Raw genomic sequence first — 120,275 nt, forward strand, 5'->3', positions numbered from 1 at the left:
ATTGAAAATCACCCTTCTCCCAAATCTCAAGCAGATTTTGAAAATGAATGGTTCATCGTCTATTTTTAAACGTGTCGTTGCTTATACTATGTCGATCACTGGCTATTCACAAACAAGCGAGATCAAAGAAGCCTTGAGATTGTATGTGGATATGGAAGATCGAGTAGAAGACTAATGAGCTAGCTCACTGATTCAATGGAAATAGAGATTCATGGGGACATATTGTGTGTGTTTTGTTTAATTGTTTGAGAACCATAACTTGGGCTTGGGTTTTTGACATTGGGCCCATTTTAAACATAAATTTTCTCATGTGTATTTTCTTTAAAGGGCTATGGGCTCCTTATATTCAAGGATTTTTGTAATGTTTATAGTACTTACGAGTTATAACATTAATATTTGAGTTACAAATGAAAGTATATTTAATTTAATTTGATTTATTTATTGCATTACATCATGAAATCAATGCTTTGGTCTGTGGTTTAGTTGAGGTTTTCAAGGATTTTTTTTGCTTGTAATCAGGTTGAGCCTTGAGACTCTTTGCTTGGCTTTATCGTAATATTGTTATTCGTATTTTTGCCAATTTTGTACATATTTTGCGAAAATAGTTCACAAAATCTGGTTTGAAACCCCATTTTACCTCATACTTTTGGGACCAAGAGACAACTCCAAAATAATCATTATCCAAGCGAAACGCTATCAACGGACTCTTACCCTTACCCTTATTCCGTTTAGATTTTATTAAAAATTATTTTTTTAGTTATTTAATTTTATTATATAGATTTGATATTACTATACTTTAATTTTATTATTTTAATTAAGTAAATAATTATTTTAATTTGGTAATTTTTTATTTTATCGTGTAATATCATGTTTAAATCGTATAATAACATCATGTTTTAGTCTATCGTGTCGTGTCAAGCTAACTTACTATCATTAATAGAGAGTTTACTTTTTTTTGGGTACACGATAACACGCACGAACCCGACACGAACCCGTTGGGTCGGGACACGATAAGAACCCGATGATTTCGGATTGGGTTGGGTTGGGACACGATTGGATTGGGTCGATAATGGATTGACAGATAACGACCCAACACGCACGATTTGACCGGCCTTCTTACCCTTACCATACCACTTATTAACATGGCTCGAAACCTATTTCGAATTGTCTACAAGTTCGTACAGATTGAGACTAGAGTTCTAGCATCCTAGAATCATTTTAAATCTTATTTTAGGTTGACTAGCATTTAATCCACTGATTGGTACAAGCATGTGAATCAGTGATGGATCTTTCCAGTACTCGTGGATTGGCGGTAGGGTCGGCCGACCAGGCGCAGCCCCACCAGTGTACATCTCTGATACGAATCCCTCTTAAATCGATCCTTTGTTTTGTAATTTCGGTAGCCTAATTTTTACTAGAATTCTTCAAATTACAGTAAAAAACCATAAAATGAGATAGAATAATTAAATCACAAGTCTTCGGACTTCGGTCTTCCACTTCACAATCCACTCTCTCTATTCCTCGAAGTTCATCCCAATCTCTCTTTTCTAAACCACAAACACAAAAGAGCAAATCGAGCTCCGGCCATCGCCCACCCAATATGGCAGCTTATGCCGCTCTTGCTTCCCTTGCTCAAACTATTACTCTTGATACCAATCATGCTACTATATCTCACTTCTCTATCGCTGCAAAGGAAAACATTGCATCCATCCACGAGTATGCCATCACCTTGCTTACCTTCCTCGAAGAATATCCAGAGAGATCCAACCGTTGGGAGGCCGAGCTGAGGGACGTTGCTCATGAAACTGAAGATATTATCGAAGAACTTATGTGGAGGCAGTTGTATTACTGTTATGGAGGGGAGGAAATGCCATCAAGCTTGAATTTTGAAGAGGAGCTCAGAGATGTGACTGAAAAATTCGGTTTAATTATTAGAGATGTGATGGACCCCATCTCCTTCTCTCTCATCATCAGCAGCAATAAAGGCTCTGCTTTGTGGGCTCCCATCCAAACTCCAAGTCATACCCATTTTGGGAACGGGTGGCATTGGTAAGACCACTCTGGCTAGAACTGTTTATGACCATCCAATAATCATGGATCATTTTGAAATTCGTGTTTGGGTTACAATATCACAAGATTGCAGTGCACGGAAAGTTATACTAGGTCTTTTAGATTCGATGAAATTGATTCAGAATAAATCGGTTGGATTAGAGAGGTATGATGTTTCAATTTTAAGAATGCAAGTGTGTAAACACTTGATTCGTAGTAGGTATCTTGTTGTAATGGATGATGTGTGGAGCACAAAGATTTGGGATGATGTAAGGAATGCATTTCCGGATGTTGGTAGTGGAAGTCGAATCATGTTAACCACAAGGCTAAAGAATGTAGCCGTTTATCCTAACTCGAGTAGTGCTCCTCATGAGGTGAGGTCTCTGAATGATACTCAAAGTTGGGATTTGCTCAAGGGAAAAGTGTTTGAAGACAGCAATTGCCCACCTGAATTGGAAGATGTTGGGAAAGATATTGCAAGAAGTTGTGGAGGACTACCCCTTGCCATTCTCGTGGTTGCTGGATTCCTGTCCATAGTTGATAGGAATCCATCTACTTGGGAGGAAGTTTCTGAAAATGTAACAAATTCAATTGTTGGTGAAGGGACGGAGGGAATACTATCTTTGAGTTACACTCACTTGCCTCATCATCTAAGGGCGTGTTTTCTGTTTTTGGCAATGTTTCCTGAAGATGAAAATATCGGTGCTTCAAGGCTTATTAGATTATGGTTAGCAGGGGGCTTCTTGAAGCATCAAGAAATAAGTAGTAAAAGCTTGGAAGAGGAGGCAGAGGATTATTTGGAGGATCTAGTCAAGAGAAATCTCGTAACTGTTACTAGTAGGAAGCATGATGGGAAAATCAAGTGTTGCAGCCTACATGATTTGGTTCGAGATTTGTGCATAAGGAAAGCCCACGAGGAGATGTTTGTTTCTGTTGTCGATGGTAGCTTTTTTGGGCTAGGTAGTATAAATGTGAGGCACATCAGCTTCATAAATGAGAAAGATAACACTTTTGGGCAGTCTCATATGAATAACATTTGGGTTCCATCTATCCGCACCATTCTATACTTCCATCTTCACAACTTACCTTGTTTGGAATCCTTTTCACGATGCTGTAGATTGCTTAGGATATTTGATGCCGTGAGTGAAAATTCTGTTTCACTCCCTTCCGAGGTATTTGAGTTGTTTCATTTAAGATATCTTGCTTTAACTTGTCCTTCCAATATTCCATCAGCCATATGTAATCTCATGAATCTTCAAACCTTGATCATCCTTCCAAGTCCATCCTCTCGATTTGCTCTATTATCTGATTTCTCACTACCATTGGAAATTTGGAGGATGCCTCAGTTAAGGCACCTTTTACTGCACCAGCCTTGTACTCTACCGCATCCCCCAGATGGATCAAATCCTCCTTTAGAAAATCTTCACACTCTTTCACACATCAAGAATCTTGTATGGAATGAAAACATCTTGAAGATGATTCCAAACATCAAAAGATTGGGACTTGTGTACAAAACCAATACCGAGTTTCACCTCAGTCTCCTTAAGTATCTGGATCAACTTGAAAAGTTGGAAGTATATGGTGTTTGCGGATTTGATTGGCAGAGGCAAAATCCTAATCTTCCTATCACACTGAAGAAGTTGACCCTGGTGGGTGTGAGACTCCCTTGGGAAGATATGCGTGTTATTGGTTCGTTGCCTAATCTTCAAGTGCTCAAGCTACGAGATCATGCTTGCAGAGGAGAAACTTGGGAAACAGTTGATGGAGAATTTCCTGATCTAAGATATTTGCTTATTGATAATTCATCTAATTACTCCTTTATGAGCGAAAGTGATTCATCGAGTAGTGAAGAAAGCTGAGGATTGTTAGGTGCTTCGGCTTATATATACTGATGAAACTGCGTTGCTGCTGATTTCTTGTTGCTATATGCCTACACTTACAACATAGCAGTTCATGTCCTAGGGGTGCATCCATCGAGCCTGCATGATACATTACATGTTTCTTATTTGTGTGTATTACTTTGTTCTCAGGCTTTGCCACTCCACTCCATTTAGGCCATACGATATAACTGAACAAGATCGATTTAAGAGGGATTCGTATCAGAGATGTACGCTGGTGGGGCTGCGCTTGGTCGGCCGACCCTACCGCCAATCCACGAGCACCGGAAAGATCTATCACTGATTCACATGCTTGTACCAAAAGTTACTTCTCTAGATTAAACTGCAGACTAGCCCGGGTCGACTGACTCGGGTGGGCTGCCCTGCCCTGTGAGACAACCTCTCCTATCTAGCTAGTGTTGAGCTATATGTGTTGAAACATAAGAGATGCAGTGTTTGCAAGTACTTTTACTCACACTACCTATTAAAGTAAAGCTCAATCTATACATTAACCGTATGCACAAAGAGATTCTATAGGAAGATGGATTCGTGTGGAAATATTTTGTGTCGTGTTTAACTGCATTGCAAGCTTGAGAAATGATGTTATTTTGTTTCTTCCATTGAGAAATGATGTTATTTTGTTTCTTCCAAAACATAAAACTAACTGGGCATGGGCTTTTGACACTGGGCCCATTTTAAACATAAATTAAAGGCCCAAACTTGCTAACATGTATCGTACATTTCCAATTAATTCCTACCTATGTTGACCTTTATGTACATCTGAAGTTGAAGTTATCTAGTACTAGTAATTTATAATTATTTAAAATTCAAAATGTGGAATCGAGAGATTTGAAATTATAACTCAGTTTTAAATCCAAACTTTTTTATGATAACAAACATTAGATTTAGGATTGAAGGCCTTTCATGTCCCCAATTCCATGTACAAACAGAGTCAGAAATAATCGATCATAATTTTAGGTATGTTACACTGATTTTGTTTTTGATACCAACTTAATTGAAATATTTATCAATGCTAATAAACAATTTTTCTGCTCCAAGTTAAACTTCATAATTTTTATGAGTTATTCAAAATTAAATAACTTATTTTTTCTTTTCAATTTTATTTTCTCTTCAACTATTATATTTATATTTAATAACTCTCAAAATCTATTTTTCTGATTTTTTATGCCAAATAAAATATCTCGGTTAAGTTGGAGTGGTGGGATTCATTTTATGTAATCAAACAAATAAATTCTAAAAAAATAATTATATATCCTAGTTGGGTGTACTAAAGTCAGATTCAACTAAAGCATAAAATATTACTCCTTTCATACCACGTCATTTGAATATTTTTTATTTTAGAATATTTCATATTATTTGAGTTCTTTTCTTTTATGATAAAAATAAAAAATTTAATTTAACATCTTTTATTGTATTCTCTTTCTGTTTACTAATTATTTATTTTTTTAAATATCATATTTTAAACAAAATGATTAAATTAACATGGAATTCAACATTTTGAAAAATAAGTAAAACAAACATAGAATGTGACCCAAAATTGGGTCAGAGCGCATCCCACGTCACTGCATCGAAGACTGTGTCGTAAATAGTTATAGTACTCCCTCCGTTTCGTCATAGTTGAGGCGAAACTTTTCGGCACGGAGTTTTAGAAAAAGTAAGAGGGAGAAAAAAGGTAGAGAGAATAAAGTATAAAATGAATAAAGTAGAGAGAGAAAAAAGTTATCATATATAGAAATGACTCAACTATGAAGAAACTTTCCGAAATAGAAAAATGGTTCAACTACGAAGAAACAGAGGGAATATTGTTTTAAAGTCAAACAATATCATTTTCGACTTATGATTTTTAAGTACTTTCGTTATAAATAACTCTATTATTTTGAGTTGGCCTGTCACCTGTATGAAGCCGTCCTCATCGTGACGTAAATCAATATACAAGTATTATTATGAGTTGGCCCGTCACATTATAATTTTATTACCGTAGACTAATGTATGGCCCCTCTCAGATTGAGTATTAAAAATCTTCAAAACATGAGCCAAATGGTCAACGGTATATCATTGCCTATTAAATTCGTATATCATAAACACTAATCGTGAATGTAATAAAAAGAGAGAGAATCTGCAGCACCTGTTTTTCGAAAACTCACAACAAAAGTCACCGGCTGAGTATGGCTGCTTATGCAGCCCTTGCTTCCCTGGTTCAAACTACAAATCTTGAGACAAATCATGCCATATCTCACTTTTCCATCAATGCAATAGAAAACATTGCTTCCATCCACGAGTATGCCATCACCTTGCTTACCTTCCTCGAAGAATATCCAGAGAGATCCAACCGTTGGGAAGCCAAGCTGAGGGACGTTGCTCATATAATTGAACATATTATCGAACAATCGTATTTTGGAGGGGAGGAAATATCGTCAAGATATTTGAAATTTGAAAAGGAGCTCTGCAATGAAACGGAAAAAATTTGTTCAATTGCTGGAGATGTGATGGAAGAGCGACCTGCTTACTCATCTCTTCCTATCTCATCAGCATCAGCAAGAGTTGCAGCTGCTGCCAACGGTGTGGTGATCGGTTTGGAAGAAGATGTGATGGTGTTAAAGGATCGGCTTTGTGGGCTCTCATCCAAACTCCAAGTCATACCCATTTTAGGTATGGGTGGCATTGGTAAGACCACTCTGGCTACAATTATTTATGACGATCCATTAATCATGTATCATTTTCATATTCGTGTTTGGCTTACAATATCACAAGATTACAGTGCACAAAAAGTTCTTGTATGTCTTGTAGATTCGATGAAACTGATAGACGAACACGTGTCTAGAATAGATATGGATGATGTTTCAATTTTGGCAGAGAAAGTGTATAAAAACTTGAAGGGTAGGAGGTATCTCGTGGTAATGGATGATGTGTGGAGCACAGAGGTTTGGGATGATGTAAGGTCTATATTCCCGGATGATGGTAACGGAAGTCGAATCATGTTAACCACAAGGCTAGTAGACGTTGCCATTTATCCCGACTCGAGTAGTGCTCTTCATGTGATGAGGTTCCTGAATGACTCTCAATGTTGGGATTTGCTTAAGGGAAAGGTGTTTGCTGACAGCAATTGCACACCTGAATTGGAAGATGTTGGGAGAAGGATTGCAAGAAGTTGTGGGGGACTACCCCTTGCTGTTGTCCTGGTTGCTGGATTCCTGTCTAAATTTAATATGAATCCATCTTCTTGGGAGGAAGTTTCCGAAAATGTAATAAATCCAATTGTTGGTCAAGGGTTGGAGAGGATACTATCTTTGAGTTACACTCACTTGCCTCATCAGTTGAGGTCGTGCTTTCTGTTTATGGCAATGTTTCCAGAAGATGAAATCATTCGCGCTTCAATGATTATCAGATTATGGTTAGCTGAGGGCTTTTTAAAGCATCAAAACAGATGCAATAAAAGCATGGAAGAGGAGGCAGAGGATTATTTGGAGGATCTAGTCAAGAGAAATCTTGTAATTGTGACTAGTAAAAAGAGTGATGGGAAAATCAAGCATTGCAGCCTCCATGGTATCGTACGAGACTTGTGCATAAGGAAAGCCCACGATGAGAGGTTTCTTCGTGTTATCGATGATAGAGTTGTTCCATATAGCATGATAAATGAGCGACGCATCAGTTTGTGCCTTTCTGATTTTGGTGACATTTGGTGTCCAACCATCCATACCATGTTATGCTTCCAATTCCAGAATTGCTCTAGGTTGGCAGCCTTTCTAAGACATATTAGAGTGCTTAGGATATTGGATGCTGTGAGCGAAACTTCTGATGAGCTCTCGTCCCAACTATTTAAACTGTTTCATTTAAGATATCTTACTTTAGTTTGTTCTTCTAGTGTTCCCCCAGCCATATCTAATCTTGTGAATCTTCAAACCTTAATCATTCTTCCTAACATGGTTTCAACCTCTAAAAGACTTCAAACCATTTTTAGAAAGAAAAGAGATTGGAAAACCAATACTTATTTCTCTCTACCATTGGAGATTTGGAGTATGCCTCAATTAAGGCATCTTATTTCCTATTGTCCTTGTATCCTACCTCATCCCCCATATGGATCAAACCCACCTCTAGAAAACATCCAAACTCTTACCTACATTAAAGATCTTGTATGGACTGAAAAGATCTTGCAAATGATTCCGAATGTCAAAAGATTGGGTCTTGTGTACCAAATGGATCAAAGGTGTCACCTCCACCTTCTCATGCATCTGCATCAACTTCAAAAGTTGCAACTATATGGGCTTGGAGGTTTTCCATGGTTTGGGTATGATCTATTTGCTTTACCCAGGACACTTAAAAAGTTGACCTTTCAGGGTGGCAGATTTCGTTGGCAAGATATGAGTATTATTGGTTCACTGCCTAATCTGGAAGTATTGAAGCTAATAGATCAAACCTCTGGTGGAACGTGGGAAACAACTGATGATGAATTTCCTCAGCTGAGATATTTGCTAATTGAGAGATCAGTTCTCCAGCACTGGATAACTGAGAGCAGTCCCTTTCCAATACTGAAGCGCCTAGTGCTTCGTTTTTGTCAGGATTTAATGGAGATTCCACAAAGTATAGGAGATATACCGACACTGGAATTGATTGAAGTGGATCCTGATAACAGTTCTCTTGTGGAATCAGCAAAGCAGATAGCTGAGTATCAACAGAGCTATGGAAATTATGATCTTCGTGTTCGTGTCTCCTATTATTGATGAGGTTAGATTTCTATGTGGCCTTGGACATTACTAATTTTTATGTAACACATATATACCATGACTAGCATTTAATGTTCTATGTCATCTTGTATTGTGTAATCTGTATTTTGGACATCATAGACACAATATTGACCGACATGTATATCGCCAAAGCTGAAACCGAGCATTATTCTAGCTTGTTTTTCCATAACCAATAGTTAAAATTTGTTATGTTGTTTTTCAAGGTTGGCCTAGAAGATTTGGATTTGCATACATATATTGAACTGAAGTTCTGTTCGTAGCTCTTGTTCCTCCTTCATTTGGATTTGGATTTGGATTTGAACACATAATTGAATAATTTTTAAAATCCATCTCGTGTGGCATCGTTAAGATTTGCTAGTCGTGGGGAGATTTAGCTACACTGCAAAATGAGCAAGAAGAAAAGCAGGTTGATCTTTCTACACATTGTATTACTAGTTTGTGCATCTGTTTGGAAGTATTACATGTATTTGACAATGATTGATCTGGTATGTATGGTTGGATATCTGTTTTACTGTTTTTTATGCAAGGAACTCTTATTTTTGTACAAGTATTTAACATGCTTGGACATATTGTGATATTTAGGCAGATGTCCTGTTTTTAATCTGCCTTTTGACTCCTTTAGCCTAGAGGTTTGTCTTTGATTTGAATGGGTGTTTTTTCCCTTATCTTTTATGAAATATTAGTGAAGTGATGAGAAAATGGAAGTAAATATATAAACTGAGTAACAAAATACAGAAAGTTGAGCTGTAATTAGCAATAGTGTAATGTGGTATGCAAATGTATATCCTCTCTGCCTCTGCATTGAGTTTGCTTCTGTCTATTCATAAGTTAGACAACTAGTGACTAGTTTACCACAAGTTTGAATCTCTTCCAAACAGATGCACAAACTAGTAATACAAAGTGTAGAAAGATCAACCTGCTTTTCTTCTTGCTCATTTTGCAGTCTAGCTAAACCTCCCCACGACTTGCAAATCTTAACGATGCCACACGAGATGGATTTTAAGAATTATTCAATTATGTGTTCAAATCCAAATCCAAATCCAAATGAAGGAGGAACAATAGCTACGAACCGAGCTTCAGCAAATCCAAATCCTCTAAACCAACCTTGAAAAACAATATAACAAATTTTAATTATTGGTCATGGAAAAACAAGCTAGAATATAATGCATGCATATAATAAAAGGCAAGGGTGTTCCATGCTCGGTTTCAGCTTTGACGATATACATGTCGGTCAATATTGTGTCCATGATGTCCACAAATATAGATTACACAATACAAGATGACATAGAACAGTAAATGCTAGTCATGTAATATATGTGTTACATAAAAATTAGTATTGTCCAAGGCTACATAGAAATCTAATCTCATCAAGAATAGGAGACACGGACACAAAGATCATAATTTCCATAGCTCTGTTGATTCTCAGCTATCTGCTTCGCTGATTCCACAAGAGAATTGTTATCAGGATCCACTTCAATCAATTCCAGTGTCGGTATATCTCCTATACCTTGTGGAATCTCCATTAAATCCAGACAAGAACGAAGCACTAGGCGCTTCAGCATTCGAAAGTGACTGCTCTCAATTATCCAGTGCTCGAGATCTGATCTCTCAATTAGCATATATCTCAGCTGAAGAAATTCTCCTTCAGCTGTTTCCCACGTTTGACCAGAGGTTTGATCTACTAGCTTCAACACTTGCAGATTGGGCAGTGAACCAACAATACTCATATATTGCCAAAGAAATCTGCCACCATGCAAGGTCAACTTTTTAAGTGTCCCGGGTAAAGTAAATAGGTCATACTTCATCCAAGGAAAACCGCCAAGCCCATATAGTTCCAACTTTTGAAGGTGATGGAGATGCTTGAGAAGGTGGAGGTGACACCTTTGATCCATTTGGTACACAAGACCCAATCTTTTGACATTCGGAATCATTTGCAAGATCTTTTCAGTCCATACAAGATCTTTTATGTAGGTAAGAGTTTGGATGTTTTGTAGAGGTGGGTTTGATCCTTCTGGGGGATGAGGTAGGATACAAGGACAATAGGTAATAAGATGCCTTAATTGAGGCATACTCCAAATCGGCAATGGCAGAGAGAAGTAAGTATTAGTTGTCCAATCTCTTCTCCTTCTAAAAATGGTTTGAAGCCTTTTAGAGGTTGAAACCATGTTAGGAAGAATGAGTAAGGTTTGAAGATTCACAAGACTAGATATGGCTGAGGGAACACTAGAAGAACAAACTAAAGTAAGATATCTTAAATGAAACAGTGTAAATAGTTGGGACAAGAGCTCATCAGAAGTTTCGCTCTCAGCATCCAATATCCTAAGCACTTCAAACTGTCTTAGAAAGGCTGCCAACCTAGAGCAACTCTGGAATTGGAAGCATAACATGGTATGGATGGTTGGACACCAAATGTCATCAAAATCAGAAAGGCACAAACTGATGCGTCGCTCATTTATCATGCTTACTGGAACAACTCGACCATCGATAACACGAAGAAACCTCTCATCGTGGGCTTTCCTTATGCACAAGTCTCGTACGATATCATGGAGGCTGCAATGCTTGATTTTCCCATCACTCTTTTTACTAGTCACAATTACAAGATTTCTCTTGACTAGATCCTCCAAATAATCCTCTGCCACCTCTTCCATGCTTTTATTGCATCTGTTTTGATGCTTTAATAAAAAGCCTTCAGCTAACCATAATCTGATAAGCATTGAAGCGCGAATGATTTCATCTTCTGGAAACATTGCCATAAACAGGAAGCACGACCTCAACTGATGAGGCAAGTGAGTGTAACTCAAAGATAGTATCCTCTCCAACCCTTGACCAACAATTGGATTTATTACATTTTCGGAAACTTCCTCCCAAGAAGATGGATTCATATTAAACTCAGACAGGAATCCAGCAACCAGGACAACAGCAAGGGGTAGTCCCCCGCAACTTCTTGCAATCCTTCTCCCAACATCTTCCAATTCAAGTGGGCAATTGCTGTCTGCAAACACCTTTCCTTTAAGCAAATCCCAACTTTGAGAATCATTCATGAACCTCATCTCATGAGGAGAACTACTCGAATCAGGATAAACGGCTAGATTCGTTAGCCTTGTGGTTAACATGATTCGACTTCCATTATCATCATCTGGAAACACATTCCTTACATCATCCCAAACCTTTGTGCTCCACACATCATCCAGTACCACGAGATACCTCCTACCCTTCAAGTTTTTATACACTTTCTCTGCCAGTATTGAATCATCATCCATCTCTAATCTAGACATATGTTCTTCCATCAGTTTCATGGAATCTACAAGACTTAAAAGAACTTTCCGTGCATTGTAATCTTGTGATATTGTAAGCCAAACACGAATATCAAAACGATACACGATTAATGGGTCCTCATAAACAGTTCTAGCTAGAGTAGTCTTACCAATGCCGCCCATTCCCAAAATGGGTACGACTTGGAGTTTGGATGAGAGCCCACAAAGCCGATCCTTTATCACCATCACATCTTCATTCAATCCAATCGCCACACCGTAGCCAGAAGCTGCAACTCTTGATGCTGATGCTGATGCTGCTGATGATGATGAGAGAGAAAGAGATGAGTAAGCAGGTCGCTCATCCATCACATCTCTAGCAATTAAACAGATATTTTTCATTTCATTGTAGAGCTCCGCTTCAAATTCAAATCTTGATGATATTTCCTCCACTCCAAAATACGATTGTTCGATGATATATTCAATTCTATGAGCAGCGTCCCTCAGCTTGCCCTCCCAGCGGTTGGCTCTCTCTGGATAATCTTCGAAGGAGGTAAGCAAGAAGATGGCATACTCGTGGATGGATTGAATGTTTTTCTTTGCAGCGACAGAGAAGTGAGATATGGAATGATTTGTATCAAGATTTGTAGTTTGAGCAAGGGAGGCAAGAGCGGCATAAGCTGCCATACTGGCCGGAAGGAGAGATGTGAGGAAGAAAGTGGACTTGTGTGGTTGTGGAAGACTAAAGCCGGTGAATTTTGGTTGTTGTGAGCAATAAATGCTCTCTTTTTGATGATGATTATAACTATTGGCTTTGTTACCATTTGACTCAGGTTTTTTAAATGTAATTTCTCTTTAGATTCTCAATTTGAGGAGGGCCATGCATAATTATTACTACTACTGCTATATTTTTGCAAGAAGATAATGGATGTATGGGTGTCAATTGGGTTAAAAACATCAACTATAACTTGGGCTTGGGCTTGGGCTTTTGACATTTGGGCCATTTAAAACATAAATTTTCTCATGTTTATTTTCTTTGAAGGGTTATGGCCTATATGGGCTCCTTATATTTAAGGATTTTTGTAATGTTTTTCGTAATATTGTTATTCGTATTTTTGCCAATTTTGTACGTATTTTGCAAAACTATTTTACAAAATCTGGTTTGAAACCCCATTTTACCTAATACTTTTGGGACTAAGAGACAACTCCAAAATAAAGAAAACAAGGTGGGCCGAAAATGACACAGGTCGAGAGATAATTTAACTCGTATACAGTAAAACTAGGATAAATATCATTATCCTAGCCAAACGCTATCAAACGGACTCTTAAACTTACTATACCATGTTAAAACTCTCTATATCTTATCCCATATTGACTTGGTAACGATCCTAGCTCACCTATATAAGTGTGGATAACCCTCCCCCTTACGAGGCCTTTTAAGGGGTGAGTGGCTCATTTCTAATATGGTATCAGAGCGGACCCAAGTCGATGATAGATTTATTTCTTTATCTCTTCTCTTGCCTACCCACGTGATGGAAGTCCGATGTGTCAATCCGGCCCACACATGAGGAGGCGTGTTAAAACTCTCTACCCCACACATGAGGGGGCGTGTTAAAACTCTTTATATCTAACCCTCCCCCTTACGAGCCCTTTTAAGGGGTGAGTGGCCCATTTTTAATATACCTCATTACCACTTATTAACATGACTTGAAACCTATTTCGAATTGACTCGCCCAAAATCCAAAATAATCTTACAAACTTTTCAACTCTACAAGTTCCTACAGATCACATCCTAGAATCATTTTAAATCTTATTTTAGGTTGACTAGGCATTTAACCCATAGTGGTACAAGCATGTGAATCAGTGATGGATCTTTCCGGTACTCGTGGATTGGCGGTAGGGTCAGCCGACCACGCGCGGCCCCACTAGCATACATGATACGAGCATATCTCCTAAAATATTCCCCATATCTATTATTTAGTTAGTCAATGATTTCCCATATCTTTTCATATATTATTAGGATCTTTGTTTTCTTGTTCCCTAAGTCAGAGTAGTTTATAATAGGAGATATTGTATTCTTCTATGACATTTAAGAAAAATCAAATTATCTTATTTTCCGTTTATCGTATTTTAATTTCTTTGTTTGGTTTGATCGACGGGCAAAGCTCCCGCAACTACCGTTTATCCCTAAATTTGACGCCGGATTGATCGTCGGGCAACAGCTCCCGCGACGTTCAACGCGAATTATCCGAGTTAAGGAACTTCATCCTTAACAATACATCTCTGATACGACTCCCTCTTAAATCGATCTTGTTCAGTTATATAGTATGGCCTTAATGGAGTGGTGGATTGACAAAGCCCGAGGACAAGCTTGCTAACACAAATAAGAAACGCGTAATCTATTATGCAGACTCGATGGACGCGTCTCTAGAACATGAACTCCTATGTGATAAGTCCTATGTGATAAGTATAGACATATAGCAACAAGAAATCAGTAGCAACACAGTTTCCTCAGTATATATAAGCCGAAGCACCTAACAATCCTCAGCTTTCTTCACTACACGATGAATCACTTTTGCTCATAAAGAAGTAATTAGATGAATTCCAGCTAATCTGCAAAGCATTAACACACCAAGATAAACACAGATCCCACTAATAAGCATATGGAGTATGATTCAAGAATGACCAAAAAGTAGGACCTCATGAATTCAGGTTACCTGAACATGAAGACCATAATTTCCATGGAGCTCCTCTTGATCCTCCTTTATCCGCTTCGCTGACTCCACAAGGGACTTGTTACAAGAATCAACTTCAATCAGTTCCAGAGTCGGAATTTCTCCTACATCTTCCGGAATCTCCCTCAACATCCGGCAAGAACGAAGCACTAGGCACTTGAGTCTGGGGAAGTGGCTGCTCTCAGTTATCCATAGCTGGAGCCTTGAAACCTCAATTACCAAACATCTTAGATCAGGAAATTCTCCATCAACTGTTTCCCAAGTTTGTCCTCTGCAAGCGTGATCTCGTAGCTTGAGCACTTGAAGATTAGGCAACGAACCAATAACACTCATATCTTCCCAAGGGAGTCTCACACCCACTAGGGTCAACTTCTTCAGTGTGCTAGGAAGATTAGGATTTTGCCACTGCCAATCAAATCCGCAAACACCATATACTTTCAACTTTTCAAGTTGATCCAGATGCTTAAGGAGACTGAGGTGAAACTTGGCATTGGTTTGGTACACAAGTCCCAATCTTTTGATGTTTGGAATCATCTTCAAGATGCTTTCATTCCATACAAGATTCTTGATGTATGAAAGAGTTTGGAGATTTTCTAAAGGAGGATTTGATCCATCTGGGGGATGCGGTAGAGTATAAGGCTGGTGCAGTAAAAGGTGCCTTAACTGATGCATCCTCCAAATTTCCAATGGTAATGAAAAATGAGATGATGGAGCAATGAGAGAGGTTGGATGGATGATCAATGTTTGAAGATTCATGAGATTACATATGGCTGATGGAATATTGGAAGAACAAGTTAAAGCAAGATATCTTAAATGAAACAGCTCAAATACCTCGGAAGGGAGTGAAACGGAGTTTTCACTCACGGCATCAAATATCCTAAGCAATCTACAGCATCGTGAAAAGGATTCCAAACAAGGTAAGTTGTGAAGATGGAAGTATAGAATGGTGCGGATAGATGGAACCCAAATGTTATTCATATGAGACTGCCCAAAAGTGTTATGTTTCTGACTTATGAAGCTGACGTGCCTCACATTAATACTGCCTGGCCCAAAAAAGCTACCATCGACAACAAAAACAAACATCTCCTCGTGGGCTTTCTTTATGCAAAAGTCTCGAACCAAATCATGTAGGCTGCAACACTTGATTTTCCCATCATGCTTCCTACTAGTAACAGTTACAAGATTTTTCTCGACTAGATCCTCCAAATACTCCTCTGCCTCCTCTTCCAAGCTTTTACTACTTATGTCTTGATGATTCAAGAAGCCCCCAGCTAACCATAATCTAATAAGCCTTGAAGCACTGATATTTTCATCTTCAGGAAACATTGCCATAAACACAAAACACGCCCTTAGATGATGAGGCAAGTGAGTGTAACTCAAAGATAGTATCCCCTCCAACCTTTCATCAACAATTGAATTTGTTACATTTTCAGAAACTTCCTCCCAAGTAGATGGATTCCTATCAACTAAGGAAAGGAATCCAGCAACCAAGAATATGGCAATGGGTAGTCCTCTACAACTTCTTGCAATCCTTTTCCCAACATCTTCCAATTCAGGTGGGCAATTGCTGTCTTCAAACACTTTTCCCTTGAGCAAATCCCAACTTTGAGAATCACTCAGCAATCTCATCTCATGAGGAGCACTAGCGGAACAAGCATAATCGGCTAGATCTGCTAGCCTTGTGGTTAACATGATTCGACTTCCATTACCAGCATCCGGAAATACATTCCTTACATCATCCCAAACCTTTGTGCTCCACATATCATCCATTACAACAAGATAACTCCTACCAAACAAGTGTTTATATATTATCTCTTTCAAAATTGAAACATCATCCATCTCTAATCCAACCGTTTGATCGTTAATCAATTTCATCGAATCTATAAGACCAAGTAGAACTTCCCGTTCACTGCAATCTTGCGATATTGTAAGCCAAACACGAATATCAAACTGATTCATGATTAATGGGTCGTTATAAACAGTTCTAGCCAGAGTGGTCTTACCAATGCCACCCATTCCGAAAATGGGTATGACTTGGAGTTCGGATGGGGGCCCACAAAGCTGAGCCTTTATTGCTGATGAGAGAGAAGCAGGTCGCTCTTCCATCACATCTCTAGTAATAAAACCGAATTTTTCAGTCACATCACTGAGCTCCTCTTCAAAATTCAATCTTGATGGCATTTCCTCCCCTCCACAACAGTAATATAACTGCCTCCACATAAGTTCTTCGATAACATCTTCACTTTCATGAGCAACGTCCCTCAGCTTGGCCTCCCAACGGTTGGATCTCTCTGGATGATCTTCGAGGAAGGTAAGCAAGCTGATGGCATACTCGTGGATGGAAGCAATGTTTTCCTTTGCAGCGATAGAGAAGTGAGATATAGTAGCATGATTGGTATCAAGAGTAATAGTTTGATCAAGGGAAGCAAGAGCGGCATAAGCTGCCATATTGATGGCCGGAGCTCGATTTGCTCTCTTGTGTTTGTGATTTAGAGCGTGAGAAAGAGAGATGGGAGGAACTTCGAGGAAGAGAGTGAGTGGATCGTGAGTCAATGAGACAATGACTTGTGTGGCTGTGGAAGACTGAATGGAATAAAGCTTACTGTTGAGGATTCTCTCATTTGAGTCATTTCTAATGAGATTAATACACAAATTTGAAGAATTCTAAACATTACACTACCAAAATTACAAATCAATTGTATACAATTAGAAATATTACAACAAGATTTTTATTGAAAATCACCTTCTTCTCAAGCAGATGCTGAATATGAATGGGCTCATCACTCCGCCTCGCTGCTGGTGGAGAAGTGGACCTATGCAATTTGATCAGCTGAAGCTCCAAGAGAGGCGAATGGCGCACGCTCATTTCTCCACAAGCGTTGTGATATGGCGATAAAGTGTTCGGTGAAATTACTGAGCGGGAAATGGTTTGTTATTGTGATTGATGAAGATGGAGATGAGGACTAATTGGGCTTGGGCTTTTTTACATTGGGCCAATTTTAAACAAAATTAAAAGGCCCAATCCTACAACACGCAAATATTTCCATTTCATTACTACTCATTTTGGACTGCAATGTGATGACATTTTGAAAATTTCCCTTTGCGACTCTAGTCTCTATAACCTTTCTTAGGTACTCCCTCCGTCCCGGCTAGGATGACACATTGCTTAGCCGGTATGGGATTTTTTGAGTTATTAGTTAAAATGTTTAATTGGAGAGAAAAAAAGATGAGTGTAAGTATTAAATGAGAGAGATAAAGAAAGATGAATATTTTAATAGGAGTGAGAAAAAGTGGTTGAGTATTAATTGGAGAGAGAAAATTTCTAAAAAAAAGAAATGTGTCATCTTAGCTGAGACAAACTGAAAAGGAAAACGTGTCATCTTAAGCGGGACGAAGGGACGTCAAGGAGTCGAACCAATCCGAGCTCGAACTTAACTAATTGGGTATATTCTAGAAAAAAAAAATTAATACTTCCTCCGTCCACGATGAAGTGAGTATTAGAAAATGTTTCAAGTGTTAAATCTTTAAATATACTCGATTAGTTTTAGAGATCAATGTGAAGGGACTTGTACGACACAAATTTTAAATACTCCTTCTGTCCCATTAGAAATGAAACGTTTTCCTTTTTAGTTTGTCCCATTAAAAATGAAACGTTTTAAAAAATGGAAATAATACTCTTTCTACTTTTCCTTCTCTGTTACTTTATTTTTTCATTAACTAATAAAACAACACTATAAAAATCTTGTGTCGAAAAACAAAATGATGCTTATTTAATAAGACGGAAAGAGTATAAAATTGATAGAAAATATAAATGAAGAGTAAATTTAAATATGGCATAACTTCCACCCACCATACCCAATCAAAGCCCATCAATGAAATTACTATACAAGGCCCAACATGAAAACCACATGTGATTTATAAGTGTGAAAAAGGGCGGGGCACTTCCGGAAATTCACCATGAAATAATAGCCCAAACAGAGAAGTCTCAACATACGAAAGGAGCAGAAGCGGCCACGTCGCCCTTTGACAGCCAAAAGGCATTAAAACCTCGTACCCCTGCCGACAAGTACACCCTGTACACTGATATCTTATCTACTTTTTCCCCACCATTTTTTTATTATTTCCCCCCTCTGATTTTTTCCCAACAAATTATTTATTTATTCCATAACAATTCTTAAATCATATGCCCACTTGCAGAATATTTGAATAAAATATTTGGGATGGGACCCACTCCCCTTTCCTAGTTGGGGTTGGGGGATGCTTTGTCACCACATATCATGGTCATATACTTTTGTTGCCAAGACAAGAACATCAGATACTTGCAAGATAACATTAAGTAATGAAGGAAGGCTGTGCCTTTTTGGGAGAGTTAATGTCAATCTTTAAGGAATGTGCTGCTTTTTTTATACTCTTGTTCTTGTAGAATAAATCAAAAAAAGAAAGAAAAAATGGGGGTTGGGGTGGGGGGTTATTGCCATTTTGGGAAAGATTAATGAAATTTCAAGATTGCGGCCTCCAATTATGGTGGTTGATTAGCCACCTATTCATAGTATGTCCTTTGGTGGTACAAATATTAAGTAAAACTTGTAAAATAAAAAATGTTTGATCATAGAATGGTGGTAAATAAGAATTGCATGTATCAAAGATGTCAGGTTTCAAATTGTATGCTTCTTCCATATTTGTTTTCATATTCTACATGTGTCTACCAAGGACGAGTGTTTTACTCCAAAATTAGTGACAAGAGATCAAATATAAAATATTAATAATAATTAATAAAGAATGAAGTAAATTTCATTGAAAAGGTAAATTTTTAAAAATGATAGGAGACTAAATTTTATTGGTGTCCCAATATAGAATTATGACTAATAATTGTAGAGGGCTGAGCGTCTGATTAAGTTTGTCTAATATCAATCAGTGAGGATCACCTCGTACTTTTCCTACAATATCCTCTACTCCACCTTTGAGTAATGGTCCCACCATCATATTTTATGTTTGTGAAAAGTGTATTAGGGAATGGTGTAGGAAAAGCCGTAGGTGATCCCAGCTGAATATCAGTACCTTAATTTTACATGTTTGAATATGCAGACTCTCGTGATAAACTTTCAATAAGATAACGTTTATTTTGAGAATATTTGATTTTGATCAAATTTCATGCCAATTTAGAAGTCTACGTGAAAATCAGTGTTAAATCAGTGCCAATAAGATAACGTCTATTTGGCGATGTGCATTTTAAGAATATGATCATCTTAAAATCCAAGATGTGTCCGAACAACCTGATATTATATACTATCAAAATATAAACAACTTTTGATTAAAATTACACATAATTATCATAAATCAATTAACTCATGTATAAGAACAACGTTTGGGTGAAATTTAATATTGTCAGCAAAATTATAACTAGATCATAAATTTGGTAATTATGTATATGGGGTTACAAAAGTATTGCGAGTGGACAATCAATTAACTCATGTATAAGAACAACGTTTGGGTGAAATTTAATATTGTCAGTAAAATTATAAGTAGATCATAAATTTGGTAATATGTATATGGGGTTGCAAAAGTATTGTGAGTGGTATGTCCACATTTTCCATATTGAATTTTGCACCAAAAATATCTATGATAGTTTTTAACGAGGCAATGACATGCTTGTCTAATTTTATTTGCTGCGAAAACAACAAGGGATCAAGATCCTACGAGATATAATGATTTGGCCAAATTAAAGCAAACGAAAATTATACAAGAAAATAATTGAGTACAAATTTGACGTCACTGTCCTAAATCATTTAATAATTGTAGATAATAGAATAGGGGCCAAAAAAGAAGGCATTTGTTGAAGAAATCCTCACCGTCCATCAAATCTTCCTCGTTTGGGGAAATCCCACGCGCTAAATAGCGCGTGTAAGTGACAGTAGGGTCGAAATGCAAAGGTACCACTAAACCTGCGAAGCGGCCGACCGTACCTTATCCGAATCTGCGCTCATGGGAACACGTGGCGAATTACTATTGGGGAGAGGTGATTAGGAGAGATTTCATGATTCGTTTATTTACATTAAATAACAGATAAATTCAATATATTTATCCCCTTGAATATAAATTTTTTGAAATAATACGAATTTTAGTAGTACAAAAATAATAAGATAAGAGATACATAATGAAAATGTGTGTTACTGGAAAATGAATCTCAATTCAAACAAAGAAATACTCATTCCGTCTATGAATAAGAGTCTCGTTTTTTCATTTTGGTCCATCCACGAATTAAACTAAATAACAGATAAATTCAATATATTTATCCCCTTGAATATAAATTTTTTGAAATGATACGGATTTTAGTAGTGCAAAAATAATAAGGTAAGAGATACAAAATGAGAATGTGTGTTACTGGAAAATGAATCTCACCTCAACAAAGAAATACTCCCTCCGTTAACGAATAAGAGTCTCGTTTTTTTTTTTTTTTGGTCCGTCCACGAATAAGAGTCTCGGTTCATAATTACCATAAATAGTAAAGAGACCTCACATTCCACTAACTCATTCCACTCACATATCATTTAAAACTAATATATATAAATGAGACCCTTATTCCACTAACTTTCTTCTATCCACTATTCTTAACATTTCTTAAAACCCGCGCCATTTAGAAATGAGACTCTTAATCGTGAACGGAGGGAGTAGTTTTCAAAAATGAAAAGTTTTTTTAAGAAATGGACCAAAATAGAAAACAAAAGTTTATATTTTTAGGAAGGGATAGAGTAATTGTTTAAATCATCACATGATTGGTTAAATTTTGATCATCTATTATTTGATATAAATAAATATTAAAGCATGAAATTATAATTTTATCGTGATTCATGTCATAATTAACGATGTGATATGTTTAATTGAAATAAATAGTTCTTATTTAATTATATAATTTTGTTTCAAATATCACCAAATAATTAGTTATTATATTGTATATGGATGAAACAATTCATAATTTAATACCGGAGCAGATTAAATTCCATCAAGCTTAAAAATTTTGTATAACAATTTTGTTTGGTTAGAAATCTTAAAACTAACGTTTTAGTGTCACATTCAATGTTATAGATATCTTCAACTTTTATTAATTTAGTTTATCTAAGCGACCGAGAATCAATTTATGTTATAAAAGCTCAACAAATCAAAATGTACTAAGTATCTCGATATATAGAAAATATTTTAAATATAATCCATTAGGTTTATAACGTTCTCTAGAATAATCAAAGTCAAAGTAAAGAATATAACAATTAAAAACTACCTCTATATATCGATATCCTTATAAATTATTCCATTAGTTTTATAATGTTTATAGAATAATCAAGTCAACTTAAAGAATAACTAACTAAGGTTTAAAATTTAAATATTGGTTAATTATTTAATTCTACAACCTACTATTCTTAAATAATACTAACTAAGGCAAATCCACATGTCTTTTTGTGGGAAGAGGCTAATATTTATTGGTGAATAAATGGAGTACTGTTTGCAGGAATAAAAAGTCCGAAGTAAATTAAAACAACCTAATTAAAAGGACCACTTTCTTAATACAATAGTTGTATTTAATTCAAATTAACTTTAAAGAATACCTAACAAAATAAGGAAATTGCAATTAGAATAGTAACTTCATCAATTAAAAATTGTGGGGCTATGTGGTGGGCACCAATTGCCACCACCCTGTATATTATTTTATAAGTACTACTATTATAGTAAGATTTAGGGTTTGAGAGATTACCCACTTAATTAAGCATTGATAATATCTACGGGTAGGAGTTAGGACAAGCCAAAAAAAATCAAGGATTAGGTTAGGTAACTTATTTTTCGCAAAGGCAAATGCTAAATATGTGTTTCTTCCTATGAATAAACACTCATTTTTAGTTTATTAAAAATATTAAGACATCTAAACGTTGAAAAATATTGTTTACATACACCTCACATATTTATTTAAGAAGAAAATTAGAAAGCTAGAAAGTTCTAATTTTAGGAACTAGGATAGCTACTAGTCTTGCAAAATTTCTTCCTTTTCATTAATTTAAACATGACTTAGACATTAGTCATTACTCCCTCCATCCACGATTAAAAGTCTCATTTCTAAACGGCGCGAGTTTTAAGAAATGTTAAGAAAAGTGGGTGGAAGAAAATTTGTGAAATAGGGGTCTCACTTGTATATATTACTTTTAAATGATATGTGAGTGAAATGAGGTAGTGGAATATGGGGTCTCTTTACCATTTATGGTAATTATGAACCGGAACTCTTATTCGTGGATGGACAAAAATGGAAAAACGGGACTCTTATTCGTGGACGGAGGGAGTAGATATATGAGAAATGACCCCATCTTATATCCAAAATCGCTAAAAGACAAAAAATATATATACAACTTGATTGTCGATAATATACACGTAATTAATAAATAATGATTCATAGCATTTATAATTTTTCAAATACTACTAATTTTACACAACAAAAATATTCATAAATAAACAAGAAATTAAATCCGTTTCCACACATTATGGAATTTGATACACAATAAAAAGACGAAGGTACGAATTATAAAAATAATTGTACTTTTGGTCTTTTGGATCAATCATGTACGAACGAAAAAAATAAGAGCTCATTATTTATAAAATTGTGAAAAGAAAGTAAGTAGTACCAAACCTATGGAATTGCCCATGCTAAGGTAGAGAGTGGTCACCCTTCAATTATATTTTAGCCTCTTTTGCTTAGAGTTCATGACAAAATGGAGAAGAGTCTTTCTAAGTTAAGGTTTTTTTTTCGTGATGGCACTCGCAATATTGAAGAGGACGCTTTTGAGGTGTCGTCGTAACAAGGAACAGAAGATGATGTTTGGAAATCTATCTAAAACGTATACGAAAGCAATTATTTTTTGAATTAGGATGAAAAAATGAAACCAAAACTATTAGTGTTATTTTTATTAGAGTCATCAAATCATCACAAAAATAAATAAACAGAGATAATAATATAAAAAAATCAAATATGAAATAGAATAACGATTTTTTAATAAAATTTACGATGGTCTTCTTTTATGGCTAGAAACATTTTGGATTTGTGCTTACCTAGCTTTGTTCTTATCCAAAACCAATTGAAAATGCACCAAAATAGTGATGAAAAATAAATGAGTTTTTGTAAATTGTAAATACTTCTGTAATTAATAGTTTTATGTTTTATTTTTTATCGTTTAATAAAAATTAGCCACTTTTTAATTTTTTATTTTAAAAAAAATTCTATTAACTTAGTAACTTTATAAATGGGTTTAATAATTTATATCTCTATTAACTTAGTAATTTTATACTCTTCATGTCATTTATTGCTCAAACTATAGAGTGTGGGTGAAAGGAGCAATATTTTGACTATCAATGTGCCTAATTTAATTACATTTCCCTTCGAGAATCCAAAACACAAGTGAAAGTGGTTTCCAAAATCTCTTGTATAAATTCCAATTTTAAAAAAAGTTTTGTAATTAAAAGAAAAATAAAAGGGAATGAGTGAGTGGTTTTTTACCCAAAAAGGAATGTAACCAAGAAAAAATTTAAGGAATAATAGTTTGCCTTATAGGGAAAGTTAGTAGTTAGTACAGTCAAGATTCTTGGTGTGTGGGTATCTATCAATGTTTATTGACAAATCAACTTTCTTTTTATTATCTACTATATTCTTTCATTAAATATTCTTTGTTTGGATTGATTCTTTCGCAGTGAGGGATACAATTATTTGATTGGAAATGGAAATATGGGTGATAGAATGACTGAAATGCCCCCTTATTGGAAAATGGCATCATCCATGATGGTTTTTTCAATAATTTATTGATTATTACTAATATAGTTGACCCTTTTCAAAAGTTTATAATAATACAAGATTTGAGGATGACATGAGGTTTATTTTCTTGATTAAAATAAGATTGGATATGGTTATGTTTATTTTTATGTTTGGGGGAAGACTGGGTAGTACATTATTCCTGTTATATGAAATAAGATACTTTATTACATAAATTCTATAAATATAAATTAGTTTTCTAATTATTTTACATTTCGTATCAATTTATACATATCAAATAATTTAAATTGTTTAATATATATTTACCTTCCTTCGATGGTTTAGGAAAATATTAGTAACTTCTTAAAATTAAAAGGAAAATATTAACTTCTTAAAATTAAATATTTGCAAATTTAGTTTTTTTGTATTAAATATAATAGAATTTTCAAATTAAGCCATTTTAATGATATCTTTTAAAATATAATTGGGAAAATTTATTGAGAAAATAATATGATTACTAATACATTTGGTCTAAATAAAATCAATTTTTAGATTGAATGTAATAAAATACTATGTTGTATTTTACATCATTCGTGACATCTTATACCGATAATATAATCTATTTTTTAGCATCAACTCGATGACTTCGAATATAAAATATACGGATTGTTAGTATGTATAAATATTCAAATACTATCGAACTATTTTATATAAATATATGCTACATGATAAGCACTTTTTTCGGCTACTTATAACTTATCAATTGTCACCTAAAATACATAATTCAATTTTCTTATTGTTTATCTCGTTTCAAATTTATTCTTTGTACATACGTTTGACTAGTCTAACGATGCAATGTGCAATAATTTTATAATCAAATTAGTTATTTATTCGTGCTTTATATATTATACTAGTACTAGTTAATAACGTTATCATCTCACGATGAAGAAGTTTATCGATCCTATCTATAAATCGTGGAAAACATTAAAATGTGACTTAATATGATCCGGAAAAAAAAAACTATCAAAATGACAAAATAAAATAAATTTGTCGTTGTTATAAAATGATGAGTGGCAATTGCACAAGAAAAAAATTGTATGGACAACCGTTGCCCGTAACGTAAATACAAGATCTATATATAGACTATACTTATATTTATGAATAATTAAGTTGTGCTTGCCTTTTCATACAATAGAAAGGTCATCACAAATTTATTTCACCTACACACAAAATTGAACGTGTATGCTTTATATTTTTGTTTTTTTTTCGATTTATGGATATTGAAGAATGGTAGATATGGCCTATTTAGTTATATGCGACACGCAACAACGTGGAAATTTTATTTGATTTGAGATATAAGCAGGGATGTGAGGGTTAATAATGGTGTGGTGTGTAGAAAAGATATTTGATTCAATTCTATTTTATCTATATTTCGTATTTAATATATCAAAATGACAATTTTCTTATGAATCATTTTGACATAGAAACTCTGTATAATAATTTACACAAAATACCAAATATTTGATCATATTATAAGAATAAAATGGAAAATAAAAGTCTTGATTGATGCGAATGATGTGTAAAAACATACTTACGGAGTATTAAAAATTGAAGTGAAATACTAATAAAATAATAAAGGGCAAATGTCACTTGTTAATTAATCTCTCATCCCACCGAAAATGGCGAACTTTTCTTTTTAGTTTGTCTCAATCTAGATAACCATTTACTAAAATGGAAACACTTTTATATCTACTTTATTCTACATTTGTTATTTTACTCTCTTCATAAATTTGCATAAATTCTTGTGCCGCCTAATGATGGAGTCATCTTTCTTTGGAGAGAAAGTGGTTCATCAAATTTCCAAAATTTTCATGTGTTGTGTCCTAATGACCCCAATTCGAGCACATTTTCAATACACGGCAGGGTTGAGTTCGGACAGAATCTGTACTACCTTGCTCCGCGTCGTCTGAACAATTTGAGTATTTTTGATCTATTGAAAAAGCTCAATAAGAGAGAAAAAGGCACAAACCGCTCTAAGGTCGGTGAACAAATAACAACACACACTAATGTGAATTTTTGGAATATAACAACTTATATCGGATTAAATTCATATTCTATTTATTTTCCAAAAACCAATTTTGTTAACAAATGGAGTATCTCACAATCAGCTTGTATATATTGCTGAGTGTTTTCTTGTACATATTGAATACTTTTCTCAAGGGTGGATTAGTTAGATCACAATATTGATATCTTGTTTGAATTAAACAAGTAGGGCCGTGTGATAAAAAAAATATCATTGTCAATTTCCAAAAACTTAATTTGCAATTATTGCATTTCCAGAAGACAATAATTTATCATTCATATGTATGACTTGTCAAGGATCCATATTCATATTAGCAGTACTATATATCAAATTATTTTTGCATAATGTTTTTACATTAATTATTTATTTTTCTGCGCATGTAATATTTGTACTACCAAACCTAGTAGTACTATACACATGTTGAAATTATATATGATATGACAGTTTAAAAATCATAGTCTTTGTTGGTGCGTTAAATAATACTATTACTTATTTATAAAAAAAAAACAATGCCGCTTGATTGAAAATATCAAAATATGTTACTACTATATATAAACAATCTGATTTTTTGCCTGGAATAATTGACATATTTAAACTTTATCATAAACTAAAATTTGATAAAATTTAACTATTTTTTCTATAATTTGAGAGAAACATGTCATAAGTTTTCCATAAACACAAACTTTAAAAAGCACACTATGTTTATAGTTGACAATATACCTTTGGCATTGTACTAATGAGGCTTCACCTACCTTTTAGGTCTAAAGAAATTGAAGATTCAATTTAATGTTATTGAAATACATAATGAGGGGGACCAATAATTAATTGCTGCTATAATATAAATATTTATATACTATACTAGTATATCAAATAGTGAAAATAAAATATTAAATATTTGCTACAAGTACAAATTTGTAGGCGCAAAGTGGTCCTTGAAATAAATAGTCCTATTTATAGTTTTGCTACTCGTTTGATTATGCTGTCGTGATATCTCCGTCCATTTTTCTGGCTGTTTCCAGCCTATCAGAATATGCCACGTTACAATACATCTTTTGTCTTTCTTTATATAGTAAACTTATAAAGAATTCATGTGTAGGAAAGAAAATTTTTCTATTTTGTTGGACGGTTTGCAAGAATTAGTGTAAAAATTATAATTCTTCTTGCTGAAATAGAGAAAATGAACATCATTTTCGTTCCACAAATAGTATCAACAGATCATACGAATTTAATTTTATTAAATCGAAATTTATTTGGTGGATAAATTAGTATTTCATTAAAAATAAATAGTAGTAATATAAAATCATTTGCGATTGGTATTTCAAGAAAAAAGTTGCATCGTTTTCTGTAAAATCCTTAATAAGACAATTGTTGCACAATTTTAATATCCGGATGGAGATATAGTTTTAATAGTGACAAATTACTAACGGGTAGTGATAAGCGTACATAATTGTACGTAAATAACCGGACTTTTTAAACATTTTATATTGAAAATCATTTTATAAACATTAACTGATTTAAAATAAATTTCATTCATTTTGCAACACTTCGAAAAGAAATTTAAATATTTACTTAAATATTTGTATATTTAAGCAAAAAAATATTTTCTTAGTAAATATTGTATAATTAATTCAAATAAATCTCGAAATAATGTTACAATTAGACATAAAATTTCTATATCTCTTCTTTCTTATTGCTACATATAATACAATAAATAACAAAACTAATTTTTAATTAAATTTACTTAAATTTTAAAATTTAAGGATATTATGCTACATATGCAATTTATGTACATTTATCTTTTCTCATTATGAAATTAGTTGTCAATAAATTAATTTTATTCTATAATTTAGAACAAACCATGTTTTTTTACTATGCGAAAATTGGTGTTGGCAGCCAAAAATACTGTGTGACTAGGTTTTGATTGTCAATATGTCTAGTTAAATAAATTAACTACACGCATTAATTGATTTGTTTGACAAACTAAAGTTTTAAGTGCGTGATAAAAACGATGTAACATACATGATACGCATTAAACAAATTTTAAGATTAGATATGCATACGATACAATCAATGTTGGAGAATAAATATTAATATACTCTTCATAAAAATATAAAATGAAAAAAATTGTTTAAAATTGAATAGTATATATGTATGTACTCTTCCTTAAAAAAAGAAAAAGAAAATGAGTTAGGTTTGGTTTGGAAATTTTAAGTTGTGAGTCCTTGTAAATCTCAACTTGACTTGGAAAAAAGGAAAATAAAATGTTTGGTCAATTATTTCATAGCTGTACCAAATCGTCATCAATTTATTTTTTTAGTATTACTTTGGTAAGTGAAATTGAATATGCATTTCTAAATAGGGAAAATGATACGATAATGGGTTAGTGAATAATTGATTGGTTTCTAGAAGAGGAAAGAAGCAACAAAGGTTTGACTATTAACAAAATATATTCCAAATTATATGAATATATATGTGTGTGTATATATTAAAGGCTAAGGTTGGCATGCCAAAGACATTCTAAGACTAACAATAAAAGGACACATGAAATTGACATGAGTTTTACCATTTCACCTTTTCAAAAAGAAGTTGTTTTATACATAAATAAGATAATTAAGAATAATTTAAACATCGTAATTTAATAGTAATATTCATTTGAATGAATATTATCTCTATAATTGTTTTGTCGTCGTGGTCCATTTGCATGTCTTGATAACTAATGTGTGCTAAAGATTAAGTAGTATAAATTTTCATTAATGGACACTAATCTAGTTCATAGATTTTGATTAAATGGTCGATATAATTTGTGTGTATACACATCTATGTTATGCATTTTAATGTAGTAGTATGATATTTGTGACATGCTACTATATATAGTGCTTAGTTGATAATTAATGACCAAAATAAAAAGAATGTTTTTGTGTAAACCGAACCCTAATCGTGGCTATTAAAAACACTAGCATAATTAAATGAAGTTGACAATCCGGCCAAAGCATTAATTTGAAGGAGTTGTGACCTTTGCCATTTACCCTCTCAAAGTAAATTTGAATGAAATAACACTATTTCGAATTAGTTAGTACTACAAGATTATCATTTATTATTTGAACATCTAATTATGAATTTGTATTAATAAAAACTGTCATTTAAATCATAATTTTGGGTGGGATTTCGATCAATTCACAATTATTCCACAAGACTATTTTCGATGAAATTGGCAGTGATGTGAAAGCCGATTTTTCAATTCACCAATGCGGTTCACAACTCACTGCAATGTGCAAGGCAGATTGAGGTTATGTGAAAGCCAGATTTTTCAATTCACCGACGAGGTTCGCAACTCACTGCAATGCGCAAGGCAGATTGAAGTTTTGCTTTGAACCACATTCACATTAGTGTCCTCTTATTAAATTAGTCTCACATGACAACTTCTAATTATACTAAAATTATAATTTTACACACTACGATTTAAATGGCAAAATTTGAAAAATAATGTAGCACAAGAAAACAAAATCTAGTTAATAGGTTAAGAATTTTCCAATGTGTGTGGTTATATGACATTTATGGGCCAACAGGTAAGAAGTGCAGCTGTCTTTGTACCAATCTCATTATGCTGTTACAACTTTTTCGAACTGTACTTTTTTTCCTAAATAAACTTCTATTGTTTGTACTATATACATTTCGGCTATCATATGACTTTACTCGGGTGATTTAATAATTTCTTGTACCACCATCAATATTAGACGTCGACTTATGCGCAACCACAAAAATAATTCAAGTAATCTACTACTCCTAGTATAATATTAACATGATTTCAAATCAAATTTACTTTCTTCACATCGGAGCTCAACATAATTTTTCCATTATTTAATAAAATAATAATTTAAATCACGAAATTTAATCAAATTCTGAATAAATTACACAATATATAAAATCATGTTTTATCTTTTTTATTATAGTAAAGTAACATCATTCAAAGTATCACTAAAAATATTAGTTTTTGAATGAATAAGATGATTGAGAAAAAAAAAAAGAAGGGAATTTCGTGATTTGATCTTATGTTATAGATCTTATGAGATTAAATATAATTTGAGCCCGCAGGGGTAACCAGTTGGGAATGGAAGGGCAGATCCTGCTGCAATGAGCTTGAGTTCAAATCCCACTGCTGTCGTGTAGTTGCTTCCATATGAGTAGACATGCCCACGGTTCATGAACCGGTGGTTCCGGTTTTAGGAAATGTGGAACTGGAACCGAACCGTGTGGCTATTTCACGGTTTCGGTTTGAAAACCGGCAGTTTCGATTCCGGTTTCGAACCGCCGGTTTTTCAGACGGTTTTTTTACGGTTTTCACGGTATTGAACCGCTGGTTTCCGACAGTTTTGGCTCGGTTTCACGGTTTTTCGCGGTTCTGGCTTGGAACCGGCGGTTCCGGCATTCGGTTTTGGAATTTTGGAACCTGAACCGAACCACGGTTCCAAAAGTGACGGTTTCGGTTCGGTTTAAATCTCACGGTTATGGTTCGGAACCGGAACCGCCGGTTACGGTTTCACGGTTAACCGCCTGAACCGAAAACCTTGGGCATCTCTACATATGAGCATGGGTTCAACTCCCACTGCTGTCGTGTAGTTGCTTCCATATCTCCTTGGAAAATGAGCTTGGTTTAAAGTCTCCCCCTTATCGGGTTGCTGCGTATCCTGATTGAACTCTCTCACATCATGTTGGGCCGGAGTGCACACCAAAGCGACCGAATCGCCTTTTTTACTACAATTAAATATAATTTGACAAAATCGTGATTTAAGTAAGTAAGCATGATTTGCAACGAGGTCGCCCTTATTTTTTCTTTTTTACTCGGAGAAAAATAACAGTAGGGTCAGAATTTACATAAATGAGAATAGAAGGCAATTGGCACATGTAAATAGGAAGTTGCACAAGTTGCAGTGAATGCATATTGCTTCAGTTCCCACTCTATTGCTTTTACATTACCAATCAACCCTTATTCAATTCATCTTCTTCTTCATCATGCATTCCTCTCTCTCTCTTAATTTTTTCATAAAAGTAACCAACCAATCAACGCCCGCCAGTCTTAAAATGCAACTCCTCTGACCTCGTTTTTTCAAACACTTGAAATCCTCTCTCTCTCTCTCTCTCTCTCTCGATATATATATACACACACCTGTATCTATCTTCTTCTTTGCTTATTGCGTTTCTGTTGCTGTTTCTTCTTCTTCTATATGTAAAGAAATGCACACACAGACTCCGATTTCTCCTCTCTCAATTTCTCTCTCGACATTCTTCAATTGAATTGCACAAATATCTGCAAATACACATAGCGAGAGAGTGTTTGTTTGTGGCTATTTTTTTTTCGCGCACAAACACGCACTGGAGAGTGAAAAATGTTGGATCTGAACGTTGACGCTGCCTCCTCCGGGGACGAGGTGGACTGCGGCAAAGCTGCGGATTCGGTGGCGTCGACGACGACGACGACCTCCGCCGCCAATAATGCCGCCGCCGACGAGGCCGATTGCAGCAGCTGGAGCCGCGAGAAGTCGGCGTCGACGCTGAATTTCGCGATCCTGAACAGCGACGTGATCGAGATCGAGGACGACGCCGACAATGACTCCGGGAACGAGCTGCAGCTCTTTCCGATCGCCGATTCGCCGCCGCCGGCGACGGTCAGGGCGAAGTACTGGCTGAATCTGTCCGTGCCGGAGGCCGGCGGGCTGGAATTGGGGGCGAATAAGGCGGCGGGTGCTCCGGTGCAGCCGCAGCCGCCGCCGCAAGCGAAGAAGAGCAGGCGTGGGCCCCGCTCCCGGAGCTCGCAGTATCGAGGGGTTACCTTCTACCGTCGGACTGGAAGATGGGAATCGCATATTTGGTTCGTCTATATATATAATTATATATATATATAAGCACACATATTGCATGCATGCCTAATTTGGGGGAATTTCTATTTTTGGTAGTGTTGATTTTTTTCAATTTTTTTCCAATTAAACCCTAGAATCATGGTAGGCTATGATCAGGAATTTTTTTTCAATTTGAGATCAATTGAATCTGCAGATGAGATCAGTGATTGGATGAAGTTTGGTGGTGAATTTTGTTTAATTTGTGGCTCTTTTACTGAATTTTGGCCTTTTCTTGCAGGGATTGTGGCAAGCAAGTATATTTGGGTAAGAACAATGAATGAGCTATTTTTTGGGTTTGCAAAGATCAATTTTTGTATCTGTTTTAGTGATTGGTTTGTTGAATTTTACTTCAGGAGGGTTTGATACAGCACATGCTGCAGCTAGGTAAAAATCATGGTTCATACTGAATTTTTGGATGGTTTTTTTGATTAAGTTAGTGCTGATCGTATTTCGAAATGTTTGTTCAGGGCGTATGATCGCGCTGCGATCAAGTTTCGTGGACTCGATGCTGACATCAATTTCACCACCAGTGATTATGATGAGGAGATGAAGCAGGTTTGGACTTTGGAGGTGTATGGCCAACATTTGGTTTCTTGTGATTCAGTTTGTGCTTATGAAGTTGGTGATTTGCAGATGAAGGGTTTGACGAAGGAAGAGTTTGTTCACATCCTGCGTCGCCAGAGCAATGGGTTCGCTCGGGGCAGCTCCAAGTACAGAGGCGTAACCCTGCACAAATGCGGCCGTTGGGAGGCAAGAATGGGCCAATTCCTTGGAAAGAAGTAAGAGCCTTCTTGGATCTTCTCATTGCTTCATTACTAATCACAGTAGCTTTATTGAATTCATACGGCATTAGGCCTTCGTGTTGTGCTAGGACGAGTTTCTCTCTGTTACCTTTCGTAATAAGCTTTCCGTTTCCTGTTGTGGATTCAGGGCTTATGATAAAGCAGCCATCAAATCTAATGGGAGAGAAGCCATTACAAATTTTGAGCTTAGTAACTATGAATTTAATTCTGGAAATGGAGGTATATGGCAAATCACTCTTTCACATAACAAGATATGAACTTTGGTTTCTTACTAAAGATTTGATCTTTCTTGCTTGGGCAGGTAATGGCAGCAGTCTTGATCTCAACCTCGGGATGTCTTTATCTTGCGAAGGCCAACAGGGGAACGAGGCTAAAAGAAATCCACACTTTCCTGTTCAGTCGAGCGAATTGCCTGATGGGAAGAGGTTAAAGGTATATAGACTAAATGAAAGCCTTCTATGATGCTAGAACAGTTGGTTCCACCTCATCTTCGGATCTTTGATCATATCGAAATTATATCTTTGTGTAATTTTATAGGTCGAGCCGAGCTCTGCCCCTCAAGAACTAATGCAGATGTATCCTCCCATGTGGGCTACCATCTATTCTGGTTCTGCCCCCAACAATAAGGTGAGTTTTGATTGTCACACTTCAATGTTGCAACTTTTTCAAGCTATCAGAAACATCCATTTTGAGTTATGAAGCTTCTGATAAATAACAGTAAATAGAATTGTATTTTTGACAGGAATTAGCTACATTAGCAAGTGGTGAAGCTGTTCCTTTGCCTGGATATAGCTCAAACTGGCAATGGAAAATGCCGAGCCACGGTATGGCCACCCCTGTCCCCATGTCGGCTTCTTCTGCAGCATCATCAGGATTCTCTCCCGCGACTTCTCCGTACTTCACTCCAGCCGTGCCATTGACAAATCGTGCACAATTTCCTTCAACGGCTTTCCACAGCCTCCAGTGACCCTTGCAAGTCCCAATTACAACACTGAGAAGCATCATCAGTGACAGGAATGGAACGGCCTCGTTTCAGTCCGTTTGAGATTTGGCTAGCAAAAGAAGCCATGCCAACCGGGGTTATTCGTCTCAGCAGCCATACACCTATAGCAGAAATAATAGATTGACCAAATTATATGATGTATATATATTGGAACAATGCTCATTAGGATTCTGCAGAGTCTTGAATATTGAGTAGATTCTTTACTTGAAAGAATAATTTGATTGCTATTCACAACCCATTATGAACTTTTCAAAGTTCAAAATATTGGATCAACTCAAGAAATGGATTTTGGATGGAGAAAACATCGAGATCAAACATGAGGAAGAAAGATAAAAAATGATCATCCTTTTAGTTATTGTCTATGACTAATATTTGTTTATACCATTTTTGAGACGTCTTTAATGATAGTATAAATGTTCCGGAAGTTATAATTTCTCTTTAATTTTGAATTTGGATGAAAAAACATAGACTGAATTCAAGAAATTTCACCAAATCCTACTCCTATTTGCCAAGAAATTTCAATGGTAGATTCCGTCATTCAACATTGACCTTCTCTAACACACATATCGCATAGTAACATTTCATCTTTATATGCCCAAACTACGCAGTTTTACCAGAGGAATTAGATCATCGAAACTACCAAGGCCAGAAAAGTACGTCACTCCTATACTATCTCATTTCTATGAACTTCTTCCAACCACGACTCATCATCCTGCTGTACGGACCCATTTGCATACTCCTGCTTCGCCATCTGGGTGAAGAAAGATGGCTCTCGACATTGGTTTTCATTACATGGGCTTGGAGCTAGTCCCTGCCGGTTCAGAAGTGGAATCTGTTAAGCAAAGATTTTAGACAAGTTAGAGTCTTGACATGGAGCATATGGCTTAGCTTCAAACATCATGTGTTGAAAACCATTTGTTTGGTTACCTTGGCCACTACTACATAAGTTTGCAGGATCGTTGAAGTTAGCATCACCAGAGCTGCTACCCTGAATGGCACCTAATGGTAGAGGCGATGTCAAGAAATCAGAATGTTTGCCACCTGTGAAGAAACAAAAGAAAACACATATTCACCACATGTGACTGTGAGTTTAAGGGATGGAAAGTAGCACTTTCACAATGTTTAGGGTGAAGTAACAAAAAAGAAATATGGCCTTCATGCTTTTCACCACCAACTGCAGGTGAAGATATTTCAGGGTTAGTTCCATCCTTTTCTGAAGCAGCAGAACTTGATTTCCCAACAATACTAGACAACATTTTACGGGGTAGTGCGATAGGTCCTTCCTTGTCTTTAGAGAGATGCATATCACCTGTGCCAACTACAGAACCATGAGCTCCATCCTGGACAGTGATACCAGAAATGACGGTGTTTCAGAAAAACTCAATACATGGCAACCACAATTATGACAATACACTCTTATAAATGGAACTTACAGATATGCTACTTCTTGCGGTAGGTTTGTCACTAAAAGTACTCGATCTAATATGGACATCATCTATTGGAGAAGGCAACACAGTGCCAAAGCGCGGCATGACACTGTTGCCAGCACCAGCAATTTGTTGAACTCTACTCCTTTAAAATAAAAAATGAACATTTCAAAGGCGGCAAAAAAGCAAATACAACACTTAACACTTGCCAAAACATTAATTTTGATATGCATATGAGAAAGAAATCTAATAAACTCATTCATTGCTTGTAGAATATACACACATATATATACCCAAGCTAAACAACTGGTAGATATTCACAACCTTCACTGTTATGAGCAAGCTAGTTGACAAGTTCGTGATCCATTTTTATTATAGAAGAGTGGTGTCAATTATGTGGCATGGCATTTCCAAAATACTAAAGGCCAGGCAACATAAATTGCATAGAGGGTAAATAAAAAACCATATGTCTATCAGCACAGGTTAGCAATTTAAGCGGGGTGCAGCTCTCATGCTTTCCAATAAATAAGGAGAAAAAAGAAACATGCTTATACCAGCTGCATCATAGTCTGACTAAAATTAGTTTGCAGGAAACAGGATCTATTATATATAATCCAGGTAGAGCCCGACTCCTAAATGCAGGTTGTTCCTAATATCACAAGAACTTAGTTCATAGTGTTGGCAGAAAATTCTTATCAAAAGAAACAGACCCAACACAACTAAAATGCTGGAAGACAACCCACAAAAAAGAGAAAAGTTTGTAAAGATGATACCTTGTATATTCTGCAGCATCCTCATCTTTTCCAAAACTGTCTTCATCAGGCCCAATACTATGCAAATAGAAACAAGCTGGATAGTTGCAAACCTGAAACGAATAACAACAAACCAGAATAATCATGTATTCACATGTTCAATATGAATTGAATAAATACGACATCTCAATACCGTGTGTTTTAGCCAAGCATGACAGTATTTTTTAGTTCCAAATGATGCTCTGCACAAGTAAATATTGTTAGATAATACACACGAACTTCAAAGTAGATGCATTGTTCAGGTCCCAAGAAGGGAATGGCGACGATATTTACCTCAAAGTTCTACCATCCAGGACAAAATCATGAACTGCACGAATACATCGTAAAGCCTCCTCCTCTTTTGCATATGTTATGTATCTGAAGAATCATAATAAGGGAATAAGAATTAAGAACAGAGACAGGACAGGGAAGAAGCCATCGGTGGTGGAGGAGGGGGGGGAGGAGGCAGCGAATGAGAAGGAGGAGGCAGGCACATTACGTGCGTCCACAGATGAGTGTTTGTCATTTAAGAACTGTATGAAAAAGAGTTGTGCTTGTGTGAAAGAATGTCTAGTGAATCTATAGTAAAAATCTACACCTAAAACACATACAATATGATACCTATATAAATAAGAAATCTACAATTGTTTCCTCGGTATATAAAACTGCATAGAGAATCTAGAACCACAATATCTTGCAATATATCTACAATTTCAGTGATGTAAAATCATACGAAACATGGAATTCCACCCTTGTTAGTTTTCATCTGCTGAATATGCATTAATCTAGCATGTATTTTATTGTGATCATCAACTAGATGGATAGATGGTAAATGGAAAAGAAGCACCCATTTGAGAAGGTTACCTAGGGTGGAAACAAATCAACCATCATCTCCATATCTTAATTCTGTATTTGAGGAAAACGAGAGGCAAGGTTCAGGAATTGAAATATAAGCAACATACAAAGAATACTTTTTTTGAATTTCTATTTCATTTCTAGATGTTTCAAGGGATCTTAATATCTTGGGGCCCAATACGCCAAATCATACAAAGAGAAATCGACTTAGGCCAACTCATTCGAGGACATAGAAGTTCAGGATGCATGATAAATTATTGAACTAGTTTAAATTTCATTAGTGCGACATTTTATAAAGCATAATTGCCCACATTAATTGAAGACATATTAACATATTTTCTGGATTAAACTCACACGCTGCAGGTATCATTTCTGAACCGTTGAATGGCCCCACCAGTAGTCCGTGAAAGTGAGACCTTAGTCACTTTCCCATACTGACCAAAATTATCCTTCTGCGGCAACACCTGATGAGGCAGATCAAACCTAATTATAACTAGCAAGAATCAAGCAATGACAGATATAAGCTTAAAAAAACAAAACATTACTATATGAAAGCAATTTCATTACAATATGGCCACCAAATTAATAGAACTGCTCCTTACATCTTCATCAGCTAAACTGAGAGGTAGTCCAGTGACATATGCCATATTCCGTTGAATCACTCTAATATTTGTCAAGTCCTTTTTTTCATTAGCCTTTCGCTTGGCCTTTGGTTGTTTGGTTTTACTGTTAAAAGCTTCTGACGCTGACCTGTGTCATATGAAAATTTTAATTGATCTGTTAGATTCACATACGGGGGGGGGGGGGGGGGCAAGAAACAACTAGACAATCACCTTTCACCAATTGCTTGAATCATTGCAATTCTCTCCTTATCATATGGTTGTCGACATGCAGGACATTTCTCCTTTGATATATCTTTCTCTGCATCTACTAGTTTATGCCAACACCAAACACATATCTGTAATATACATAACTATGTAGTTAGCATAGAAGCTCAGCAACAACTTTCCAAGGAAAAAAATAGGATATAGATAACATTCTCCCTCTTCATGCAAACATGAAACATTATATGTTATGTAATTTCTGGCATACATACAACTATACAAACAATTATTTTTGAGGGGAAAACATAGCAAAGTTTGTAAAATTGCTTAGACCATAGCTAACCCATAACTGAATCCACAAATCCAGCAAACCCCAATTTCTAATCCATTTAATTTAGATATGACATCGGCGATCACATGAAACCCCCAAGAACAGACAATTCTCACAACATGGGTGATGAAACTCGCAAGGCATCGGTTCCCAGCCGAATAATGAATACTAACACTACCTCCAAAAACAGAAACCAAAACGAAACACCGTAGCGATGCACATGGAGAGTAAATTTGCAAGTGTAACAACTAATCACCTTAAAACCGCATTTGCAGGGTATGAACTCCTTGTCAGCCGGATGGATCTCCCCAGTACAAATCTGACACTCCGCATCTTGTTCGCCACCCCCGTCACTCATTATTTCCTTTTGGCACTTTCACAAATCTTTTCGCAACCAAGAAAAGCTCAACCAAAGAAACAAGAAAAATGTCATCCAATTAGTTACTTATCACAATACCAGAAACCACGATAAACTCACCAACATGCATACACATTTCCTCCCTCACCCATTTTTACAGGAAAAGAACAAACAGACGAAACACAAACCCTACCAGAAAGGCACAAAATCTAATTTATTCTTGCGAATTCCGTACCAGAAATGGAAAAAACAGAGCTGCTTATGCTTACTCCGAAGAGATTCTCAAAATTCATCCACATTAAACAGCTACATAGTTGATCAAACACGCACAACGCACCACACACTACTCACACACATTTATTCACGAAATACCAGAATGAAATGCACAATAATGTAGGGTTTTGATCTGAGATTACGTTCAAAAAAAACAAAAACGACGCAAAACAAGTAAAATTGCAGAGAGATTTTACCCAAGGGGGAGGAAATGGCGGCGCGATGCAGAGAGAGAGGCGAAAACCAACTGAAAATGGCGGCAGAAAGAGTGATGATTGAAAACGGCTTGAATGGAAAAGATGCTGCAGCTACAGAGCTCTGTTTGGCGCCCTGATTGCATACACCTACAAACGCGGGTACGTGCGAGTGTGTGTAAATTTGTTTGCGAAATCAGGTAGTTATGTTTAGTTTGTTATAGTGGGAAAGCTACTCAAATTTAATTCAACTCATTTTCCATTTATAATCCGTGGTTAGAGTGAAATAATTGGATTTTTATAAAATCAATATTTAGAAAATGGGGTGTATTTCTTGTTTGCATTTTTTCAGTTTGTTTTTTTATTTATTTTATGATTCCTTTTATTTTATACTTCTTTTTCAATCAATGATAAATAATCTTTTTTTTATTTGATCAGAATAAATATGAAAACTTAATTTTTTTTTTTTTATCATTCTTAGAACATCTTCATCCGTGCTCTTATTTAAGAGCATGGAGGTGGGCACAGACCCAGTTTTATTCCCTGTCCTTACGTAAGAGCACAATACTCATATCCGTGCTTTTCTGCAAGAACGAATTCAAGGGTCCCACCATTTTATTATTCAATTTAAATACTTCAATTACTAAAAACATTTCTATAATGCATTAAAAAATAAAAATTACGTAATTAAAATCCTAAAAAATACAAATATATAATTAAAATCCTAGAAGAAAAAAAAATACATAATTAAAATCCTACAAATTAAAAATTTATAGATGAAAATGTGAATTTTAAGGAAAAAATTGAAAAATATATTAAAAGTGTGTAGAAAACGGATATAATTTATTGGGACGTGGGAAAATATATATTTTATTTAAAAACGGTTTTTTTTTAATTATTTTTGAATTTTTTAAAAATAAAAAATAAAAAATCAAATTTACCGTTGGCCAATCAGGAGATGACATGTAAGGCTGCTCAGCGGCGCGGATGGACGGCTCACAGCGACGGTCTGTGCTGCTGGCTCGGACGGACAAGAGTCCGTTGCGGATGCTCTTATTAGTTTTTTTTTTTTTTTTTCAAATTAGTATTCCCTCCGTTCCATAGTAATGGAGGCAAAACTTTTCGGCACGGAGATTAAGAAAAATTGTGTTAGGTGAGTTAAGTAAAGAGAGAATAAAGTGGAAAATGAAAAAGGTAGAGAGATGAAGATAGAAAAAAGTAAGAAAGAGTAAAGTAGATGTGGAAAAATGTGTTGACTTTTATTAAAAAGGAAAATGACTCAATTACTATGAAACGAACGAAATGGAAAAACGCCCCTATTACTATGGAACGGAGGGAGGGAGTACGTATCAAAATGTTTCGTAAGGATGGAAGGACATCACACTATATGTAATTAACCGTAAACCATAGCATAATCACCATTAAACCGTGAATTAAACCCTAAATCACAGCATAATCAGCTGATAAGAGCGTTATATGATTCTAGAAGAGAAGAGCTGACCTCGCCCCCAAATCGCGCAGAAATGAGGGTATTGACATTGACTTCCCGCGGCAGAGGTATGTTCGCATTCCCCTCCGCCACCGCAGCACCGCGGTGCTTCTCCGCGCTCTGCCGGAAACCTAATCCCGAGCTCAAAATTTCATCCTTCATCGTTCTCCACCGGGGCTCCGGCTCCGTCGAATTCGGCCGCTCCTCTCCCGCGGCGGCGTTTCTGAAGCTCAATTCCGGTTTCGCGGCGTCGAGATGCGTATCCTCGCTTTCGCATTCTGCTGCCGGAACACTGGAGACGGACGTCCGAGTGGAGGAGGACGACGTTAGTGAGGCATCGAAGGCTTGTATTCCAGTTAGGGCTTATTTCTTCGCGACTAGGTTTGTGGAGATTTTTAATTTTATAGAATTGTGGATTAATTTCGTATTGTTATGAGTTTTTGTTAATTGCGTGTGGCAGTGTGGATTTGAAGGGCTTAGTGGAGCATAATAAGCAGAATTTTATTCCACCGTCGTCTAGAATGACTAATTATGTGGTTCTGCGGTTTGGTGATTTGAAACCCGATCCTAATGTAAGCTCTCATCTTGTATTCGAGCTGTGTTTGCATTATTGGTTCTTTTAATTTCTATTGGATGATGCTTGTGGAATGATTTTGGTGGATAGATTTGTTACTGATATTTGTACTGTATATCTATAATTTGTAGATAATAAGTTGTTGAATGTTGCTGTTTTAAGGGTTTAGGTTATAGTTTAAGTGGGAACGATTGCTGCTTCGTCGTAGTTTTCCAGTATGGTTCAATTGTCCTATTCAATGTCCGCGACCATGAAATTGATGGATATCTAAAAATTGTGGAAAGGCATGCTTCAGGATTGCTTCCTGAGATGAGAAAGGATGGTAAGCTCACCTGTAAGTTCTGTCTTGAATTTTATATGTATTCTAGCAATTGCCTAATTATTATGTTGGTAATATATGTTCCTTCCACCTATGTTTAAGGATCTAATTTGTGTTTAAGGATTTAAAGTTTCCAAGTTAATCAGGGTTCTGCCAAGTTAAAAAAGTGATTTGAGAATTAGGTTAATAGTTTTGGACTGTATGTTAGAGCTTAGAGGAATGTTATACTTAATTACTTATTTTCTTGAGATGCCTGGTCATTTTCTGTTGTTTTAGTTTAAGTTCTATCAGCTGTTGAAATATGTATACTTCATTCGGTAGCGTCGATGTGCATATGTAGAAGCTAGTGTATCAGTTATAACACACTTTCAGTCTTCTCTCAACCCATTCCTCCTGGCTTACTAGTTTCTTTCTTCTCTCTGTGGATTCAGAATATGAGGTGCGGGAGAAACCTACTTTACATACATGGATGCAGGGGGGACTTGATTACATAACATTGCAATACTTGAACACTGATGGAATCCGCACAATTGGCAGTGTTCTTGGCCAAAGTATTGCTCTTGACTATTATGTTCGTCAGGTTGGTTTTCTATCTACCTTCACAATCAAACTATAAGATCAGGCTATTTACTTTTGACAATCAATGTGTATATGCTCTTTCCAATTGTTCTTTTAGGTTGATGGAATTGTTGCTGAATTTACTGACATCAATCGGGGAATGGAAAAAACTGGAACTTTTACAATGCAACGCAAAAAGCTTTTTCAACTGGTTGGAAAGGCAAATTCAAATCTTGCTGATGTAATACTTAAACTTGGACTTTTTGAGAGGTATGATGCAAATAGTATTTGGTAATTGTTTGATTCAAGGTGGATGGATATGCCTGGAATCTATTTTGTTGGACAGAGTTAGAGAATACTTGTATCACTCTTTCTATCGTACGTCTAGAGATTTTTGTCTATTATCAAGCATGAATGATACACACACGCATGTTACATAATACAGCTAGCATGCTCGCTGGCCTGATTAGTAGCAGAATCTTAAAATTGGAATAAAATGGAATTTTTTAGTTGGGAAGTTTATTTGATATTGATGTTTCCTGTATGTATCCCCTCATCTTTTTGGGATTAGTTAAATAATACGAGCACATCGCTTCTTTCCTTATGCTCTAACTTGAAACTGAGATGAAGTTGTGTGTCTGATCCAGATCAGATATTGCGTGGAAGGATGCCAAATATGCTCAGATTTGGGAGTACCTGAGGGATGAATTCGAATTGACTCAGAGATTCGCGAGCCTTGATTTCAAGTTGAAATTTGTCGAGGTATTACCTTTTACAATGTACCCAATGTTTCCATAGTAATGCTGGGACCAAATGATTCATTGTCTTCTTTACGTGTAGCATAACATCCGTTTCCTTCAAGAAATTCTCCAGAACAGAAAGTCAGATTTCCTCGAGTGGCTGATTATCATTCTGATTGGTGCTGAAATCCTCATATCCGTATATGACATTGCTCATAGGTCCGTTACAGCATTATAGAAGCTACCAGTCAGTCCGAATAATATGAGTTCATGAATACTTGCAGATATGCTGTTTATACGAGTCTGGATTTATAATTTATCTTGCTCCGTGCAATTTGATAACGGTTGCAGAATTTCTGATGTAAATTTTTACCATATTCTAGCTGTTTTGAGTTGTAAAATTCTTTTATTTTGAATGTTTGAGTCTTGCAGTAGTATAGACAAATTGGTGTTTTTGGACTTCAAGTTAGGAAGATGATGCAAATTTATACTACTAATATATGACCTATAATTCTTAAATCTCAAATGTTTGGTTGAACTGTTACCTTTTTCCATGGCCCTCGAAATGCACCTAGACCTGATCCCTGACCCTGAGTTGAAATGCTGCATCGTTGATTCGTGATACTATCTCAACAACCTAGAAATCACGGGTATTAAGAATAGCGATTAATTCGACATTGAATACAATTCGTCCTGTTACAATGTGATTTCGCACTCTAATACTAGACCTGTCAAAGGTTCACCGAACCAGCGGTTAAAACTGAACTCGTAACTGCTGGTTACGGTTTCGAACTGAAACTGTTAGAATTTACCCGAACTGAAACCGTCGATTTTTGTACTGTGGTTCGGTTCAGGTAAAAAAATTTCGAACTGAAACCGTGCCGGACGCTCAAAAAACCGTTGGAAAACCGTGAAACCAAGCCGGAAATGCAAAAAATCGGTGATTTGAAACCGTGACCGTAAAAAACCGCCGGTTCGGAACCAAAACCGAAACCGGCGGGTTTGGAACCGAAACCGTAACCACGAAACACCCTCGCGGTTCGGTTCCGATTCAGCAATTTTCAAAATCGGAACCGGCGGTTTCGAACTGTAACCGCCGGTTCCGGGACCATGGGCACCTCCTCTAGCTAAAACACTCAATTTAACTAGAACTCAGATACGGTCATATGAAGATTATCGAAATATTCTGATAACGGATGAATTTATTGTGATTTTTACAAAACTACTGCAGAATTATGGGCCTTAATGGACCCATCTAAATATTCTTTCATTGGGCCTAAATGTGCCAATTTGATTATGACAAAGCCCAATTAAAAAGGCCCAAATTTGAAAGATGTAATAACCTTTAATCCCTATGAAAATGAAATCGATAAATCGAACGCGATTCGTCTGGAGAAGGTGAGTGATCTCTCTATTTTTTTGGGGATTAATCTCTATTTAATTTCAGTTGAAGAACACATGGAAGCTCTTTAATTTATTACTTGTGTGTGGCTATTGGTGGATTTCCGTTAATTTTGGGTGTATTTTCAGCTAGCTAGGGCTGCATTGTGGCAAAAGTTTTTTGTTTACGGATTCTGATTGATGTGTTTAATTTTTCTAGCTTCGTCTTACTTTCAGTGTAGATCGAATGAGTTTATGAAGGATAGGTGAAATGTAGCGTTTTGATCAATCTCAGTGATTGAAAAATAGGGATTTGAGGTTTGCTGGTTAAGGTTTGTTTTGTCTTGCAAAATGAAAAGCAATATGTTGCTATGTAGCTTGCAGAATTGTGAATTTCATTTGAAGGTTAGGGGAAATGTAAAATGTTGGATCACTTGAAATGGATATCTTGTTCACATAAGTATGAGATGGCAATTTGGAACTTCATGAATGTTCACTTTATTTTCCAATATTTGTTTGGGCATTGGGATGGTATAAGAAGCATGGGGACGAATATGAAATTACTATATGATATGGTTCGGGTACTTAAACTACATTGATTTTCAAAAAATGAAGATTCAATTCATCAAAAATACGGCTTTATTTCTGTTTAACGTATATAAAATCCATAGGATTGAGAGGGTGGTTTTGGATGAATGTGTGAATGGAAAGCAGGGGCTGCAGTTTTCTGAGTGATTAGAGTTCCACGCATTATTCTTGGATGTATTTTTGCTTTGTCCCCGGGGACGTCCCTGGAATGAGTACGTTGACCTGTGCTGCGTCCCCATGTATCGTAGGGGACGACTAGTCGTGAAAAGGCAGGTATATATTCATTGAGTTGAGTGCTGATAGTTTTGTAGTTGTTGTATAGGATGGATAGCACCGTGGATGCGTCAGGAGAACCAATCCCAACATCGTCGGTGTTGATGGCAGCTGCGAAGCATATAGGGACTAGGTGCCGTGGTGAGAACATAGCATTTTTGAAGTGCAAGAAGGATGATCCCAACCCTGAGAAATGCCTCGATAAAGGACGTCAAGTGACTGAATGTGTGCTTCACCTGTAAGTTAAAATCTGTGACTTGTAGAATGGTTGCAAGACAGGCTCTTTCGGAGTCATGTTTGTTTGCTGCCAAATTATGATCTGGATTTGTTCAAGTGTCGGGGCTATGGATAGTGTGTGCCTTGTCCTATCTTGTCAATGCATAGATGTCTTACTTGAAGTGAGCTATAATGCTATAAAACTTAGGGTGACCACTGGATTTATATTACTTTGGTTTCTGGTTCATAAATCTTGATTGATTATGCTTCCTTGCCAGTCTGCATTTTGATTGGAATTGGATAGTCATTAATGTTACTATGTTAACTTGTTTGGTTGAAAACGGGCACTCTGCTGATAGTATAAAACTAATCTTCTCACACCTCTTCCTCCTACTTTCTCATCAATCTTTTCCCTATATTTTTTCTTAAACCAACTTATCTTTATGCTCTTTCTCATCTGGTAGAGATTCTGTTTATATGTGTTCTGGGGCTTTCTTTGTGGCCCCTACATCGAAAGACAGTTATAGTAGAAACGCAATACGAAACCCATAATGACAAGTCAGAATTGACATTAAAGATTGATCAAACACTGACTTTTGAATGCTGTTGTAGCACCACTAGAGGAAATATGTGCTTCTCAATCACCATTATTGATGCTTGATTTGTTTTCTTCCCGAACATTACGTCTTAAAGCTCTTACATGCTCTAGACTCAAGTATTGAGCAGGAACTCAAAAGTTATACATCAAGCTATCAGAATATAGAATTAGTTGGTCCAAAAATTGTTGGTTTATATGTGTAGCCTATCTTGACAGCCATTGTCCTATTCCAGTTTTGTCTTCTTCTGCGTTTCCATCATCATCGTTGTCATTATTGTTTTGTACTATGTCCCATTGTTAGGAAACTGCCCTGAAAAAATCAGAAAGGGAAACTTTTTCATGATGCAATGCTGTACAGGCTGGACAGAACTGAGTGGTTTTCCTGACAAGTCTCACTACTTGTGAATAAAGTGTCAAGACTATTATTGAAGAAATCATATACTTCATCTCATTTCATGTGAAATAGTTAGTTACCAGTTTCATCCGTATATTTTTTACTGTTACCATCTTGAGGGCTCCTGATTGTGCGCTAATCAGCAGAAAATCTAACTATAAATGTGTTTGTAGGCTGAGAGATCTCCACCAGAACTGCAGCAAGGAAATGGATGCTTATGCCGGATGCATGTATTACCACACAAACGAATTCGAACTCTGTCGCAAGGAGCAGCAGGCGTTTGAGAAAGCATGCCCCTTCTAATGAACCTCCATCCTGTGAGTTTGTGATAATAAAATCGCCCTGCTGATTAACTGTCGAATGTACTTTAGATCGATCTTTTTCCCCTCTATGTGGTGTTAGACAACTCTTTCCTATACCGTGGAATGCCATGCTTGGGGAAATCTTTTCGCCTTATCTTCGTGTTCAACTTTATGTGCCCTATTTCATTGCTATTATTCTCATATACTTTGTGAAAGATATAAACTTTGTTCAACTTGCTTGTATTAGTTGCTCAAATTATATCAAGATTGAAGATCTGTGGTTTATTGAATTATACTAGTATTGGTATATCAGCAAAATGTACACCTTTTTTTCCTCTTATATCTGAAGGGCCTATTTTCTCTATACATTTCCATCTTCATTAAAAATACTAACAATGTATAGGAGTTTGAGATTTTTGAAAATAATTTTCTTATATGCGTTGCACTCCTAATTACGTCAAATCAAAATTACTAAATAAAAGAGAATTACTAATCATAAATCGGACAAACTCTGGATACAAAAAAGTTAGATGGTTTTGCAAAAAAGATGGTAGTCCAATAAAATAAAAATTTCTTCTGTGGAGTGTTGATGAATTAAATCTATGGAGTACTTTTTTTTTTATCATTAATGTTGATTCGAAACATGAACCATGAGTGAGACATTTTCTGCAAAACTTTAACCATCAAAAAGCCTCTTGTTTTAGGATAGGTATAATTAACAAATTATACCAAGATTCTTGACTATACTTCTTATTTTAGGTTAAATATAATTATCAAATTATACCAAAGCTCAAATGTCAAGACTTATTATCCCAAAATAAGTAATGTCGTATCTACCAAATCAAATAAAAGCAAACAATATTCATAAGACTCGATCGTATCTTTCCATCGCGACAAATTATACAAAGTTTCTTGATTATTGTTCTTAGTTTAGGTTAAATATAATTAACAAATTATACCAAAACTCAAAAGTCAAGACAATATTCATAAGACTCGACCTTCTCTCTCTATCAAGACTAACCTAAGTACATTCTTATCCCTAGATAAAGTATCATGACGTATCTACTAAATTAAATAAAAACGAACAATCGTAATAAGACTAGCTCTTATTCCATCAAAAAGAACAATGACGTCAATGTTGTAACAATATTAAATTAAATTTTTTTCCACGCCTCAAAGGTAACAACATATTAAAATTGTGTTAGAATCAATTTATCATCTACCTCACACATTTTTTTTACCACATACATTATTTTAAACCTTTTTTCCAAAAATACACCACACAATCTATATGAACAACATTCACTACGTTACCAAAATAACACTAAGCAAAATAAAATACTAGAATTTATATTCATGTAAATTTACTGGACACAGTAAAAAATGAAATGAAACAGTAACCTCAGCAGTCAAAATGGTAGTAGTAACAAACACCAATTAAAAAATATATTTATTATTTACTGCCGCAGCAGTAATAAATAAGCCTCCTTCCTCACCTCTCCGTCGTCCGATCTCTCTCTCTCCCCTCTCAGATTTCTCCCTCTTCGCCCAATCACACTCCTCCCTTTTCTCCCCGCCAAATACAAATCCTCGAGGTAAACTCACTGCTCCTGCTTCTAAACATCACACACACGCATATTCGCCTGCGAATTTCACACACACAAGCTTATGCACGCAAAAATTACGCGTTTTATTCGATCATCTATGAGCGTTTCGGCGCGAATTCCAGCTTATTCCTCCCGAGCATCGATTGCCTGTGCCTGTTTCGTGATTCGTCGATTGATTTATCGGTTTTAGTTCGGTTTGTGTTTTTCTAGGGTTTTTTTTTTCTCCTTTTTTGGAGGAAGAATGTCGGACGACAACGGCGGCGGCGGAGACCACAGCCCGCAGTCCAGCGTTCGGGAGCAGGACCGCTTTCTTCCGATTGCGAATATCGGGCGCATAATGAAGAAAGGTCTGCCGGCGAACGGGAAGATTGCGAAGGATGCGAAGGATACCGTGCAGGAGTGTGTTTCGGAGTTCATTAGCTTTGTTACCAGCGAGTATGAGCTCATTCCTTTTTCTGTTTACGCTTGAATTTGATTTTTTTTTTAATTGAAGTTTCTGTTGTTTGATTTGAGTCTGTGCTGATTTTTGTGGTGTTTGAGCCTTTGCATTTGGTATACGGCGTTGATTGGTTGAAAGTTAAAGCTGTCCTTGTTAAAGATATGAACTTAGGTTTTTCTCTACAGTCATGATGCTGTGTGCGTAAATTGTGCTGTATGATATGTGAATCTACTTATTATATGGGTGTATTGCTGCTTCATTTCACTGCTAGTGAAACTGATACTTTGTTTGATTTTTTAAACTAAAATCTCAACTGATTAAAGAGTGGGTCAAAAAACTTGTACAAGTCATAAGCCATTATTACATAACAAAATTCGAGAAGCGAAAAACATAAATGAAAGTGAAACCCTAGAAACGATGCGCTGTGAGACTCTACTTGAGGAATCGCCTCTTTGAATACAAGGTGGAAATTGGATATGGCAGTGGATCCTTTGTTTGATAATCAATTATTATTTTCGAAAGGTGTGGTCTTGTTAATGTAAACATTTGTGTCTGTTACCAAATTCAATTTATTTATTTGACGCTATGAGTTTGCCTCAAGAACGTGTACTTGGGGAGAGATTCCTGTAGAACTTTGAACACTTTGTCTCCACCCGATAGGTTTTAAGCATGGCCATTAGACATGTCAGTCCGAACTGCTATTAGGTACCACTTTTGAATTTTTAAAGGGTTGTGTTCACAGTAAGTTGGGATATGAATTGTACGTTTATTATGAAAGCTTCATTATGTGATCCTACTGGGTCGATGTATATGTATCTCTTGCATTTATTATGTGATTGTGTGTTTACTTTTCTGTTATCTATCTGGATCTTTTCCCAAATAATACCTTTCGATGAAATTAAAGACAATAATGACTGAAAAATGCAGTGAATCGCACATATAATTAAAATGAGGAGTTATTTGTGATATCCAATTTGGGAGCTTTTTGTTTGTGTAAGTTGTTTTAAATCTTGGTGGATCTGTTTCCATAAACTTCAATCTCCCAAAGGGTTTATGAGGAAAAAAATCAGTCCTTTTAACAACTACTTAAGATTGCTTTCCAATAAAACATCCAGTATCATATTCTTTGAGTGGTTTCCCAGAGCATTAGCGAAAGTGCCAATGTACATTCATTATTTGCGCCATCACCTTTAATTTTTGGCTACCTGGAGATTCTCATGTTTAATGATGCAAAGAATGATAATTTGAAACCTTTTTGACTAAAACACTCACATTCTCCAACACCTTATGCTGTTGCTAAGTCAGTTTATTACACGTGTCATCATAAAGTTGTCGTTTTCTGGTTGCACGTTAGCAATGTTTCTCTTATCTTTCATACATTATGAGCAGCATTTCAAACTGCTTTACAAATGTCAAATGTAAGCAAACTTCTATTCTTTGTTTGCACCTTCTGGCTGATGCATTCTGGATTTGGTTGCCAGGCAGCCACCATCTGGGCCAACTCACCACCTTGTCCTCATGTTAATGTTGTTCATTCTTTTCCACGATGTGTTAGTTTTCATTCAGTTTTCTTTCTTTTGTTTCTCTTCCAATCCGATTGAACTTTGTATTTCATTCTGATCAATTCAATGGTTGTGATATGAGTAGTATGTTCATGCATACCTAAATAATGAGTGTATATAACCATATCTTACGCTGTGTATTCACTGGACTGGTTCATAGTTGACCCATTACAATTGGTTTTTCTCAATAGTAAATCTTCATTATTTGTGTTTTTCAGTCGACCCACTAATCCCTTCTTTGTTAAAGATATTTAAGTAGTACTATGTTGATTGGTAAAATCCCTGTTCTGCACTGAAATTGTTTTTTCATAAATAATTTGAAGCTTCAAATTACTCTTATTGCTTGACATTTAACTTAGATTAGTACTCCGTATTAAATTTGTCAACTTAGGTATTTCTGATGTATATAAATGGCTAGCTAAGCTCCTTGTGCAAATATTTGCACAAAGGTATGATGAGATATAATTGGCTCATAATTCGATTTATATGAGTGCCTCATAGTTGGTTGCAAGTGATATGTAACTGAAGATCTATTTTGATGAAACTTTTACTTTATCGAATAATAACATGTCAATTTTTCTGCTTCTTATAGAGCTAGTGATAAATGCCAGAAAGAGAAAAGAAAGACAATAAACGGGGATGATTTGTTGTGGGCTATGGCGACCTTAGGCTTTGAGGATTATATTACTCCACTGAAGGTCTACTTGGCTAGGTACAGAGAGGTATCTGAATCTCTCCTGTTTTTCAATCCCTATTCCATATACTTTGATTATTATCTTTCTCCTTTAGTCCTGATATTTATTCCACTTCCAATATCTGTTGAAAAACAAGATAGAGTAATGATGCACGAGTCTTAACTAACCGTCTTTCCTTTTTGTTCCTTGTTTTTTTTTGCCTTGGTTGATGATATGGAACGGCCTTGATGTTACAGTTAGAGGTAAGCAACCCAAACAGTTTTTCATTTCTTCTAAGCTGCTAATGTTTCATGATATCATTCTAAATTGTGACCTATGGCCAGGGTGACACCAAGGGATCTGCTAGGGGTGCAGATGGAGCTCCAAAGAGAGAGACAGTCGGAACTCAGCTAGGTTCTGATGCACAGGTAACTTTCAAATTTGCTTAGATACCACCATTATTTATCTTTAACACTCATGAATTATGTCACTAAAAAGTAGTGCATTTTCCTCATCCTCTAATCCCATGGATGACTATAACAGTTTGCTCATCAAGACTCGTATGCTCAAGGCTTCGGCTACTCAAACTCCCAAATCGAATATTAAGTAAGATTTCCTTCTCCAAACCAACCCCCTCCCCATAAATATTACAAGAAGACCTCTTTAGTCACATCTCATGTATGCATATATGCTTTGCTGATATGAAAAATGTCGATACTGAGCTAAAGATACAAGCACATATCTTATAGTAATATCTGTATTTGTTGAACAGGAAGCATAATGTTGTTTGGTTGTCTAAAATCGCGAGATTGTTGCAAAGTAGAGCTCCCATTTTGCTGAGCCTGTCTCGGGATACAATGTCGAGTTGATATAGGTTCGACGTGGCTGGGATTTCTATAGGAAAATATATGTAAACGAAGTATAGTTTGTGCGATTATGCATGGCTGTTTCTGGTATTGTATATCAGGGAATGCTTCTGCAATCTCAATATTCTACTCTTTGTAATTGCTTTCGAGTATTTAAAACATATTTGATGCTGCGAGTGATCTCAAAGGCATTAGGGTTTCATTTTTTAGCTACTTATGCCTGCTTTTTGTTCGTGTGTTGTGTGCAGCTCGATCTTTAAGGTGTTGGTTTTTTAAGATGATCAATAATAGTTTCTTATTTACTTTGTGGTTGTAGTGACTTGAATTTCTGATCTTTAAAACATTATGTTTGGTTTAAAATTGTGAGCAAAATATCAGAAAATATATCTATTCATATAAAAAAATAACGCTGATTAGTTGAAATATCAACAATGTGCTACACAAAATGATCCAATTTTTAATCGAGGAATAGTTGTGAGCAAGTTTCTAAATTATCAGAGCTTTTTTATATTTATTTTTTAATCAAAATTCATACAACTAGTTATATTCGGAAGTTTTACTACCTTTTTGATTTGAGCCTAAATTTGAATTTGAGATGACTACCAAAAATAACATGGAAATTGAATTTGTCAATCTTAAATTACTATAATATCAACAAATTACTCCATATACTGAAATTTGCAGGCTTTCTCATGTGCCTAAGTTCAAGTAAACACAAAGGATATTGGATTTTTGGCTCAAATAATTTGCATTTTAAAATTATTACTAGTTCATCTGCCAAAAAGATTAAATTATAAATTATAAAATTATGACATACTAGTATTTTATGTACAGACTTTGCAGTTGAGTACTATCATAGATTACATAAAATAAATATTGCAAAGAATACAATATTTGCCTTATTTATACCACATATCTGTGCACATACAATTTGTACACAAAAATTGAAAAATTAAAATAAGCAAACTTTTAAGATTATTACAGGAAAAACTAAATGTTTGGTTTTGGAAAAATTGACAAAGTTACCCTTGAAGATTTTCGATTAAATCACCGTCGAATCCTCAAATGACACGCAATCAATTGTCAGTGACATACATGACCGCTAGGTGAGTTTAGCACTGTACTTAACATACCAGTATTTACAGCTCTCGTGCTGTATTTTTCGTATTTTTACTTCAAATCTCAACTCTAACAATTCTACTCCTTATTGTCTATTTCGCCACTCTCTCTCTCTAAAAACCCTCAAACAAATCCCGCTTGCTGAAGAAAACACAACTTGAGGTACTCTTCTCTTACTCTATCAGTGTTCTTGCTCGTTGATTTTCGCTAATTTTACCGCAAAATTCACATCTTGAATTCACTTATGCATCTCGCTGTTCTTGCCCAAAATCACTTCTTTCAGCTGAATTTTTCTGTATCTGTTAGATTTGATGCTCTATGGATTTGAGTTTAGTGTTGGGGTTTCGTTTAATTATTGGGATTTCATGTCAAGGTCGAGTCTTTAATTCTTGAATTATGAAATATTGATCCAGAAATCTTGATTATGGAAGATGAGCGAGGTGCTGGGGGTCATGATGGCGGCCCGGACCCGGGCTTGAGTGCTAAATTGGCTGAGGAAAACATGGGTAGTGGAACTCAGGCTGCAGAAATTTTTGGGGACGAAGATGGTGAGGAGATAATGGTGGAGGTTGTGGGTTCGGATGTTTTTGTAGATGGGATTAGTGGCAGCGGAGAGGGTGATGTAGAGATGGGAGAAGCCGGGGACTTGGAGGTTGGTGTGGTTGACAAAAACGAGGAATCAGCGAAGGTTTCAAGTGAAGGGGATGGGAAGAAGGCGGGGGAGGAAAAGAAAGAAACTGCTGAAGGTGATTTGCTGGTTTCTAAGTCGAGGGTTGAAAAGCGTGGTGCTAATGAGAAGATAAACATCAATTTGAGAGATTTTGTTGGTGTTGAGATGAAAAAAGTTAGTGCATTGCTGGCAGGAGGTGTTAGTAGTGTCAAGGGCGAGGAGAGTTTGAGGATTAAAAAACCGGGAGGGTCTTCATTAGTGGTTAGTGAGGTTCCTACAGAAGTTTCTATGGAGATTTGTGAAGAGGAGAGTACAAAGGATGAAGCGGTTGATAAGGAGAGTTCTGAGGAAGTGAGGCTTCGATCTTTAAAACGTCCCGTGGAAGCTATTTCTGATGAAAAATCTGACCCTGTTGCTGCGGATTCAGTGAAGTCTGAAGGGAAAGCTGAAGAAACATGTCATGGTAATGATGGGGAAATTTTGGGCTTGGATGGCCAGAAAGATGGGGAAACGCATCATGGTGATTTGGGTGTGGAGGAAAAATCTATTGGTGAGAAAGATGTTTGTGCTGCTGAAAACAGGAACTCGGTTCCTGAAACGAATGACATAGTCTCAGAGGTTCCAGATGAGAGTGAAAAGAGTCGGGCAGGAGAAACCGAAGGTGAGGAATTTGGTAATGTGCTGGATATTAAAGGTATAGCATCAAATACTAATATGCAAGTTTTATTTTGTGCAGGTAAGGATGATTTAGAAACACATAAAGCTGAAAACGACGTTTCCTCCGTCACACCTATTGAACTTGCGGATGGAGGTGATACTACTGAAGCCAACAAAGGGAGATGCCTCGATGTTGAAGTTAAAGATGAGGCAGAGGAAACCGTGCAAAGTAAGACGGGGGCAGAAACAGGCGACCAGAATGTTGTGATGTCTCCCGTGATTGGATCCGGTGGAGAAGGCAAGGAGATTGATTCAGAAAATTTGGGGAAGTCGGTAGCTGTCCGTGAAGATGCTAAAAGTCCTAAAAATGAAGATGCACATGCAGAGGTTGTGAATGAGGGCGTGGGGGTTGATTCAGAAATTTTAGGGGGATCCTCAACTGGCCACGGAGGTGCTGCAATTCCTGCCGAAGATGATTCTGCTGAGAATGTTCATCTTGCAGAAGAAGGTGCAAATGCAGAGGTCGAGACTGCTGATGTGATGGTGACTGAAGGGCTTGTAACAGAAGTATCGAATCCTGAGGCTGAGAATACGATTATGGTGCAAAGTGAAGTGGCTGATGTGGCAGTTGATTCTAATGGATTTCATTTGATAGAGGCCCCGGGGGATCATATGTCAGAGGCAAAACCTATGGATGTCGATGATGGGCGTGAGGTTGATACAGAATTAGCATCCGAGGAACCCCTTTTGGAGAGTGATAAATCTAAGATATCAACTGAAGCACTGTTCAATTACGCGGGCGCGTTGAGGATGAAGCAATTTGGTTACTTGATGCCCCCAGAAAAAGACGGTTGTTTTGCCCCATCAGATTTGGTCTGGGGTAAAGTCCGCAGCCATCCGTGGTGGCCAGGACAGATATTCGATTCAGCAGATGCCTCAGAGAAAGCTGTTAAGTATCACAAGAAAGACTCTTACTTGGTAGCATATTTTGGCGATCAAACGTTTGCTTGGAACGATTCTTCTGCCTTGAAGCCTTTTAGGTCGTATTTTTCCCAGATTCAGAAGCAAAGCAATTCCGAATCATTCCATAATGCAGTCGGCTGCGCCTTGGACGAGATCGAGAGACGAGTACAGCTAGGGTTGTCGTGCTCTTGCACACCGAAGGATGAACGTGCTAAGATTGAAACTCAGGTTGTGGAGAACACGGGGATACGTGAAGAATCAAGCCTGAGACATGGTGTGGATCAGTCGAGCTGTGCATCTTGTTTTGAACCCAAGGAACTCATTGAGTTCATCAAAGGTGTGGCGCCACGTGCATCTACTGGAGCTGATGGACTGGACCTTGTGATTGCTCGTGCGCAGCTATCTGCGTTTTGTTGGTTTAAGGGGTATCGTTCCCCACCTGAATTGTTTCAGGAAAACCATTCCTCGCCTGAATTTCCTGAATCCAATGAATTGCTCGAGATAGATGACCTAATAGGTGACGGAACAGCTGCTTCCCGCAAACACAGAGCGAAGGAAGGTGCTCAGTCGCGGAAAGAGAGAAGCTTGAATGACCTAATGGGTGACGGGGAATACTGGCCAGATGCTGAAGACGATTCAGTCCCTGGAAAGAAACGAAAAGCTCTCGATCCTCTAGTGGAAGGTTCGGACAAAAGGGTACCAAAAGTGCCCACACCAACAAGTCAAGCTCCGAAGCCTTCCTTTAAAATTGGTGATTGTATACGTAGAGTAGCCAGCCAGCTAACGGCAGTTGATGGTTCTCCGAGTGTATACGAGCCTTCGGAAAAGCAAGGTGTGGTGGTTTCAGTGGAATCTTTATCGGTGGACGAGTTGCTATCTCGACTTGAGCTGGTGGCGCAAGATCCTAAGAGAAGGCCTAGCATCCAGCCCGATATCCGTGCTTTCTTCATGCGTTTTAGAAGCTCGATTGCTTTAAGCAGAAGAGGTAGAAAGAAAAGGTCCGAGCAAGCAGTCGGAGGATCTGGTGAGGAATTTGAATTTGATGATGTCAACGACTCCTATTGGACGGACAGAATCGTGCAAAATTACTCAGCTGAGCAACTGATGCACGAACGAATGAACGGATCTGGGAATCTCGAGCTAGTGACGTATGGCGCGGAGAAACCTGCAAAGCCGGGCCGCAGACCTTACTCTAGAAAGAGATTCTCCCTTGGGAACTCGCCGACTTCAGCCCCCGAGCCCGATGAGAGTGCCAAAAGGATCAAGCAAGAGACATCTCCAGCAGAGCTTATATTGAACTTTGAAGAAAGGAACCGTGTCCCTTCGGAAATCAATCTAAACAAAATGTTCAGACGTTTCGGGCCGTTGATGGAGTCAGAGACGGAAGTTGACCACGAAGCCGGCTCTGCCAAAGTGATCTTTAAGCGGGGCTCGGACGCTGAAGTTGCTCGCAACAGTGCTGAAAAGTTCAGCATATTCGGACCGGTTCTCGTTAATTACCAGATAGGCTACTCGCCCGTGATCTCTGTACGAATTTCACCAGTTACAATTTCCCTGCCGCAGGAAGAGGCAGCTATCGCGCTATAGATTTGAAGTATGGTTAGTATCTCCTCATCACTAAAAATTCATCACAAAATGCTTCCTTTATTTGTCGCTTTACGGTTTCCATTTCCATGAATGCTGATTGCTATTTAATGGCGGGTTAGTGTTTACTATGATTGCTGAGACGTTGCTATGATTAAAGCTTACATCTTTTGCATCTATTTCAGAATTTTTGGCTTGTTTATGCATTAGCTATACCACTATACATTTTAGGGGAGCGTATGTTAGATTGTTTTGGAGTCGAGAACAAATATTGAGCATTTTAGCGAGCGTTTGTCTAAGGTATATATATTAGAAAAAATATGATTGAACAATTTAAAGGATTAGACGATCAAACGGGCTCAAGAATGCTGATTGCTATTTAATGTCTGTTGCTCGGGTTTAGGGCTTACTACGATTGCTGAGACTTTGCCATGAACAGAGCTTTACCTCTTTTGCATCTATTTGGGAAATTTTGGCTTGTTTATGCATTAGATATACCGATATACATTTAGGGAGTGTCTGTTAGAGCGAGACTGTATGCGAAAAAAGACTATTTGTAAACGGAGGGAGTATTATATTAGGGTGCGATGGATTGATTAATGTATCTGTTTAAGCTATCGGCCAATTAGGACGATCTTTTCAGCAATGAATATCGTTTCGCCAAACTTTTATTTATTCCTCTCTCGTATGTCCTTAGGATTGTTGTTGTTTTCTCATTTGCAGGCACTATTTATCAGAAACTGTGACCGTCTAACTTTAATCTGAGGGATGCATACGAGCACGAATCCCGGAAGAGAGGAGAAGCTGCGGATTGGAGTCAGGATCGGGTGGTGGAGAAGTCGTACTTAGCCAAGTTTTTCTTCGCGGTATCCGTTGTCTATTTGCATTGTAGTAGGGAGAGATGTTACTTTGTTGTATTCAAGGAAATATTTGAAGGTGGTTCTTTAATTTGTATCATCACATGCTACTCTGTTGAAGATCTTAGCGTTTAATTGCATTTAGATTGTCTTCTTTAACGTCAATTCACTACCTATTTTACTGTCACTTCTGCTTATTCATTGATACATTTGATAATTGCGAACAAATTCAAACTTTGTGTGTTTTTCCGGCAATTTTTCCTTTATTTTTAACCGATCAATTCGGAGGTGGATATGCAGCGAAGTAGAGCTGAGCTGCTGAAATCCCAAGCAGCACGGTGGCAGCAACGAACGCAGTAATAGTCCACGGAGACCGGAGATAGCTGTGGAGCAGCTCAGCCATCCAAGTATTCACTCTCAAATCGCAATGTGCGTCGATCTGCTCTTTCACGTCTCCGTAAAGCCTCGGGTTATCCACCCCGTGAGTGTCGATTCCAGTGAAGACGGCGGCGGCCTCTTCGTCGCAGCTGAGCATGTTGCACAAGACTCTCCTCTCGCGCAGCTCCTTTACGTCTTCAGCCCCATCGATGAGCGACTTCATCAAGTTGATGTACGACGTCACCTCCATTTCCGCTGGGCTGCTGGGGCACAGCTCGTAGGCGACGAGGTTTTTCAGCAGCACCTTCGTGTGGGTGGAGACGGCCCACACCGGGAGGTGGATTCTGGCGTAGAAGAAGTAGCATGTGACGCTGACGTCTTTCAAGGATTCGGTAGGGCTAGGGTTGAAGGTGACGCCCTTCGCCTTGAGATCTGTCGCCGTTCGAAATGAATGGATCGGCTTCCTCGTCTCGATTGAACCCTGATTCGCCTTTGGAATGCTGCCGGATACGATTTTCCTGTGTAAGGCTTCGAGGAGGTGCTGAGGCACCGGCGCCGGCAACGATGCTTCTTTATCTCGGCGGCGATTCTCCCGGTGGAGTATCGTAGTAAGGAATCTGTCAATTTTTTTGAAACAATACGCAACTTGTTAGTAAATCTCGGGCTTCAATCCTGTTTCGTGTCCCCGACTTGCATTTACGCTTAAAAAAATGGAATAATGGTAATTTAAATCATGAAGTTTGATCAAACTCTGTTCATATAATTTTTTTTTGAAATTAGTGAAGTTCTGTTTTTTTTTCCTCAATTGTCACGTTTGTATACAAAACAACGTTGTTAGATGTAATATTGTTATTTATTACTACCTCCGTCCACAAAAATTCGTCCCGATTTGACCGGGCACGGGTTTTAAGAAATGTAATGGAAAGTGAGTTGAAAAAGTTAGTGGATTGTGAGTCCTCCTTTTATATATTAGTTATATAATAAAATGTGAGTATGAATGAGTTAGTGGAATATGGGGTCCACTACCAAAAATGGTAAAAGTGAAATGAGACAAATTTTGGGGGACGGATGGAAATGGAAAAATGAGACAAATTTTCGTGGACGGAGGTAGTAAAATAAGAAAAATATTATGCTCCCTCCGTCCCATAAAGATAGTCCCACTTTGACCCGACACGGATTTTAAGAAATGTAATGAAAAGTGAGTTGAAAAAGTTAGTGGAACGTGAGTCCTACATTTAGATATTAGTTTTATAATAAAGTGTGAGTAGGAATGAGTTAGTGGAATATGAGGTCCACTACCAAAAATGGTAAAAGGTGAAATGAGACAAATTTTATGGGACGAACGAAAATATAAAAATGAGACAATCTTTGTGGGAGGGAGTACTTATTTTAACAAAACAAAATAGATTTTTAATATCACCAAAAAATCTCCATAACCATTATTTAACACACTACCGGTCAAGAAATTGTGTGTCTTTCCCAAGCCCATATCGGATACCGATCAAAACCTCGACGGCGGAAAACGGAATCTGATTCCGAAGCAAAAACAAGTCACGTGGCAAAATCGCCACCGTCCACATCCCGAGATGCTCCTTCACTCTCGAAACCTTATCATAATCTAACGGCGGCTGTGCGGAGATCTCCATGTATGTTACAATCAAGGCAGCGTCGAGAAGCATCATTTCGGCGAGCTCGTCGTCGGAGAACTTCTCAATCGATCGTTCGTCGTAGAATTCTCGGATTTCGTCTTTGATTTGCAGAATTCCGGCGTGGTAGGAATGGATGCTCTCTGTGCCGCCGGCGATGAGCAGGTTGAGCGCGGTGGGCTTGAATTTCTGGAGCGGAGAGAGCTCCGGTCTACCGTGGAAGTTGGGGCCGATGGAAGCTACCTTAGGGCTGTAGTCATCTTGGTGATTTGCTAGCTCCATTAATGGAATTGGGAATTTCTGTATTTTCTGATATTTTTTAATTTTGGTGATGATGCTGTGAATAGAATGAAATTGGTAAGCCAATGATTAAATATAGAAACTTCAATTAAGCTAAGTCAACTAAAGCAATTCAGTGTCACAGTGAAATGTAACTTAGTTGGTAACACGTTGCAAGTTTAAATTATTATTATCAGAAAAGATGTGACCAATTGCCAATTCAGACACATACAAGACCTAATAATCAAGAAAAATTGAAATATTATTATCTAATACTCCCTCCGTCACGTTACTATATACAGAGTATATAACTTTTGTAAGAAGAAAACAATAGTAATATTTGGGAGCAAAAAATTCCTGTGAAGTCATGAATCATGCCTTGAGCAAATCGCAAGGTTCATTAATTAAAGTCTCTTATCGGTTTAGTTTTAAATAATACTAAAATCTACTAGTATATACTCCCTCCGTCCCAATAAATATGAAACATTTGGTTTCTGGCACAGGATTTTATGCAAGTGTTGTTTTGTGAGTTAATGAAGAGAAAGTAAAGTAAGAGAGAGGGAAAAGTAGAGAGAGTGATGTTTCCATTTTAGGAAACGTTTCATTTTTAGTGGGGCAACCCAAAAAGAAAAACGTTGCATTTCTAATGGGACAGAGGGAGTATTACTAATTTTAATCATAGTTTAACTATAATTATCTCGTGAAGACTAATTCATGGCGGTTCTTGTTGTGTTATCTGAGTATTTCCTCCCTTTACTAATGCCAAAGGGCAAACGACCATGTACTAATGGCGAAAGCAAATGCATTGGTTACTAGTTTTATATCTTAAAAATCATTATTCTATCATTAATTTTTCAAATAACCAAAAAATCCAAATTCAATTTATCATTGAAGTGATTGGAAAAATAAAAAAATTCAAACTTCAATATTTACAGCTAGTATTATTTATAAAATTAGTAACGCCAATAATAACTTTCAGTAATTTTTTTGAAGTGATTGGAAAAATAACTAAATCAAAATTTAAATTTATATAAAATAACAATAATTTTTAAAGTATTGCAATGAAATTAAATAGATAAAATAAAAATAATACTAATGTGAGCTTAATCACACCCAAAATTGATCAAATAAATGCAAATTTGGAACTACACATCATTGCGAGTAGAGAAGTATACAATACATAAAATACAAATAGCTAAAGAAATACTAATACATGGCTAGCCTGAACTTAAATGTGAATCACAATAAAAGCTTTGAATATTGAGAATCACATTGTACTATACTCTACATAAATATGGCCAAATGATTAAACATCTAATTAGGCATTATTTTATTAAACATTTTTTTTCTATTGCAGCTAGAAAAGTCATGCATGGAAGAGATGAACATTCGATTATGAACTTCAATTGCACAGAGCCTTCGAAAATCATTATGTACAGAACGAGACCCATTCGGCATCGGCATCAGGATCGGGATCTATATGACTATCACGTATATAGCGTATAGTATCCCCGGTAAGTACCCCAAGATCGTTAATAATAGATCGATCCAAAATTCTATCTGCAAAAATAAAACATGAACTCGTTCGGTATAATGAATTCGTAAGTGTGTTGTAATTGCAATTTCATGCAATTGAGCATAATATACTAATAGAATGAAAAATTACCATTTAAATTTAACCATCAAAATAGAAAAAAATAAGAAAAAAAGCTAAAAATAAATTTGGGGGAGAGCCGGAATGGATGTCAACAAAATATTTGTATTTTGAAATTTTTACCGAAAATTATGAATTTTGATCAAATTTAGTTTAATTTCACTAATTTTAAAATTAACACCAAAAATCATAGTAATAGATTTTTATACGGGTATAATTTGAATAAAATTATATCGATTACGACATTCAAATTTTTCTATAAACACAAGACTATAATAAATATTCCCTCCGTTCCATAGTAGTTCCATAGTAATAAAGACATTTTATTTTGCATACTCGTTTTGAAAAAATAATTATAAATAGTTAAAGTGGATAAAAAATAATTATAAATAGTTAAAGTGGATAAAAAGTAAAGTAAGAGAGATAATATTATAGATAAGACTCTTCTCTATATTATTCTTTCTCTTACTTTAATTTTTCTCCATCTTAACTATTTATAATTATTTTATAGAAACTGAGTGCATAAAATGATATACCTCTATTACTATGGAACGGAGATAGTATTAAATAACTCAAGAACATCATCAAAATTATTGTATAAGATTCATATCATATATACAAAATCATCATTTTTTAATTTTATTCATGCAAAAGTGAAGATGAGAGAAATACTCCGAGGCCGTATCTGAGGAAGACCCCAACCGGCGGCAGAAATATTGCCAGAATCACTTCGAGAAACGTCTCCGAACCCATCAATTTTTCTTCTTTTTTCCTTTCACAAAATCAAATGAACAATTTTATTTCTCTTGTGAAAAGAGGTGAATTTGGATGGGAAGAAAAACAATGAATAAAACTAGCCACAAAAAGAATAACAAATAAATAACATAAAAGAGAGGTGTCAATAAGTTGAGAGCTAATGCGTTCAAATCGGAACACGTCGAAATCCAGGTGGCTATACTTACACTTCACATTACCAACTTCTATTAAATTAATTAATTAACTCTTTTGGTGATATATTTGTTAGGTAGTAGGAGCAATTTTGTTAGCCGATGGATGCCAATATTTAAATTGGAAAATTTTGTGTGAGAAACAAGAATTCTATCATGCCAATTTCTCCTTTTTTATTTTGCATTACTAATTTTTATTTGTGTTATATATGATGCAAACCTATGCCTTATAATTAATTAAATTAATTAGTACTAGTAAATGTGAAAATCGAATCTATTGATCCAGCGTTGCTATATATATGACACGCGTTTTATTTGTGCTATGTAAAATGTAAACGATGTTTAATATCCTATGTATAGAATGCTATTAAACATTGATTATATTTTCACCGTTGATAACTATATACCTTGCACTCGTTTGAAAAAAAAGATGAGATATGAAAAGATATGTAAAATGAGATAAGAAATACGAGCTCCACGTCAAGATATATAAAGATATGATTTTTTTTCGTTGTTGTTTGATAGAACATAAATTATCTAAATTTATGTAGTATTATTTGATAACATGGCTTAACTTTACAAATTGGTGAGTTACATAAATATGGTTAAAATTATAATTTTAGTAAGATTAGATAGGACTCTTGTGTTATATTGGGCTTTTTGAGTTAAGCTTAACTATGATATTAAACAATTAGAAATATCCATATATAATTCTATATCTTGGTATTACTAACTTATCGAACACGCCCTAAATGTTAAACATCGTTTATATACACTATTCCATCAATAATTCCATATATTTTACCCATATTATATCAAGACACACGAAGATTAATTAAGCATGCACAATTCAGTATATTTTCTTATTATAAAAGTGAATTTATTTTTCCGTTCATCATATATTTATTAACATTTGTGCCAAGAAAAAAACGACCAATGCTATATAGAACGTAGAGAATACTACTAAGTCCAGCAAAAAAAAAAAGGACACAAACCTTTATATTAATTAAAACTCAAAATATAATATTTTCTTCGTTGTAGTTTTTTCTATCACTTCATATATCAAATCATTTACTTATAAGAATTAATCAATTACAAAAAAGAATTAGAATCTAATCAACTCTTTATTTATATAATGATCGAAACAGTTAACTAAATTTATCATTAAATATAACACGCCTATTTTCTACTCACCTACATGCATGGCTACATTCTTAGTCCTTACCTAACCTTCACTAACGTTAGGGGCAGAAAGAGATAGGCTATAATGTGTTTTAAGAACTGAGAGAATATTACTCCATCCGTCCCAGATTAAGAGTCACTTTTAGCCATAAAAGTTCGTCCCAATTTAAGAGTCACTTTTAAAATTTTCCATATTTGATCATACAATTTTACTCCATTATTCATCAAAATTACATAAAAATGCCATTATCTACATTAAAATAAATCAAAACAAAAATCAAAAGTCAAAAGGGACCCCCACTTTCAACCAACTCTACCATCTCACTTCATTTATTACACACTCCACCATCTCACTTCATTTATTACACACTTCAATTCTTTCTTAAAACCCGAGCCATAACAATAAGTGACTCCAAATGTGGGACGAAGGGAGTACTATATACTGCTATGGAATATAGTCAACCCTAATTAATGCTGTAATTAAGATTAAATTGAAATACAATACATTCATTTGATGAAATTAAGTGGAAAGACGTGAAATTTACTTTGTTCTACTCCATTAGGCGATATGTGACGGAACCAATAAGAATTATGAGGGGTACAATTGTACCTCCATAATTTGGCTTTAATATCGCATTTTCCAAATGGAAAATACTAGATCCGCCGCTGAGTTAGACCTATTAATATGATGTAAGTTTATAGAGTTCCGTTTTTAAATCAATTAATGGTGAAGGAGAGGAAATAATCCGGTTCTATCTTTTGATCGATGTGAGATATTACTAGGAGTATTATTTAATACTCCATCTATTTCATAGTAATAGAATTATTTTCCTTTTCTAATTAAAGTCCACACATCTCTTGTCATTTTAATCTTCCTTTATTTAACTCACTTAACATAATTTTTAAAAAATTATTAATTAAAAAGAAACGCCTCCACTACCTCGAAACGGAGGGAGTAATATATTAGTTTCATTCTCAACAAGAACTTATTCCATATGTCCTATATCTACTTTTTAGGAATAACACAATTTTTATGTAAAGTTGTTTCATTTGTAATAATTTAATTATTTTTATAAGTAGAGAAAAGAGTAAAAGTCAAAATTAAATTACTACTTCCTCCGTCCCGCCTAAGATGACACGTTTTTCTTTTTAGTTTATCCCAATTAAGATGACACATTTTCTTTTTTAGTAACTTTCTCTCTCCAATTAATATACTCAATCACTTTTTCTCACTGCTATTAAAATATCCATCTTTCTTTATCTTTCTACTTTAATACTTACACCCACCTTCTCTCTCTCCAATTAAATACTTTAACCAATAACTCCTAAAATCTCGTGTCGGCTAAACAATGTGTCATCTTAACCGGGACGGATGGAGTAGAATTTTGAATGCGTAAAGAAAGTATACTTAGTTAATAGAATTTCAAATATCTATAAAAGACCCAATTCAAGAATCAAAATGCACCCAATTCCAAAACTCTAAATCCCTTTTACAATTTGTAGCTAGCACAAAAATGGACTTCATTACATCCTCCATCGTCCTTCTTATTTCCACCTTCATGTTCGTATTCGTGTCCGTGTTCGTGCTATTCAGAATGAGCAAGTCAAACACGAATCTCCCTCCGGGCCCCCGCAAGTTGCCCATCATAGGCAACTTGCATCTCCTCGCGGGCTCCGCCCCGACCCACCAAACCCTCGCGAACCTGGCCAACAAACACGGCCCCTTGATGCACCTAAAGCTCGGCGAAATCGACGCCGTCGTCGTCTCCTCCCCGGAAACCGCCAAGCAAATCTTCAAAACAAACGACGTCGTCTTCGCCTCCCGCCCCTCCCTCCTCGCCACCGAGATCAACTGCTACGGCAACACCGACATCGCCTTCTCCCCCTACGGCGACTACTGGCGCCAGCTCCGCAAGATCTGCACGCTCCGCCTCCTCACGGCGCGGCGCGTGCAGTCGTTCCGCCCGATCCGCGAGGCGGAGGTCTCCGATCTCTGCAGATCGATTGCTCTCCGCGAGAATTCGGCGATCAATCTAACGGAAATGGTGGGGACCGCGAACCTGAACGTGATGATCGCGGCGGCGTTTGGGGGAAAGAGGGGAGAGGTGGCGGAACTGAGAGATATGATCGAGGAAGCGCACGATTTCTTCACTTTCTTCAATGTTGTTGATGTTTTTCCTTCGTTGAAATTCCTGCGGCTGTTCAGCGGATTGAAGAGGAAGATCGAGGAGCATCACCGCCGGCTGGATAGGATAACGGGGAGCATTATTGAAGATAGGCGGCGGCGAGAGCGAGATGGCGGCGGCGGTGATGAAGGTGATTTCCTTGGTGTTCTGCTAAATTTACAAGGCGATGGATCGCTTGAGATTCCGTTAACAACTGATAACATCAAAGCTGTTTTGATGGTTAGTTTTCCATTGTGAATTTACTCCTCCCTCCGTCCCACAAAGATTGTCCCATTTTTCCATTTTGGCCCGTCCCACAAAGTTTTGTCCCATTTCACTTTTTACCATTTTTGGTAGTAGACCCCATATTCCACTAATTCATTCCTACTCACATTTTATTATAAAATTAATATATAAAAGTAGGCCTCAAATTCCACTAACTTTTTCAAATCACATTTCATTACATTTCTTAAAACCTGTGTCCAGTCAAAGTGGGACAATCTTTGTGGAAACGGAGGGAGTATTAATTATAGTCCCAATTTGGATATGTTGATGGATTTATTAATTAGTCGTATATTTTTGTCATTTACTACCAATAATAATGGTAGTAGTACTAACTAATAAGCGACATGAATTTTAGTTTGAAATTTGAAAAAAATAGATGAGGGCAAAAATTACTACTTCTATTATCTTCATTCCACAATAAGAGTAACATTTGGTATGAGCACGAGTTTTTAAAAATGTAAAGAAAAATTAGTTGAATAAGCTAGTGGATTATAAGTCCCACTTATATAGATTAGTTTTATTTTATAATAAAGAATATGAGTTGAATAGGTTGGTGGATGTGGGGCCTGCTTACCATTTGCGGTAAAAGAAATGTGACTCTTATTGTAGGACAAATCAAAATGGCAAAATGTGACTCTTATTGTGAGACGCAGGTAGTACTAATCATGTTAGTGACCATATATGTAAATTTTAAAAATTGATTATAGTATTGTTAGTTGGAGGTGGATTAATTGGAGAGATGATAGATGAGGAGATAGAATAAGAAAATGAAACGGTGTGTCACTAATTTTTGTGGACGGACTAAAATAGAAAAAAAAACAATTACATGTCGATGGATGAAGTACTCCACTTTATTAAGGATTGCTAGCCATTTAAGTCACAAAATTTGGTAAAATTCTGATAATAAGATTTGAAAATGAATCATTAAATGTCATATATGTGCATAACTTTTTTTGCAACTTAAAACCACTCATTACATTGGGAAACTAAACAGGATGGTGTTGGAATTGAGTCATCAACCAAAACTGTGGATTGGGCAATGGCAGAAATGCTCAAGAACCCAAGGGTTTTGAACAAGGCACAAGACGAGGTGAGAGGCGTTTTCGATGGCCAAAACTATGTAGACGAAAGCCGCTTTGATGAGCTAAACTACCTCAAATTAATCATCAAAGAAACTCTCCGTCTGCACACCCCCGGGCCTCTCCTGCTCCCGAGGCAAAGCAGAGAGACCTGCGTGATTGGGAAATACCAAATTCCGGCCAAAACATGGGTCCTGGTGAACGCGTGGGCCATTGGAAGAGACCCCGAGCATTGGGAGGATGCAGAAACTTTTAAGCCAGAGAGGTTTCTTGAAAAGAGTGTTGATTTCAACGGGAGTGTGTTGGAGTACATCCCTTTTGGCGCGGGCAGAAGGATTTGCCCGGGAGTCGGGTTTGGGATCGCGAACGTGGAACTAGAATTAGCGATGCTACTGTACCATTTCGATTGGATTCTGCCTCACGGAAAGGAGCCACAAGAATTGGATATGATGGAGAGCTCGGGGCTTTCAGCTCGGAGGAAACACAGTCTTAATGTGATTCCTGTTATTAGGAGGCCTTTGCACTTGACATGATCGACAAAGCTCGTGCTTCAGTCGAGGAAAATAACAAGTTCTGTTTCGGGTTTTCTTTATCGATAGTTTTTCTATATTAAGAGAGTCGAATCATGATTAAATAAGTATAGTATGAGATAAATCAAAACCATCTCTAATAAAAGAATGTTAGTAGCCAAATTAGAAATCTAGTCATAGTTTGGGATATTAGTTAATCGCCCAATAATCCTTATTAATTTATGCCAAATTACTATCAACTTTTAATTAGATAAACCAAATCATGCAGAGATAACTAAATATGCGCAACTCCATCAAATCCTAAACTAGTAAAATTAAATATGAAAATCCAACTAAACTAAATTAGATCATAAAGATATTTCATACCACAAAAAGAAAACAAAATTAAATTAAATCAAATCAAACCCTAATAACTTAACAGTTAAATATGAATACCAAACCAAATCCTAATACTTAAACTAATCTTGAAATTAACTGATAAAGATATACTACCCAACCTAAATAATCTAAGAATCTACTCCCAAACTGGTGGCACCAAACTCTCAATATAGGAAACTGATTGATAACAATCAACAATGTTGTGACGTGAAGAAAGCTCCACCTCTCCATTTTCAATCCCCCAAGCCACGTAAGTTGATTCCGGTTCCTTCTGAGGAAGACTATACGACACCCATGAATCATTGAACCCATATTTCTTCATCTCCCAAAGTCTTCTCATTGCATAATCACACTTCATATCACAGTACAACAAGCTCAGGCATCCCTGTATCTCGGAATCCAACTCTACCGTCGGAAACAATCCATCCACAATCTCCGGAAGCTCTATCCTCCCAAACACCTCGCTCTTCAAGTGGAACGTCTCAATCCATCTACTCCCCACAACCCAATGCATCTTCCCACACACAAACTCCCCAATCCAATCATTCAAATCAACACTCCCGTACTCCTCTATCGCTTTCCACGAATTCGTCTCGCTGCTGTAAATGCCACCCATCATTTTGCTCGCATCATTCTTCATAGACAAAACAGCAAACACCTTGTGCGCATCACTTTCCCCATCCCAACCTACCCCGCATTTTATGATACCATCGCAGCAGTCTAGCTCCGGCAATTGGACTGAGATTCTAGTGGCGGGGTTCCACAAAAGGAGAGACATCGGTTTATTATAAATGCAAACCAGCCCATGCGAATAGCCTACTACCTCACTACTATCGGTGAGATGGCCGTTGATCGGATCGTCGATGGGGAGAGGATTAACAGATGGATCATCCTCGTAGGATTGCAAAGAGCATCGCTTGAATTCGGAATCAAGGGAGAGAAAGATGACTTGACAACGCTCAATATTTCGGCTTGATATCTCGAGATGGTTTATGATGAATTGTTTGCTACCAATTAAACGGCGCCATGATTTCGAAACGCACCTGAATTTCAACAGCGATTTCACCGGAAGTCTCGATAGTATTTCTATCACGATTTCGTCGGGAAGATAGAGAGTCTTCATCTGCGGCGGCGGTGGTTTGCTCCTAACTTATTTTTGATCAAGAATTTTCTCTCTTTATTATAAAATTTTATACTAATACATTATTTTTATAAAAGGAAAATATTAGTAGTATTAATATTTATTTACTTTGAGGACAAGACACCAAATAATGAGAGTTTTATAAACGCTTTGTAGGATTTTTAATTTTTTATTGATTAAGAGGTTGTCTAAAATTAAATCTTTCTTAAAAATTAATGGGGGTTTGTATTTTGCTACAAAGTTTAAAAGATATCTAACGAAAATGAGGTTACGACTTGTTTAATACCATACACATAATATTGCCATAAATTAATAAAATTTTCCAAGTTATTATAAATCAAAATACACTTATGGCGGCTTTGTTATCACAGACTTTTTCCTGGTGGGAAGTTGATCACATTCATTACTCTCCTTAGCCATAGGATTTCTGTCAGACCACTTTTGATACTATGAAATTCAGTTTCTGCACTAGACAATGCAACCACTTTTTGCTTCTTACTTTTCCACGTTACCAAGTTACCGACAAGAACGTGAAATACTTTGATGTCGATTTCAGTCTACTGGGTTACCTGCCCAATCTGCATCCGTGTATCTATGTATCTCGAGATGTCCATTTTTCGCGAACATTACTCCATGCCCAACTGTCCCTTTCAAGTATCTAACAATTCTGATCGCAGCAGCTTCCATGTGATCAATTTGGGGTCGGTGCATAAACTGTCTCATGATCCCCACTGCATATGCAATATTCGGTCTGGTGTGAGAGAGAAAGATAAGCTTACCAACTAACCGCTGATATTGACTTCGGTATGCTAACTCTGCTCCATCTACAATCTTTAATCCATGATTGAGCATTATCGGTGTGTCTGCAGGCTTGCATTCTAGTAAGCATGTTTCTGCTATGATATCTAAGATATATTTCTTCACCTCAAAAAGATCCCTTTGGATGACCCAAATCCTTCATTTCAAATTCATGAAATAGATTCATCCTCATCTTCTTAATCTCTTCCTCATCATCGCCTGCAATAATCATATCGTCAACGTATATGATTAGACAAGTAATCTTCTCCTCTTGCTTCTTGAAGAATAAGGTATGATCTGCATTGCTTTGCTTGTACCCTGATAAAGCTCGTTTCATGCATATGTTCTATGATAAAAATTCACCAAATTCTGTAGTCTGACGTGCAAATGTGAGCCAGGTGTGTGTGAATTCCGCCATATTCAGAGAATGAATGGATTAGTTGGGCGGACGAACGGATCAAGGAATGAAGTCAAAAATGCAATGCCAAGTTGATCAAGTCAGAATCAAACGGAGCCAGCAGGAGTTTCCCACATAGAAGATGGAGCTAAAGACCTCACCCAAAAAGCCAAGGGCAGGAATGACATTTCGAGAGGACGGTACCCTAGGGATCAGAGAAGGAGCGAAGATACAATCTTTCTTTTATGTTGTTTGTTGCTACATTTTGCTTTTGGTTATTTGTTGCTTGGTGACTTGAATATTTTTAATAAGCTTATGAAGTTATGAATTCAGTTTTACTCAGTGTGTTTAGTTTCTTCATGCATGATCTTGCTTATTTACCTATGCGACTAATTTATGAGTATATTTTGATCAAGTAGGTTTACTATAGGAGATCTGTTAAATCTGAGTAGTTGTTTACGATTTTTGTTTGATTGCTAAGGATTTCTGAAATGGAAGTTTTAGGATGTTTAGATCTGGTCGTTTGCAGTATGATTGAGTAGATCTGAGTATGTTTATGTTGATTGAAGGTGTGATTATGTCTGATTTAGCTTCGAAAGTTGTAGATCTGAGTATGTTCATGTTATTAGGAGGCCTTTGCACTTGACATGATCGACGAAGCTCGTGCTTCAGTGGAGCAAAATTACAAGTTCTGTTTCGGGTTTTCTTTGTCGATTGTTTTTCTATATTAAGAGAGTCGAATCATGATTAAATAAGTATAGTATGAGATAAATCAAAACCATCTTTAATAAAAGAATTTTAGTAGCCAAATTAGAAATCTAGTCAGTTTGGGATATTAGTTAATCGCCCAATAATCCTTTACAATTTATGCCAAATTATTATCAACTTTTAATTAGATACCACAAATCATGCAAGAGATAACAACTAAATATTCCCAACTCCATCAAATCCTAAACTAGTAAAATTAAATATGAAAATCAAACTAAACTAAATTAGATCATAAAGATATTTCATACCAACAAAAAGAAAACAAAATTAAATTAAATCAAATCAAAACAAACCCTAATAACTTAAAAGTTAAATATGAATGCAAAACCAAATCCTAATAATTAAACTAATCTTGAAATTAAATCATAAAGATATCTTGTACTATTACCAACCTAAATAAACCAAAATCATATCATAAATTCTTGCCCGAACATGCATAAAGCTATAAAACTAAGTAAACAAACCTAGAATTACTCCCAAACTGGTGGCACCAAACTCTCAATGTAGGAAAATGAATGATAACAATCAACAATGTTGTCACGTGAAGAAAACTCTATCTCTCCATTTTTAATACCCCAAGCCATGTTAGTCCATTGCTCCACATGAGGAAGACGATGAGACACCCATGAATCAACCACCCCATATTCCCTCATCTCCCAAAATCTTCTCATTACATAATCCCAGTTCACATCCCAGTAAATTAATCCCAGGGAACCCCATATGTTGGAACCCACATCCAACTCCGGAACCAATCCATCGTCAATCTCCGGAAGCTCTATCCTCCCAAACACCTCGCTCTTCAAGTCGAACGTCTCAATCCATCCACTTCTCAAAACCCAATGCATCCTCCCACACGCAAACACCCCAATCCAATCATTCAAATCAACACTCCCGTACTCCTCTATCGCTTTCCACGAATTCGTCTCGCTGCTGTAAATGCCACCCATCATTTTGCTCTCATCATTCTTCATAGACAAAACAGCAAACACCTTGTGCGCATCACTCTCCCCATCCCAACCCATCCCGCATTTTATGATACTATCGCAACAGTCTAGTTCGGGCAATTGGACGGAGATTCTAGTGGCGGGGTTCCACAAAAAGAGAGACATCGGTTTATTATAAATGCAAACCAGCCCATGCGAATGGCCTATGATCTCACTACTAGCGGTGAGATGATCGTTGATCGGATCGCAGATGGGGAGAGGATTAACAGATGGATCATCCCAGTAGGAGCGCAGGGAGCATCGTTTGAATTCGGAATCAAGGGAGAGAAAGATGACTTGACGAGGCTCAAAATTTGGGCAGCGGCTTGATATCTCGAGATGGTTTTTGATGAAGTGTTTGCTACTAATTAAACGGCGCCATGATTTCGAAACGCACCTGAATTTCAGGAGCGATTTCACCGGAAGTCTCAATAGTATTTCCATCACGATTTCCTCGGGAAGATAAGTCTCCATCTGCGGCGGCGGCGGCGGCGGTTTGCTCCTAACTTATTTTTGATTTAGAATTTGCTCTCTTTATTTTAAAATTTTATACTAATACATTATTTTTATAAAAGGAAAATATTAGTAGTATCAATATTTATTTACTTTGAGGACAAGACACCAAATAATGAGGGTTTTATAAACGCTTTGTAGGAGTGTTATTGATTATGAGGTTGTCTAAAATCTTTCTTAAAAATTAATGGGGGTTTGAGGTTACGACTTGTTTAATACAATAAATACAATATTACCATAAATTAATAAAAATTTCCAAGTTATTATAAATCAAAATGCACTGATCTTAAAGAATATTAGTGTAATTTGAATACGATTTTCTCAAAACCTAAAATGCTTAAACAAAGAAAATTAAAATATATTTATGGAGTTTTTATTGCTGAAATTGAATTCTTATTATTCGGAATGATTCCAATTTCATTATTTCTGTTTCATTTAGGATGATTGTTGGGTTTAAAAATTACATGAAACTTTTTGCAGAATTTCTTGTATTAAATTTGTGTATCAAGGACTCAACTAGAAAGGTACGTTACACCACAAAGTATATTAATTGTAACAACAAAAATACTAACATTACTAAACGTACAAAATAATACTATATGAATATATGTCTAGCCTAGTAAAGAACTAACGACTGAACATCCTTAATTCCCATGGTTTTGAGCGAAAGAAAACTTGGGGTATACATAATTGTGTTTCGCAAATTTCTATAATAAGATCGCTCAAGAAAACCATATCGAACCATAACTTGAGTGGTTTTTGAGTAGATAAGCAGTCGTCCATTAATGCAGACCAATAAGTTACCATTGGCGAAAACTTTGAGCGGGAAAACAATATAAAGAGCTTCTGGGTCATGGGTACATGGTGTTTGGCCAAAGGTATATTCTATTATCCAAGAATTTGAATCTTGATATTTGTTCATCTTCCTAATAACAACGCGATGATAATCTGCTAAATCGCATAACCATAGCCCATCATCCAAAACACATAGATGTTGCGTGCCATACATACCAATGGAATATCCACGGCCACGAGGCGGAAGAGAAAAACTGGTAAATACCTCAGTTTCGAGATCAAAGCAATAAACCACGAACTTATCCTCAAAATCAGTTGCAAGCCAGTGAAGATTTCCGTTATAATATAAAATATAATCAAGAAGGGAACTAGAATTGATATCAGGTATCCTAGTTGTTGCGGCCGCCGGAATACTTCTCCACAACCCTACTCCTCCTCCTCCTAAAGTATATAAGTCACAAGACCTAGATCGATTTACACATAAAATCTTATATTGCCAGCTTAACTTGCTTACTACAAATCCAAATAGGCATCTATGTGTGTAGACTGGGGAGGAAGCTCGACATATTCACAAGTCATTGGATTGACTATGAAAAGATTATTAGGATGATTATCCAATCCGTCCCATAACCAAAGCAAACCATTAGTTGAATCAATTATAACACGGTGGTAATTAAGAGTTGCATATTGATCGTGAGGAGGTGGCAAGGCGAATCGGACAAGAGGCTCACAAGCCTCATCGCAGACTGCGTACCCCATCTTGTCTTGATGAGCAAAATCCATGCATAGTTTTGGAGCATGCGATTGTATCAGATTGCGCCATAATTTACAAACACATTTGAACGTCTCCGGCATGCTTCTAATCAGAAGTCTCACAAGAATCTCCCTCCATATTTCTTGCGGTAGATACAACTCTTTCTTCATCATACCGCAAACTTTCTTCATCATACTGCAAACTCTCTTCATTATAATGTGAGAATTAGGGTAGAAACGAGAGTTATAAATAAAGATTTTATCCAAATTTTAAAACTCAATCTCTATTTGGATATTTGTAGTAACATGATTTATTCATATATTAACTAGGTTGTGGCCAAAGACATACATAAACGTACGTATGAACAACTTTCAAGACTCCCTCTCACTATGTGTATAAGTGTATTAATTAATTTTCAAAAATTTCACCAACATTAAAATTTTATAATGTCGCGCCGCATGATTTTAATACTAATAGATAATTATTATTTACACCTTAAATAAAAATAAATAGAGCAGTAAGAAATTCGTGTTCACATCATCAAAAATTTAACAGTTAATTAAAATAATTAGAGGAGTCTTAAGCCACGAATTTCTTAGCAATGCCATATGTATTTGATAACAGTCGCACTTATTATTGATAGATTTAAATCACACAAAAATAATTAAATATTCGACATTATAATACAAAACTAAATCAACATGTGGTAATATTGACAAGGTTCCAACTCTTTTGATGTTTCTAAACTAGTTTTATTAAATATGAAAATCAAACCAAATCCTAAAGACTTAAACATGAAATTAGATCATAAAACTAAACAGAGAATGCATAAAACTGCTAATTAGTTCAAGCATGGTTGTCAGAAACTGGTGGCACCAAACTCTCAACGTAGCAACCCGCTGGACCACGATCGAGGTAAGTTGATTCCGGTTCGTTCAGACGAGGAACACGAAGACGAATCGACACCCATGAATCATCCACCCCATATTTCTTCATCTCCCAAATTCTTCTCACTGCATAATCACACTTCACATCACAGTACACCAAGATCAGACACTCCTGTATCTCGGATTCCAAATCTACCGTCGGAAACCATCCATCCACAATCTCCGGAAGCTCTATCCTCCCAAACACCTCGCTCTTCAAGTCGAACGTCTCAATCCATCCACTCCCCACAATCCAATGCAACCTCCCACACACAAACTCTCCAATCCAGTTATTCAAATCAACGCTCCCGTACTCCTCTATCGCTTTCCATGAATTCGTCTCGCTGCTGTAAATGCTACCTATTATTTTGCTCTTATTCTTCATAGAAAAAACAGCAAATAACTTGCACACATCACTCTCCCCATCCCAACCTATCCCGCATTTTATGATACGACTGCAGCAGTCTAGTTCGGGCAATTGGACCGAGATTCTAGTGGCGGGGTTCCACAAAAGGAGAGACATCGGTTTATTATAAATGCAAAGCAGCCCATTGGAATGGCCTATGATCTCACTACTAACGGTGAGATGATCGTTGATCGGATCGTCGATGGGGAGAGGATTAACAGATGGATCATCATACCAGTAGGAGCTCAGGGAGCATTGCTTGAATTCGAAATTAGGGTTTTCTGAAAGGGAGAGAAAGATGATTTGCCAACCCTCAAAATTTGGGCGGCATCGTGATATATCGAGATGGTTTTTGATGAATTGTTTGCTACCAATTAAACGGCGCCATGATTTCGAAACGCACCTGAATCTCAACAGCGATTTCACCGGAAGTCTCGACAGTATTTCAGCCACGAGTTCGTCGGGAAGATGGAGAGTCCTCATCTGCGGAGGAGGTAGTTTGCTGCCTAACGTATACTTATTTGATGATTTTATGATGTCGTTTAGAAAAAAATTAGTACTTATATTAAAAAATATTATAAATATTTTAAAGTGTCTATCTCTATTTTCAATTTTATAATGTGGCATGCATTATTTTAATAAGAGATAATCACTATTAATATTTATTTAATTTGAGGAGAAGAGATCAAATAATGGGAGGATAATTTCAATTTCTATTTCTTGATTCTACCATATCGCTGGAGATTACACATTTAAGAGAATCAAACATTGATTAAAAAAGTATACATGGTAATATAGGGTCTTGTTAGGTTGAGATTATTTAGCTAAATTGAGAAATGAGATGCAATATGGGCCACCCATCCAGAATATTTGTGAAATGTCAACGGCATGTAGTTTATGTCAATAGAGGGGCATAATTGTAATTTTATTAATTTTTTATATTTTTTTAATTTTTTTTTTCGTTTTATTTGTTATTATTTTTTTTAATTTTTTTTTTCAACTATATGTACAATTCATGTCAACTACACATCAAATGTCAACAACTTTATTCAATAAATACTATTTGACATGAATTGTACATGTAGTTGACATTATATTGTGTAGTTAACATGAATTGTATATGTAGTTGACATGGATTATACACATAGTTGACATTATGTGTGTAGTTGACATGAATTGTGTGTGTGGTTGACATGGATTGTATACATAGTTGACATTATATGTGTGTAGTTGACATGAATTGTATATGTAGTTGAAAAATAAAAATTTAAAAAAAAAAATGAAAAAAAAATTTAAAAAAATTAAAATTTTTTTTTTAAAATTTTTAAAAAAAATTTAAAAAAATTAATAAAAATTATAAAATAATTTAAAATATTTTTAAAAAAATTAATAAAAAATTAAAATTAAAAATTAAAAAAAATATTTATTGAATAAAATTTACTATGATATTACCATTCTGTCCTTTTATAATTAATTAATCTAAAGATATTTTCCATGTGGAAAAATCTGGACCACTCATTTAATAAAAATGAGTGGTTAATATTGCATTTCATTTCTCAATTAGCATAAAAAATCTCAATTGATCACAATCCTGGTAATATATATGTAATTGGCTAAACAAAAAAAGAATCTAATCATATAACTAATCAGAGATTTGCAGTTAAACAAAACAAAACAAAAATTATGTAGTTTAAGTAATTGCCAACATTGTAAAGTTGATTCTTTATAATAATTCAGTTTTTGAAAGTATGGATGGATCAGACTTTAACCATCTGTAGTGTTAATTGATTATGCAATTTGCTCCAAAGATATCTCATGACAACACGAAAATAAATCAAAATCAATTCCAAACTAATGAAACTAAATCATAATTAAAGATATCTATCAACAAAAATAAATCAAATTCAAAAATCATACCATATCAAATTCAAATTAAATGTCTATCCGGTTCATGCATCTAAAACCATCTCTAATCAAAGATTGTTGGCTAAACAAAACAAAACTCATAAAATACTAACTAACAAATGAAGAATGCACTCCAACTTTCTAACCATATTGTTCAAGCATCGTTGTCGTAAACTGGTTGCACCAAACTCTCAATGTACAAACGTTTATAATCGCAATCGACAATGTTGACTCGTGGAGAACACGTCAGCTTACCCTTCTGAATCGTCCACGCCATGTGAGTCGATTCCTGCACACCACGATTAATAAGACACGACGACACTACCACCCAAGACTCCTCCACCCCATACATCTCCATCTCCCAAACCGTCCTCACTGCATTATCATTATCATCGCACACCAAGCTCAGACGCCCCTTTATACCGTCATCCAATAGGATCCCCGGATTGGTTACACCACCCGGAAACTCTATCCTCCCGAACACCTCACTCTTCAAGTCGAACGTCTCAATATATTCCATGCTCACAGTCCAGTGGATTGTCCCCTCCACACACACCCCAAACCATTTAAACAAATCAAGGCTCCCGTGCTCGTGCTCGCGCTCTAGTGCTTTCCATGAATTCGTCTTGCTATTGTAAATGCTACCTATTCTTTTGATCCCATTCCCATTCATTTTAGAGAAAACAGCAAACACCTTGTACGCATCACGATCCCCATCCCAACCGAATCCGCATTTTATGACATAATCAGCGTCTGGTTTGGGTAATTGGAGTGAGAATCTAGTGGCTGGGTTCCACAAGAAGAATGAGTTTGGTTTGTTGAAAATACAAAGCAGGCCATTGGAATGACCTATGATCTGACTATCTACGGTGAGATGATTGGTGATCGGATCGTCGATGAGAAGAGGAGTCACAGACGGATCATCCAAGTAGGAGAGCAGAGAGCATCGCTTCAAATTAGGGCTTTTGAAATTGCCGAAGATGACTTCCCAACACTCTAATCTTCGCCCGCTTTTTGATTTTTCGAGATGCCTTTTGATGAATCTGTCGCTACGAATTAAAGAGCGACACGATTTCGAAACGCACTTGAATCTCAGAAGCGATTTCACCGGAAGTCTCGACAGAATTTCTTCCACGATATCGCCGGGAAGATGGTGAGTATCCATCATCTGTTTGCTATTCAAATTCTCAATTAGGTTCAATTCTACAAATGCTACATATGAATCGATAAAGGTTACATATGATTCAATTTCATTGGAATAGTTAAACATGAAATTAGATTATACTACAAAAATGTATTAAAATTTTAAATCAAATCACTTAAAAATTAAATATGAATACCAAACCAAATCCGAAATACTTATATATGAAATATGAAATTAAATGAAACCAAACCAAACATGATTTCGAAATGCACCTTAAGCTCAAGAGTGATTTCACCGGACGGTTGGTTGCTCCTAAACCCTAAGAGCATTCCCAATGGAGGTGGCGAATTCTCGGCGATAAATCGCCGGTTATCGCCGAATTATCGCCGGCCATTGTGGCGAAGTCGGCGATAATTCGGCGATAATGTTGCCGTTGCTTCGCCGAGTGGCGTTCTAACGCCGGATTATCGCCGAGCGATCGCCGGCCACTGTGGCGACGCTCGGCGATAATCGGCGATAATTAAAATTTTTTTTTTTTTTTTTTGAACCCAACGGCTATTTTACATTCCATCCCTATAAATATTTCCTCCACTTCCTCCATTCATCACCCACAATCTTCATTCTCTCCATTTTCAATCTCTTCTCCCAATCTTCAATTTTCATCAAAATTATGAGCTTTTGGAAGAAAAGTTCCCGATCGGGTAAGGATAAGGGTAAGGGGAAAGAGTCGAGTTCACAAATTCCCAACACGGATGAAGCAAACGAGCAGTGGATGCAGTCGTTGTTGGCGATGGGTTCTCCTCCCGGCCAACTTCCATACGGGGGTCCGTCTCCTTTGCAGACTCCTCCGGCGCGGAGACTTTCTCCGTACTTCAACTCTGCCGGCAGAATGCCCTTTCCAGCCGACGATGTGTATCGGCCCCAGTTCGACACCCCCGGATCAACCCCAGGCGACCAAGAATCTCAGGCCGCGACACTGAGCGCGGAGGACTTCGAGGTGGAAGAAACGCCCACCGAGCCGCCTTCTAGGAGCGGGAGGGGGAAGGCGCCGGCGTCGTCGGCTGCGACTGATACGGGTTCCGATGAGAGGCCGAAGCGGGTAAGGACTACTTACACTCTGCAAGAGTCCGAGCTGATAGCCGACTGCTGGGCGGACACGTCACAGGACGCGGAGCGCAGCAACTACCAGACTGAGATCATATTCTGGGAGCGGATTGCCGCGAAGTACAGGAGCCACAAGACTGCCTCAATGAAGGACCATGGCAGCGAGGCGATCCGTCGGCATTGGGAGCGCCTCATGAGGGACTGCGGGCACTTCAACGGTATTTATTCTAACTTGATGACTCACATGACGAGTGGCCAGAACGAGCACATGGTCCGAGATGAGGCCATCCGGATGTATAGTAGCCAGTACTTGTCGACGAAGGGCTTCAAGTATTGGAACATCTACGATAAGCTGAAGGATCTCCCCAAATTCCGGACGGGAATGCACGACGCGCTGCACGGGAAATCGGTGCGCTCGCGACTTAGCGTTTCGGAGAGCGAGGGGAGCGCGGCCCACATCGACTTGAGTGGGGATGGTCCGCACGAGCGCCCGGAGGGAGTGAAGAAGGCGAAGGGGAGGCGGAAGGGGAAGGGCGCAACGTCGGAAGTCGCGTCGGAATCCGTCATCGACTTAGAAAAAGCCACTTATTCGAGCAATGTCGCCAATCTGACCCAGATGTACACGCTGTACTTCACCGGCGGCGGGACCCCTGAAGAAAAGGCGGCCCTCTGGAAATGCATCCAACACCTGCAGAGTACGCTGGGGCTCGATCCCGACGCCCCTCCGGCCCCTCCGTCTTAGATTTTTTTTTTTTAAATCTTTGTTTATTTGCGTTTTTTATTTGTAGTTTTTTTTTTCTCGTTGTATTATATTTTCCAATGATTAATACAACGATGAATTGTTCATTATTAGTCTATTTATTAAATACATTTGTAGGGAAAATTAAATAATATAAAAAATAATGATGTAAAAATGAAATGTTGAGTTAGGGAGAAATAAGGGAGAAATAAGGGAGAAACCAATGTAGCACTTGGCTAAAAACTGGGGATAAATTTTGGTGCTGATGTGGCGCTGATGTGGCAGGAGTTAGGGAGAAATAAGGGAGTTTTTAGGGAACTCCATTGGGAGTGCTCTAAGGCTAGGTATGATTTGATGTTAGTGTTTGATTTTTTTAACCTTATTATTTATATTACCATAGAATGTTGATCTTTTTTGGTGCTAATATTTGATTTGATTTGAATGCTTGTTATTGGTTAACTTTCCTTAAGTAGAAACCTAAATTTGGTGTGCTCGTTTGCAGTATTGTGTTTTAAATTAAGAAATGTGTCAATTTCAAATCAGTCTAGTAGAATGGAGTATTGCTATTTCATATAAAATGCATATTAATCTAAAAGAAATTTGAAGAATATATGCAAAAAGCAGGGAAAGTCTGATAAAGAAAATTCCAAATTAATTTGACATGCGCAAAAACAGAAGAACAAAAGTATGTCGCACTTGGACGAATGAAGTGCTACATATAATTATCCATAAACTCGTAAAAAACTTTGCTAAGTAAATAAATGGCTGGTTTTGAAGGGCAGACGGGTGGATTCTGCTTGGTAAATTTGGTGAAGTTGGGCGTGATGTTTTTGCAAAATGTAGTAGCCGACGAACCCTTTTTGCCCTTGTATATCAGGTCGATCGTTCCGATATTGATTTGTTTGCAGACTTGGCTGCAGTCGAACGTGATTACATTCTGCGTGGAACTGGTGCCTTTCACGTTGTTGATCTCAACGCCACTGATCTTTACGGAACCAGATGAACCCGAGGCGCATTGGTTGTTTGGGCAGTAATTCCCATCAATTATGATGGGGTTGGCCGCATTCACCATGGTGAGGTCGATGAAGTGGACATCCGAGACAGTGGTATTGGCCGGCGAAGACCGAAAAGTCTTGACCCTGACCCCGTTGGTGGTGTTGTAGAAGCTGCACCCCTCCACCCTTATCCCCTTCACGTCCTTGTACTTTGATACGTACAAATCTATATGTAGATCCTCGTAACTTTATTAATTAGTGATTTGTCGTATCTTTTCCGGAATATTTTCTTGTTCATTAATTAGTGATTTGTCATATCTTTTCCATATATGTTTAGAATATTTTTTTATTCATTAAGTTAGGGTATTTAGCATTATAAATAGGTGTCATTGTTATTCCTTTAATTCGTCGAATCAATGAATATATGAATTTAGTTTCTTTCTGTTTTTATTTTAGTATTTTGTTTAAAGCTTGAGTTGTCGACGGGATTCCGCCTCCCGAGACTTCTCTTTTATCTCTTTTATCGTCTCCGGCATCTTGATAAGGGAAATACCCCTTATCAAATTGGTGCTTTCATTGAGAGCATCCCCATCCGTGCTCTTAGCTAAAAGCACGGAAGTGGGCCTGGACCCACTTTTACTCCTTGTCCTTAGCTAAAAGCACAACACCCACATCCGTGCTCTTAGCTAAGGACAAGCTCAAGGGTCCCACCATTCTATTATTCAATTTAAATACTCCAATTATTAAAAACATTTCTACATTATAAAAATACATTAAAAAAATAAAAGTTACATAATTAAAATCCTAAAAAATAAAAATACATAATTAAAATCCTAGAAAATAAAAATTACACACGTGGAAGACTAGTCCTCTAACCCCAATTGCCTCTTGAGACCCCGGATCATTTGCTCATGTGTTGCAAGTTGCTCCGGAGTCATCTTAGACGTATCGTTCAAATAGAGTTGACCCAAGAGGGTCTACAACGTGTTGTTCGGGGGTGGAGGAGGCACAAAGGGAGCCAGAGCGGGGGCGGGGGTGGCTGGAGTCGGGGCGCGACGACGGGTGGTCGTCGCCTTCTTCCTTCCTTGCGGTCGGCGGGAACTGCTCGGGCCAGCGTCGGGGCTACCCAAGTTAGTTCTGGCAAGCTGGGTAGCCACATCATTGGAGGCGTCGTCGGATAGGGCTACCGACCTCGACCGTTTGCTAGAGGAGCTGGAGGAGGATGCTACTATGCCGCCCCTATACTTCGGATGTAGACGCCTCTCCTGCCAACAATCGAGGTACTTGAACGCTTTGAACAACATGCGTTGGTAGGTCGCCGAGGCTGTAGTGATGATGTCGAGCTCGCTCGTGCCGCTCCCCGCCGACCGCTCTTCCTGGAGGTAATACCCCTGGAACTTACCAATTGCCTCTTTGCATCTGAAGAGGCAATTGAGCACCATACTATCATTGCGATAGATGGTTCCCCCAGCCGGGTTTCATTGTAGAGGCGAGTGATGCGCCACCAATACGTATCTCCGGTTTGGTTCGTGCCGACGTCCGGATCTTCGGAGACTGCCAAGTAGGCTTTGAACATCGCCATCATCTCACCCGGAGTATATGGGGTGCGAGTGCCACGAACAGGAGGAGTAGGAGTAGGAACAGAAGTAGGAGTAGAGCTGCTGCTCCCTCCCGATCCGGGTTCGGGTGCCCACCCGAACCCAGAGGCGTTTAGGTCGTGTACCCACGGTAGCCACCCGGAGCTTGTGAACCTTGGGTTTGAGGAGGGGCCGTAAATTGCATTTCCGGACTAGGGAATTCGCCGGAGTCTTACCAATCGTGGTTCCAACCGCGATTGCCGGAGGGGTGATCGCCGGAGCCGGACATTGTGTAGTGTGGTGGGAATTTAGATGAGAGAGTATGAGGAAAAAAGATGAGAGAATGTAGATGATGATAGAATAGATGAGAATGTGATTTTTTTTGTGTTGAAGTGGGGGTATTTATAGATGAAAATGCGAATTTTGGGGGAAAAAATTGAATAATAAATTAAAAGTGGGGAGAAAACGGATATATTTTTTTGGGAAGTGGGAAAATATTTTTTTTATTTAAAAACATTTTTTTTAATTAATTTTGCATTCAAAAAAAATTTAAATAAGCCAACGGCTATGCTGTTGGCGAATAAGGCGACGCCACGTGTGCTGCTCAGCGGCATGGACGTGCACTTAGCTAAGAGCAGCGCCGTGCCGTTGGCACGGACGGATGAGCTCCATCAGCAGACGGACGCCGCATGCTCAGCGGCACGGACGGACGGACGGACGACGGTTTTTATACCGTTGCGGATGCTCTTAAGCCAAGAATTTCTTAACAATGACATATGTATTTGATAAAAGTCGCACTTATTATTGAATTAAAATCCTGAAAACTTAAACATGGAATTAGACCCTGAAAATCAAACCAAATCCTGAAAACTTAAACATGGAATTAGATCATAAGATATCTCCTACTAAGTAGAGATTGCAGAGAATGCATAAAACTAACATTGTTGTCGGAAACTGGTGGCAGTGGCACCAAACTCTCAACGTAGCGACACGTTGAACCACAATCGACAATGTTTTCACGTGGATATAACTTCACCAGTCCCTTCTCAATCCCCCAAGCCATGTAAGTTGATTCCGGTTCCTTCAGATGAGGAAGACGATACGACACCCATGAATCATCCACCCCATATTTCTTTATCTCCCAAAGTTTTCTCCATGCATAATCACACTTTATATCACAGTACACCAAGTTCAGGCACTCCTGTATCTCGGAATTCAAATCTACCATCGGAAACAATCCATCCACAATCTCCAGAAACTCTATCCTCCCAAACACCTCGTTCTTCAAGTCGAACGTCTCAATCCATCCACTCCCCACAATCCAATGCATCCTCCCACACACAAAACTCCTCAATCCAATTATTCAAATCAACACTCCCGTACTCCTCTATCGCTTTCCATGAATTCGTCTCGCTGCTGTAAATGCTACCCATCGGTTTAGGGTTTGCTGAACGGGAGAGAAAGATGACTTGCCAACGCTCAAAATTTGGGCGACGCCTTGATATATCGAGATGCTTTTTGATGAATTGTTTGCTACCAATTAAACGGCTCCATGATTTCGAAACGCACCTGAATCTCAACAGCGATTTCACCGGAATTCTCGACAGTATTTGTGTCACGATTTCGTCGGGAAGATGGAGAGTCCCCATCTGCGGCGGTTGTGGTTTGCTTCCTAACTTATTTTTTATGATTTTATGATATCGATTAGAAAAAATTTCTACTGATACTAAAAATTATTATAAATATTTTAGAGTTTCTATCTCTATTTTCAATTTTTATAATGTGGCATGCATTATTTTAATGAGTGAATTGTTGGAAAATATAAGATATATGTTGGAGGAGTAATTTAGTTTGGAGGAAATATTTGAGAGGAGAATGAGTGGAATATGTGAGAAATTATTTAGGAGATGTTGGTGATGTGGGGAAAGGAACACTCAATTTCTCAAACTTTCTCAACTTCTCAACTTGTACAAAATATTACAACTTACCCTCTATTTATAGGCATCCATTCCTATTCTAGAATTCTCCACTATATTCTTTAATATTTTATATCTAGATTTTTCTCCATAAAAATCTAGATATTCTAGGGAATTCTAATAAAAATATCTAGATATTCTCCTACTTAATTATTTTATATTCTAAATATCTATATTCTAGAGAATTCTATCTTTAGTTAATTCTACCAAAATATCTAGATATTTTCAACCCCAATTCTAAATAATTCTACATAATATCTAGATATTTGTATAATATCTAGATATTTACAAAATCAAGTTTATATTTTAATATTCCAACATGAATTACATATTTAGGTCCTATACTTATCACGACGCACGTTTGCGGTCCCTATAATTGCAAAATATCATTTGCGGTCCTTATACTTGTACTTATGCACGTTTTAAGGTTCTTTTCACTTTTTAGAAATTTTTTCGGATAAAAACACCCCCCAAAGGATAGAGGGCAAATTTGTACACTATTTTATCTCTTCTTCTTCTTCTTCTTCTTCTTCTTCTTCTTCTTCTTCTTCTTCCTTTTACTTCTCTCGTCCTTCTCTGGTAGCACCGCCTTTCCCTTTTTTTGCTTTAGCATCTCCGACAGTATGCGAACAATGAATAATAATCATTGCACAATATACAAAAAATGGAAAAGATTAGTTTGGGTTTATGATCAAAGGGCTATGATTGATTTGAAGGGCGTTGAATAAGAATGGTATTTTTGTTGGGATGTTGATATCTAATGCTGATTTGTAGTGGAGTATAGTTTTGCAACCACAAACTGCACAATGGCAACCAAATTTCTATGGATTATAGAACATGTCCACAACTCAAATGTTCTACAATGTTTTCTGGAAAGAGGAAAAAGGAAGAATGAGGGGGGAAGAGAAAAAATAGTGTACAAATTTGCCCTCTATCCTTTGGGGGTATTTTTGTCTGAAAAAATGCTAAAAAGTGAAAAGAACCTTAAAACGTGCGTAAGTACAAGTATAGGAACCGCGAATGATATTTTGCAAGAATAGAGACTGCAAACGTGCGTAGTGATTAGTATAAGGCCTAAATATGTAATTCACTATATTTTAATAAGAGACAGTTACTATTATAATATTTATTTAATTTGAGGAGAAGACATCAAATAATGGGAGGATAATTTCAGTTTCTATTAAGATAGTCAAACATTGATTAAAAAAGTATACATGGTACTATGTTATTCAATTTACATAAGAAAGTGATGTAAACAATGAAAATAAATCAAAACCAAATCACATCAATTCCTAACTAGTTAGATAATACTATATGAAAATTAGTCCAAATTCTAAATGCTTAAATATAAGATTAAATCATGAAGATATCTAGTATCAATGGAAATATAAGATTAAATCAAATGAAATCATAACAACGATTATTTCTCGCCTCAATTCATGCATGTAGAATCTTTAATCAAGGATTTTAATTGGCTAAACAAAAGAGTAATCTACTCATATAACTAACCAGAGATTTGCAGCTAAACAAAACAAAACAAAAATTATGTAGTAGTTTAAGTAATTGCTTGAAAGTATGGGATGGATCAGACTTTAACCATCTTTAGTTTTAATTGATTATTATGCAATTTGCTCTAAAGATATCTCATGACAACACGAAAATAAATCAAAATCAATTCCAAACTAATGAAATTAAATCATAGAGATATCTATCAACAAAAATAAATAAAATTCAAATTAAATGTCCATCCTTGTTCATGCATCTAAAACATTGTTGGCTAAACAAAACAAAACTCATAAAACAAAAGAAGAATGCACTCTAACTTTCTAACCATATTGTTCAAGCATCGTTGTTGTCAGAAACTAGTTGCACCAAACTCTCAATGTATAAACGTTTATAATCACAATCGACAATGTTGACTCGTGGAGAACACGTCATTTTCACCAGCGATTTCACCGGAAGTCTCGACAGAATTTCTTCCACGATTTCGTCGGGAAGATGGAGAGTATCCATCTGTTTGCTCTTAACTTTATTTCCTAGTATAAAAATTTCTTTGCTTTATACTAAGTATATATTATACGGTTTGTGTTAAAATGACAACCCCTCTTAAAGTGACACTGTGACACCACTTATACAGCAATATTATAAATGCTACACAGCAATCTATAGATTGCTGTATAGCGTGTTGGATATTGCTTACCAAGAAAAATTGATGTATAGTGTACAACATATTGCTGGCCGTCTTTTTCAGATTTTTTTTGCCACGTGGCAGCTTATTATTCGTCCACGTGTACAAATGATTGGCTAGAAATGGTGGTACGGTGTTATTTTAAAAGGTGGTGGCACCATAACACTCCCCTATATTATACTCCTATTTCATTTAGAGAAAAATTATTATTTAAATAATATGAAAATAGTAGTATTAAATTTGAGAAGAAGAGACAGAAAATTAAGGGGAGATATCACTTAAATATCAGGAATAAACCTTTGTAGGAGTAGTCGATTTATTAATCAAATGCAAACTCAAAAATCCTACCGACAATAAATTCTAAACTAGTTAAATTAAATATGAAAATAAAAATGTATCAAATTAATACTTAAACATCTCTATTTTATTGCTTCTCTCCTACTTTACTTTCTCTACTTAACATACTCTATAAAATAAGGTCATAAGATTTTATATCGTCCAAGGAAGGCGTTATCTCCTAGAGACAATAAATTTCTCTCACTGTATACTATCAAAATATAATTCAACCAGTCGTCCTTAATATTTCATTTGTTTTTCTAATTTTGTCACATTAATTTTCACTAATTACAAAATTATGTCAAAGTTGCCTTTAAAAAATAATTATGCAAGACTAGATCATATGAGCATTTTTGTTCATTAGATAGGAAAAATATTATGTAACGTTTAGTTTAAGAAAATTTGAGAATTTAGTATATAATAACAAGATTTAACCTTTTTTTAAAACCTAAGCTAGTTTTTGAAAAATTTTTGGTTTGTGTTGATTTGATTTAAATTACTAAGATTATAATAAATTATGACTAAACCTTTTTAATAGATAAACGTTTAAAATAATTAGAGATAAATTAAAAATTTTAATTATTTTAATTTAGCTTGAAAATGGGCAATTCAATAGGTCAAAGTAGAGGTAAATTTATAATCTGCTCCCATTTCTTTTCTCTTCCAAAGTTTTCCGGCAGATGAAGGAAGGCGTTTTCCGGTGGTTCTCCAGGGTCGACGGTAGGTTCGGCCGACCCCACTCGACCCCACCTGCCTCTGCCCCACGTTGCTGATGCCGATCCATCCTTTCTTCTTCTCAGGGATTTTGGCCGGGTCCGGATACGCTTTAAGGTGTCCTCGGACCTCCAGATTAATCGGGGCCTTGTTCGGCCCCGATTGTAACGCCTGGCTCAAATTCCAATCCCCTCGTGGGATCAAAATTTGACTTGGCGTTGGTGAGGCAGTTAATTTTATCTATGCTTCCTTCAAAGCCTGTATCATACAGAGATTCAATAAAAATTTAGTTAATAATAAACAATTACAAATACAATATTAGTAGTACTATCATAAAATCGACTATCACAATTACCTTGCTAATGTCTTGACTCGGCGTTGCTCCAAAACCAATGATATTGAAAACTCTTACGGAATTAGCAGTCAATATCAACTGCAAAACGAAAATTATTGACACTATGCCTTGACTTTTCATTTTGCCTAGGATTTTTTAAACTAATATTAATAATTTTACTGAATATGTTTTCATAGTTCATTACATGGGTATTTATAATTGAAGTTTTATGCAATTTATGGTAATGGAATATATTGAATCGTAATTATGGCAGAAAAATAAGTAATATAAGTATTGGAAATCTTAATTTGTAAAATAAAAATTTAAGGAAACAAATTGAAACGATGTTTATTGCGTAGCTTTCCGAAATGTAACAGCCACAATTCAATCATAATTTACATATTAATTTATTTTGAATTAAATCCCATATTTTAATTAAATTTAAATATGCATGGAAGGAGAACACTATACGGAAATAGAAGATATTTCAACCTAATTTAGATACGCGTTGAAGGGAACACTATATGAAAATAGTAGAAGATCTAACATTTAATAATTTAGTGGTATATTATTTAGAAGATATTTTATCTTTTTAATTCTTGTCAATACACCATAAATAAAAATAAATTGAGCAGCAAGAAATTCGTGTTCACATTATCAAAAATTTAACAGTTAAATAAAATAATTAAAGGAGTCTTAAGCCACGAATTTCTTAGCAATGAATGATTTCGAACAAATCAAAATTTCATGATATGGTTATCAATTGATTTTTAATGTGGAGAAAAAAAATCAAATTAGTCATCAAAGAGACTCTCCAGCTGCACCCACCCGGACCTCTCGTGCCCCCGGGTGGAAGTACAGAGCACTACATGATTGGGAAGTACCAAATCCCGGCCAAAACATGGGTTCTAGTGAATGCTTGGGCAATCGGAAGGGACCCCAAGCATTGGGAGGATCCGGAGAGGTTTGAACCAGAAAGATATCTTGAAAAAGCAATAGATTTCAAGGCGAATACGTTCGAATATATCCCTTTTGGTGGTGGAAATGAAGGAGGGTTTGCGCCGCGATAGGATTTGGGATTGAATCTAAACTAGTTAAATTAAATATGAAAATCAAACCAAATCCTGAATACTTAAACATAGAATTAGATCATAAAACTAACTAACAAAACAAGAATCTACTCTAAGTTGTTAAATAGTTCAAGCATTGTTGTTGGAAACTGGTGGCACCAAACTCTCAACGTAGCAACACTCTTGGACCACAATCGACAATGTTGTCACGCGGATATAACTTCACCTCTCCCTTCTCAATCCCCCAAGCCACGTAAGTTGATTCTGGTTCATTCAGATCAGGAAGACGATACGACACCCATGAATCATCCTCCCCATATTTCTTCATCTCCCAAAGTTTTCTCCTTGCATAACCACACTTCATATCACAGTACACCAAGTTCAGGCACCCTTGTAATTCAGAATCTATATCTACCGCCGGATACAATCCATTGGCACTCTCCGGAAGCTCTATCCTCCCAAACAACCCGCTCTTCAAGTCCAACGTCTCAATCCATCCACTTCTCAAAACCCAATGCATCCTCCCACACACAAACTCCCCAATCCAATGATTCAAATCAACACTCCCATACTCCTCTATCGCTTTCCACGAATTCGTCTCGCTGCTGTAAATGCTACCCATCATTTTGCTACTATCATTCTTCACAGACAAAACAGCAAACACCTTGCACGCATCACTCTCCCCATCCCAACCTATCCCGCATTTTACGATACCATCGCAGCAGTCTAGTTCGGGCAATTGGACGGAGATTCTAGTAGCGGGGTTCCACAAAATGAGAGACATTGGTTCATTGAAAATGCAAACCAGCCAACCGGAATGGCCTATGAATTCACTACTAGCGGTGAGATGATCGTTGATCGGATCGCAGATGGGGAGAGGATTAACAGATGGATCATCCCAGTAGGATTGCATAGAGCATCGCTTGAATTCGAAATTAGGGCTTTTTGAAAGGGAGAGGAAGATGACTTGATAACCCTCAAAATTTGGGCGACGCCTTGATATATCGAGATGGTGTTTGATGAATTGTTTGCAACCAATTAAACGCTGCCATGATTTCGAAACGCATCTGAATCTCAACAGCGATTTCACCGGAAGTCTCGACAGTATTTCTATCATGATTTCCTCGGGAAGATAGAGAGTTTTCATCTGCGGCGGCGGTGGTGATTTAACGGCGGCGGCGTTTACAATAAGCGTTGAAGGAGAACGCTTTATGAAAATAGAACTTCTCAATACAGCTTAAAAAATATTAGAGGAGACTTAAGCCACGAATCTGTTAGCAATGACACACGTATTTAAAACCAATCGCACTTATCATTGATAGATTTAAATCACACAAAAATAATTAAATATTTGATATTAGGGTTAGGGTCCTCTTCTATTACTTATGCCTTATAGCATCATAATCCAAAATTAAAATCAAATTTATATCCTTAAATTTTAAAATGAATAAATGAGATTAAACCACGAATTTCAATAATCCCCGAACGTCATCGGAATTGAGATCTCGTTGAATCCTTATGAAATTACCTTTAATTTGATATGTTTTTGGTGAATTTAATATTTAAATCGAGAGAGTTACGTAAATTTCATATTTTGGAATAATTTTAATAGAAGAGAATTGACATTAATACCCTTTAATTGTATTTAATAATTATTTAAATTTAAAATATACTCCCTCCGTCCACGAAAATTCATCCCGGTTTGACCGGGCACGGGTTTTAAGAAATGTAATGGAAAGTGAATTGGAAAAGGTAGTGGATTGTGGGTCCTACTTTTATATATTAGTTTTATAATAAAATGTGAGTAAAAATGGGTTAGTGGAATATGGGGTCCACTACCAAAAATGGTAAAAGTGAAATGAGACAAATTTTGGGGGACATACGAAAATGGAAAAATGGGACAAATTTTCATGGACGGAGGGAGTAATTCTCTTGGCATTATATCAACCACTAGATCACATCTTAATTTTGAATTGCTAGTTACTTAGCCATTGGTCATATTCCTTTGATATTATAATACTACAAAACTAAAATCAATATGTAGTAATAATGACAAGGTTCCGACTCTTTTTGATGGTAAAGAAAAGAGCACACCAAAATTAGATTTCCACATAGGTAAATTTGTTCAACAATACATCTTACATTTTATGAAAATAAATAATAAATATAATTCTAAATAATATTGCTAGAAAAGGAAATATTCTAAGAATCAATCACTGAGTTTTAGGGACCACTCAACTTGAGGCGGAGTGCTATATTCTGAAAATAATCACAATATCATTCTTAGAATAGATTTGATATTGATAGGAATAGATTAATATTATTCATTGTATTGTAGATTGATTTTCAGAAGAATTATAAGCAAGAAAACACAATAGCTATATAATTCATTTATTTAATGATATTGAGTATAGAATAAAAACATTCACAATTCTACGCTCTATAACCATTTTATTCAACACTCTACACTCTATATAAACCCCAATTCGTTAATTTAATTGATAATTAAGGAGTGTGAATGCGAACAATTTTCTAAATAGATTATTATCTTTTACTAAGATTAACACGAATTTCTTGGTGTTCTTTTCATTTTTGTTTTAACATTATCACTAGTGTAACTTCTTTGGATTGAAAGTGAAAAATTCTTCATAGAGTCCAAACATTGTGAAAGTGAAAAGTTCTTCACTAGTTTAACATTATTACTAGTGTAACTTCTTTGGATTGAAAGTGAAAATTTTTCTAAATAGATTATTATCTTTCACAATGTGAAAGTATTGCTTGGTTTCTATAATTCTATCTATATATTTGTATTTTAGTTATTGTTATCTCCATCCTCTACGTTTGGTCTTGCCTACTACTTGAATAATTTTATACCCTTTTTTGAGTAAATGTATGTGATCAATTCCATTATTTTTTTTCGATATTCGCAATAAGTGTATAACTAAACGAACATATATAGTAGTAACTCCATTTCTACTGAAAAGATAAATTCATTATATATATAGACACTAAAATATACTCCCTCTGTTTCACCATAGTTGAGGCGAAACTTTTCGGCACGGAGTTTTAGAAAGGAATATTGGATGTGTTAAACAAATAGATAATAAAGAAAGAGAGAAGAAAAGACAGAGAGAATAAAGTATAAAGTGAATAAAGTAAAGAGAAAAAAGTAAGAAAGAGAAAAAAGTTGCTATATATAGAAATGACTCAACTATGAAGAAATTCTCGAAATGGAAAAATGACTCCACTATGAAGAAACGGAGGGAGTACTAAAAATGTCAACACAGTATATTGAAAATTGACTCCAAGTTGTTAATTTGTTCAACCATTGTTTTCGGAAACTAGTGGCACCAAACTCTCAACGTAGCAACATGGTTGACCACAATTGACAATGTTTTCACATCGAGAAAACTTCACCTCTCCATTTTCAAAGCCCCAAGACATGTGAGCCGATCCCTGTTCGTTCAGACGAGGAAGACGAAACGACACCCATGAATCATCCACTCCATACTTCTTCATCTCCCAAACTTTTCTAATTACATAGACACGGTTCACATCCTCCTCCAGGTACACCAATCTCAGGAACCCCCCAGTGTCGGCATCCATATCTACCGCCGGATACAATCCATTGGCACTCTCCGGAAGCTCTATCCTCCCAAACAACCCGCTCTTCAAGTCCAACGTCTCAATCCATCCACTTCTCAAAACCCAATGCATCCTCCCACACACAAACTCCCCAATCCAATGAATCAAATCAACACTCCCGTACTCCTCTATCGCTTTCCATGAATTCGTCTTGCTGCTGTAAATGCTTCCCATCATTTTGCTCTCATCATTCTTCATAGAAAAAACAGCAAACACCTTGTACGCATCACTCTCTCCATCCCAACCTATCCCGCATTTTATGATACTATCGCAGCAGTCTAGTTCGGGCAATTTGACGGAGATTCTAGTGGTTGGGTTCCACAAAAAGAGAGACATTGGTTCACTGAAAATACAAACCAGCCCATTGGAATGGCCTATGATCTGACTATCTAAAGTCAGATGGTGGTTGATCGGATCGTCGATGGGGAGAGGATTGACAGAAGGATCATCCCTGTAGGATTGCATAGAGCATCGCTTGAATTCCAAATTAGGGCTTTTTGAACGGGGGCGAAAGATGATTTGCCAACTCTCAAAATTTGGGCGGCGTCTCGATATGTCGAGATGGTGTTTGATGAATTGTTTGCTACCAATTAAACGGAGCCATGATTTTGAAACGCACCTGAATCTCAACAACCGGGAGTCTCGACAGTATTTCTTCGGCGATTTCGTCGGGAAGATGGAGAGTATCCATCCTGCTGCGGCGGCGGTGATTTAATTTACAATAGGTATGTACAATTTATAGGTATTGGAAATCTTAAAAATAAATTTTACCAAATTTAAATATGCGTTGAAGGAGACCACTATAATGAAAATAGAAGATTTGGGATATTAGTAATATAGTGGTAAATTATTTAGAAGATCTTTTATCTTTTTATTTCTTGTCAATACACCTTAAAAGAAAGTAGAGCAACAATAAATTCATGTTCACATTATCAAAAATTTAATAGTAGTTAATTAAAATAATTAGAGGAGTCTTAAGCCACGAATCGATTAGCAATGACATACGATATTTAATAACAATCGCACTTATCATTGATAGATTTAAATCACACAAAAATAATTAAATATTTGATATTAGGGTTAGGGTCCTCTTCTATTGCTCATGCCTTGTAGCATCATAATCCAAAATTAAGATCAAATCTATACCCTTAAATTTTAAAATGAATAAATGAGATTAAACCTTACGGATTTCAATAAATAAATAACAAAATATCAACAAAGGGCTAAGATCGTCATTCTGTTATCGTATCATAATTTTCATGTTTTTTTATATCAACAGTGACAAATATCAACACAATGACATGAGTATTTCTAGGGCTGGCTAAATATACTGTAATACCGAAATACCGTACTTATCGTACCGAAAAAATGCCGAATTTACGGTATACCGCAAGTTGCGGTACGGTATGATACCTACCGATAGATTTCGGTACGATAAAGGTATAGATATTCATATACCGCGGTATACCGCAATATACCGCATTTAAGATATTTGCCAAAAAATCGATATATATGTTGTATTTAAAATTTATATAAAAAATTAGTTAATATGTAAAATTCCCTAACCCTACTTTTATATCTTAGTTCAACCCCCCCCCCCCAACCCCAAACACACACACGCAGAGATGCAAATCAAGTTAATTGTATAGATTTGATTGTGGTGAAGTTTTATTTTAAATAGTTGGCTATAATACATTATTTCGGTATAACGTAAAAAGTACGGTATACCGCAAAACGGTATGGTATACCGCATAGATGGTATGGTAACAGTATCAGAAATAATCATACCGAATTTTCTCATACTGTAACTTACGGTACGGAATGCGGTATGACATTCTCGGTGCAGTATACCGTACCGTGCCAACCCTAAGTATTTCAACCCAAGTACACGAAAATATCATTACAGTTATATTAAGATTTTAGATGCATTATATTGAAATTGTTTGATGTGTTTGTTGATAAAAAATATGTTCATTAGCATATATGAAAAGTGAAATAATAATTATAGAATTTCATCATCCGAATGTCGTCGGAATTGAGATCTCGTTAGAATCCTTATAAAATTACCTTTAATTTGATATATTTTTTGTGAGAAAATAATTTAAATCGAGAGAGTTACGTAAAATATTTCAAGTTTTAGGATAATTTTAATAAGAGAGAATTGACAATAATACTATTTAATTTTATTTATTAATTATTAAAATTTAAAATATAATTCACTTGGCATTATATCAACCACTAGATATCCTAATCTAATAGTTAAGAATTGATCTTAATTTGAATTGCTAATTAGTTAGGGTTCCGGCTCTTTTGATGGTAAAGAAAAGAGCACACCAAAATTAGATTTCCACATAAGTAAATTTGTCCAACAATACATCTTACTACATTTTATGAAAATAAATAAATAAATATAATTCTAAATAATATTGTTAGAAAAGGAAAATATTCTAAGAATAAGATATAGGAACCAATACTCAACTTGAGGCGGAGTGTTAGAAAAGAAAACTATTCTGAAAATAATCACAATACCATTCTTAGAATAGATTAATATTTTTCCTTATATAGTTGATTGATTTTCAGAAGAATCATAAGCTAGAAAACACAATACATCGAATTAGGGTATGTCTAAACAGCTGGTATTTACTTTATGGACAAGTTATAACAGATCTACTAGCTACATAATTCATTAATTTAATGATATTGACTATAAAATAAAAACATTCACAATTCTGCACCCTATAACCATTTTATTCAACACTCTACACTCTATATAAATCCCAATTTGTTAATTTATTGATGATTAAGGGGTGTGATGTGTGAATGCGAACAATTTTCTAATGAATTATTATCTTTTACTAATTAAGGTTAACACGAATTTCTTGGTGTTCTTTAAATTGAAAGTGAATATTCTTCAGAGTCCAAACATTTTGTAGCATCGCTTGATTTCTATAATTCTATCAATATCTTTGTATTTTTGCTATCGTTGTCTCCATCCACTAAGTTTGATCTTACCTACTACTGGAATAAATTTATCCTTTTGAGTAAATGTATGTGTCAATTCCCTTATTTTTTTTATACGATATTCGCATTGCATGTTTGGTAGGTGTGATAACTAATCGTCATTTTTTTTCATAAAATTTCATCCCTAGATAGTTATCACACCTACCAAACGTGTATAACTAAATGAACATAGTAGTTTGAAATCATGAATTCACTTTAACTTTTATGTTTTCCATTGCTACGGAAAAGATAAGTTCATTATATATACAAACTCAAAATATATTAAAAATGTCAACACAGTATATTGAAAATCGACTCCAAGTTAATTAGTTCAACATTGTTTTCGGAAACTAGTGGCACCACCAAACTCTCAATGTAGCAACATGCTTGACCACAATCGAATGTGGTCACGTTGAGAAAACTTCGCCTCTCCCTTTACAATCCCCCAAGACTTGTAAGTCGATTCCGGTTCGTTCAGATGAGGAAGACGAAACGACAACCATGAATCATCCACCCCATATCCTTCATCTCCCATATTCTTCTCATTACATAAGCACAGTTCAAATCATAGTACACAAATCTCAGGCACCCCCTGTGTCGGCATCCATATGTACCGGTCGGATACAATCCATCCACAATCTCCGGACAATCCTCCCAAACACCTCGCTCTTCAAGTCGAACGTCTCAATCCATCCACTTCCCACAATCCAATGCATCCTCCCACACACAAACTCCCCAATCCAATCATACAAATCAACACTCCCGCGAAATGTAATTTCCTCGTTCATTTAGGAATTAGGATGATTGTTACAAGATACTTTTGCATAATTTCTTGATGTGGATTAAATTTGTGTATTAAGGCCTTATTGAGAAATCTCCACGGACTTCTAAAATAGCCTAAATGTTTAAAATAAGCTAGAATTATCTAATTCCATATATGTGACTTAATTCCTTGATTTTATTAAATAATAAGAATTAGGTTGAAGTTGTGCCACTAGAATTCTCTAGTTTTATAATAGTTGTTATTGACCGACTTAGAAGATCTATAAATAGGAGATAGCCCATATTGTGTAGTGTGTGTAGAATCAAGTAGAATAAGTGTGGTGAGAGTATAGTTATAGAGTAATTTAATTTTACTTTAATCAATGACGGACCCAGATGAGATCGGGTGGCATGGTAAGCTAGTCGTTGTAGATAAGCACGAATTAAGGTAGAAGAATTCAATATATTTGAGAGCGTAATTAAATCACAATCACTTGTATCAATCAGCCAACAAATTGTTACTGTTTATTCACGAATACATTTTGTACCTAATCAATGTCATCGGCCCACAAATTAATTAGAAATTTGAACCTAATCATGTTAGAATGGACAGACTCGATTGGATACATCAATTATATTTTCCATAGCCTAACTTGAAAGGATTTCTCGAAGCCAACTTTTCAATGCCAAATTTAGTAGATGAGCCCAAATAATACACACGAGTGGTATTTTTTTTGGCCCAAATATTAAATTTAAAATAATATTTTATCAGATTAAAAGTTATCTCCTAAGTTAGTATCGAACAAAAATATAATGATACTTGTACAACTACGGAATTTATGACTACATGTTTTATTCGTAATTTAGGTGCTAGAAATCATAGTGCTTGTTTTTTTTTCAAATATTATATTGATATGACAAAAAAATTTTAAGAAAATTATTTTTAATATGACAGACGTGAATTAGTTATTATATCTAAAAAAACAATGTCGTCTATAGACTTACAATTTTTTAATTGTAGAATGATCGATATAAATCTTAATTATATGATTTTTGCCAGACGAACCAAATTTTAATCAAACTTCATAATTTTTCAGCACCCTTGTAATACTAATAGTACTAAAATGTATTTTGAAATAAGCTATGTTCACATTAGTAGTTTATTAATAGAATTAAACTAATCTCACCAAAAGCGTTCTTAATATTGTATAGGCCTAACTCTAAAAACATTAGAAGTAGATGACATTGATGAGTCTCAAAAGTTCTCTACCGAACATAGGCCGACACCGAATAAGGAAGCCCTTCGTCGAGGCACGAGGGTGAGGAAACCATCATGGAAGTTAAGGGAGGCTGTATGAGAATATGCCTAAGTTGGTCCGAGAGTCACCATTCAAACAAAGAGTCACCAATCAAAAACGAAGAGTCTCTTTCTTTTAAGCAATGCATCTTTTCGTTTGAACCATTGTGTCTCTTTCTTTTCTAGTACTATTTAAACCATTGTAGTTTCACTTTGAAGATATAAGAAATATTTATTAAATTAGCAGCAAGTTACGCTCTTCTTTACCTGTTTACTTCAATTGATTAAACTGATTTTCTTCGGTTCCAACAATTGGTATCAGAGCCTCGGTTACGTTCATTATTTGGGCAAGAATATTGCTTCATATCTATAGATAATGGCGACAAAAGCTAGATTTGAGTCACTTGAATTGACTATGAACGAGCTCCAGCAATCTGTGCAGATGATGTGCCAGAACATGGAGGAGATGCGCTCCATATTATCGGTACCTCGGAATGAGAATAAAAAGGAGACCAGGGGAAACCATAGAAACCCATTCGCTGCCACCAAGGAAGATTATGAAGAAGATGAGGATGAGGAAGATGAAGCATTTGATTCTGATAGCTCGCAGGATAGCAGTCAGAAGGATCGACGATGGAGGAATCCCATTCGAATGGATTTCCCGAAATATAATGGATCCGAGGATCCACGGGTTTGGTTGGATCGGGCACGACAATACTTTCGTGCACAAGAGACCCCTACTAAGAAAAAAGTGCAATGGGCCTCCTATCATCTCGACGGCGAAGCAAATCAGTGGTGGCAATGGTTCGATTCTCGTCATAACCGAATCACATGGACCAGATTTGAAAAGGGGCTGCTGCAAAGATTTGGCACATCAGAACTTGAAGAGGCCGACGAGGCTATTATAAGACTTAAGCAGACAGGAAATTTCAGGTCATACCTTTCTGAATTTGAGAGGCTTGTCAACTGTGTGCCACATTGGCGGGACAAAGCATTGTTAGGTGCATTCATGGCAGGACTAAGGGATGATTTGGCTAAGGAGATGCGGTTCTTCCGACCACAGTCATTAGAACATGCTATCGAACTAGCAAGACACGCGGACGATCAAGCAAAAAACAAACGCACAGTTAGTTTCCATAAGATTCAGCCAAAAGCAACGACAACGCCATCTACATCAGGCTCGATGAGTCGTCCTCTGACCTCGACCAAGCCACCTCAAGCAAGGCGATTGACATGGGCAGAGATGCAAGCAAAAAGGGAAAAAAATGAATGCTTCAATTGCGACGAGCCTTTCTCAAGAGGACATACTTGCAAATTCAACCAAGCTTTACTAATAGAGATCGAGGATGAAGAGGAAGAAGATACACCACCCATATACGATGAAGAACTTGGTGCGGGGACACCAGCCATCTCGTTAAATGCATTAATGGGAGAAAGCAGGGGTAAATCAATGAGGATGACAGGAAATCTAAACGGTGAAATTCTACAACTCTTGATTGATAGTGGTTCAAGTCTGAACTTTATTCACCCGCGGCGAGCAGAAGAACTACAGCTGCCAGTCACTCACATCCCACAAGTATTTGTGCGGGTCGCCAATGGTGAAAGAATGCCATGTTCTCTCCGTTTCGAAGCAGTACCTATAACCATTCAAGGTATCACCTTTCAAACAGATTTGTATGGTTTAAGCATATGCAATCTCGATGTAGTTCTAGGATTGCCATGGCTCGAGAACCTCGGTCCCGTCCTAACAGACTACAAAGCTATGACAATGGAGTTCGAATGGAGAGGAAGCAAACAAAAGTTGCAAGGAAATGCACCACCAGCTACCATGTCAGTCGCAAAGTGGGCAGATCTAGCAAACTCCACCCGAGGTACAAAATTTGATAGAAAGATTTGCAGATATAATGAAAGAACCAAAGGGACTCCCTCCCTCAAGGGCAAGCGACCATAAGATTGCATTGAAGGACGAGAGGACAGTGATTAACGTTGCCCCATATAGGTATGCCCGCTATCAAAAGGATGAAATAGAGAGGCAAGTTAAGGATATGTTGGAAACAGGGTTAATTCGACCCAGTCTCAGTCCCTTCTCATCACCCGCACTCTTAGTCAAGAAAAAAGATGGCTCATGGCGATTCTGCGTCGATTACCGAGCCCTCAATGATGCCACAGTGAAGGATAGATTTCCTATACCCACCATAGATGATATGCTCGACGAGTTGCACGGGGCTAAGTACTTCAGCAAAATGGATCTCCGGGCCGGATTTCACCAAATAAGAATGGACGCAACTGATGTCTCGAAAACAGCATTTCGTGTACACAATGGGCATTATGAGTACATGGTGATGCCCTTCGGATTATGCAATGCTCCATCGACATTTCAAGCCGCCATGAACAATTTATTTCGTAAGTATTTACGGAAATTTGTCCTCGTATTTTTTGACGACATTCTCGTCTATAGCAAAGATTGGAAGGACCATCTACAACATCTGGAAATTGTGTTTTGCATCCTTCGAGAACATCAATTCCATTTGAAATATAGCAAATGTGTTTTCGGCCAAACAGAACTTGAGTACTTAGGCCACTACATATCGGAGCAGGGAGTTCGTGTTGATAATCGTAAAATTGAGACCATGTTAACTTGGCCAGTACCTCGGAATATTACCCATCTTCGCGGCTTCTTGGGGCTAACAGGATATTACCGAAGATTTGTTCGGAACTATGGAAAAATTGCAAGCCCGCTCACCAAGCTTCTCAGAAAAGGGTCGTTCGTGTGGGGCCTTGAGGCGGAAGAAGCCTTTAAAAAATTGAAAGAAGCCATGACTACAACTCCAGTTTTAGCACTACCAAATTTCGACGAAGAGTTCATTGTTGAGACTGATGCTTGCGGTTACGGTATCGGGGCAGTTTTAATGCAGGGAAAGAGGCCTATCGCATACTTGAGCAAAGGACTAAGCGAGAAGCAGAGAATGCGATCAACATATGAGAAAGAGATGTTAGCAATCTTGGAAGCTGTTCGAGTATGGCGCCCCTATCTTTTGGGACGACATTTCAAGATAATCACTGACCAACGAAGTCTACGTTACCTTTTAGAGCAGAAAATTTCAACTCCTGAACAACAGAAATGGCTTATAAAACTCCTTGGATATGATTATGAGATCGCCTACCGCCCGGGGAAGGAAAATGGCACAGCTGACAGTTTATCACGACGTGAGGATATGGCTGAACTATCAGCTATCTCGGTTCCCCAGACCAGCCTATGGTCTGAAATTCGTCAAATTTCGATAGAGGATGAAGAGTATCGCAAATTGATGAAGAATATAGAAACAGGGGTTATCGTTGATCCTCAACTGACCATCAGTCGGGGATACCTTTTAAAGGGGGGCAAGGTAGTGGTACCCAAGAATGAAAAACTCAGGCGCACAATCATTAGTGAGTTCCATGACTCGAGCATTGGTGGACATTCTGGGGTTTTACGCACTTACAGTCGACTTAACCAAGTATTCTATTGGCGAGGAATGAAGGCAGCTGTACTCAGATATGTACAACAATGTGACATATGCCAACGCAATAAGGCGGACACTCGTATGCCAAGTGGGCTGTTGGAGCCTCTTAAAATTCCTGATGTAATCTGGGCTGATATATCTATGGATTTCGTCGAAGGGCTGCCACGATCAGCTGGAAAGGATGTAGTGATGGTGGTCGTTGATCGCTTATCTAAATATAGCCACTTTATTGCACTCTCTCATCCCTTTACAGCTAAAAGTGTGGCAGAAGTTTTCATTCGACAAGTGGTAAGATTGCACGGTATTCCTCAGTCCATCGTCTCTGATCGCGATAAAATATTCATGAGTCACTTTTGGCAAGAGTTGTTTCGCCAGATGGGGACTAAGTTGTGTATGAGTAGCGCGTACCACCCTGAGACGGACGGACAAACTGAAGTGACCAACAGGAGTCTAGAACAATACCTGCGTTGCTTCGTCGCTACTAGGCCTCGATTGTGGGAGAGTTATTTAGCATGGGCTGAATTTTGGTATAATACCACTTTCCACCGTGCCATCAAAATGACCCCATTCGAAGCTGTCTACGGGCGGCCGCCTCCGGTTGTCACACCATATGAAACAGGCTCCTCACTAGTGCAGGAGGTTGATGTGGTGTTACGCGCTAGAGATGAGGTGCTCAAGGAGTTAAAGGTAAATCTTGAACTCGCGAGGCAACAACAGAAAGTGCAGGCTGATAAGGGACGGAGAGCGGAAGAATTTGAAGTAGGAGACTGGGTGTACCTTCGACTGCGGCCTTATCACCAACAGACTGTATTCCGCCGAGCACATCAAAAGCTTGCTAGTAAGTTTTATGGGCCGTTCAAAATATTGCGACGGATTGGGTCAGTGGCATATGAGCTAGAACTTCCTCAAACTAGCCGCATACATCCGGTGTTCCATGTCTCGCTACTTCAACGACGAATGGGTAATGAGATCGTGCAGGCCACTCCACTTCCACCATTGTCTGAACAGGGTCAGCTTATAGTCGAGCCTGAAGAGGTCTTAGCTACCCGTTCCATCTTGAATAAGGGTAAGGACCAAGAACAAGTTCTGATTAAGTGGCGTCATTTATCTGCCGAGGATGCTACATGGGAAGCTCTTGCGGAGTTGCGGAGTAGGTTCCCTCAAATCCTACTTGGGGACAAGTCAGGTCTTGAAGGCGGGAGGGATGATGAGTCTCAAAAGTTCTCTACCGAACATAGGCCGACACCGAATAAGGAAGCCCTTCGTCGAGGCACGAGGGTGAGGAAACCATCATGGAAGTTAAGGGAGGCTGTATGAGAATATGCCTAAGTTGGTCCGAGAGTCACCATTCAAACAAAGAGTCACCAATCAAAAACGAAGAGTCTCTTTCTTTTAAGCAATGCATCTTTTCGTTTGAACCATTGTGTCTCTTTCTTTTCTAGTACTATTTAAACCATTGTAGTTTCACTTTGAAGATATAAGAAATATTTATTAAATTAGCAGCAAGTTACGCTCTTCTTTACCTGTTTACTTCAATTGATTAAACTGATTTTCTTCGGTTCCAACAGACATTTCTTGATCAAGCATTAAATTATAATGTAAAAGTTGTAAAATATTACCACGAATTCATGGATACCATAAAATACTTACTGATCCATTTTGGTAAGTACTCTAAATATCAAAATATATAGATGTGTTGTCTTTGTCTAGCTACTCTTTTCATTTTTAGTAAGTATCCTCAACAGTCAAATTAGTTGTTTTAACAGAATAGATAATTTATACTTGTAATTTATTAATTATCATAATAGAACTGTATTAAATTATAATCTCAATTTTGAAATGGAACCTGTATTAAGAAACAAGGAAAAACCTAAATACTAGTATGTTATTGAAAATTATGACAAAATACTACTAGTATGCTATTTTTCAAGCCCTAAGTTAATATAAAATCGTTTTAATTAAATTTGCATCCATCTTTTCTTTGTAGCTAGAACGGCGCTATAATTACAGCCCGACAGGTGACATAATTCTTGCATCTGAAATAAATAAAATGAAAAACTCAATAAAAGGATAGTGTCGAAGATAAAGAATGATGATTTGAATTGTACCACTAATTTATACACATCATCAAATGAATACTTATACTTAAACTTGAATAATTTTTCTACTTAATTTTCTAAAGTCTTCAATACAAAATTGGACTTTTATAACACACCATCTTAGTCTCTTTATATATCATTAATTATAATACTTTAATTCTGACATGAAATTTCAAAAATGTAATAAATGGTAGATTTGAAAAGTTAGTGGAATATGAATTTTAATAAGTTAGTTGAATATGAATTCAATACTAAAAACATAAAAAGTAAATATGATAAATGTTAGTGAATAGATAAAAAAAGGAAATACCAAATAGAAGGAATAAAATTTAGTATTAAAATTTTAATTTATCTTGTATCTTTAAACATAAGTCTGACAAGTTTGATTCTGCGCAGCAATCAAATTTGAGTGTCTAAATGTAATATAATACTACTAGTTGATATATTTTAACGAATGACATTTTTGTCTGTATTGGATGACAAGGTTTAAAATCCAAGAAAAGATAAATTAAATTAAATAATGTCATCTACTTCTAAATTTTTAGATTTAGGCCTATACATTATACAATATTAGATGAATATCAAATGTCAACACCTACCCTTACAATTTTCACGCATTTTTTAGCTAAATTAAATATCGTCATCTACTGCTAATGTTTTTAGATTAGGCCTATGCAGCATCAGATGCAGTGAATATCAAATGTCAACCGCTACCCTTGTAATTTTCACACATTTTTTAATCAAGTGGATGTTCGTAACGTCTGTATTATTCGAGGTGAATATCAAATGTCAACTGTTACCCTTGTAATTTTCTCGCATTTTTTAATCAAGTGGATGTTCGTAACGTCTGTATTATTCGAGGTTTGATTTGATTACTTTACGGCTAGCTAACCTTACAATTTTCACGCGTTTTTTTAATCAAGTGGATGTTTGTAACGTCTGTATTATTCAAGGTTTGATTTGATTACTTTACAGCTACCCTTACAATTTTCACGCGTTTTTTATACAAGTGGATGTTTGTAACATCTGTATTATTCGGGGTTTGATTTGATTACTTTACAGCTATCCTTACAATTTTCACGCGTTTTTTTTTTGCCAGAATTAGATTGAGACTATTTTACCTTAACATTAATAATACCATAAAATTTGCACTATTTTGTTCCCATCATCAATATATCAAGATATATACTATTATTGTTGTTTCCAAAAAAAAGATTATATTCTATAATTTTGGGAATTGTTTAATACTATGAAAATATTTGGATAAGACTACTGCTTACGTTTTAAATTATTTTATTGTATCATTTATCAACTAATTGAGATTTAAAATTATGAATATAAATAATCATAAACTCATTTTATTAATATTATCTATATTAGGAAGAAAATACTAAGATAGCTTTAAAATTTTAACAACATATGATTATATGATCTGATCAGTTGTAATATTAAAAAATAAAAATTTAAAGAAATTAAAATATTTTAATGTAAAAAAATTAAAACTGAAAATTTTAAAATCAAAACCGCTAACTCAACGAGTATTAATACTCCATATCATATATCAATTTTAATTTGTTGCATGATATAGCAAACTGAGCTAAGAATTATAATTTTTATGCTAAAAAAAAGAGAAAGTATTAACTATATATTTTAAAAAATAATTATATATATTTATAATAAATAAATGAGTTAAAAAAACATGTGATTATTTTTGTGACCGGAGTTCAACATAACGTTCCAAAAATTATAAATTTTAAAAATTATAATTTTGGAAAGTAAAGGATTAAAATTGAAAATATGAAATTATTTCAAAATTGTATACTCAATTAGTATTAATACGCCGCATATAAAATTTTAATTTGTTGCATGTTGTAGTGAATTTATTAAGAAAAAAAGAAAATATAGTCCACATATCTTTAAAATATTAAAAGTTAAGAACGTATAATTATTTTTTATTGAGGTTCAATATTAACATTCCATATTTTAAGAATTTAAATTATTATATTTTTTAAAATCAAAATCTTAATCTCAGTTAGTATTATTACATCATATATCAAATTTTAATCTATAGCATGTTATAGTGAATTGAGCTAAAAACTCTAATATGTTATAAAGAATCTTGTGAATAAAAAGTGAAAAAAAAAATTAAATTTATCAATATTAAAAATTATTAAAATATAATTATAATGTAATAAATGAATAGAAATATGAGATAAAAAAAATGTCAATCATAAATATATGGGTTGCATGTTAACAAAAGAATTAAAATGCGCATAATTAGAGCAATGTCCTTAAATTAGGTATATGAATGAAAAATTTAATGTAAAGGGTAATAACGTATATAAACATAACATAACTTTAAATAAAAATATTAATATAATATACAATTACTATTTAGTCCTCATTATCGGATTGCCATTATGTCAAAAATTCATTTTCCTTATTTTAAATAGAATATATTTACACTATAATACTATGTGCGTCAATTGACTTATGAGGCTGCAAAATTATGTCGCCTTTTCATATTTCACTTTTATTAGTTTTGATAAATAGACGCTATATTATGGAATAGTTAAATGTAATAAAATAGAATAGAAAAAGTTATTTAATATTTTTATAAGTAGACATAAAAGAAAATTTTATTTCTATATATAATAAATAAAGACCTTAATTAGGACAAACCTAAATTGAAATTTTTAATTGGATATTTGGTATCATTTGTATTATTCGAGGTATGATTTGATTACGTTAAATAAAATATATTTACATTATAATACTACGTGCGTCAATTGACTTATTAGGCTGCAAAAAATTATACTCCTTTCACCTACGAAAAATAATTTTATTTTGTCACTTTGGGATGTCCATGAAAAATAGTCTTATTTTTTGAAAATAGAAAGATTCTCTCACATACTTCTTACTTTTTCTCCCACTTTACCTACTTTTTCTCCCTCATCTCTCCTACTTTACCTACTTTTTCTCTTAATTTCTCTTACTTTACCCACTTCTTCTCACCTCTCTTACTTTATCAATTTTTCATTAAAATTCGTGTCGTCACAAATGAGACTATTTTTTGTGGACGGAGGGAGTATCACTTACGTCATACTATTTCACTTTTATTATTTTTGATAAATAGACACTATATTCCACTCATAATTATTACTCTCTTCCTTTTATTCAAGATAGCCACATCCTTGAATGACATGTGAATAAATGGAATAGTTAAGTTTGATGACATAGCTTGGAAAAAGTGATTGAATATATTAATAAGTAAACATAAAAGAAAATTTTATTTCGATATACAGCAAATGAACATCTTGAGTTTGACAAATCTAAAATGAAAAAAGGGCATCTTAAATGGGATGGATCCGTTCACCATTACTTGTCATTAATTTCTTTTTTGTCCTTCGGATATTACTTGTCACACTTACTTTTTATTACTTTAGTATTAGATTTCACATTTCACTAACTCATTTATACTCACATTTTATTACATAACTAATACTCCCTCTATCCCAACTAAGTTGACTCCAAATTTTTGGACACGGAGATTAAGAAATTGTATTGAAAAATAGGAAAGATAAAAAGAGCGTAAAGTAGGTGATTGAATAAAGTAAGAGTGATTCGATGTTTTGTGTTTATGTAAAAAAAGAAATGATTCAAATTAGTTGGGACATCTCAAAAAGGAATACGATTCAACTTAGTTCGGACGGAGGGAGTACTCTGTTACAGACTCAATGGTGAAGGGTATATAAACTAAATGACCTCTCGCTCCTAACATCCTAATCTTTTGGGATGAGTTCTCCTGTTTAGTCCATATCATTGGTGTTTACATTGCGAGCCCTGATGACCAGACAAAGAACACTCGTTGTGACCAACGAATATGTTTGGGGCCGATTCAGAATGATGACCCTTCTCTTATTTAGTCTGTATCATCCCTTCGTACCACTCTAAGTGGGACATGATTAAAATAGTAAAATTACTAATGAGACACAAAATCTATAGAATAGAAGATCCATCCCCTTCCCCTATAAATACATCATAAACAAAGAACCAAGTCACTAAGTGCAATTTCTACAAGTATCATGGACTTCGACTCCTCATTTACCCCCTTTCTTATTTCGACTTTCGTGTTGGTGTTCGTGTTCGTGCTTTTCAGAACCACCAAGTGTTCAAACCCAAACCTCCCTCCGGGGCCTCGCAAGTTGCCTTTTATAGGTAACTTGCATCTCCTCTCCGGCTCGGCCCCGCCCCACCGCGTCCTAGCTGACCTCGCCACCAAACACGGACCCCTGATGCACCTAAAGCTCGGCGAAATCGACGCCCTCGTCGCCTCCTCTCCCGAAACCGCGGAACACTTCCTGAAATCAAACGACGCCGCCTTCGCCTCCCGGCCTTCCCTCCTCGTCACAGAGATCAACGGCTACGGGAGCACCAACATCGCCTCCTCTCCCTACGGCGACTACTGGCGGCAGCTCCGCAGGATCTGCACCCTCCACCTCTTCACGGCGAAGCGCGTGCTGTCGTTCCGGGCGATCAGAGAGGAGGAGGCGTCGGATCTCTGCAAATCGGTGGCGGAGAAAGCAGGATCGGCGGTCAATCTAACGGAAAACATCGGCAACACGAATCTGAACATCATGATCAGGGCGGCGTATGGCAAGAAGGGCGGTGGAGAGGTGCTTGAATTGAGCTCCATAATCAAAGAGGCGAAAGAGTTCATCACGTGCTTTAATCTGGTGGATGTGTATCCTTCGTTGAGATTGCTGAGGATCTTCAGTGGGATGAAGAGGAAGATCGAGAGGCATCATCGGCAGTTGGATAGGATAACGGGGAGCATCATCGAGGAACGGAGAAAAGCTCACGTTGTCCGTGGAAACGGTGATTGTGATCTGCTCGACGTTCTTCTCGGGTTGCAAGGCGATGGATCGCTTCAAATTCTGTTAACAACTGACAATATCAAGTCTGTTTTAATGGTATGATGAAGTTTGTATTTGTTCGCAATTATAAGTCAAATAACCTGGTTTAAAAAACTTTAACAATATATTAAATGTAAATAACCTTATTTTTTAAGAAATACAAATTTTATGATATGGATTTTAGTTGATTTTTAAAATTGCAGGAAAAATTCAAATTTGAACTTTACCATATTGTTTAATATAGTACTACCTCCGTCCCCCAAAATTTGCTACACTTTGACCCGACACGGGTTTTAAGAAATGTAATAGAAAGTGAGTTGAAAAAGTTGGTGGGATGTGGATCCTACTTTTAAAGTATTAGTTTTATAATAAAATGTGAGTAGGAATGAGTTAGTGGAGTATGGGGTCCACTACCAAAAATGGTAAAAGTGAAGTGCATCAAATTTTCAGGGACGGACCGAAATGGTAAACTGTATCAAATTTTCAGGGACAGAAGTAGTATCTAACTAGAATTTGACCAAATTTTATAAGTTACTTTCTCTGTCCCATTAAAAATGAAACGTTTTCCTTTTTTGACTATCCCATTAAAAATGAAATGTTTCCTAAAACAGAAACAACTCTATCTTACTTTTTCATCTCTCTTACTTAACCCTCTATTCATTAACTCACAAACAACACTATATAAAATCTCATGCCGATTTCTAAATGTTGCATTTTAAGTGGGACGGAAGGAGTACTATTTTATAAATTAGAAAGAGTCTTGTTTTTGTTGCAACAATTCAATATATAAATATACGCATGAACCACAATTTGGACAATAAATAAACAGGATGGCGCTGGAGTTGAGTCATCAACCACAGCTACAGACTGGGCAATGGCAGAGATGCTCAAGAACCCTAGGGTTCTGATGAAGGCACAAGAGGAGGTGAGAGGCGTATTCGATGGCAAAAACCAAGTAGACGAAAGCGGACTTCATGAGCTAAAATACCTCAAATCCGTCATCAAAGAGACTCTCCGGCTGCACCCACCCGGCCCTCTCTTGCTCCCAAGAGAAAGCACAGAGCACTGCGTGATTGGGAAATACCAAATCCCGGCCAAAACATGGGTGCTGGTGAATGCCTGGGCGATCGGAAGGGATCCCAAGCACTGGGAGGATCCAGAGAGGTTTGAACCAGAAAGATTTCTTGGAAAAACAATAGATTTCAAGGCGAAAACGTTCGAATACATCCCTTTTGGTGGTGGAAGGAGGATTTGCCCCGCGATAGGGTTTGGGATTGCGAATGTGGAGCTTCAACTGGCGATGCTTCTCTACCATTTTGATTGGATTCTTCCTGATGGAATCAAACCAGAAGATCTGGATATGATGGAATCGTGGGGTTTGCCGGGGAAGAGGAAATTTGATCTTAGTGTCATTCCTATTGTTAAGAGGCCTTTGCCACAGTAATTAAAAAAAAAAAATATCTGGTTTGATATGTTGTATAATATTTTCATAATTATCCATAAGTTAATGTAATAGAGTCGAGCGGATTATAAGCTTCGGGTTTTCTTTGTCGGTTCCTCCTCGGACCGCTCAAGAGAGTCGAACCGCATAGGTTTTAGCATCTATATATATAAACAATTATCATAATATATTTTATACTACCTCCGTCCCCCAAAATTTGCTACACTTTGACCCGACACGAGTTTTAAGAAATGTAATGGAAAGTGAGTTGAAAAAGTATGTGGGATGTGGGTCCTACTTTTAAAGTATTAGTTTTATAATAAAATGTGAGTAGAAATGAGTTAGTGGAATATGGGGTCCACTACCAAAAATGGTAAAAGTGAAGTGTATCAAATTTTCAGGGACGGACCGAAATAATAAACTGTATCACTATTTTCAGGGACGGAGGTAGTATTGAACAACAAAGAGTTTAGCTAGCTAGGTTACGATCTCTTTACTTATCTTACTTACTCTCTCCTTTCTTCTATTCCATAATTTATTCCTTTTTTCTTACGCGTGTTTTCTTTGATGGAAGAGAGTGGAATACAAATCTTTTCACTCATTTTTTCCAGGATAATTTATATAACATGCATATTGGAGTACTTTGAATGAAAATTATATAAAATTGAAAAGATACTCATTTCACTATTCTTTTTATTTTATTATTATTTTTATATCATTATCTATTTACTAGACATACTAAATAATATTGTCTAAAATCAAATAAGAAATGTGTTATTATTAGTGGGATATATGAAATGCTAGGGTGAGCACGTGGTCCAAATGTAAGTGAGGAAAGAAGTAGATATTGGGATATTGGGTTTAAATAGATCTAACAAAGGCCCAATTAATTAAAAAGTGGCAGCCCAATTTGTTTTCACAAAATCTCTAATACCAAAACCCTACCTCACAACCATCATATAATCTCACTTCACCTACACTTAACGGGGAGGAGCTTTAGCCTCTAATGAATTCATTTTTTTAATTGTTTTTTACTATAAAGTTCTAAAATTTATTCATATTCTATACACATTATTATATGAAAGCCCCTATTAATAATCTAAGTTACCTACAAATTTATTTTTAAGGTAAAATTAATTTGAGAATTTAGCCCCTACTCCCATTCATTTCTGCGTCCGCCACTATCGCCATTTCTCCGTCGTCTGTTCCTCCGCCGTGCCGATTCTGTCCGATTTTGTTCGGATTTTCAGGTGCCTACACTTATGTGTTGGAGCTATGGAAAAAGAAGCCACGAATTTAACAGTGTATAAAAATAAACAGAGCAGCAAGATATTCGTGTTCACATAATCACAAATTTAACAGTTAATTAAAATAATTAGAGGAGTCTTAAGCCACAAATTTGTTAGCAATGACATATGTATTTAATAACAATCGCACTTATCATTGATAGATTTAAATCACACAAAAATAATTAAATATTCGATATTATAGTACAAAACTAAATCAATACGTAGTACTCCCTCCGTTTCCATAGTAACGAAAAATTGTGTTAAGTGAGTTAAGTAAAGGAAGAATAAAGTGGAAAATGAAAAAGGTAGAGAGATGAAGAGAGAAAAAAGTAAGAAATAATAAAATAAGTATAGAAAAATGCGTTGACTTTTACTAAAAAGAGAAATGACTCTAAACGTACCGAAATGACAAAATAACTCTATTACTATAAAATTGGCAAAATTACTCTATTATTATAGAACGGAGGGAGTAATAACTTTTATGTTTTCCATAGCTACATATAAGTTCATTATATATATAAACTTAAAATATATTAAAAATGTCAACACAGTATATTGAAAATCGACTCCAAGTTGTCAATTGGTTCAACCATTGTTTTCAGAAACTGGTGGCACCAAACTCTCAATGTAGCAAGATGCTTGACCACAATCGACAATGTTGTCACGTCGAGAAAACTTCACTTCTCCCTTTTCGATCATCCAATACATGTAAGGTGATCCCCGTTCGTTTAGATGAGGAAGATGAAACGACACCCATGAATCATCCTCCCCATATTTCTTCATCTCCCAAATTTTTCTCATTGCAAAATCACAGTTCATATCATATGTCCCATTTCTAATACCACGTTAGAATTTTACCAATAGGCTTATCTAGGGGTGGCAAAATGTGTCCCATAAATTTATTCTCTTATAAACACATATGTTTGTGATAAAATTGACATAACACATCTTGATAAAATTGTTTGTAACAAACAACTTTCAATATTCTTAATTTGTAATATGACTAGACATGTCTAACTGGTGAAGCCATCCTCACTATCTTCTCCTTCTTCGGTTCCATCAACGGCGATGCAAATGCTCCACTGAAATTGCATTTCGATGATCTGTCTGCCAGAGGAGTTCTCCGGCAGGGCTTCAACGACGTCGTTCTTGAATTTCTCTCGCCTTTGAGAGCAAAACCCTCGAAACTTGTGCAGAGATTATCGATGGTGGAAGCACCACTTTTAGCCGATTCGGAGCTAGGGTTTTTGTGATCTCTCTGAGGCACTTTTCTGCTTCTTTCTGCTTGCTGTGGAGTGCTCTACATTCCCAATTTAATTCATTAGTAAATTTAGTAGTAAAGGGAACATATGTATTAAAATCACGAAATTTGGTCAAATTATAGTCAAAAGCTGTAAAACAGACTATTAGGTCAGGTTTTTGCAATTATCTCATCCGTGTACAACAACGATTTTTTAATGATATAATCAGAAGACTTCGTATTGTACACGGATGAGACAGTTGTGAAGAAATGATACTTTATGATTTAATATTCGATTTTCAAACCTGGTCAGAATTTGACCGAACTTAATCATGTAAATGGATTTTATCTCAATAGTAAACCTATAGACATACAATCCATCAATATTTATTGGGAAACGAACCTCATCGAAGAATCTGTGGCAGGGTGAAGGCGGCCGGAGTCCAGAAGCCTCATATTTGATGCTTCTTTCACATCCTTCGAGTCCACGGATCTTCGCTGCTTATGGACAGGTGATGAGAGTGCTTGAGATTGTCGGGACACGGTTGAATGAGTTGAAGCACTATTGTTCCAATTCCAATTTTTCCTAACTGGAGCAGAACTCTGAGGTTTTTTTAATTCAGATTTTCTTCTGGAAAGGGTAGAAGGTGTTGGTGAAAAGATAGGAGAGAATTTGGTTGATAAGAGAGGTAAAAGGTTGAACATTTGATGATAATGGTGACTTGTTAGTAGGTTTTTCTTGTATCACCAAACCTTGCCCTATTAAAGATTCAAATAAAATAAATTAGATCATAAAATAGTACTACCTTCGTCCCATTCAAGATTACCACTTTACGGGATTTTAAGCATAGTTGTTGAATACTTAAAGCGGAGAGAAAATGGTTGAGTGTTTTAACGAGAAGAGAATAAGACGTTAAGAATTACCTAGACTGGTTTTCATGGATTTATTATCCATGCTGAGGTTTGATATTCTTGGCAAATTCTTGTTGCATGATGCTCTTCTGATTGATGACTATAGAGAGCAAATCAGTTGTAAAAAAATAAGTTTTTTTATTTGATAAGAAAATAGACAACAAATATGTATTCAATTTACCTCTTTTTTCATCTTTCCATCACTCTCTACATTGATGCTTTTTCCAATTGAAGCTGGATTAGTTTTCATCTATAAAAAAAGAATAAAACATTTTCATTCTAGACAAAATTAAAATGGATGCTAAAATCACTCAAACAACCTTGTTTTTACACAACTTATCTCCTTTCCTTGAAGCTGCAAAAAAACAAACATTTTGTAAATATAATTATGCTCAAACAAGAAAGTACTAGTAATTTAATGATCATGTTTGCATAACTTACATTGGACAATAGGTTTTAATCCAGATTTTGAACTGTTTCTTTCAACCACATTCAAGGGCAAAGATTTGCTTGTCATAGATTCAATGAATGATGGTTGAAGCTCAAACCAGCCTGCAGAATTCGGAGTGGATTCGGGTTCATATATTCGATTTCGGACCTCATGATTAGCAGGTAGCAGACTGGTCTCACTGGCTCCATTGTTTATGAACAAGAGCTCCTCTTGATCCAGAACTCCTGCTGATGTTACAATAATATAATTCAATAATTAGAATAAAATTATTAAAAATTTAAAAAATATCTATTGCACATAATGTGAAAATCCGGAAAATTGATGCTCAAGCCCCTACTCAAAAAATATAATTTTTATTGTGACAATTAATGTAAATCATTGTACATAAATCCCCTATCATCAAAACAATGTAAATATAATTTTTATTACAATGTAAATTATTGTACCAAAAGTATTTTTATAAAATAATCAAATATTTGATATTGTTACAAGACATTATCATCAAAATAAATCATAGAAAAAATTCTCCTATCAACATTTCGAATACGAAATATAAATTATTCAGTTTCCACCGAAAAAAATTTCTGCGTTCGCATGTACCTGAACTATCGAAGGCGCTGTCCCATGCTAAGCTTCTTCTAAGAAAACTTGGTCTAGATTCTTCTGAATTGCCATAGAATAGATTCTTCTCTTTTTGTTCCATTCTTTCAAGTTCTATTGAATTTCAAGTATTAGAATTTTCAAAACATTGTAGTATAAAATTAAGGATAAAGAATTGAGAAATATAGTAGAACCTGAAATGGAGGATTGAAGAGAATGATCAAAGAATGGTGAAGAAACAAGAAAATAATCATCTTCAGACAGCATATCAATGAGTTAATCTTTTCATCTGCAACACTTAATCCAAAACTTGTCCTTTTCTTCATCACATCGCCTCTGTGTCCAAATTCCATTCATCCACTTTTTTCTTTTATTTTGTAACCTCTGAATTGATACAAATTGCGATTTAAATTAGGCGAGAAAAATCAGGAAAGGAAAATTAGGATATGCGTATTTAGTGCTCTAGGTGAATTATTTTTAATTTTGGAAAAGAATCTGCCGTTGGATTTTTAAATAAAAACTTTAATTGGAAATAAAATCATGAAAAATAGCAGTATCTTTCCAAATTTGAATAATTAATTATGAATTTTTAAAAAAAATCAATTGTACATCCCACCAATTTTTCAGTACATATTTTTTTTATTTTATAGTTTTTAGCCTTAATATAAAATGACGTTATGTTATCGTTCGTGTCATCACAATGAGTCAACTCAACGTCGCATTTGGGACATTTATGAATATTTGAAATATCTTGATTATTTTTAAAATTTTGAAAGGTGTTTGTTATTTACTACGATGTAATTTTTTGATTTGGGAGGTATGCATTTATTGGGAGGTGCACATTTTCCGCTAAATTATTTATATTTAAATAAAATCAATGTGAACCATTAGTAACCGCTTTACCCCACAATGAATTTATTACTATAGTATATGATTTATTGGTAACGTCAGGTTGTGGAACGATCCGGAATTATTAAGGATAAATAGTACTACTATTCATCAAAAAACTTTCTTATATTTTTCTAGTTTGTATAAGTGTCTTCTAGATAAAATTTTTATTATAGTACTCTTATTAGATCTAACATTAAGATAATTTGAAACAAATACATTTGAAAACTTAAATTTTCCAAATAATGCATGGTGCTCAACAAGATCTTCTACCACTTGACTTAATATTCCACCTTCACATTTTATTTAAGCCATGGGCACGACTCAAAAGTCAAAATTATAGGCTATTAGTGTTCAAATTGGACAATAAATATATACAAATTTCTTATCAATCCCCTAATTTTTGGTTAATTTTTCCTTCTTCGTCATTGGACAGTCATAAAAAGAAAAAATTAATACAGTTCACACTATAGTGCAGCGAGATTTTAAATTTTAAAAAGAAATTAAATAATACAAATAAACCTTAAATCAAATGTATATCGAAATGTCAACTACTCCCTCCGTACCCGAATACTTGACACAGTTTGCCATTTCGGTCCGTCCCCGAATACTTGACACAGTTCACTTTTTCCATTTTTGGTAGTGGACTTCATATTCCACTAACGCATTCCTACTCACATTTATTATAAAACTAATACTTTAAAAGTAGGACCCATATCCCACCAACTTTTTCAACCCACTTTCCATTATATTTCTTAAAACCCGTGCCGAATCAAACCGTGTCAGGTATTCGGGAACGGAGGGAGTATCTAGCGTGGATGATTAACGCGTTTTTGAAGCAAGTGGATGTCTTATAACGTTTGTACAATTCGAGGTATGATGTGATTTCTTTACATAATTGTAGCAATATATTTACCCTTTAAAATATTGTCTCAATCTTCTCTAAGCATGTGACTCTTCTTAGGTACTCCTCCGTCCCATAAAATATGTCACACTTTTCTTTCTAGTTTATCCCATAAAAAATATCACATTTCATTTTCTGAAAAAAGTTTTCTCTCACATTAATATAAATATTACTATTTTCACTTTTCACCTAACACATCAAACAAAACCTCCTAAAATCTCGTGCTATCCCACAAGTGTGACATATTTTATGGGACGGAGGGAGTACTACTTTTGTCTCAATCTTCTCTAAGCATGTGACTCTTCTTAGGAACTACTTCCGTTTCATAATAAGAGTCATATTTGTTGTGAGTGCGAATTTTAAGAAATGTAAAAAGTAATAAATTAGAAAAATTAGTGAAATAATATGAGCCCTAATTTTTTATATTGGTTTTATAAAAAAACATATTCGGGTTATATTCAAATTATAATATATTTCGACTCGAAACTAATAGGTAACTCTTAGAATTATATATACTGCCTTAACTTTATTCTGTAGCCATAAATTAGCAGTTAAATCACCAAAATTTGATTTACCTAACATAATTTATTCTTTAAGCAGATAATTGTGTACATACAACCAAATGGGCTCAACTATATGCAGTATTAGTAGGCCCAAAGAGATCTTGCTAAGGCCCAAAAGTATCACCAAAGTAAACAAAAATCGACATATTCAATTCTTACATGGAGTAATTTCTTTACCGACTTACTCAATTAGGTATGGGCTTTTAATGGGCTTGGGCCTGAGCCGATCTTAGATTTACCCCAGCTCAAGTCCATTTCCCTTCTCTTATGGGCCAATTTTGGGCTAGCCCATACTCATTTCTTCCCCCCAAAAAAATGTTTTGATATTTTAAATTTTATATCAAATTAAATATAATTTTATATGAATTCATGTTCAAAATTTGGTATACGCTATCGATCAAGTGGAGATCACCTACGACTTTTCCTACGCCATCTCCTACTTCAACTCTCACAAACATAATTAATGGGCCCACTATCATATTTTATGTTTGTGAGGGGTGGAGTAGGGCATGGCGTAGGAAAAGTTGTAGGTGATCCACACTGCGATCGATATTCACTCGTTGTATCGATTATGTCCACAAAACGAACATTGCGAATCACGTGGGAATCTTCACCCCTCACCCTAGCCGCGATTTTCTTGCTTGCCACAACCTTCAACACCTCCACATTCCCATCCTTGTTCCTTTTAGACCACAATTGTACGGCGGGAAGATGGAGAGTATCCATCTGCAGCGGCGGTTGCTAGTTTAAACAGTCTTTGGTTTATGTGGTAATTTATTATGGAAAAATGATTATTTAAATAATATTAAATTTAATAGGAAGAGAGAAAATTGTGTAAAGATATCACTTAAAACTTTTGTACCAGTAGATATGTATTAATCGAGCGAATTTAATATTTTTTATGGATGGAATGAGTATGATTTAATGGTGAAGAAATCCTAACCACAATCAAAGTTTACGGTTTTTGCGACCAAATTTTAAGTTCGTAGCCAAATTAGAAATCTAGTCATATGTAGTCCTTAACAACTTATGCCAAATTATTGTTAACTTTTAATTAGATAAACCAAATCATAGAACAACTAAATATTGCACATCTCCATCAAATCCTAAACTAGTAAAATTAAATATGAAAATCAAACCAAATTATAAATACTTAAGCATGAAATTAGATCATAAAAATATCTCATACCAACAAAATAAAACAAAATTAAAAGTTAAAATATGAACACCAAACCAAATCCTAATACTTAAACTAATCTAGCTTGAAAAGATAAAGATATCTTGTACTACCAACATAAATAAACCAAGAATCTACTCCCAAACTGGTGGCACCAAACTCTCAATGTAGGAATATGATTGACGACAATCAACAATGTTGTGAGGTGAATAATACTCCACCTCTCCATTTACAACCCTCCAAGAAACGTAAGCCGATTGCGGTTGCTTCACATGAGGAAGACGAAGAGGCACCCATGAATCATCCACCCCATATTTCTTCATCTCCCAAATTTTTCTCATTACATAATCACAGTTCTGATCATAGTACACCAAGCTCAGGCACTCCCCTCGGTCAACATCCGCATCTAACCCCGGATACAATCCATTCACAATCTCGGGAAGCTCTATCCTCCCAAACACCTCGCTCTTCAGGGCGAACGTCTCAATCCATCCACTTCTCAAAACCCAATGCATCCTCCCACAAAAAAAATCCCCAATCCAATCATACAAATGAACACTCCCGTACTCCTCTATCGCTTTCCATGAGTTCGTCTCTCCTCTATCGCTTTCCATGAATTCGTCTCGCTGCTGTAAATGCTACCCATCATTTTGCTACTATCATTCTTCACAGACAAAACAACAAACACCTTGAACGCATCTCTCTCCCCATCCCAACCTATCCCGCATTTTATGATACGACCGCCGCAGTCTAGCTCAGGCAATTGGACTGAGATTCTAGTGGCGGGGTTCCACAAAAGGAGAGACATCGGTTTATTATAAATGCAAACCAGCCCACTGGAATGGCCTATGATTTCACTACTAGCGGTGAGATGATCGTTGATCGGATCGCAGATGGGGAGAGGATTAACAGATGGATCATCCTTGTAGGATTGCATAGAGCATCGCTTGAAGTCGAAATTAGGGTTTATTGCACGGTATAGAAAGATGACTTGATGACGCTCAGAATTTGGGCGGCGTCGTGATATATGGAGATGGTGTTTGATGAATTGTTTGCAACCAATTAAACGGCGCCATGATTTCGAAACGCACCTGAATCTCAACAGCGATTTCACCGGAAGTCTCGACAGTATTTCTCCGGCGATTTCGTCGGGGAGATGGAGAGTATCCATCCTGCTGCTGCGGTGATTTTCGTCGGCCATTTTGGCACGGGATTTTAAGAGAAATTGTTTTGTGTGTTAAATGAAAATAGAAAAAATAATATATTTATATTAATGCGAGATTGAATCTTTTTAAAAAATATGACACGTTTTATGTGAAAAAAAAAAAGAAAAATGTGAATAGATAATTTATGGTAATATCAGAATAATAAGTATCGGAAATCTTAACTTGTAAAATAAAAGTGTTTAAAGAAAACAAATTGACACGAAATCCTATAAGAAAAAATATCACTATGGTAATGGAATGTTTTGGAATATTGATACGAGCATATCTTCGGGAATATCCTCCATATCTTATTATTCATTTAGCATTGATTTACCTTATCTTTTCCATAGTTTATTAATTTACCATATCTTAATGCTTAGGATATTATTAGAGTTGATTTACTCTATTTTAGTAGGATTTACTCTATTTTAATAGGACTTTTATTGTATCCCCGTATATTATAAATATGCGTAGGAGACTTCATTTTATGGAATCAATCAATAATATTATAATTATCTTTTTCCGTCTTTTACCTTGCTATTTACTTTCTCTGCGAATTTATCAATCCAAAACCCTAGT

General features: G+C 36.2%; 18 protein-coding genes and 4 pseudogenes across 23 annotated transcripts; 9 read left to right on the forward strand and 13 right to left on the reverse strand.

The window, feature by feature from the left end:
* The first annotated feature begins 1,472 nt into the window (after positions 1-1,472).
* Positions 1,473-4,088, forward strand: LOC148929855 (putative late blight resistance protein homolog R1A-10; annotated as a pseudogene).
* Positions 4,089-6,074: 1,986 nt separating this feature from the next.
* LOC148929856 (putative late blight resistance protein homolog R1A-3) lies at positions 6,075-9,517 on the forward strand. The gene is made up of 2 exons (XM_089068884.1): positions 6,075-8,669; positions 8,893-9,517. The coding sequence occupies exon 1, from the start codon at positions 6,113-6,115 to the stop codon at positions 8,663-8,665; it is 2,553 nt and encodes an 850-aa protein (XP_088925010.1). The 5' UTR covers positions 6,075-6,112; the 3' UTR covers positions 8,666-8,669; positions 8,893-9,517.
* A 346-nt stretch (positions 9,518-9,863) lies between these two features.
* Positions 9,864-12,748, reverse strand: LOC148929857 (putative late blight resistance protein homolog R1B-14). Its single transcript, XM_089068883.1, has one exon. The coding sequence runs from the start codon at positions 12,625-12,627 to the stop codon at positions 10,057-10,059; it is 2,571 nt and encodes an 856-aa protein (XP_088925009.1). The 5' UTR covers positions 12,628-12,748; the 3' UTR covers positions 9,864-10,056.
* Positions 12,749-14,315: 1,567 nt separating this feature from the next.
* On the reverse strand, positions 14,316-17,580 carry LOC148929858 (putative late blight resistance protein homolog R1A-3). 2 transcript variants are annotated; one of them, XM_089066869.1, is made up of 3 exons: positions 17,419-17,580; positions 14,658-17,030; positions 14,316-14,553 (listed from the first exon to the last, which is right to left on the reverse strand). In XM_089066869.1, exons 1-3 carry the CDS (start codon positions 17,539-17,541, stop codon positions 14,485-14,487), a joined length of 2,565 nt encoding a protein of 854 aa, XP_088922995.1. In that variant the 5' UTR covers positions 17,542-17,580; the 3' UTR covers positions 14,316-14,484. The 2 variants fall into 2 exon arrangements, with proteins under 2 accessions (XP_088922995.1, XP_088922994.1); XM_089066868.1 differs by having other exon boundaries at positions 14,658-17,258.
* Positions 17,581-31,509: 13,929 nt separating this feature from the next.
* LOC148929859 (ethylene-responsive transcription factor RAP2-7-like) lies at positions 31,510-34,463 on the forward strand. 2 transcript variants are annotated; one of them, XM_089069483.1, is made up of 9 exons: positions 31,510-32,402; positions 32,669-32,694; positions 32,784-32,814; positions 32,898-32,985; positions 33,064-33,209; positions 33,361-33,452; positions 33,535-33,665; positions 33,771-33,860; positions 33,959-34,109. In XM_089069483.1, the coding sequence occupies exons 1-9, from the start codon at positions 31,921-31,923 to the stop codon at positions 33,980-33,982; spliced, it is 1,110 nt and encodes a 369-aa protein (XP_088925609.1). In that variant the 5' UTR covers positions 31,510-31,920; the 3' UTR covers positions 33,983-34,109. The 2 variants fall into 2 exon arrangements, with proteins under 2 accessions (XP_088925609.1, XP_088925608.1); XM_089069482.1 differs by having other exon boundaries at positions 31,518-32,402; positions 33,976-34,463.
* A 204-nt stretch (positions 34,464-34,667) lies between these two features.
* Positions 34,668-39,515, reverse strand: LOC148929860 (putative general negative regulator of transcription C16C9.04c). The gene is made up of 12 exons (XM_089069484.1): positions 39,293-39,515; positions 38,721-38,868; positions 38,143-38,267; positions 37,912-38,059; positions 37,664-37,773; positions 36,749-36,832; positions 36,609-36,657; positions 36,437-36,528; positions 35,670-35,808; positions 35,405-35,576; positions 35,164-35,277; positions 34,668-35,068 (listed from the first exon to the last, which is right to left on the reverse strand). The coding sequence occupies exons 2-12, from the start codon at positions 38,820-38,822 to the stop codon at positions 35,025-35,027; spliced, it is 1,179 nt and encodes a 392-aa protein (XP_088925610.1). The 5' UTR covers positions 38,823-38,868; positions 39,293-39,515; the 3' UTR covers positions 34,668-35,024.
* A 1,219-nt stretch (positions 39,516-40,734) lies between these two features.
* Positions 40,735-43,434, forward strand: LOC148929861 (protein RETARDED ROOT GROWTH-LIKE-like). The gene is made up of 7 exons (XM_089067248.1): positions 40,735-41,159; positions 41,239-41,350; positions 41,515-41,674; positions 42,103-42,251; positions 42,348-42,499; positions 42,877-42,991; positions 43,070-43,434. Exons 1-7 carry the CDS (start codon positions 40,813-40,815, stop codon positions 43,205-43,207), a joined length of 1,173 nt encoding a protein of 390 aa, XP_088923374.1. The 5' UTR covers positions 40,735-40,812; the 3' UTR covers positions 43,208-43,434.
* Positions 43,435-44,319: 885 nt separating this feature from the next.
* LOC148929862 (NADH dehydrogenase [ubiquinone] 1 alpha subcomplex subunit 8-B-like) lies at positions 44,320-47,010 on the forward strand. The gene is made up of 3 exons (XM_089066949.1): positions 44,320-44,367; positions 45,260-45,448; positions 46,592-47,010. The coding sequence occupies exons 1-3, from the start codon at positions 44,324-44,326 to the stop codon at positions 46,719-46,721; spliced, it is 363 nt and encodes a 120-aa protein (XP_088923075.1). The 5' UTR covers positions 44,320-44,323; the 3' UTR covers positions 46,722-47,010.
* Positions 47,011-48,189: 1,179 nt separating this feature from the next.
* LOC148929863 (nuclear transcription factor Y subunit B-10-like) lies at positions 48,190-52,077 on the forward strand. 2 transcript variants are annotated; one of them, XM_089066796.1, is made up of 7 exons: positions 48,190-48,315; positions 48,538-48,762; positions 50,921-51,050; positions 51,260-51,265; positions 51,347-51,430; positions 51,546-51,608; positions 51,775-52,077. In XM_089066796.1, exons 2-6 carry the CDS (start codon positions 48,569-48,571, stop codon positions 51,606-51,608), a joined length of 477 nt encoding a protein of 158 aa, XP_088922922.1. In that variant the 5' UTR covers positions 48,190-48,315; positions 48,538-48,568; the 3' UTR covers positions 51,775-52,077. The 2 variants fall into 2 exon arrangements, with proteins under 2 accessions (XP_088922922.1, XP_088922921.1); XM_089066795.1 differs by lacking the exons at positions 51,260-51,265; positions 51,347-51,430; positions 51,546-51,608; positions 51,775-52,077 and having other exon boundaries at positions 48,197-48,315; positions 48,518-48,762; positions 50,921-51,210.
* Positions 52,078-53,034: 957 nt separating this feature from the next.
* Positions 53,035-57,883, forward strand: LOC148929864 (uncharacterized). 3 transcript variants are annotated; one of them, XM_089067945.1, is made up of 4 exons: positions 53,035-53,149; positions 53,401-54,318; positions 54,394-56,876; positions 57,585-57,883. In XM_089067945.1, exons 2-3 carry the CDS (start codon positions 53,412-53,414, stop codon positions 56,862-56,864), a joined length of 3,378 nt encoding a protein of 1,125 aa, XP_088924071.1. In that variant the 5' UTR covers positions 53,035-53,149; positions 53,401-53,411; the 3' UTR covers positions 56,865-56,876; positions 57,585-57,883. The 3 variants fall into 3 exon arrangements, with proteins under 3 accessions (XP_088924071.1, XP_088924072.1, XP_088924073.1); XM_089067946.1 differs by having other exon boundaries at positions 54,394-56,871; XM_089067947.1 differs by having other exon boundaries at positions 53,041-53,149; positions 53,419-54,318.
* Positions 57,884-57,995: 112 nt separating this feature from the next.
* On the reverse strand, positions 57,996-60,024 carry LOC148929865 (UPF0481 protein At3g47200-like). Its single transcript, XM_089068585.1, has 2 exons — positions 59,552-60,024; positions 57,996-58,713 (listed from the first exon to the last, which is right to left on the reverse strand). Exons 1-2 carry the CDS (start codon positions 60,022-60,024, stop codon positions 57,996-57,998), a joined length of 1,191 nt encoding a protein of 396 aa, XP_088924711.1.
* A 1,100-nt stretch (positions 60,025-61,124) lies between these two features.
* Positions 61,125-62,523, reverse strand: LOC148929866 (salt stress-induced hydrophobic peptide ESI3-like). The gene is made up of 2 exons (XM_089069347.1): positions 62,348-62,523; positions 61,125-61,581 (listed from the first exon to the last, which is right to left on the reverse strand). The coding sequence occupies exons 1-2, from the start codon at positions 62,426-62,428 to the stop codon at positions 61,498-61,500; spliced, it is 165 nt and encodes a 54-aa protein (XP_088925473.1). The 5' UTR covers positions 62,429-62,523; the 3' UTR covers positions 61,125-61,497.
* A 2,759-nt stretch (positions 62,524-65,282) lies between these two features.
* Positions 65,283-68,032, forward strand: LOC148929867 (salviol synthase-like). Its single transcript, XM_089067720.1, has 2 exons — positions 65,283-66,209; positions 67,249-68,032. The coding sequence occupies exons 1-2, from the start codon at positions 65,319-65,321 to the stop codon at positions 67,864-67,866; spliced, it is 1,509 nt and encodes a 502-aa protein (XP_088923846.1). The 5' UTR covers positions 65,283-65,318; the 3' UTR covers positions 67,867-68,032.
* A 255-nt stretch (positions 68,033-68,287) lies between these two features.
* LOC148929868 (F-box/kelch-repeat protein At3g23880-like) lies at positions 68,288-69,389 on the reverse strand. The gene has a single exon (XM_089066317.1). It carries the CDS (start codon positions 69,362-69,364, stop codon positions 68,378-68,380), a length of 987 nt encoding a protein of 328 aa, XP_088922443.1. The 5' UTR covers positions 69,365-69,389; the 3' UTR covers positions 68,288-68,377.
* A 2,332-nt stretch (positions 69,390-71,721) lies between these two features.
* LOC148929869 (F-box/kelch-repeat protein At3g23880-like) lies at positions 71,722-72,802 on the reverse strand. Its single transcript, XM_089066873.1, has one exon. It carries the CDS (start codon positions 72,800-72,802, stop codon positions 71,816-71,818), a length of 987 nt encoding a protein of 328 aa, XP_088922999.1. The 3' UTR covers positions 71,722-71,815.
* A 957-nt stretch (positions 72,803-73,759) lies between these two features.
* On the reverse strand, positions 73,760-76,205 carry LOC148929870 (F-box/kelch-repeat protein At3g23880-like). The gene is made up of 4 exons (XM_089068596.1): positions 75,243-76,205; positions 74,278-74,596; positions 73,902-74,077; positions 73,760-73,789 (listed from the first exon to the last, which is right to left on the reverse strand). The coding sequence occupies exons 1-4, from the start codon at positions 76,203-76,205 to the stop codon at positions 73,760-73,762; spliced, it is 1,488 nt and encodes a 495-aa protein (XP_088924722.1).
* A 1,576-nt stretch (positions 76,206-77,781) lies between these two features.
* Positions 77,782-78,795, reverse strand: LOC125214338 (F-box protein CPR1-like). The gene has a single exon (XM_048115327.2). It carries the CDS (start codon positions 78,793-78,795, stop codon positions 77,782-77,784), a length of 1,014 nt encoding a protein of 337 aa, XP_047971284.2.
* A 2,531-nt stretch (positions 78,796-81,326) lies between these two features.
* LOC148929871 (uncharacterized) lies at positions 81,327-84,619 on the reverse strand (annotated as a pseudogene).
* Positions 84,620-89,970: 5,351 nt separating this feature from the next.
* LOC148929872 (uncharacterized) lies at positions 89,971-94,140 on the reverse strand (annotated as a pseudogene).
* Positions 94,141-108,158: 14,018 nt separating this feature from the next.
* On the forward strand, positions 108,159-110,690 carry LOC125187757 (salviol synthase-like). The gene is made up of 2 exons (XM_089067223.1): positions 108,159-109,083; positions 109,856-110,690. Exons 1-2 carry the CDS (start codon positions 108,196-108,198, stop codon positions 110,468-110,470), a joined length of 1,503 nt encoding a protein of 500 aa, XP_088923349.1. The 5' UTR covers positions 108,159-108,195; the 3' UTR covers positions 110,471-110,690.
* A 1,651-nt stretch (positions 110,691-112,341) lies between these two features.
* LOC148929873 (F-box protein CPR1-like) lies at positions 112,342-119,668 on the reverse strand. Its single transcript, XM_089068631.1, has 3 exons — positions 119,119-119,668; positions 118,745-119,086; positions 112,342-112,469 (listed from the first exon to the last, which is right to left on the reverse strand). The coding sequence occupies exons 1-3, from the start codon at positions 119,660-119,662 to the stop codon at positions 112,342-112,344; spliced, it is 1,014 nt and encodes a 337-aa protein (XP_088924757.1). The 5' UTR covers positions 119,663-119,668.
* LOC148929874 (uncharacterized) lies at positions 112,760-115,312 on the reverse strand (annotated as a pseudogene).
* Positions 119,669-120,275: the final 607 nt, after the last annotated feature.

This window comes from Salvia hispanica, chromosome 3 (genome assembly GCF_029641045.1).
Source record: "Salvia hispanica isolate PSC_SH4W2 chromosome 3, Shi_PSC_v1, whole genome shotgun sequence".
NCBI lineage: Eukaryota > Viridiplantae > Streptophyta > Magnoliopsida > Lamiales > Lamiaceae > Salvia > Salvia hispanica.

Excerpts from the sequence above, each read along its gene's own strand:
- LOC148929865 (XM_089068585.1), bottom strand. The coding sequence starts at position 60,024 with ATGGAGCTAGCAAATCACCAAGATGACTACAGCCCTAAGGTAGCTTCC. Across the intron at positions 58,714-59,551 it reads GACACACAATTTCTTGACCG|ATTCCTTACTACGATACTCC; the intron begins GTAGTGTGTTAA and ends AAAAATTGACAG.
- LOC148929866 (XM_089069347.1), bottom strand. The coding sequence starts at position 62,428 with ATGGGTTCGGAGACGTTTCTCGAAGTGATTCTGGCAATATTTCTGCCG. Across the intron at positions 61,582-62,347 it reads TCCTCAGATACGGCCTCGGA|ATAGAATTTTGGATCGATCT; the intron begins GTATTTCTCTCA and ends TTATTTTTGCAG.
- LOC148929869 (XM_089066873.1), bottom strand. The coding sequence starts at position 72,802 with ATGGAGACTTATCTTCCCGAGGAAATCGTGATGGAAATACTATTGAGA.
- LOC125187757 (XM_089067223.1), top strand. The coding sequence starts at position 108,196 with ATGGACTTCGACTCCTCATTTACCCCCTTTCTTATTTCGACTTTCGTG. Across the intron at positions 109,084-109,855 it reads ATATCAAGTCTGTTTTAATG|GATGGCGCTGGAGTTGAGTC; the intron begins GTATGATGAAGT and ends ATAAATAAACAG.
- LOC148929857 (XM_089068883.1), bottom strand. The coding sequence starts at position 12,627 with ATGGCAGCTTATGCCGCTCTTGCCTCCCTTGCTCAAACTACAAATCTT.
- LOC125214338 (XM_048115327.2), bottom strand. The coding sequence starts at position 78,795 with ATGATGGATACTCACCATCTTCCCGGCGATATCGTGGAAGAAATTCTG.
- LOC148929858 (XM_089066868.1), bottom strand. The coding sequence starts at position 17,541 with ATGAGCGTGCGCCATTCGCCTCTCTTGGAGCTTCAGCTGATCAAATTG. Across the intron at positions 17,259-17,418 it reads AGCATCTGCTTGAGAAGAAG|TCTTCCACAGCCACACAAGT; the intron begins GTGATTTTCAAT and ends TATTCCATTCAG. Across the intron at positions 14,554-14,657 it reads ATTATGGTCTTCATGTTCAG|ATTAGCTGGAATTCATCTAA; the intron begins GTAACCTGAATT and ends AATGCTTTGCAG.
- LOC148929868 (XM_089066317.1), bottom strand. The coding sequence starts at position 69,364 with ATGAAGACTCTCTATCTTCCCGACGAAATCGTGATAGAAATACTATCG.
- LOC148929863 (XM_089066796.1), top strand. The coding sequence starts at position 48,569 with ATGTCGGACGACAACGGCGGCGGCGGAGACCACAGCCCGCAGTCCAGC. Across the intron at positions 48,763-50,920 it reads ATTAGCTTTGTTACCAGCGA|AGCTAGTGATAAATGCCAGA; the intron begins GTATGAGCTCAT and ends TGCTTCTTATAG. Across the intron at positions 51,431-51,545 it reads AGCTAGGTTCTGATGCACAG|TTTGCTCATCAAGACTCGTA; the intron begins GTAACTTTCAAA and ends TGACTATAACAG.
- LOC148929862 (XM_089066949.1), top strand. The coding sequence starts at position 44,324 with ATGAAAATGAAATCGATAAATCGAACGCGATTCGTCTGGAGAAG. Across the intron at positions 44,368-45,259 it reads ACGCGATTCGTCTGGAGAAG|GATGGATAGCACCGTGGATG; the intron begins GTGAGTGATCTC and ends GTTGTTGTATAG. Across the intron at positions 45,449-46,591 it reads ACTGAATGTGTGCTTCACCT|GCTGAGAGATCTCCACCAGA; the intron begins GTAAGTTAAAAT and ends ATGTGTTTGTAG.
- LOC148929861 (XM_089067248.1), top strand. The coding sequence starts at position 40,813 with ATGAGGGTATTGACATTGACTTCCCGCGGCAGAGGTATGTTCGCATTC. Across the intron at positions 42,252-42,347 it reads TTGACTATTATGTTCGTCAG|GTTGATGGAATTGTTGCTGA; the intron begins GTTGGTTTTCTA and ends TTGTTCTTTTAG. Across the intron at positions 42,500-42,876 it reads AAACTTGGACTTTTTGAGAG|ATCAGATATTGCGTGGAAGG; the intron begins GTATGATGCAAA and ends TGTCTGATCCAG.
- LOC148929870 (XM_089068596.1), bottom strand. The coding sequence starts at position 76,205 with ATGAGGACTCTCCATCTTCCCGACGAACTCGTGGCTGAAATACTGTCG. Across the intron at positions 74,597-75,242 it reads CACCAGTTTCTGACAACCAT|AGAGTTTGCAGTATGATGAA; the intron begins GCTTGAACTAAT and ends ATTATAATGAAG. Across the intron at positions 73,790-73,901 it reads GCTTTGATCTCGAAACTGAG|ATTATCATCGCGTTGTTATT; the intron begins GTATTTACCAGT and ends GCGATTTAGCAG.
- LOC148929859 (XM_089069482.1), top strand. The coding sequence starts at position 31,921 with ATGTTGGATCTGAACGTTGACGCTGCCTCCTCCGGGGACGAGGTGGAC. Across the intron at positions 32,695-32,783 it reads TGGCAAGCAAGTATATTTGG|GAGGGTTTGATACAGCACAT; the intron begins GTAAGAACAATG and ends ATTTTACTTCAG. Across the intron at positions 33,666-33,770 it reads CTGATGGGAAGAGGTTAAAG|GTCGAGCCGAGCTCTGCCCC; the intron begins GTATATAGACTA and ends GTAATTTTATAG.
- LOC148929873 (XM_089068631.1), bottom strand. The coding sequence starts at position 119,662 with ATGGATACTCTCCATCTCCCCGACGAAATCGCCGGAGAAATACTGTCG. Across the intron at positions 119,087-119,118 it reads GATGGGTAGCATTTACAGCA|AGACGAACTCATGGAAAGCG; the intron begins GCGAGACGAATT and ends GCGATAGAGGAG. Across the intron at positions 112,470-118,744 it reads TGTGAAGCAACCGCAATCGG|CTTACATGTATTGGATGATC; the intron begins CTTACGTTTCTT and ends AACGGGGATCAC.
- LOC148929860 (XM_089069484.1), bottom strand. The coding sequence starts at position 38,822 with ATGAGTGACGGGGGTGGCGAACAAGATGCGGAGTGTCAGATTTGTACT. Across the intron at positions 38,060-38,142 it reads ATTCAAGCAATTGGTGAAAG|GTCAGCGTCAGAAGCTTTTA; the intron begins GTGATTGTCTAG and ends CATATGACACAG. Across the intron at positions 36,658-36,748 it reads CTGGATGGTAGAACTTTGAG|AGCATCATTTGGAACTAAAA; the intron begins GTAAATATCGTC and ends TTACTTGTGCAG.
- LOC148929864 (XM_089067945.1), top strand. The coding sequence starts at position 53,412 with ATGGAAGATGAGCGAGGTGCTGGGGGTCATGATGGCGGCCCGGACCCG. Across the intron at positions 54,319-54,393 it reads TCGGGCAGGAGAAACCGAAG|GTAAGGATGATTTAGAAACA; the intron begins GTGAGGAATTTG and ends TATTTTGTGCAG.
- LOC148929856 (XM_089068884.1), top strand. The coding sequence starts at position 6,113 with ATGGCTGCTTATGCAGCCCTTGCTTCCCTGGTTCAAACTACAAATCTT.
- LOC148929867 (XM_089067720.1), top strand. The coding sequence starts at position 65,319 with ATGGACTTCATTACATCCTCCATCGTCCTTCTTATTTCCACCTTCATG. Across the intron at positions 66,210-67,248 it reads ACATCAAAGCTGTTTTGATG|GATGGTGTTGGAATTGAGTC; the intron begins GTTAGTTTTCCA and ends GAAACTAAACAG.